General features: G+C 35.0%; 1 protein-coding gene across 3 annotated transcripts; it reads left to right on the forward strand.

The window, feature by feature from the left end:
* Nucleotides 1-39,335: 39,335 nt before the first annotated feature.
* Nucleotides 39,336-92,133, forward strand: LOC142341768 (uncharacterized). Of its 3 annotated transcripts, none has more exons than XM_075392987.1 (14): nucleotides 39,336-39,418; nucleotides 44,026-44,146; nucleotides 44,739-44,899; nucleotides 49,508-49,649; nucleotides 52,682-53,555; nucleotides 56,603-56,904; nucleotides 71,860-71,985; nucleotides 72,972-73,193; nucleotides 73,615-73,755; nucleotides 78,959-79,062; nucleotides 81,485-81,913; nucleotides 82,167-82,349; nucleotides 91,193-91,204; nucleotides 91,766-91,854. In XM_075392987.1, exons 2-13 carry the CDS (start codon nucleotides 44,069-44,071, stop codon nucleotides 91,194-91,196), a joined length of 2,766 nt encoding a protein of 921 aa, XP_075249102.1. In that variant the 5' UTR covers nucleotides 39,336-39,418; nucleotides 44,026-44,068; the 3' UTR covers nucleotides 91,197-91,204; nucleotides 91,766-91,854. The 3 variants fall into 3 exon arrangements, with proteins under 3 accessions (XP_075249102.1, XP_075249103.1, XP_075249101.1); XM_075392988.1 differs by having other exon boundaries at nucleotides 91,193-91,216; nucleotides 91,766-91,848; XM_075392986.1 differs by lacking the exon at nucleotides 91,193-91,204 and having other exon boundaries at nucleotides 91,766-92,133.
* Nucleotides 92,134-109,889: the final 17,756 nt, after the last annotated feature.

Raw genomic sequence — 109,889 nt, forward strand, 5'->3', positions numbered from 1 at the left:
AGTTTTATCCTCAATTTGAACAAAATGAAACGCACTTCACTTGAATGAAATGAATGAAATAAAACTGAGCCAAAAATAAAACAAAAGCCACAACGGTACAAGTTTTTGGTGCTAGGCATATTGGCCGACAGACTTGTTAGCCGACAAGAAAAATGACAATTTTAGCCGACACTTAATTCTGATTGGTCGAAAAAGCCTATCGATCGAAATATCACTAGTTAGTTCACACATTACAATGGATGTGCGGTCGCATTGACGGCTTAAATTCATGTTTTTTGTACGGTCGGCTAAACCACCTGTCGGCCAATTGGGCAATCGTCCAAGTTTTCATGGTAGGATCAGTAAGTACATGTTGCAACCGGAGGAAAAAAAGAGAAAGAAAGATTGGTAAGAGTTCTTTTGTGCTATTTGTTACATAAGGAAGTTTACTCCATTCAAACTTCTTTGATAGATGTTCCCAAAAACATTTGTGCTGCATGCAGTGAAAATTAGCGCTCGCGGCGTGGTTTGTATTTATTAATTTGTACTGAAACAGTTTTTACAATTTAGTTTTCTTATCCACACACATTTCTATTCTCTTCAAAATATATATGTCAAAATACTCTTTTGAGCATAACTTCGCCTTGTTTATTTTCTATCAGATGTTTGTTATTTTGTTTATTTTTTACTCAACAAATCTACACTATTAGCGACAAAGAGTCGTACATTATAAATCAATAGTCTGTGTTTTTGTTATTGTTATGGTGTTACATCGTCAAATGACCCCATTTTAATATGACAGCGGCTGCAAATCTTTTACACTACTCAGTTCACTCTCAAAATCTGGGAAAACGAAGTAAACGTCGCACAATTTTGCAGAATAGCAGAGCTTTCACCAATTATGAACCACTAGGTTCTACTGAGCACCACGCTTGTCAGGTAAAAAATCTCACGATAATATTTTAAAGGGGCGGAGAATAGCGAGATCCAGAATTTTAAGTTGACTTTTTCGATATTTGGTTCAGCGATTTTCTAAAAATACCAATCCTAAGTTCACAAAATTGAGTTCATGCGGTTCTAAGTGCTCCGTTCTAAATATAGCGAATTGCTGGCTTATTTAGGAAATTGTTTTTGAAAAGGTCAGTTCTGATCTTTCGGAGTCCTCGTTTTTGTTTACTTTGATGCTCATCTTTTGTGTTTTGATCTCATCAATGCATGAAATCCGTTTTGTTGCTTGTTGTTGCGACACACTTCAGTGGGGTACGAACAATATACTCAAACGGTTTTTTGTTCAATCAATTTTAGCCGATCGATATATTCATCGTAGAGGGTTGTGAGTGGTATCATTAGAAAGCCTGTTCAGCGTAGAATATAAAATTAATTTTTTCTTATTTTGTTTTTTTTCCACGGAATTATCGAGGTTTAACGTTTTGTTAATATTTGACTTTCGTTGTTTTTGGTCACATTTGCCGCATTTTTAGGCAATTTTTTGATGATTTTGCTGAAAAAGATGTTAAAATTCTTTAGTATTATGTTGTTGGCTTTTCGTCTAGAGAACAACTTTTGATCAACCATTTGATCCATTTTTTAGGTAAAACTGTTGCTAAAATTTTCAAAATTTAGCCTTTCTGCATCAAAAAAGCTCGAAATAAGATTTTAGTACACTTTGTTTAATTTTGCGGGATTAACACACCTACAAATTGTTGACACAATGTTCGTTAACTCCTAAGGAGGCACATTTACTTGTGCATTCCTTGAAAGATATCTTGAATTAAAACTCTGTGGGTTTTTGCTTATTAAATTCGATACTTATGCAAAATGCATCATTTATTTTTGATATATTGTCATTCCGGTCAAATTATACGTATTCATAACATACGGAAAAGTTATGTGATTGGCAGAAAACAAAAGCAAGGCTAGTTTAGATGTAATCGTTGTTTTTTGAAGGCCCACTAAATTTCGGATTGAAATCAGGCGATGTTTTTAAAATAAACTTGCATTTTTTGTTTTTTTTTGTACGTTAATTACAGAAACGAACAATTCAAATCAAAGCATACCAATGACCGTTCCAATTGGCGTCATCTGCAGTTTAAGCGCAACCTATCTTACTTTTATTTGAGAGCTCACGGCCGTTTTGTCTTTTGAAAATACATATTTTCAAAAATGTCTTTTTAATAATGGATTATTCAGCTTTGCGATTTTATTCTTATTTTTTGGTCATCTCGTAACCTAAGAGTAATGTAGACAATTCGTGTAATAGACAATACTCTTATGAATTTGAATTCAAAGTTCTTTGCTACTTAAAGTTTCAAGAAATGGTTTTCTTCCTTTGATACTACAAAATTTCAGAAAAAAAATGAATTTTTACCATTTTGAAGTCTTTGAGATTTTTTCCTGGTCTTTTCACACTTTTGAAGGCTCAGATATCACAATATCGACTTTTAAAGAGAAGGCACAATTGAACGCATCAGTTTTTCTGTCGATTGATTATAGTTCTAAGTTAAATACTGGATAATTGTTGGTCTTAGCTGTTTCCTCTGGATGAACAAAGGGGCCTGTTTACTGATTTCAATTGATAGCTAAAGTTTCTCTTGATTTCGAAATCAACTGTTTTATGAAAATAAAAGAGACGTTTCATGTTGGAATTATTCTGTTTATTCAGTCTGATTGCTATCTGGTCTCATTAATTTTAGGTCGCATATCAATCTACTGGTGTTTGGAAGAAGGCACAGTTGATCATATCTAAGGTTTTCAGTGCAATGCTTATTGTTCTTATGGCTTCGATACCGGTTTTTTGGAAAAAATCAGTTAAAGGTTTTGTATTCGTATATTTATCGTTATTTTTGCAGACGCAGGACTTGTTTTAAATAATGACAGATCTTAAGCACCTTTGAGTAATAAAGAACCTATTTAATGATTGTTGTTGATAGCTAATGTTTTTATGTCTTTGAAACTTATTGTTTTCGAAAAACAAAAGTGATCTTTTTTAACTCTAGTTTATCAATCTCATTTTTAAGAAGTCACATATCTCATAATTGAGGTTGCTTTATTTTCACCGAATTGGTTATGGTTTCAACGGCTTCAATACCCTTAATTCCGTGGGATTTAATGGATTTTTGTGTTTCTCGTCTGAATTTGTTTAGGACATATTTCTGAGAATGACAGGTCCCAAAGTCCCAAAAATTTTGGTACCTGTCATTATCAGAAATAGGTCCCAAAGGTTTTGGTACCTGTCATTGGTATTCGGACATTGGTACCTCCTCTGACAAGAAAAGGTCTCAAAGACTTTGGGACCTGTCATCATCAGAAGTATAGCCTAAAAAAATTCAGACAAAAAACACAAAAACTCCACTAATGTTTGAACGATTTAAGGGTTTTGAGGGCGTTGAAACCATAATCTATTCCCTGAAAATATATTGAGGAGTGTAAGTATGTAAACCTATATAGCATTTCAATTGATGTCTAATGGTTTTTTATTTGACTTTATATGTTTTCAAAAAGCCGGACGTTTTTTTAACTTTGCCGTTTTTGATCTTTTGTGTTTACTTTTTACTGAGTCTCATCAAGGACTGGTCCCATCTGCTATTCTAGTGTATAAGAAACTAAACTAAATTGTTTGGTTTTGGTTTGATTTGACGCCATTTTGACTTTGTTATTATGTAATTGTTTTTTGAATAACCTTAGAATTTTGGATGTAAGTGTTTGTTGTTGCTGTTTGATTTTTTGTTTGTCTTATCTCGCAGTCGTAATAATGTCAGGTTTCATTGGCCACTAATGTCGACTTATTTTCCAAGAAATTTGAGTTGCAAGAAATTTTTTTCTTAGACCTATTGTTTTTGATCAGTATGTGAGATTTTAGGAACGTTTTCTATCTCTGACTCATTTGGTAGACAATTAATCCAAAATTGCGGATGAGTGGTGTCTCGGCAATTTTATAATACTTAAAAGCCAATTGTGATACTGTTTCATTACATTCTTGTTTTTTAAGTCTTCCGGTTCGGGTTTAAAAGATTTTTTGTTTATTTATCAATACTTGCTTACACATATTGCATTAGAAAAGAAATTGTGAAAACTCATGCACTACAAAATAACAAAAAAATATTTTCTGTTTGTACCTTTAACAAAGTAAGCGAACAAAATTTTTGTCAGTTATTGATTATTCAAGCCTAACTAATTGCTACAGAAACAAATCACTAAATAATTTAGCGGGGCCACAATGTAAGATAAATATAAGTTCTGGAGATGCAAACATTAATTGCAATTGTCATTCTCACAGAGACAAAAAATGTTATATGTTTGTATCAGATAGGAGTTGTTAATGCTCATTACAACGTGTTAATTTTGGCACAACCTTTCGTTTTTTGGAAGAGAAAAATGATTGACAAAACAATTGATTTTTCCTTTAATTTTATAAAGTTCAATTTTGGTTTCAAAACTTTACTTTTTCAGAGACATCAACTGAGACAAACATGGAGGCAGTTAAGAATCCGAACGCAACTTAGTTTCGAGCAATATTTGTAATTTAACTTACCACGAATCAAAAAAACTACAGGGAGTCAACTCAGATAAAAATTATAATCCTATCAATGTTTGTGTCTCAAACGTAAGAGAGTATAGACGACGTGAGTGGAACGTTAATTACCGACAAATTGGCCAAATAAAACCTAAAATTGCATCAAAGAAGTTTTTTGGACAGAAGCAAGATTTTTATCGCATTTTTAAAATTTTGGACCAATGGAGACGAAAATCTTGAAAAATACGAAAACTTTTCGGGGTGGTTTGCGTTGATATGCTCAAAAGATGCTTGTTTAGCTGTCATATATTAGGTACTATTGGTTTAAAAAACTAAGGTCTTTCAAAATACTACGATATAAATGCGGCTTTTAACTTTTTCAGACAATATAATCAAGCGTTGGAATGGGATATTTTCAGCAAATTTTGTCCTTTTTCTCAGCTCGGAGTTACTATAGATCTCTTTAAAAAGCTTTCTTTTCTTAAGAAACTCAAAAGCAAAGTTGTGTAACACTTGAATGGTTATGTCTGGTCAATTAGTTCTTTTTGATCAGTGGTCCATGGAATGCAGTGCTGCTGTTGCTCAATACACAAAAATCTCATAGAATAATATTACACCGCGTTTGCAATTCACCGTCACAAGTTGGACACGACTACGCTGGCACTTTTTGAAGAGCTTTGTTATACGGAGATAGTGCAACACGGAAATAGTGATTAATAACCAGAGGATTTTATTGCACCCAAGAAGCGTGGCCAATGGACGAGGAAGAAGGGTTCCTGACGTGTGACAAATTGACCCCTATTGCAATCGAGACGGTCGAGTCTGGCATCGCTATTCACGCAGGTTTGTTAGCTGTCGTTTTTTGGCCTAGGTATGAGCCTAGCAATATAAGCATTTCACGCAGAGATAAATCTGAAATATATCACAGATGAATCGTTCAGTTGAAGGAACAAGAGATCAGGTTATCGATCAGGAACATCATCGAAGCCTTTTTCTGAAAGGTAAAAAAATTTTTCCTGTGCATGAGTTTTGGCATTTTATATTGTTAAAAAAAGCCCTCAAAGTATTAATTGTTAATTGCTCTCAAACGAAGTTTGTAGCAATTATATTAGTCCTGTCGGTCTTTTTATGCGATTTTTTGCTTGACCGATTTTTGGTCTGACGCTTTTGACTTTTCGTCCTCAGAAACGGGATAAACAAGTAGAACCCGGCGAGCATTAAGTGCTCTTATAGCCTTTCAGCTCTGTTTCAGCTCAAACTGTTTTCGAGACTTATACTTATGGTGTGAAGGGCGGTTCTTAGAGGTTGAAGACACCCCCCCCCCCCTGATGAGCCCTCCTCGTCGATTACCCCAACCCCCCCACCGCGCTGTTTCCCCCCCCCCAACCTCACTGTTGTTCTAGGGGTTCTAGAAGGTTTCCAGATAAGCTGTCGCATAGTTTCTAGAGTTAATAGAATGGTTATCAATATTTTAATGTCTCCAGCTTTAAAAAATTTTTGATAAAATTTAATTTTTTTTTCAAATTTTTGGAAAATTATTATCATATTCCAAGTTTACGGATCTTTATGAGCCAGTGAAACTAAATAAAGCTTGAAATAGGTATACTGGATAGTCTCTTGAGACAATGAAATGGTTTTAAAGATTTCAATATCTTGAATTTTAGCAAGATTTTGCTAAAATTTGCAATTGTTTACAAAGTTTTTGAATATTTTTGTCCTTTTCTGAGTTTAACGATTAATACTGGCCAACGAAGCTTTTCAATTTTTGCAGATGGGTTACTTGACATAGCTTCAGAGACAAAAAAATAGCTAAATAGTTTTGAACATTTTCACTGCGATATCTGGGAGCTTTTCTTTTAAACTTTGCAAATTTTTAAAATACAGTTTTTTATTTGATTTACTAACAAGGCTAGAAAAATAAAAGTTGCAGAGTCGAAGCAAGCTAAAGCCAGCCTCAATAAACCGTGGCTAGCTACTGACGAAGCCAACCATTCGTCGGTCGTTTGAGAACAATTCTTCCGACGTTAGTCGTTTGTGTTTAATTCTTTTGAATCATGAATGGTTAATTCCATAGGTTTAGAGAAATTGGTACTTCGATCAACTTGTTGCCCATATCAAAAACTGTTAAAAATATCAGTTGAAAACAATTGCTCTTCCTTTGTTAATTTCAGAAGTTTGTGGTCTACACATTGTCAAGGATACACCTTTTTGGCCAAGCTTGGGTACAATTTACCCGTTCAACGCAGAAATACTCTGATCATATAAACCCTTGTCCAAATTTTGAGGAAATAAAAGAAAACTTTCTGTGACAGAGATACAGCAAACCAGTGAAAAATTTTGCTATCACATCTCTACAAACATCTGGAGCAAAAAATCAGTCGTCAATTAATTGCAAACGTTCAGCAGAATTTTCCTATAGTTGAACGAATTTTAAAAACCTGATTATGGCTCTATGTTTATCGTTTTCTATTTTGTTTTAGATATAATTCTCTAACTTCATTTTTAAATATTATGAAGTTCATAAACTTTCATGTCCAGGGTCTGAACTTAATAGGCAATCTTCGCTTTTAAATGACAGGAAGCATTTTTGCAGGTGGACAGGACAAGTCTGGCAATTACGTCATCTTCTTTCCTCCTAAGAAACACGCCATGATTGCCACCCAGTTTGCATTTGGAAGTCACCTTGTCCAACTCATTCAATACTTCATAGGTATCACAACGTAAGTAACACATAATATTATGGAAGCTATAGTCTGTGTTTAAAAAGTTTGACAACCAGCTTAGCTTATTCACCGTTGCCACATAAATTCGCAGTTCGATTAAATGACACTGTCAAATACTCGCATTTTAAAAAGGGGACGAGCCGTTTGCTTGTTACCATCATCCATAACTATTGAACAAATTTTAACAAACTGCTCTGCTCCGGTCCTAAAGTTCATCTCAATTTTTTTTAATTAAAGATAATTACATCAAGGAGGCTCGGTAATGTGCGGTTGCACATAATGTTCAGACCTCCTCTCATATGAAAGATGTGGTCGAAAAACAGAGCAGATAATCTTCCGAAGCAGAACAAACATTACTTCACGTTTAAAATGCGATTGGTTTCTGGAATAAAACAGAAATTAGTGCTGAAAGAACTATTATAATTCTAATAGATAGGAAATTGATTAGCAAACGAGTGCCGAGAAAAAACGACAAACAGTTATGGTAAAAACATGCACAAGAAAAGATGTCTATCAATGTTAAGACTTCAGCAAAATAAGAAAAACATCAAGTAGAACAAAAAGTTACTCTAGTGTTTCTCAAAAAAAGATCAATGATATTTTTTCTAGCAAAATAACTTTATCTGATTTTATAGGAAATATCAACCGCCAAATTTTTGCTTTTTTAAATTTTAATTGTCAACAAAAGTCTCCCACAGTTTACAGAACCTGACAAACCTATTGAAAAAAATAGAAAACTAAATCTCAAAAAAAGTGAACAAAATAAAACTTGAAAATTGAGCGAAAATGGACTGAATAAAATTCCTGAATTGAGATCATTAAATTAAAGACTTACAGTACTCCTGAGAAAATGAATAATGAAACTGCTAGAACAGATGAAATGTCGCAAAAAGACGGTTCTACTACGGTCAACAAGACGTGAAATTTCCTGACATCACGAAATTAACAAGAAACTCATTCAAAGGCCCATTCTGTAACCTGTAACATCCAAAATGTATATCGAAATGTTTTGAAAAGTTAATACTAAACTGCAAACACAACACACATGCACACACTTCCCTGAGCATTGTGTCAGAGCCTTTCAGAACTGATTCATTACAATCCAATGGTAAACCGTTAAATCAGTTCTGAGTCAGAGTGACCTAAGGGTATATTTATCTCGCATTATGTGCAGACAAAACCCAGAAACATTTTTTTCATGAATCGCCACTGGACATTCTTAGTTTGTTGTTTTTTCTGATCAGTGTAAGATCATAGCAAAAAATGAAATTTTCGAAAATCGCAAATTTTGGCAAACGTGTCACACGATCAGGCAAAAACCAAGTAAAATCGTGTAAGGATACGTTACAAAATAGTAAAAAGACTGGCCGGAAACCTTTTTTAAATAAACGCTTGTTAAAACGGTTTGGGGGGGGGGGTGGGTGGCGTGGCGGCTTGTGTATGTCTGAACTGAAATTCCCACAAATATCCTAATTTCGTTTACCGGATAGCAGGCACTCATTATGGTATATTTACCATATGGGGCTGGGGTGGCTGCTATAGGATATAGTAGCATTAAGCTGCGGGAGGGGGGACAGTAGTAATATAGTGAGCTACACTCCCCGGGCGGGTGAGGTCCCCCATGTATTAAGATAGGGTATAGCGTATTTTTCGGGATTTGGGTCCTCCCTAACGTATTAAGATAGGGAATGAATTGGCATGTATTAAGATTAGGTATAGCGGTGTTAATGTATTAAGATTAGGTTGCATGTATTAATATTAGGCTCCATGTATTAAGATTAGTTATAGCCGGCGACATGTATTAAGATTAGTTATATGCGCCGACATGTATTAAGATTGGTAATAGCCGCCGACATGTATTAAGATTAGTAATAGCCGCCGACATGTATTAAGATTAGTTATAGCCGCGGACATGTATTGATTAGGTGCCGCCATGTATTAAGATAGGGTATAGGTTTTGTGTATGTATTTGTGCATGTACATTTTCTAGTAGTATAGTCGGTGCAAATGTGGGGGGTAGGTTCGTAGAGGCTCCTGATTGGCTGAAAGTCAGCCAATCAGGTTCGGAGACGCTCCTGATTGGCTGAAATTTTGCGGGGAAAATATCAATGTTTGTGTAGTTATTATGTGTTTACTTGAGAACAATAGAATTGGCGCGGGTAATTAATTGCTGTAATTATGTGAGTGGTAATTATCTGACAAGTTGAATTTTGTTTACAAATTTTATGTTATTAAATTGTGAAATTACTTGGTGGGGGTTTTCAATTACCCTAGTTATCTGAGGGGTAATTATGTGACATGTTGAATTTTTGTTTACAATTTTTAGGTCAATTGCAAATATTGTTCCCCTAATTGTTTGAATCAATTGTGTAACAAATGTCTTTTGCGCGCTCATTAATTGGAAAAAATTCAATGATAGAAGAAAAATGAATTAAAATTGTATAAAATTACAGACAGAGTGTAAATGTAATAGAGAATACTAAAGAATTGTGCTATAGTATAAGGATTTAAGTTATATGTTGAGTGGTGCTGTATGAATACCGTCAGACTGAACAATGCGCTTAGGGTAGAAATAGGACAGTCCCTTCTTTGTCTGCTCATACGTAGCAACACAATGGTTTATTGTTCTGAACCCTCTATTTGTTGAAGTAAGATTGATAATTTCATCCATCACACGTCGATAATTCTCCATCGGTCCATCTCCGTTCTCTTCTAGTGTTCTTTTATTGAGACCTTTACTGTTGAACTTGTATTTGTCATACTGTGCATCGTAGCAACAATAAGTTTTGCTAGAAAGACAAATCATTTCCGTACATCTGAATTCTTCCGTGAAATGTCCTGGTTCCCGTTTATCATGCTTCTTATGCTTAGAACAACAAGTTCTAGGGAAGAAATTTTGAATAGCATCTGCTTGGAAAGAGTCGTTACAGTCCTGCTGTCTCAATGCTTCCCATTCTTGTTTTTTAGCAGGTCGAATACAATCATACAAATTCTCATGAGCTAAGGCTAAATAGAGAGAATCTGTATCCATCTCTAACTCCTCGAATTTATCCACGTCGCAAAATCTGTCAAAGAAGTTATAGTAGAGCTCCAACATACGTAATTTAGCGTACTGAAGTATCAAGAATCCAACTATTATAGGTTCGCGGTGTTCAATTTTTGATTTTGCTAGCTCAACTTCGTACAGCTCTTTTGAGACATTGTTCAACCGCTTCAACTTTTTCCCATTGATTGCTTTGTGTGTCTTCTCATCGTTCAAATATTTGGTTTCTGTATGTTTGCTTCTGTCCATAATCTGATAACCGTAAGAGCTATTACCCAATAACTTCATAGTCTCAGCAACAACGCTGGAATCTGGATTTTTATCTCCACCTCTTCTATCGTCTACCACTGACTGTACAAAGGTGTTGAAACATTTGCGCGGCGTGTACTGTACAAATCTATAAATTCTTGTACATTTCAGACCGAGGCTGATGTAGAAATTTAGTAGGGGAGTAATAATTGTTCCATTTTGCAGATTGAAACTTGAAATTAGCATTCGCTGAGGTTGCTTCAGTAAGTTGTTTTCGACAGCGTAATCTCTCATATAATCTCCAATATCAGCTCGACTAACGTTGAAATTTTTAGAAATAGGCGGGAAATTCGAAAACTTGTACTTCAAACCTGTGGGAACTTCCAAATCACATTGTACGTATCCAAACATCTCCCCATCTCTTATTTTAGCTAGTAAAGACTCTTGCTTCAAAGGTAATTTGAAAGGAAAGTTCTTTCTCACGTGATTTCTGACATTTTCTTCTTCTTTAACACTTTCCCACCATTTACACTCCCAGATTTCAACAATCTTATATCCTTTACTTTTTAAGTAATCTCTTCTCAATTAATCATGTTCTCTTTTTCTAATCCCTCTCTGTGTTTCCTCTTCCGAGAGACTTGCTTTAGCTTCCTGACAAGGACAGAAATGAAAGTAACAACCCATGGCTTCAAACACCGTATTACAATGCGTGCAAAATCCGTCTACGCTAAAACAATCAATCTTCTTCTGTTTTCCGGTTGTGTAGTAGCTCTCAATTTTACATTCGGAACGTTGTGATTGAAGATATGACATAACCATGTTCTCAAATGTTCGAGATCTGTTTGTTCGAGCCCTCAATTTTTGAGAATCTGTATCAAATTCCCATCGAGTGTAAAGTCCAGTGGGCATTTCTTGACACATTGAAAAGGGATTTGGCTAGCGTCAATACCTACGATAGACTTGCAAAGGTTTTCAGATATGACATAACCATGTTCTCAAATGTTCGAGATCTGTTTGTTCGAGCCCTGAATTTTTGAGAATCTGTATCAAATTCCCATCGAGTGTAAAGTCCAGTGGGCATTTCTTGACACATTGAAAAGGGATTTGGCTAGCGTCAATACCTACGATAGACTTGCAAAGGTTTTCAGAGTTTCGTATGAAGGCCTGATCAACTACTGCTTTTCTAGTAAAAACAATAGATGGGCCATCAGTCACATCCTCACGTATTTTGTCATGTAAATCTTTGTCAGCTTCAACAATTGGAAAAAACTTGTGGTTTGTTGACTTGTGAAGACAGATATTAGCCAAGTTCGGAAGTGTACATCCGAGTTTTAGCATATCGATAACATTGTTGTGATAAAACTCCATCATTTTTTGCAATGCCTTCAGTGTTGGAACAACATCCTTGTTGTTTTACCACTTGACAAAATCTCTGAATGTAGCCATTTTTTCTTGCTCCCAGACCACTTTCAGGTAATTGTAATTCTCAATTCCAGATAGAGGAACATTTTTCAACCTCAACTTTTTTTAGTGACTCTTAATGAGAAAATCCACTGTTAAGCAATTTAGTGAAATCAGTAAATTCCTTCTCCAGTGGATTATAGTTTCTCAGTTTGCTAAAGAAACAGTCGTAAGGAGGGAGAAAAGTTGCATCGAGCTTTTCGGGAGAGTCAAACCACTCATAGGGGAAGAATCTTTTAGTCTCATTTGTCTTGTATGCTTTAAGGAAAGAATCAAGTGATGTAGCTCTACCGAGAAAGTTGAGGATATCGAGAAATTGTACATCACCAAACTTGTGATGTACAAAGTGATTTACCTTTTTAATAACAGTAGGTTGAATGTCAGCTCATGAATAAGATAGGGTAGGAGATAGGACTTAATGAGATTTAAATCATATTTTCCACTATTGAATCCGAACACAGGTAAAGTGTTCACATAACGCTCAAAGTGTTGCTGTAAGTCCAAAAGCTGGTTTTTCTGCATTTGGAGAAATTGCGTAGACATATCAGCTTCATCATCTTCTTCGGTACGTTCATCTTCACACTCAAATGTTGGGCGTTTTGATCCTTTCTTTTAATTAAATTTTCGCCAATTGAGTTAACTCGTGCTCTGATTATTGCTTCAATAGAGGAAAACTTTGTCCACATTTCAGTTTTACTTTTGTTTGCTAAGTCTTCAATAGCTTCAACAAAAGATATAATGAGAGCTTTCGGATCATTATCACATAGGAAGACAGGTTCATCAATTATATTGGAGGAAATAGAGACCGAGATTGGTTCATGCTTTCCAATCCAAGTGGTTGTGTTTGTATCTTTTAATTGGTCAGAGGGTACACATATCGATTCAAAGTCAAAAATAACCAAGTTCTTGAACATTTTTGATCATCGTTGAAGGAAATTCCAAATCCGTCAAGCTTATCAAATAGGGTCTTGCGCAATGTATACACACTCTTTGGGTAAATTTGCTGTACTTTATCTTTACACGTTTTAACATGACGGTTGAAATTTCCCGCTTTCTGAATGAACATATCGCAATTGGGACAACGGAATTGTTTAAAGAATGTGTTAATATCATCCACATAGCATATGTGGTTGTTGTAACGTAATAAATTAATATTTTTCTCATACATTTCAATACTTCTCTTCGCAAGTTCACCAACAAAATCTCCATCTACAATGTCAATATCGTAAATAAATATGTTGTGCTTTATCGCATTTTCAACAAATACAAGATGATTGGTCGATACCCCTCTGAAATTGATTGCGTCTTGTCCAGATTCATGGAGGAATGCACTAAACAAATTTTTTGCATTAATCTCAAGCTCCGATGATCCAAATAAGTGAACAGCTATAGCTCGGAATAAGCAAAAATAACCTTTGTAAGTCTCACCATAGCCATTCGATACGAGACAATTCACATCTGGTCGTCTGAGTAACTGTTCAGGAAGAACAGCATCGATACATCCCATTGGAATGGATTTTAGGAGAGCGCAAAATATTGTTACATTTGTAGTCAGAGCAAATCGCCATTTTGTATTCTCCCGCTCCTGAGCACAGGTCTCCACTAAATCCATCTTTTCAATCCTGTCCTGAAGAGAGACTAAGTCTCCTTTGGAACAGAGTAGATGAGATTTCTCGAAGAAAGTGTTGTTCTCGTGAGCGTAGAAGTATCGATACTCGTCCGTATCCACATTTCCTAATATAAATCCTAGAGCTAAGTTGACTTTGGCTGCACAGTTGAGTTTTTCGAATACTTCTTTCAACTTTTTATTAATTTCATGAGGATCGAGCTTGGACAGCTTGAAGTTGAACACTTGATGTCTTCCATTTTCCATCTCATTATCATCAAAAAAGTGTTGGCAAGCACTAAGTTCTTGTTGTAGCTGCTCGTTGTCCTTTTCCAGCTCCGCTGATTCTAGAACTTGTTTAAGCTTTTCACTCGATTTTGTTCCAACTTTTGTTGAAGTTCCATGCTTTCTCCTCTTGTGTTGTTGAAGAGAATAGAAACTCGGAAACTCCTCCAAGCATACAGTACACATAGTACTTAGCTTTGTATCCTTAGGAGCGTGATGCTTAGCAATGTGGTAATTCATGTCTTCTATCACAAGACTGCTTGTGTCTTGCCATATTCTTCTTCACCACCATTTTGTTGCACTTTGTGAGTTTTCTATCGAGAGAAGGCATTGTTTTGGTACAAGATGAAACAAATTCGGGTATTGTGACGAGCAACTAATTGTGACAATAACAAAGTGAGAATGAAAGAAATTATTTTTTGTACATTTAGGGAACGCAGCTACGACGTATCACTCCATATATGGAAATTTATCATTTCCATTTTAAGAAGCCTGTTGTCATACCCGAACATTCTAGAACATAATGAATAAACCAATCAGATTCTTCCATTTACAAATACTTTTAATATTTAAGAACATTCGTTTTCAATGTGTGAATTCATTCCTTGGCGTAAACTCAAAAATAGCAAATCATTCTTATATATCTTCTTATTCATTTCTTTCACATTTTATATAAATTTTCATATTTCATCCAGCCATAATCCAAAAACAGACTCACAACAAATTCAAACAAATTGTTCCAATCTTTACAAACTCTGTGATTCAAATTTGTGTCTATCCGCAATTGACAGAATTCGGTGCAAACAGATCTAGTCCTATTTAAAATTGAAATTAGCACATGAATGTGATTTTACAACAGTGTTAAAGATGGCGAAAACAAATATTCATCCATACTTCACGAACAAATATTTACTTTACAATTTAACGTTATTGTCTGGGAACCTCTCAACCAATCAAAATCCCGTGTTAAAGAAATTATTCTGAAGAATAATGATTTTATTTTGTGTAATTGTTTCTTAATTTTAATTTTCTTTTACATAAACAGAGTATTGCGTGAAATTTTGCTCATTTGCGAAAAATGTTAATCAAAAATCATTTACAGTTTTTGGAAAAAATATATAAGAGGAAAGAAGGAATTGCCGATGCTTACAAAGTTGACGAGATTGATGTTGATTCCTATTTTTTCTACAATTTCTTGGACATTTGCGTTCAGAATGACAGAATAATCCGATTTAGTAAAGGATTCGAATATGCAACATTTTCCATTAAAAAAGTCAAATATGATGATTATATAACGAAACAATCATTTGATTTATCGTCAGAGCTACACATTAACAAGTACGAAATTTTATTTATTTTGAATTCTGTTCCCGAAATTTTAGAACAGTACAGAAATCTAGCACAAGCGAACTGTATTCCAACTCCTGACCCCATAGCAATCACTTCATCTGTACAAAGCGCGTTGTTTTTTCATTATTATACAGATTACAATTCTGAAGGAGTAAAAATTCGATTTGGAATTTGGCTCCCAAATATATATATATATATATATATATATATATATATATATATACAGAAGTTCTGTTCCAAAAATGGAATACTTTCCGAGATGGAATTAAAATTTAACGAAGTTGAACAAATTTATCAGAGCTTGACATTTTTGGTAAATTATGTCAATTCGTTCCCACTGCGCTATCATTATTTAGTAAACAAGTAGTCATATCATGTGATACATGTATTATTCAAAAACCATATTTGGTTTCTATTCACGCATTGATGTTCCTGCTTCGTATACGAGCATCATTTTATAACAAATTCTTCCATATTTGGATACATTAAATGATTTCCATTTCCTGTTTCGGTTACTCACGTCACTTTTTCTACAAAATATTTCCCTCTTTGGTTACTTTGTTCTTATTGGACGGAATTCACTATAAATAGGAGCGACAAAGTTAGACATCATCATTCTCTTTCATTTCCTCAAAATTAATTTCACCTCTGTTCCTCATCGTCTTGCTAACTATTCTTCAAAAGTTTATACAATTGAGTTCCTACATTCACATTCTTCTTATCTACAGAGCTTACTTCAGTTGTAACGTTTATCTGTTTCTAACTTAGATATTCTTTTTGTCCTACTATTAAACGAAATTTGTTGTTTTCTAACTTACTCTCTACTTGACAGTTTTCAACACGTTCATTTACAAACTGCTTTTGTTTCTAAAAAATCCACTTCTATCAACTCATCTGAACAAAATGGAGTTTACTGTGCAAAACAACAGTCTTCTGTACTCAATTTCCTTCACTGAGGAGACTGCTCGGATAAGTATTAAAGACTTATCAAACGGATTATATGAGTCTGTAATTACTTGACCCATCACTGTGTGGCATATTATTGAACACCAGCGACAACAGTTCGACACCTATCATCAGGGTCAGGTTCCAATTACGGAGAATCAGCTTGGAACTCAAGCGATGGGACACGAAGTTGCTTTTATTAGTGGGCACCACTATCCCCACGTTGCTGGTACAGAATTTCCCCCTACCTATGTCGCTGGCAACATTCAATATACTTTCCCTTGAGAGGAAGGGCAAATTCCCAACTCTTGGTTCTCTAGCCCGTATGTAAATCAAGTTTTGAGTTCAGTGGAGGAATCAGGGAATTTGCTTCAAGCTGTGTCAAGTTTTGATGGGAGCGAGCTAAGTGTTGATACTAGCACTTGGACAGCAAATGAACAGCAGAACTTTGATCCGGCACAGTACTATGGTTCTACTGATATGTCGACTACTCCATCAATGACAACACCTTCCATAGAGGATGGAACGGCACACAATCCAATTTTGCGGACTGATGAAAATTCAACAACTTCAATCAGCGTTTAACGAACTGATCCTCCAGTAATATTTGAACGTTCTAGACCTTTTGGGAATGAGATTCAAAACTTACCAGAGTAGGTTGTGAGAACTCTGTTTGAATAGATTCGAGTTGGTACAATTTTGCAGCTTCATTTGTAATCGATCTTAACGGAAAAGTTGTATGTTGATTTATACATTTTCCTGGTGATGTATTTAAACATTCTTTTTTATATAGTTTTTCTCATGTGAGCTTTCTTTTCTAAACCAGTTCATAAGGATATCATCAAACAACATTTTGAATTGTGAAACTTTGTTACAAAACTTGATATTGAACGGAAATCGCATTATCAAAACTCGACATTTAACAAAAGTACTTGATCAAAAATTTGATATTTAAGAAAAAAAACTGAGCAGAAATTTGATTTCTAAGAAAAAACGTGTATGAAAACTCGATTTTTAAGTTGTTATAGAAAAAGAAAACTTGTCATTTTACAAATTAAAAAATCTCTTCCTTTTTTGCGTTAAATTATACCGTAAACTGGTGAAAATCAGGAAAAAATTTGCGCTTTTTTGTATCCAATTGGAAACTGTTTTTTGATATTTAAACAAAAAAATTGAATGAAAACTCGACATTTAACCAAAATTTCGTTGAGAAAACTCGAGCTTTATTAAAATAAATTGTTCCAAAACCCAACAGTTAACAAAAATTTTTGTGAGAAAACTCGACTTTTAAAAGAATGATTTGTTACAAAACTTGACATTTAACAGATTAGAGGTATCAATTCAAACATTTAAGAAAAAAGATTGTATAAAATGAGAAATTGAATTTTTTTGATTTTTAAACCAAATATAAAACTGATACTATGTAAATAATTGTGATGCAATTACAAATTTATTACTTTCTAATTTCAAGATATAACAGAGAGTTATCAATTAAGCCATGGCCGTCTAACAAACAGTCAACAATTTTTATCAATTCACCCTAATATTTTGAGTTTTTAAGAGATTGAATTCTGTCCAGAAAAGAAGATCCCATTGTTTGTGTGCTTACATTTCTTTGTTCAGCGCGCAGTAGATGTCTCTTGAACTTTTTTCTTCTCAATCTTTTTTAAACACACTAGGTAACTTCTCAACATATTTGTTCTCATAATTGTGTCGTACTGCTCTGTCAAGAGTCAAGTCCCGATTCTTCCAAAATATTGCCAAAAAATTGATGTTTATATAATGTATATAAACAATCAACTGTCTGATATAAATAGGAGAGATCTTCCAGTTTTTGAAGCAAGTCTTCGATTGAGAAGGAAATGAGAACAATGTGATATCGACAGGTTTTCAGGGGACAGAAACTGTTGTGTGAAGCAACAACATATTAACTTGTAAGAATATATGGTCTATAATCTTTGAAAGATACGGATATAAACATCGCCTTTTCACAGAATTTTTTGTAAAAGTGTGGTCAAACTTGACACATAACTGCTGCCATTCTGTAAAATTATTTAGTATGTTCAAATAAGGAAATCAATTTCTTTAGAACTTAAATTCCAAATAAGTAAACTAGTTTATTTATTATAAATAAAACCAAATTCCAAATAAGGAAATCAATTTATAAATTATAAAGGAATTCAAATTCCAAATAAGGAAACCATTGAAATTGTTATGTGCAAATTAAAATCTCATTTTTACTATGAATTAATTCAAGAAACAGCGGATTAAGAAATTTCGATGTTTTACTTGTTCAAAATATTTTCGTCACTACTTCTCTCTAATGCAACACAGACGTGCTAAACACAAAGACAATTTTTCTATAATGATTCAAAAGTTTTCTTTATTGAAAATTTCTGATTAGAGGTCCTTTTAAGGAAGAATTCTAAATAGACACATTTTTCTCTTCCTTTTTAGAAAAATGTGCGAAAACAATGATGTCATTAGCATAAAAGGAAATTCTGCGTTGTAGAGGCCCTTAATTTTTTAAGCAAATCATTTAATCAACTTCTCGCAGCTTACTCAAGTTACGTAAATGTCTCTCTCCAAAGTATCGCCTTTTTACTCGAGCGCTCCATCAATGTTTACAGATTCACAACCTAAATTGAGTACTGATTCCGTCCCATTTTATATTGACTTTGGCTCTCATCCAAACAGATTTGGGAGATTTACTGTGTCCCAAATATTTATAAATGGACAAAATTACTCGGAACCAACTTTTCAAGTCTTTAAAAAAGATAAATGTAGAACATTTGAAAAGTACCAACAACTGAGAATTGGAGATTACGATTACAAGAAATTTTGTCTTCTGAAGAACGATCTGCTGAATGGAGACTGGGAAATTCGAGAAAATCCAGCTCAATTTGAGAAGAACTCAAAAATGGAAGACGTGCTGCAACAATGTCACAAAGCAAGAGAGATCAGCATTGGAAAAATTGAAGACTCTACGTTACCTTTATACAGTACGTTCAGGACAAACCAGCTTCAGTTTATGCCCAGATCCGACTATTTTGTCGCAAAGAGAGCAATGAGTTCAAGCAAGTGACTTACGTCAGCTATAAAATGGAAGAATTCAAGGAACTCATTGAAAACCTTAAAGATTTCTCTAATATTGAACAATGTACATTTCAATAACTACTGCTGCGCAATATTTCAATGTGTTTTTTTATATTGAATGATGAATATTTGGTGATTATATGTATTTGACTTTCAGTAAACATTTTTTCATTTGAAGCTTTTTTCTTCTTAGAATGAGTTGGGATATTGGATGCTCTAGAAACATTTTCTTAAGTCTCAGAGACAAATCAAAAGTTTTTCACGTCAGGTTACATCACGAGCTTAAAAGGTATTCATATACAGTTCTTGAAGCGCAAAATTTTCCCAACTTGGATAATTTAGACGTAGAGTCCCAAATTTCTGAATTCAAGTGGGTTATTCATAATGGACTGCGCAGAACAACTCTAACATATCGTTCTGACAAACAAGAATTTTCCATTTCTCAACATCGCTGGAACGGATATCAGTGGAGTTTTCTTACCAAGACTGATTTGAAAAAAAAGGAGTATAAAAATCTAGTAGATCATCTACTAACACTTCTTTCCTATATAGAAAATTACAAAAAGACTTGCATTATTTTGGACGAAACAACTCAGAGTTAATGAATATTGTTATTCTGGTAAACATTTTCAATTGTTACGGAAGCATACTTTCAATGTTCCCTACGAACGAAAAACGTAAAAACTGTTTTCTCGCAGCGTGTAAAAATTGGAACCGAAATGTCGATTTGGACGAAATTGATCAAAAGTTTCCTTACGGAGGAAGAATTGGATATGGAAACTCTCTTTTGGACTTTTTCTTAGCTAGATCAAAAATTTTTAGTCTACATGCAATTTTACATGATTCTGCTGGAGCCGTGAAAACAACAACAGACGAAGGACCAGGTTATTGTTACATGCTGCCGCAATTACCCAGCTCCTGTCTTCTAGGTCATATAACTGGATTATTCTTTTGTCTCTACATCAAAGTTTCTCATCCTCATATTTTTAAAATACTATATTGTAAATCATTTGTCAATTATCTCAGCTAAAAAGAGGATGACTCTCGTTGTGTTTGATATTGAGTGCTTGGAGGGAACAGTTGTCAAGGAGCTGGGAATTTTCAAGGACGGAATTGTGTTAGGATATGCATTCCTCCCACCGAATGACTACAAGCCAACATTTCAAGCAAAGTGGAACACAAAGAATTTACATGGAATAAACTGGAATAATGCAAAAGTTGATTACTCAGATCTTCCAACCATAATTCATCAACATTGTTCTCCTACAACCGAATACTTTGCCAAAGGATTGGAAAAATGTAAAATCCTATCCAATTACTTGTGTAAGGATGTGGAAAATTTGGACAATTTTGGATGTCCAAAAGCCTCTAAGTTGATTTCCAACGAAGATATCATCTGGGAATGTAGTAACTACCCCTACCGACACAAGAAAACATTGCACTGTGCAGAGAAGAAAGCTTATGCTTATGGAACTCGGGTTCTTAATTTTTTTGACAAAATTTAATATTTGTAAACATTTTTATGTACTTTGATTGTAATGTATCATATTGTCATTTAATTAATTTTTAAAATCATTTTTTTCTCTTAAAAAACATCGAAAAGTTGCTTCAAAAATGAGAAAGTTGAACAAATTTTGTCCTAGCGTCACACAGTTATTCTTCATTTCAATAAATTGTTCCAAAACCCAACAGTTAACAAAAATTTTTGTGAGAAAACTCGACTTTTAAAAGAATGATTTGTTACAAAACTTGACATTTAACAGATTAGAGGTATCAATTCAAACATTTAAGAAAAAAGATTGTATAAAATGAGAAAATTAATTCTTTTTTGATTTTTAAACCAAATATAAAACTGATACTATGTAAATAATTGTGATGCAATTACAAATTTATTACTTTCTAATTTCAAGATATAACAGAGAGTTATCAATTAAGCCATGGCCGTCTAACAAACAGTCAACAATTTTTATCAATTCACCCTAATATTTTGAGTTTTTAAGAGATTGAATTCTGTCCAGAAAAGAAGATCCCATTGTTTGTGTGCTTACATTTCTTTGTTCAGCGCGCAGTAGATGTCTCTTGAACTTTTTTCTTCTCAATCTTTTTTTAGACACACTAGGTAACTTCTCAACATATTTGTTCTCATAAATGTGTCGTACTGCTCTGTCAAGAGTCAAGTCCCGATTCTTCCAAAATATTGCCAAAAATTGATGTTTATATAATGTATATAAACAATCAACTGTCTGATATAAATAGGAGAGATCTTCCAGTTTTTGAAGCAAGTCTTCGATGGAGAAGGAAATGAGAACAATGTGATATCGACAGGTTTTCAGGGGACAGAAACTGTTGTGTGAAGCAACAACATATTCACTTGTAAGAATATATGGTCTATAATCTTTGACAGATACAGATATAAACATCGCCTTTTCACAGAATTTTTTGTAAAAGTGTGGTCAAACTTGACACATAACTGCTGCCATTCTGTAAAATTATTTAGTATGTTCAAATAAGGAAATCAATTTCTTTAGAACTTAAATTCCAAATAAGGAAACTAGTTTATTTATTATAAATAAAACCAAATTCCAAATAAGGAAATCAATTTATAAATTATAAAGGAATTCAAATTCCAAATAAGGAAACCAATGAAATTGTTATGTGCAATTTAAAATCTCATTTTTACTATGAATTAATTCAAGAAACAGCGGATTAAGAAATTTCGATGCTTTACTTGTTCAAAGTATTTTCGTCACTACTTCTCTCTAATGCAACACAGACGTGCTAAACACAAAGACACTTTTTCTATAATGATTCAAAAGTTTTCTTTATTGAAAATTTCTGATTAGAGGTCCTTTTAAGGAAGAATTCTAAATAGACACATTTTTCTCTTCCTGTTTTGAAAAATGTGCGAAAACAATGATGTCATTAGCATAAAAGGAAATTCTGCGTTGTAGAGGCCCTTAATTTTTTAAGCAAATCATTTAATCAACTTCTCGCAGCTTACTCAAGTTACGTAAATGTCTCTCTCCAAAGTATCGCCTTTTTACTCGAGCGCTCCATCAATGTTTACAGATTCACAACCTAAATTGAGTACTGATTCCCTCCCATTTTATATTGACTTTGGCTCTCATCCAAACAGATTTGGGAGATTTACTGTGTCCCAAATATTTATAAATGGACAAAATTACTCGGAACCAACTTTTCAAGTCTTTAAAAAAGATAAATGTAGAACATTTGAAAAGTACCAACAACTGAGAATTGGAGATTACGATTACAAGAAATTTTGTCTTCTGAAGAACGATCTGCTGAATGGAGACTGGGAAATTCGAGAAAATCCAGCTCAATTTGAGAAGAACTCAAAAATGGAAGACGTGCTGCAACAATGTCACAAAGCAAGAGAGATCAGCATTGGAAAAATCGAAGACTCTACGTTACCTTTATACAGTACGTTCAGGACAAACCAGCTTCAGTTTATGCCCAGATCCGACTATTTTGTCGCAAAGAGAGCAATGAGTTCAAGCAAGTGACTTACGTCAGCTATAAAATGGAAGAATTCAAGGAACTCATTGAAAACCTTAAAGATTTCTCTAATATTGAACAATGTACATTTCAATAACTACTGCTGCGCAATATTTCAATGTGTTTTTTTATATTGAATGATGAATATTTGGTGATTATATGTATTTGACTTTCAGTAAACATTTTTTCATTTGAAGCTTTTTTCTTCTTAGAATGAGTTGGGATATTGGATGCTCTAGAAAAATTTTCTTAAGTCTCAGAGACAAATCAAAAGTTTTTCACGTCAGGTTACATCACGAGCTTAAAAGGTATTCATATACAGTTCTTGAAGCGCAAAATTTTCCCAACTTGGATAATTTAGACGTAGAGTCCCAAATTTCTGAATTCAAGTGGGTTATTCATAATGGACTGCGCAGAACAACTCTAACATATCGTTCTGACAAACAAGAATTTTCCATTTCTCAACATCGCTGGAACGGATATCAGTGGAGTTTTCTTACCAAGACTGATTTGAAAAAAGAGGAGTATAAAAATCTAGTAGATCATCTACCAACACTTCTTTCCTATATAGAAAATTACAAAAAGACTTGCATTATTTTGGACGAAACAACTCAGAGTTATTGAATATTGTTATTCTGGTAAACATTTTCAATTGTTACGGAAGCATACTTTCAATGTTCCCTACGAACGAAAAACGTAAAAACTGTTTTCTCGCAGCGTGTAAAAATTGGAACCGAAATGTCGATTTGGACGAAATTGATCAAAAGTTTCCTTACGGAGGAAGAATTGGATATGGAAACTCTCTTTTGGACTTTTTCTTAGCTAGATCAAAAATTTTTAGTCTACATGCAATTTTACATGATTCTGCTGGAGCCGTGAAAACAACAACAGACGAAGGACCAGGTTATTGTTACATGCTGCCGCAATTACCCAGCTCCTGTCTTCTAGGTCATATAACTGGATTATTCTTTTGTCTCTACATCAAAGTTTCTCATCCTCATATTTTTAAAATACTATATTGTAAATCATTTGTCAATTATCTCAGCTAAAAAGAGGATGACTCTCGTTGTGTTTGATATTGAGTGCTTGGAGGGAACAGTTGTCAAGGAGCTGGGAATTTTCAAGGACGGAATTGTGTTAGGATATGCATTCCTCCCACCGAATGACTACAAGCCAACATTTCAAGCAAAGTGGAACACAAAGAATTTACATGGAATAAACTGGAATAATGGAAAAGTTGATTACTCAGATCTTCCAACCATAATTCATCAACATTGTTCTCCTACAACCGAATACTTTGCCAAAGGATTGGAAAAATGTAAAATCCTATCCAATTACTTGTGTAAGGATGTGGAAAATTTGCACAATTTTGGATGTCCAAAAGCCTCTAAGTTGATTTCCAACGAAGGTATCATCTGGGAATGTAGTAACTACCCCTATCGACACAAGAAAACATTGCACTGTGCAGAGAAGAAAGCTTATGCTTATGGAACTCGGGTTCTTAATTTTTTTGACAAAATTTAATATTTGTAAACATTTTTATGTACTTTGATTGTAATGTATCATATTGTCATTTAATTAATTTTTAAAATCATTTTTTTCTCTTAAAAAACATCGAAAAGTTGCTTCAAAAATGAGAAAATTGAACAAATTTTGTCCTAGCGTCACACAATTATTCTTCATTTCAATAAATTGTTCCAAAACCCAACAGTTAACAAAAATTTTTGTGAGAAAACTCGACTTTTAAAAGAATGATTTGTTACAAAACTTGACATTTAACAGATTAGAGGTATCAATTCAAACATTTAAGAAAAAAGATTGCATAAAATGAGAAATTGAATTTTTTTGATTTTTAAACCAAATATGAAACTGATACTATGTAAATAATTGTGATGCAATTACAAATTTATTACTTTCTAATTTCAAGATATAACAGAGAGTTATCAATTAAGCCATGGCCGTCTAACAAACAGTCAACAATTTTTATCAATTCACCCTAATATTTTGAGTTTTTAAGAGATTGAATTCTGTCCAGAAAAGAAGATCCCATTGTTTGTGTGCTTACATTTCTTTGTTCAGCGCGCAGTAGATGTCTCTTGAACTTTTTTCTTCTCAATCTTTTTTTAGACACACTAGGTAACTTCTCAACATATTTGTTCTCATAATTGTGTCGTACTGCTCTGTCAAGAGTCAAGTCCCGATTCTTCCAAAATATTGCCAAAAAATTGATGTTTATATAATGTATATAAACAATCAACTGTCTGATATAAATAGGAGAGATCTTCCAGTTTTTGAAGCAAGTCTTCGATGGAGAAGGAAATGAGAACAATGTGATATCGACAGGTTTTCAGGGGACAGAAACTGTTGTGTGAAGCAACAACATATTCACTTGTAAGAATATATGGTCTATAATCTTTGACAGATACAGATATAAACATCGCCTTTTCACAGAATTTTTTGTAAAAGTGTGGTCAAACTTGACACATAACTGCTGCCATTCTGTAAAATTATTTAGTATGTTCAAATAAGGAAATCAATTTCTTTAGAACTTAAATTCCAAATAAGGAAACTAGTTTATTTATTATAAATTAAACCAAATTCCAAATAAGGAAATCAATTTATAAATTATAAAGGAATTCAAATTCCAAATAAGGAAACCAATGAAATTGTTATGTGCAATTTAAAATCTCATTTTTACTATGAATTAATTCAAGAAACAGCGGATTAAGAAATTTCGATGTTTTACTTGTTCAAAATATTTTCGTCACTACTTCTCTCTAATGCAACACAGACGTGCTAAACACAAAGACACTTTTTCTATAATGATACAAAAGTTTTCTTTATTGAAAATTTCTGATTAGAGGTCCTTTTATGGAAGAATTCTAAATAGACACATTTTTCTCTTCCTTTTTAGAAAAATGTGCGAAAACAATGATGTCATTAGCATAAAAGGAAATTCTGCGTTGTAGAGGCCCTTAATTTTTTAAGCAAATCATTTAATCAACTTCTCGCAGCTTACTCAAGTTACGTAAATGTCTCTCTCCAAAGTATCGCCTTTTTACTCGAGCGCTCCATCAATGTTTACAGATTCACAACCTAAATTGAGTACTGATTCCGTCCCATTTTATATTGACTTTGGCTCTCATCCAAACAGATTTGGGAGATTTACTGTGTCCAAAATATTTATAAATGGACAAAATTACTCGGAACCAACTTTTCAAGTCTTTAAAAAAGATAAATGTAGAACATTTGAAAAGTACCAACAACTGAGAATTGGAGATTACGATTACAAGAAATTTTGTCTTCTGAAGAACGATCTGCTGAATGGAGACTGGGAAATTCGAGAAAATCCAGCTCAATTTGAGAAGAACTCAAAAATGGAAGACGTGCTGCAACAATGTCACAAAGCAAGAGAGATCAGCATTGGAAAAATCGAAGACTCTACGTTACCTTTATACAGTACGTTCAGGACAAACCAGCTTCAGTTTATGCCCAGATCCGACTATTTTGTCGCAAAGAGAGCAATGAGTTCAAGCAAGTGACTTACGTCAGCTATAAAATGGAACAATTCAAGGAACTCATTGAAAACCTTAAAGATTTCTCTAATATTGAACAATGTACATTTCAATAACTACTGCTGCGCAATATTTCAATGTGTTTTTTTATATTGAATGATGAATATTTGGTGATTATATGTATTTGACTTTCAGTAAACATTTCTTCATTTGAAGCTTTTTTCTTCTTAGAATGAGTTGGGATATTGGATGCTCTAGAAACATTTTCTTAAGTCTCAGAGACAAATCAAAAGTTTTTCACGTCAGGTTACATCACGAGCTTAAAAGGTATTCATATACAGTTCTTGAAGCGCAAAATTTTCCCAACTTGGATAATTTAGACGTAGAGTCCCAAATTTCTGAATTCAAGTGGGTTATTCATAATGGACTGCGCAGAACAACTCTAACATATCGTTCTGACAAACAAGAATTTTCCATTTCTCAACATCGCTGGAACGGATATCAGTGGAGTTTTCTTACCAAGACTGATTTGAAAAAAGAGGAGTATAAAAATCAAGTAGATCATCTACCAACACTTCTTTCCTATATAGAAAATTACAAAAAGACTTGCATTATTTTGGACGAAACAACTCAGAGTTAATGAATATTGTTATTCTGGTAAACATTTTCAATTGTTACGGAAGCATACTTTCAATGTTCCCTACGAACGAAAAACGTAAAAACTGTTTTCTCGCAGCGTGTAAAAATTGGAACCGAAATGTCGATTTGGACGAAATTGATCAAAAGTTTCCTTACGGAGGAAGAATTGGATATGGAAACTCTCTTTTGGACTTTTTCTTAGCTAGATCAAAAATTTTTAGTCTACATGCAATTTTACATGATTCTGCTGGAGCCGTGAAAACAACAACAGACGAAGGACCAGGTTATTGTTACATGCTGCCGCAATTACCCAGCTCCTGTCTTCTAGGTCATATAACTGGATTATTCTTTTGTCTCTACATCAAAGTTTCTCATCCTCATATTTTTAAAATACTATATTGTAAATCATTTGTCAATTATCTCAGCTAAAAAGAGGATGACTCTCGTTGTGTTTGATATTGAGTGCTTGGAGGGAACAGTTGTCAAGGAGCTGGGAATTTTCAAGGACGGAATTGTGTTAGGATATGCATTCCTCCCACCGAATGACTACAAGCCAACATTTCAAGCAAAGTGGAACACAAAGAATTTACATGGAATAAACTGGAATAATGGAAAAGTTGATTACTCAGATCTTCCAACCATAATTCATCAACATTGTTCTCCTACAACCGAATACTTTGCCAAAGGATTGGAAAAATGTAAAATCCTATCCAATTACTTGTGTAAGGATGTGGAAAATTTGGACGATTTTGGATGTCCAAAAGCCTCTAAGTTGATTTCCAACGAAGATATCATCTGGGAATGTAGTAACTACCCCTACCGACACAAGAAAACATTGCACTGTGCAGAGAAGAAAGCTTATGCTTATGGAACTCGGGTTCTTAATTTTTTTGACAAAATTTAATATTTGTAAACATTTTTATGTACTTTGATTGTAATGTATCATATTGTCATTTAATTAATTTTTAAAATCATTTTTTTTCTCTTAAAAAACATCGAAAAGTTGCTTCAAAAATGAGAAAGTTGAACAAATTTTGTCCTAGCGTCACACAGTTATTCTTCATTTCAATTCTGTCGTTTTTCTTAATTTTGATTTTATTCTCCTTTTTTATGCTTTCTGTTATTAATTCTTGTGAAGAGACAGTGTTTTGGCTGTCGCTGTTGATTGTTTCTTTTTTATGTTTAGAAGCTTATCTAATTTTTTTTATTTATTTACATCACAATTCAGTTGAAACATTTTCTCTACCCTCTCAATGATTATGTTTAAATGACTGAGCATACAGATAAAGGATTAAATTTGGGTAATTTTGTCTTTGATGATAATAATCAGGAACGACAATCATGGAAATGTTTTGGACAGACTTGTAATAGATCTCTAGACGTTTTTCTGTCCCAATTTTTTTGTTATACTTGTAATTCTGGTCTGTTCGAATAGTACGAATAACATTGGCTACAACGTGTGAAGAAACAACAGTTTGGATTGCAATCCTTTCTAGTACAGTTGGTTATATTTTACCTTCACCAAGTGGATCTGGGAAATCTCATCTTATACATGAATGGTTAACAGTTAGAACTTTTCAACCAGAGTTCGACAAAATTTACTACTTCTATCAACATTATCATTCTCTTTATGGTTTAATGTCTAAAGATGCTAAAAATATTGAGTTTGAAGAAGGAGTTGACTTTGAGTTTATTCAAAACCTCCCAAATAACGGAACAAAGTATCTGTTAATTTTTGATGACTCTTGTGAGGAGACTTCCAGCTCTAAAGATTTCGTTAAAATTACAACAGCTGGAAGACATAGAGGACTCAGCACAATATACATCAAACACAATTTATTTCATCAGAGTAGATTAGGAAGAGATATAGAGTTACAAAATACTCATATCGTCTTGTTCAAATCTCCTAGAGAGGTACTGCAAATAAACACTCTGAGCCAACAGTTGGGAATAGGTTCACAATTAAAAGATTGGTATACCAAAGCAACTTCTATTCCTTATGGTCATTTACTTATTGATTTAACTCCCAAAACAGTCGACTCTCTTCGATTTTGTACAAATAGTGGATCGATTCCTTCAATTTTTTTCCCTCCACAACATAAACAGCAGACCACATTTTTGAGTGATGAGCACACAACATCTCTCTACTCTGACAACGTTCCAAAGTTATTCCTGGAACTTCAAAAAAACGTATCTAAAAAATTGTCCAAAAAATTTATTCAGTTCCTAAACGAGTGCATCGTAAACATGCTCAGAGGAGAACTGCAAGATATTAAAAAACGAGACGCAATAAAGTATCAAGACGAAATTCATCAGCTTGTTCTAAAAAGAACTGGAATAAATAAAAGGAGAGCGATTTTAAGTTCAAGGAAAGGAATAGAACTTATATCAATTCTAACTCCATCTATCATTAACCGTCTTTCTTGAAATTGACCAGTTTGTTTTGATTCCTCAGCAGCTTTACGAACAAAAATTCTAATTACATGTGTACAAATTGGACAAGAGTGAGGAAAAAGTTAACTTCGTCCCACAAAATTTAGATTCTTTTCACAAGGACATCACCACTAACATAAAATCATTCAAAAACGAGTCAGTTGTAGATCAAATACTCAAATGTCCTCGAATCAAGCTGTCCTTCAGTGACTCCATTTTTCTGGATGGAAGAGATACAAATTAAGCATTTACCGATTTTATTTCCGCATTGAAGAGAAAAAATATTGCATTTCCTGATATCTATTACACAATACTTGATGCTACAGGGATAAGTCCGAGCAAAATTGTAAACAAGGATGCCAAAAGCAAAGACAGAGGGAGTTGGATCCCTTTCAAAATTTGAAAAAGCGAAACTTCAACGATTACACAAAGAAGGAAAAGCCGCATTTGGATTGGTTAGAAATCTTCAGAAAGCGAGCGGTTTATCAAGAAGCAAGGTTATTTCCTTTCTCCACACTAAAAATTCCTATACAAAATACCGTCAAGCAACTCGACATTTTAGACGATTACCTGCATTTTCAAAGCGGATAAATGAAATTTGGTGTTTTGATTTAGCTTTTATGGACAAATTGTCAGAGTTTAATAACGGAGTAAAGTATTTATTAATCTGCGTTGATGTATTTTCTTGTTTTGTCCGTGTTCAACCAATGAAATCAAAGTATTCTACAGATGCTGTAGCAGCTTTCAAAAAAATGCTACGAAAAAACAACATCCCACAAAAATTATGAATTGATCAAGGAACAGAGTTCGGTGGCGAATTTCGGAAATTTTGTGGACAAAAGAAAGTTAAAGTTTATTCAACGAGAAGTGAAACAAAAGCTGCCGTAGCTGAGAGAGCTATCAGATCTTTGAAATACATTATTTATCGCTTCATGGAAGAAAACGGGCATAAGTAACTTGTAAAAATGGGCTCTTTCCTAAATACAATGAATAGTAGAGTAAATAGATCTACAGGTAAAGCCCCAAAGGAGGTAAAAAAACAAAGACTTTTTATCAATTTTTCACAAAAATCCGATCAGACAATACAAAAAACCTCGGTTTAAAGTAGGGGATAAAGTACGAATTTCGAAATACGATATTCCTTTCAGAAAAGGATACAAGTCACAGTTCACGAGTGAAATCTTTGAAATTGTTAAGATTGCTACTTACAAACCTCCAACATACAACCTCAAGGGAGAGCAGGGTGATGAAATATTAGGAAAATTTTATGAACACGAGCTCTCAAAGTGTATCATTTAGTGATAAACTCTTTTACGGTAGAGCTGGTGCCAACGCATCCTTTGATTGTTATCCAAATAATGCATTGAGTTCTTTTACCAATTTCCTTCCCGAACAGATTAACCTTGAAGGAGAATGGGAGGTGGCAGTAACCGAACTATCATATCCATCTTTGTACCAGAATATACAGATGGAAAATTTTTCTATCTAGATGCTGCAACTCCAGATGCAAAACCTTCCGATTATTATACAATTGATGCAGGACTATATCCATCAATATCTAATATTGTGAACGAAATGAACAAAAAAACTCAGGAAAGAGAAAAGTATGAGAAAACTCCAATCAATTTAAAAGTCAACAGAATTACACAGAGAATATCCCTAAGCCTTCCTAATGAAAACTCGTTACTAGTTATATTCATTACTGATCTCTGTCACGTATTTGGGTGTGAGGAAGCTGTTTATGGAATGGGAGTTTTTATGAGTGGTGCTGGACCACATTTTCCTAAATTTCCCTATGATATTGTTCGAATTCATACTCTCGTGATATACAGTGATATTGTTGAATACAATATTGTAGGTGATACAAAAGCTGCGCTTTTGAGATGTATTCCGTTTATTCCTAAAATTAAGAATGGAGACATAATATCTACTGGACAATATATGAATTATCAAAACTTCCCAAATCTACAATTTAAAAAAATTCTTAAAAATTCTTTCCACAGCATTAAACTTGAGCTCCGCGACTCATACGGTGAAAAAGTTCCCTTCAATTCAGTAGGTGTAACGAGAGCTGTATTGATGTTCAGAAGAGCTTCAGACAATCATTTCTAAAATTAAGTTTACAAAAAATGGTTGCAGACAGTGATTTACCGTATTTTCGTGGTTATTCAAGACAAAGGGGAAGAGGATTTGCAGCTTTAGCACAAACAATTGGGAGAACTGCAATTCCTTTTTTGAGACGATATGTTGTACCAGCAGCTAAACGAGTTGGTGCTGACTTGATTGAATTAGCTGCGCCAGAAATCGGAAATGTATTAGCTGGAAGGAAAAAGTTCAAATCTGCAGCCACAGATGTTGGAAAGAAAACTTTACGTAAACAACTAGGAGGAGGAAAACCTAGAAAACGACGTATTATTTGAAAACGCTCGCCAAAAATCAGTCGACGTCGTCGAACTAGGAGGGATATTTTTACCAAACTAAAATGAATACCAGATCAACAAACGACAGTAATTTCCGTTATGGACACTTTACAAATTCTTGCTTGGAGTTTTTTGACAAAATTCCGGTTTTGGAACCAATTGAATCATCCCATATTCAGGAAGTTTATCCCAGTACTTCATTGGATGGAAGCAGCATTGAATTTGAATTTGAAACAGATAGAAGTATTTATCTCGATATGTGAGATATTCATTTACAAATTAAAGTTGGATTAGAAAAGGGAAGATTATTTGACGATTTCATGAAAAAAGAGGAGCATGGGAAACCAGATATGGGTATGACTTTCACTGATGATGATTTACAATATTTGACTCATGTCAACAACTTGTTACACTCGCTTTTCTCCAACTGCGAAGTGTATTTAAACAATCAACAAGTGTACAACTCTAACGGACTCTATGGCCACAAAGCTCTGATATCCAATGAATTCAATGCTTCTACAATGAATAATGAAGGAATTTTGGCTTGTCATGGATACGAATTTGAGAAAGATCCTAGTGATTATGAAAAAAGTCCGTTCATAGATAGGGAAGAAGAGCTTTTGTTGAAAGATGGGATTACCTTATATGGTAAACTTGCAATCGACTTATTTCAATGTGAAAAATTATTACTTCCAAATACAAAAATTAGACTCAAATTGATTCGAGCGAGACCAAATTTTTACATGATTTCCTACAATCCTCATGTTTCCCTTAGAGTTCTTGACTGTTCATTTTTTACGAGACGTGTTGTCGTTAATGAGGTCTATCACCAGACAATCAAGTATCAACTAACACATCAACCAGCTTGCTATAATTTTATGGAGACAATTGCGCGAACATTTATTATTCCTTCTGGACAAAACCAATTTATTCAGGAAAATGTTTTCACTAATGCCCCAATTAGACGAATTGCAATAGCAATGAACACTAATTCAGCATTCACTGGACATTTTCAAGAAAATCCTTTTCATTATCGAAAGTTTGGACTGCGTGAGCTGACAATTGTTCGAGGGGGGAGAGCTGTTGTCTCAATTGATACAACCAACAATTGTAGAGCTTAAGTTTCAACAATGAAGGCAATGAACTTCAACGAAGAAATTCCTGCGTTACCGAATGATTTCTTCACAGATCATTATGTGCTTGTATTCGATCTCACTTCACTCCAAGATGCTGGTGAAAATGTTCATTATCCTGAACTCAGTCGGGAAAGTCTTCGTTTAGAAATGTTCTTTGAACGTCCGCTAACCAATGTTACCGAGAGAACGAATCTCAATTGTTCTCGGAGAACGAATCTCAACAGTCAAAATTGATCAGTTTGGAACAATTGCTAAAAATGTCTGAAGAACTCTGCATTAATCAAGATTTTTTAATTTTCTTTTCAATTTTTTATGGCTTTTATATTATTGCATTCTGCGTTGGAACATTTGTTGGATATGTACTTTCATCGCCCAGTTGCAACCCTTTTCACACTATAATATCAAGATAGGGAATGGATGAAAATTGGGGTAGACCTACTCCAAACTTATATGTATACCTTATTTGTGCAGTATTCCTGGGACTTTTAATCATCATTATTATCCCTTATCATTATCCCGATGTCACAGGTAACAGTGAAGACAGAGTAAGTAAATCTCCAGGAGATCTGATACGTAAAATTCCCCAATCTAAAGATTGTTGCTTTATTGAAAAGAACGAACCATTTCAACTTGATTGTGATGTGAGAAATCCCTGTTCCAAAGGAGCTCGCGAATTGAAACAGAAGATTATTTGTCATGGATAATCAATCTCTTCAACAAATTATTGAACGCAATCCTGAGCTAAAATTCAAATACATTGGATTGTTTCCAGCAGATTTCATTCCAAATTTACCCAAAATCAGCTTTGCAATAATTAACACTGCTTCGAGTAAAGAAGTCGGTGAATATTGGATATTGATTGCTCGACTCAACAGAAATTACTATTATGCGGATTCTCTGGCTCGACAGTAACACATTACAAATTTTTAGGTAAAAAGTACCAAAAAATAATAAATCGACCACTTCAGAAGATGCAAAATTTGTGTGGATTCTACGCAATTTTTGCAGCATTTCAACTATTTAAGTTTTTCCAAACCAACTTGAACAATATTCATGATGTGCACGTGTTAAATTTTATAAGTAACTATATGTAGTAGTGTTCATTTTGGTATTTAATAAGCTGAATTTAATAAAGTCGATAGTATATGTTTCTCGTAACTGTTTCTCGTGAGTTTTCTAAACTTTTTCTATCGAACTTTATTAACCACTCGGCTAAGTGTACCTTAATGTTCATTGAAATTCATACAATTGATTGTAAATGATTGAGTAATTTTGTATTTTGATGCTCATAATTTGTACTGTGTCTGTCATTTTATACTATTTTAATTCATTTTTTTCTTTTATTTAACATCTTTTTTCAAATAATGTACAAAAAATAACGCATATATGCATGTAATTAGCAAGATGGAGCAGTGGGAGCGCGCTGGGCCCATAACCCAGAGGACGGTAGATCAGAACTACCTCTTGCTATCTTGACTTTTTCCAATTAATGAGCGCGCAAAAGACATTTGTTACACAATTGATTCACACAATTAGGGGAAAAATCTTTGCAATTGACCTAAAATTTGTAAACAAAAATTCAACATGTCACATAATTACCCCTCAGATAACTAGGGTAATTGAAAACTCCCACCAATTAGTTTCACAATTTAATAACATAAAATTTGTAAATAAAATTCAACCTGTCACATTATTACCCCTCACATAATTACAGCAATTAATCACCCACGCCAATTCTATTGTTCTCAAGTAAACACTTAATAACTACACAAACATTGATATTTTTCCCTCAAAATTTCAGCCAATCAGGAGCGTCTCCGAACCTACCCCCCACATTTGCACCGACTATACTACTAGAAAATGTACATGCACAAATACATACACAAAAACTATAGCCTATCTTAATACATGGCGCCACCTAATCAATACATGTCCGCGGCTATAACTAATCTTAATACATGTCGGCGGCTATTACTAATCTTAATACATGTCGGCGGCTATTACTAATCTTAATACATGTCGGCGGCTATTACTAATCTTAATACATGTCAGCGCATATAACTAATCTTAATACATGTCGCCGGCTATAACTAATCTTAATACATGGAGCCTAATCTTAATACATGCAACCTAATCTTATACATTAACACCGCTATACCTAATCTTCAAACATGCTAATTCATTCCCTATCTTAATACATTAGGGAGGACCCAAATCCCGAAAAATACGCTATACCTTATCTTAATACATGGGGGACCTCACCCCCCCCCCCGGGAGTGTAGCTCACTATATTACTACTGTGGGCAATAATGTGAAAAGGGGGACTTTCACATTATTTTTTTACTCATCTTGGAATACGGCAAAGTTATTTGAGTACCATTAGGTCTGGTGATTACTATGTTTCCAACAAATATAAACAGCAGCGTTCACATGACACAAAGTCAGCTAAGCTTTTCTGTTCTGGGATCTTTTCAGTTCGTTTCCCCAGCTTACTGGGTGCATATTATTTACACCCTCCAGACGCACATGCTATGTTTAAACATTATAATTTACTATGTAATGACACGTGCTCTGTAACTGGGAGTGCATAACGTACTGGGGGGCACAGACGGAAAAGGTTCAACATCTTATACTGGAGAATGAAGTGTTGGGGGGGGTTGCTCAAACGGAGACGATCTTAATTCTGTTATACCCGATGCTGTCACTGTTATGTTGTTTCCAATCAAAATAGGGTGCAGTATTCCAGCGTAGCCCCCACCGGAACTTTCACCGGCACCACTGAAACCATTTTCATTTACTTTTTTCTTGTCTGGTGCTTATTGCCCATTACTTAACAAAAGAGATTGGAAAAACATTTCAGAGCACAGTACAATGGAGAAGGTGGACGTCGGAGCGAACATCTGATCGATTAAGTGGACTTCGCACAAGAGTTTACTCATTTTTTAGTTATTGTTGTGACAATGACGTAAAAACGCAAAAATTTTGGTATATTCTGCAAAAATGTTTGGAGTTCAAAGAGGCTGTCTGGCCATCCAAGGTGAAGTTTGCTGGGCATATGTGGTGTGGTGATCTGGATCCTGTGTTCGTTGCAAATAATATTTTTTGAGCGAAAACTTAGGTGTTCACTACAAAACTACAAAGCTTATAAAACCCCATGATATTCATGCTTATGATTGTCATTTTGAACTTGAAGGCGACGAGTATCGTCATCTAGCGGCTTTAATTCTTGCCGTATTTGAAGAATTTGTACAAAGCTGTGAGTGGCAACGCCATCTCTCTTCCTCCATCCTCATTTGTTCCATGAGTTCTTAATGAGTTCTATCTGAGTCCTGTGTAAGTTCCATGTGAGTTCTTTGTAAACAGTTGGCAGCACCTTTGTCAACTTGAAAACTTATCACATTTGTTTATATTTTTTTAAATCATTAAAGCAGTGATATATTTATATATTTTCCTGGTTTCTTTCATTGGTACTTTTCTTGGCTGGTTTCATTATTTTCAGGTGTATCTGATGCAAATTTGGACATATTTTGTACTATTCGTTCAAATTCGTGACACCTGAAATTTTAGACAAATCTCTGTGAGAAATTTGACGGCAGATAATTGTCGACCTGGCGGCTGTTGGAGCAGGTACAACGTGCTACAGCCGCCTCCGAACTCCGTGAATGAAACTGAAGACTGCCACAACTCGGGTAACGAGGTGGCCAATATCTAGTGAGAACCAGTGAAGAATCCAGCGAAGAATCGAGTGAAGATTCCAGCGAAGAATCGGGTGAAGAATCTAGTGGGGAATATTTATGAACAAGGACTATTGGTAAACAATCGTGCCCTCCCCTGTCCAGTGAACTGAATAACAGTTTGAACTGAACAATTCAGCAGAACAATTAATTGAATTTTACCATTAACTGCAATTTTGAATGAATGTTTCACCTTATGTACTCTATTATATTCAACCTTTTTTTTTACTTCAGACAATGTTTTTCTTCTAACAAGAAATAGGCTGAAAGTCTTAATGTGCAGAAAAAAATCAGCCTGAATTCTAGGCCATCAAGAGAAAATTCAGTGTATGACTAATCAAAATTTCATTTTGTGCAGACCAAACCCAGTTTATTTTTCAGTTTGAGAAGAAAAAAATCAGAAACGGTTTCTGAAATTTTTAATTTTTAGGCTATAAAATGCCCTGTCCAGAGTTGTATAAATAGGAAAAATTATGATGAAGTTTTTATGATTCAGAACTGAAATATTATGACACTCAGATCCGGGTTGCGATTACAATGAAGCTGAAAATTTTTTTCATGAATTGAAGAAGAAATTCTGCGTACTGGTTCAAACTTGACTGAAAGGATATTATTAAAAACTTTCGAATGGTACACTTCAGGAGTGGTTGAGGACATCAAATTATTATATTGGCCTTCAAAATGTACTTTAGTCGTGAGTTGTCGGAAATAGAAAGGCGCTTGACATGAACCGGGGTAAGCAATAATGAATACAGGATAAAATTCTTATAGGTGCGGTTCATTGTCAGAGAACTTGTTTTCAGGGTGCCAAGAATCTTTCTGCGACAGCAGAAGAACTTTTTAATTGCCGAATTTAAAACACAACCCTCAGAAAAATTTTTGTTGATTTTTGACAAATTTTGAACTATCTCTTCCCTCTATTCTTAACTTTATTTTGTTTTTAAAACCGTTTACCGAGTCAGCGCACACTCCATTATGCTGAATTTTGGAGGAAAAGAGTCAACTCCTAAGAATCAGAGATCCAGAGTAAATGTCAAGAATGCTTTCTGCACTGAGTAATTGTCAAGATGGGTTTTTCTTCAATCTCAATGTTTTTTAAAGGTTGCTTCTAATTTCAAATCAATTTTGGGAACATTTTTCTCAAGCAAATTTTACCTGGAAGAGAGAAAAACGCATTTAAACGCATACATCTATAATAAATTGTCAGAAAAAAATTAAATTAAGAAAATAAATATCTGAGACTGCTCTAGCTTTTTGAGTTAATAATTTTATCTGAACTCTGTAGTTCGATAGCAAAGAAAACCAATGTAAACCTTTTTGCGCGTTGGAGATATATTCCTGAAGATGTCCCTGAACTTTTTCGAATGAAGCAGAAAATTAATTATCAAAAGAACCCAAATTAGTTTATCGTAAATTTTATGATATTGATGAATGTTCTGTCGAATGAATACTCAATTGAAAGAAAACGACTCAAAAATTGTAAAAGTTTTTTTGCAAAAATGTTTGAAGTTTCTGAAAGTTAGACTTGAGCCTTTCTTTTGAGTGCTAGTGCTAAATTTTTGTTTCACAAGTCTTTTAATGATTTTAATGTATTGCTGATAACTTCCTTCTACTGAAAAGCAATGGTTTAAACGCCAAAGGAAAAAAATAATTCCTATCAATCAATTGTTTTAATAGTTGAGCAAAGTTGTTATAATGCATATCAAATGTTTACTGAAGTTTGTGCGATCGACTTTATCTGATCAGGTGACGAAATGATTTGTATTCTTTTTTTCTGATTAGATACACGGGTGTGTACAGGAAGAGATTCACATTCTATGCAGACTTGAGAGACATGAACTATGGAGCGGCTGAGTCCATTGTCAAGTCACTTACAACTGTCTACAACGTAAGTTTTAACCTCAAATCTGCGTAGCCAAACGACTCTGTCTAATGCAATTTTGATTGCTCTCGCCGTTTTATAGAATGATCTCTTCCGAACAGAAATTCGTGAGGTGATAAAGTCATAGCCCAGTGCAACGAAGCTTACGATGTCTTGGTAGGATCATCATCAAGAATTTTGCTAACCAAGCGTCAAGAACAAATATTTGAGCTTGCATGGTCTTAGCATGGGCTTCAAGAAATTAGGTATTTAATCAGGATCAAGTCAAGACTTAACAAGATTTACAATAAACATTTTGCGCAACAAGATCTTGCTAAGATATCCCGAATTCTGACAAGATATTGCATGCCATGGTAAGATGCATTATGGTTCGTTTCACTGGTAGGGTTGAAAAGTCGAATGTAAACGGGGTATATGTTATATTTAGTCAAGGTTGTTTTTGTGCTGCGACGCGTTTGCTAAGCTGATTACTCTTTATCACAATCAATACAGTTGTTTTCTGCAGTTAAACTGTTCATGGGTTGTTTACTCGACCTCTAAAGTTGGTGATTTTTGTAATTACATCGTGAACTAACTTTTTAAAACTAACAATACTGAAGATATTCTTATATTTTTAAGCCATTGATATTGAAGTTTTCATATGCTTAAGTTCACAAAATTTTGCAAATGGTTAAAATTTGTATGAAATTTGATTGGTTTAGAAGACGAGTGACGTAGAGAGTGGAAGAATGGTGGACAGTCTGTTGGTGGTGAAGCCAAAAGACAAGAAGTTACTCAAGGCACTTCACAAGATTGTAGGAATCAACTCAGCTTCTTCTTCCTCCTCCTCGTCTAAGCTCAAATCAGATCCAGACAGCCCCCATTCTGCACCTAACCCTAAACCACCTTATCCCGTAAGCAGCGATACAGCGAGAAGAGTCATGTGGACATAGTTTGATTTTTTTGTAACCTTTCCCCCAAATTTTATGACAAAGGTTCCTACAAACTTACATATTGGTTATTACTTGTTATAAGATATGCCACTGCCCTCTCTTATAACTGCTGGGGTGCATAGGGGGCCAAATATTATGCGCATAGTAAAACTGGTTAGAAAATGTCAAGATGCATACAAAATTTGTGAGTTCCTACTTAGGTTACTTACGAGGTAATATCGTTAATCAGCGTCTTATCAAGATCAAAAGGATCGGGCTTGACAAGATTAAACAAACATCGTTTCAACTTGTCTTGGTACGTGACCATTGTGTCCATATTGTATGGTTGAAACTTGATAAGTTTTGTGATTCATACTTTTTGCCAAAGAAGACAACCAGTGAGAAGGAAATCATAAATCAAAAACAATCTGGAAACAATGACAAATATTTAATTGAAAGAGTTTAGTGAACATAAGCAGATCACAAATTGTTTCAGAAAAATTAAATGCGTCATGAAGTACAATATTTTTTCAATTGGTAGGAGATCTTTTAATGGAACTTGTCAGAACAATTAATTTGAGAAATTAAGCAAATGTGTGTCGGTTTCAGTTATGCAAAATATGCTAATAATGAATATAGCCGAAGCACGTTCTGCATCTTGCATTGTATCTTTGTGATGAGATTCAGATTCAGTTAAAGTCCTCTAAAGCATCTCAGCCCGAAGCATAGCACTAACACTTCAATAACGCTTCCGTTACCAGTAACGCTAATAATTCTCTATAGAATTGCATTGGATTGATTAGTGATCAGTACTAACGGAGGTTTTAGTTGAACAAAATTGAATTGTTTTACTTATCTACACGACCAAGTAAAAATTTTCTTCGAATTGCTGTTGTTTTTTCTCACTAGCATGCCTCAACAGTTGCGGCGTGTCTTTGATTTCCCAGAATTCATTTATGTTCAGCATTAATTGTCCGACTAATATTTTATTGAAAAAAATTGTATGCAATTAAAAGAGCTCCCATTTACTCTATTCTCTATTAACACATCTTCTCTGGATGTCACCTAAAATATTACTCAATTTTGAATGAGATTTATGTTCTATGGGATTAAATTTATATTTCCTGATGTGACAAACAAAAAAACACCTGGAAAAATCCTTTAAAAACATTAAGAACCTACATGTATGTCTTTCTTGTGTTATTCAATCAAAACTACAAAGCTGTAAATACTTATCTGCAAAAATCTGACTGTACTTGGTACTTGATGCTACAAATATACTTGATTATAGAAAATTTTTTAGCTCCTATGAATTCAACTGCCATCGATTACTGCGACAATTTTACACTGCATTGAAAGAGATCGATATGTTGGTTTTGTAGTTTAAGAAAACAAGTTTCCATGCTAAGCAGTGATCTCGATTATGATGTACACAAAATATCACAATATTTTTTTAACTTGTGTCGCTTGGATAATAAATTGATGCAATGTACAAAATTAAAACGCGCGAAACTCCAGTTTTCACATAGTTGTTTAGTGCACAGGAAAACATTGTGTGGCTGCAAATAGTAATGGAGCAAGCTAATGGTTTTTTTAAAGATTGGGTCAAGTGCAATGTTTGAGTGTTTGAAAAACTGATGAGACTGAAAACTTTTTAAAGAGATCAGAGTATTGGACAGCTCAAAACTTTTTTAAAAAGATCAGAGTTTGTATAAATTACAGAAAATTTTTGTTTCAACATCTTGAAATATAACTCAAAAAAGTAGGCCCATGAATCCAGTTACTAAAGAAAAGTTTTTTCCTGCCTTCAACGTGTTCTTCCCTGCAATCTTGGTGGTGTGATATTTTCCAAAATATCTGAATTGTTCTGTTCAGCGATTAGGAGCTAGAAAAACTCATCGGTTTTCCTAATTTTCAATAGATGCTTATGATAAAAATCGTTTTTACAAAATCACTTTGACTATTAAAGCTTCGAAATAAATAATTTGAGAGATTTTGTCTTTAACTAAATATGTTTATGCATTGATATTTCTTGGCTATATTTCATTGTTGTAAAGAAATCCAAAGACCTCCTTCACACTAAGAGTCAGATATAGTTTGACCGATACTCTTTTTCACACTTTGAAGGCTTATAACTTATCTACAATTGTTTTTAAAGACATTGGTAAAAGTGGGCAATTGTTTTTTGGTCGTATTTCTGTATTCATTTAGCGCTTTGGAATTCAGCTGGATCTAACTGCCCTGAGCCAAGTTATGCAAGTTCTATAGATTTTTTATTTCTGAGTTTAATATGTTTTCTTCTGCCGTTTTGGTAAAGTGACATAATTCAAAAACTTTAAATTGCTCAATAAATGAGAGTAAGGAAAAAGATGGTGGGAGCATATGCTGATGCTTTAGCTGTTTCATTATTCTCTTAAGAAATCCATATTGACTTTGTTAGTTTCTAACTAACCATTTTGAGCAGTTTTAATTTAACTTGATTTGTGTTGGTATTGAATTTGTTTAATACATTTCACTGTTTTAAAAATAACAATCACATTTTTCTCATTTTCATCATGTCTTCAAATGTTTTAAATTACATTGCAAAAAATAGCCAGGAATCTTTATATTGACCTTCTTGAACTCATTTCGCGCTTTGGACTTCAGTTTGAACTAGTTCTTCTGAACATGTGCAATTTTTTGTTGGTCCAATGAATGTGTTGTTACCAAAAAATATTTTTTCTCGCCCAATGTGCCAAGGAAGCAAAAACCAAGCCCATTTCAGTTCATTGTTTCCGCTTAAATGGAGTGAAACATAAACCCAATAGTTTTGCTGGATGTTTCGAAATTGAATCGATTGCCTGGAGAAGTTTTATTTCAATTACGCTGATATTAACCAAGTTAAAAACTTAGTTAAAATAAACAACGTTCCATGCACTACAGTATTTCGTTGTGTGGGTCTAATTATTCATTTCTTTGAACAGTTAGTAAAATAAAATCCTTAATAATTTGAAATAATGGAATTTTTCTGGAGATTGTTGTGCGCTGATTCTACAGAAATTGGGCCCCATTTTCCTCAAACTGATGAATTTGGGCCCCGAACGGGGAACAGTTTTCTTCACACAACCAGCTCATATTCAGTATTTAAGCCAAACATTTTTACCCGATTCTTGCTTTATGACTCAAAAAGCCTGATTTCATTTATGACTCGTCGTCATAGGGTAGAATTTCTTATTTGGCTACCTTTTGAAAGTGTAAGATTTACCTTACTTCTCGCATTTAATTTCTCGAAAGGAGTATGCCCGAAAATGCCATTCATGTTGTTTGTTTTGATCCCGGGGAAATCGTAAACTGTTTTTAGATTTTTTCTGTTTTCCCTTATTATGTCAGAAAGTAGATTGACCATTAAATTCCAAAAAAAATTACTCTGACTTGACCGTGACCTCACCCTGTTCATCTCGTGATATATAGTCCACCGAAGTCGAGGATTGTTTCTGACCGCATTTTAACGCTTACTTTTTTGAAGGCCTAAAAGAGATGGGATGTGTTTACAATACAGACTGTTTGACAGATCGCGAGGAAAGCGAAATCGTGCAAATTGCACGCAAATGTAATTATAGATCACAGCATATGTTTATACCAGTGTTCCAAATTCATCTTCGGAGCTACATTTATGTTCACGAGTTCGGGAGGATTAATGATTTAAGCAGCGAAAAAACGTAAGTGTAATTCAAAGAAGTGAAATGTGAAATTGGATCATAAATTTTTGCATGAATAACTACAGCGAGAAAGTTTCAATAAGAAAAGTTTTATCTAACAAAATGGTAAGTGTTGCTCACAGCTCCCCGTAGAGCAATTATTGAGCCGTATACTACAATGATGTCAACTAGACTGTACTGCAATTAAACAGGTGATACTGTTTCAACGTGCAACATAATGGCACAAATTACCATCCAGCGAACTTTGGAGCCACAAACGTTCTGGCACTGACACGAGTCACGTTCTGCCCTATAGAAACAGGCGAGCGAAGCGGTTTGTGTTTAGTGATTAGTCAGCTAAAGTCCCTCCATGAACCTCCCTACACAAGTGGGACGAACTAAATAAATAACAGTGCTCATTATATAAATCCATTGAAGTGTCTAAGTTATTTCTTGAGTTATGTTTACTGTCGATGACCACAAGAAAAACCGATTGTTATTTATAGACTCATTTTTTGTGCAACGCATAGTTTAGGTCTTTTTATAAACTTGAACGAGTCCCTTGTTAATGTAAACGAGCCAAGTTCATTATCGCATCCAATTTTGGTCTCGATTGGGCATTTTCAAGCTGACTTTTGAGTGAGCAAGCTTCATAAGTCTGCACCATTAGTGATTTCTGTGTGCATGGTCATTTTGACATACAAAATTATCCAGGATGGGTATTTTCATGCGTTGTTTTGAACGAGGCTCTTAATCAGGGTACCCTACAAAACCACGGTATTATTTGTTTAAATTTCATATCAACTACAAGTGCGCCTTGTTTTCTGCCCGGGCAGCAAAGAATTGGAATTATTTAATGAAATCAAACGTTTATTATTCGCAATAACTGTATGTAAAGTTGATTGTTTATAGGTACACATTCTGAATGACATCAAGGAGCTGCACAGGAAGATAGATGTGTCCCAGTTGCCTCTCTCTGGGGGAGGATACATGCCATACATACTCACACTCACATTTCGTAGAATTCATCAAGGCTAGTACTGCTTGTAATCTTTCTGTTTTTTTAAAAGAACTTCTGATTCTGGCTGCCATCTGGGCAAGTTCCATATTAACAAGTTCTGTTCAAAAGCAATGATAAATTGAGCAAAAAATAAACTTGACATAGTTTTGAATAGTATCTCAATTTGTTGAATGTAAATTTTGTTTGAGAGGTACAAAACTCGAAGCACAAGACCGAACGTGAGATCGGGTGAGACCACTTTGAGAACTGGAACCAAATGGTTAAATGCTGAAAACAGATGGAACCAAATGGTTAAATATTGGCATGAATCATCTACGGTCCCTTCCAATAGTGACTCTGCTCAGAAACCCTAAGCAGGAGATCGGTCAAGAGCCCTTCTCTAACTCCAAAAAGGGAGATATAGGCATAAATTCTGAAACTGCACATAATCAAAATAAAGCAGGGGGTATGTTTTAAAATTTTGTTATTTCCGGGAAAATACTCGAATTCGACAGGCTGGAAGTACAGCCACTGTCTACTGGATAGGGAAGCATCAGAATGTTCTCGTGATAATCTGGAATGTTCTAGAATGTACATCATTGATTATTTAATTGAATTTGTATAGAAATTTGAGAACACGAGACGTGCAGTGGACAGTGGGATGGAGTTTATAGACGAACTGTTGGGAGAGTTGGAGAGACTGACTCTGGAGGACGCATCTAAACTGAGTGAGAGTGAAAGGAAGAAGAGAGAGGAGAGACGCAACAGAATCACAGCAGGCTTCAAGTGAGACTTTTTTTGAAAAAAAAACATTGATACCTTAGTCAAGAAACATATAGGAGAATATGCAAGAGACGAGAATCGCAAAAATCTCGAACTTTGTTTATTCGAAAACTGTATCAAATTGACTATTGTTTGAAATGATTATATATTGAAACAATGTATGAAGGAGCACAAAATAAATTTAATTGAATTTTTAGTCAAATTGATATATTTAGCTCAACTAGTCTATATTTGGCAAACTATTCCACTGAGAAAGTACTTTAAAAACTGTTGGCTATTTTTAATGACTGATAATTTTTTATTTTTTCATAAGTCCAGTTTTTTGGTCAATGAAATTTGAGCGACTTAAAAATTTTCATATTCCTTTTTGCTCGTCAGGCTCTCAGAGTGCTTAATCATCTTAAACATTTGGTTTGAATATAAATTATTTTAATTATTAGTTGCTATAAGTTTGTTGCTATAACTTATTATTATAAGTTTGTAGCCATTATATTAGTCCTGTTGGTCATTTTTATGCGATTTTTTGCTTGACCGATTTTTCGTCTGACCCATTTGACTTCTCGTCCTTAAAAACGGATAAACAGGTTGCGCCCAGCGGACATCAAGTTTTTTAGAGGCCCTTAGCCGTGTTTAGTAGTCCCTCAAGTGCCTAGTGTGATAAAGCTACCGGGAAGGCCATAGTGTAAGGTTAAATGGTCAATTTTAGGAGTTTTTGAGCCGAAAATGTTGAAAATTTTTGTCTTTTCTCGTCATTTTTGAATTTTTTGTTGGACCAGTCTAAAATTGACGCCGGTTAAAGTTGATAAAGGTCTTTTGAAAGAAATAAGTACTTTCTCTGGCCTTTTTAGGAGCTATATGTTTTGGTAATCCAAACAAAAACACGCAAATCTATACTAATTTTCCCAATTTTTTTCCAAGTTTTTGAAAATTTTTGTCATTTTTTAGTTTTCTCTAGCGTCAAGAGCCCAGGAACCTCCTCTAGGGTTAAAATTTAGCATCTTTTAATAAAAACTTGCATGTTTTTTTCAATTTTTCGACACTTATTGTCATTATTCAGGTTTTTCCAGCCTCAGGGGTCAAAAAACCTCCTTTAGGGTTTGATAAGAAGCTACTGAAAAACTTTCTTGGCCATGGAATAGAGTTCAAATTTTTAATATCCCAAATTTTAGCAGTTCTTTGGCGAAACTTGCATTTTTTTTTGAAAAATTGTGTCATTTTTAGATTTCTCTAGCCTCAAAAGTCAAGGAACTCTCTCTAGGATTTGATAATAGGTTAGTGAATAATTGCAAGATGTAATGGAGTGTTTTTCAAGATTTTAATATCATTAATATAGGCAATTTTAAAAAAATACATTTTTTAGGTTTTTTGAAATTGTTTGTCTTTTTAAGTTTTCTCCGGCCTCAAGTGCCACGAAACCTCCTCTAGGGTTTGATGATAGGTTACCGCATTGCTTTTAGATGTAAGAATATTTTTTTCAAGATTTAATTTTAAAAATTTAAGCATTTTAAAATATATATTTATATTTGCTATTTTCAATTTTTGTGGCACCAGGGGCCAAGGACCTGATCCGAGTATTGATAATAAACTGATGCATAGTTTTGAAGAGTTAATGAAAGGGAGGTCGATACTGTAATGATTTGAGTTTTAGCAATTTTCTGATAAAATTAATGTTTTTTTCAAATTTTCAAAAATTTATCAAGTTCCAAGTTTAAAGATCTTTATGAGCCAGTAAAACTTTTTAAGTCTCGAAAAAGGATACTGGATAGTCTCTTGAGAACATAAAATAGTTCTGAAGATATTAATAACACGAATTTTAGCAAGATGTTGTTAAAATGTGCAATTGTTTTCAAAAAAATTTTTAATTACTTTTGTCTCTTTTTGGTTTTAACGATCATTATTGGCCAGCAAAACTTTTTAATTCTTGATGATGGGTTAAATGACAGAACTTCTGAGACAAAAATTGGTTTCGAACAAAAATTAGTTTTGAACATTTTTTCGATCAATCCTGTGCGGTACCCCTGGCTGCTGAAAAAACTGGTAATTGGAATTTTGATTGGTTTTGGATTAATGTGTAAACTTTTCTTTTTGAATATTGTTACTTCAGTTTTTTTCTATATGATTTAATTAGACACAAGGCTAGAAGTTGCAGAGTCGAATCTCATTATGAAAAATTTTCCTAGCTCTCTCTAACTCTCTGGTGCCCGGGGTTTCTATCCTTTTCTTTCTTGTTCTCGTTCGATCACTCGCACACTATCTCTCTCTCTCTCTCTCTCTCTCTCTCTCTCTCTCTCTCTTTCGTTAACCCTTTTGTTGATGCCGCGATTCAGCTTCTGTTATGTGGCTTGATTTCATCATCTGTTACCCTCATCTCACACTCTCAATTGAGCTAAAGTTTGCCTCACTATGCCCTGGCTATTTTCTGACGAAGCCAATCGCTCGCCGGTCTTTTGAGAGCAATTCGCCTGACGTTAGTCGGTTATGTTAATTATAGTGATCCTGTTGTTAATGCTTATTTAGGCCTTATCATAATTACTGTTCGTTAGACCAGATTATACAAGAGCTTCTAAGACGTTTTTCGATCAATCTCGCGCGGTACCGCTGGCTGCTGGAAAAACTGGTATTGGGAATTTTGAGATGAACTTGTGCGAAAACAATACATTTCATCAGGAAATTTAATGAAATATTTTGAGGATCAAGTCCAATGTCAATTTTTGTCACAAGTTTTACCTAAGTTCCCAGAAACTATACTTGTAATGCTCTTTTTGTGGTTGCAAATATTTTTTCTATCAATTGTGCGCGGTAGCTATGGATTCTGCAAAAATTACAAGCATCAAAAGCTTCAGTTTGTGGATTTTTGAACAAGATCACTTAGTTTTTTTGAACATACTCAATCTGGAGTAAATTAAATCCATATCGTTTTATGGGGATCTTGATGGCCAATTGGATTCCTCTTACATAAGTTGCACATTTACAAATATCGGAATCTCTAGAAAGCGAGTACTAGATTTTCGAGTCTGGTTTTTAAAAATTTATCCACCGTTTCACGAAAAACCTTGTCTAATTTACGTTGACTAAAGTCGACATGATAACAAGAAGAAAAAAAAACCGCATTAACAATAGACTAAAGTATCTCTTTTGCTACTTTTCAAAACAAGTTTCTTCAAAGTACGATTTTAATTGCACTTTTTATGCTCATCTAAGCGCAAGCAATTTAGTTTCTAACCACCAAGTTTATTGCGGGATTTTTGAGAGCTTTATTTTGTTCGAGATAAATTTGAGGCTGGAAAAGATTGAAATGTTCTTCCAGTCTCGGATTTTTCAATCTTCATGTACGCTTATGAACTTATATAAACTTTTATCATATTGAAAGCACATCTCTGAAAATTGTTAGCTAAACGTGCCTTCCTAAATCAGGTAGATTTGATTCTCTGTCAAGCTAATCAAGCTAATGGAAGTTCCTTCGACCAGAGAAAACTAATGCTCATTTTAATCTTGGATAGGGAATCTAAGTCACCATAAAGAAAGTTTTTTGTTTTTTCGAATGCAAATCAAATTATGTCACTTTTTGCTTTATATGCGATCCAAAATACGCCATCTGAGACCTTGTTTTTGTATGGCCTCTGATATGGTATATAAGATGCCACGCACCATAAATGACTTTGATATACTCTCTAAGATGGGTTTATGGTGTCAGCCCGGGATGGCAGGCAAAATTATTTCCAGATTTTCAATTAAAATCATTGAAAAAGCAATTAATTATTTTAACCGAGCGACAAGTTAGTTCATATGTTTTTATAAATTAAACTGTCTCTAATAGAAAATTGTGTTTAGCAAAAGCTGCAACATAAAAAATGTAGCATAGAGATATCTTTGTCTTATTTAAACGCATTAAATTAATAGACAAATGTATATTTTGTAATTGGAGGAGAAGTTTTTACACGAATTTCAGTTCCACGACGTTCAGCCTCTCAATTTCTCTCATTTGTTTCAAATTGCCTGCTTGTTAATCGATCAGGTTCTTTTGTTGTAAAAAAAATTACATCATAAGGTGAAGCATCTATTTGTTAATTTAAATTCGAAAAGGTTTCCGACGCTGTTGTTTTATTTTGAAAACCGATATAGGAAAAATTTTTGGCTGATTTGAATTTTTTGGGTGGCGGAGCTAAGAACTGTAAACAGTTTAAATATCGAACTAAATAAAGGATAACCTATTGTGTGCGGCTCTTTGAGCGTTCAAAGAACTTTCAGTTGAAACGTTTCAAAATAACTTATTAGAAACTTTTTTGTATTCCGATTCCTTGTCTTGTCTTATCTTCCCTCATAAACCCTACGATTATTTAAAAAGATGGAGCACTTCCTGTGGAAGACACAGCCGGTGTCATTTTCCCCTCGTTTTCTGCATTTACATGAAATATATTTAAGCTTGATGGGGAAATAAAGTTTTCAGGTTTTCAAATATTGATTAATTATTTGGGTTGGAACTTTATGTGTAAGTGAGTTTTGCTAATCCTCTTTGTTATATAAATATTCATTGAAGTTTTACAAGGATAGTTTTTTGAAAGCCATATGAAAGGTAAACTTGACTTAATTTTGTTTCCATTTTCTAAACAGGGAGATAGAGATGAATGAAATGAGTGAGAAGCTGAAGGAGTACAAGGCGTCTCTCCTGGACAGGAGGGGAGGGGGACAGCACGACCCCCACTCTCAGATACCCACCAACATACTCATCGACCTCGCTCTCACTGTTTGCAGGGTTAGCTCTATATTCACTAAACTCATAAAGTTTATTGACACAAGGTACCAGCTGAAATATTATTGTTTCTTACACCCCCCTCCCCGAATGATGCAACAAGCCACTTGCAATTGACTTTTTGTTGCTCTCTTCCACAAGGATTTTGTTACCCGTTCAAAATTACCCCACGGTCAGACGATAATCTGTAACTAATTGCTCTTGAACAAAGTTCATAGCAATTATTGTAAACGTGTTGGTCTTTTTACAAATCGAAGAGGAGTATTGGTTTTCTCTCGGTCTTTTTTACAGGAAGTAGTTTTGTTCACGCGGCATTTTGACATAAAATCAAAAGTGGTTAAAGATATCATTGTGAACAGACTTTTGCTAAGCGAGGCGTTTTATGATCATCTGCTGCGTTCAGTGAATGACATTTGACTTTGAAAAATGTTCTCGAGAGAACGGTGAATACAGATAACCGTTTTTAGCCGGTTTATCGCCAATTTGGCTCAATGTTTTTTAGTTGAAATTGTTTTTTAGAAGTTGTTTTTGATCAATGCTGTATTAAAATATATCTTTATGAAAATGATACCACGGACTTTTGCAGAGCCTAATAATATTTTTCAAGTGTAAAATGGGATAAAATTTCTCAATGTTCAAGTTGATTTTTGGGTTTTTCGATTCTTTCTTCCTGTTTGGGTCTTCGAGCCGACTTTTGTCCAAAAAAAATCAAAGTATATGGTAACGTTCAATTGGCAATTCGTGCATTGGACAACTCTTTTGGACGTGATTTTCTTAGTTTTATTATTTTGTACACATACTAATCCTTTTTTTTGCATTTTTTGGCCAACTTTTTTAATTTTTGTTTTTTCTTGGTTTTACTAAGAAGAAAAAGTTTAACTGTGCACAACCAGTGGTTTGTTTAATTTTGTGTTATTGATAACTGATTTGTTTTTTGACATCTAATCTTTGAACTTCATGGGAAATTTGTTTCTTAATTACAATTTTAATTTTTTGGAAGTTTTTTGAAAAACCTTTTTAGTTCAGCGAATCCCTTTTGGTTTTTTCATTTTTTTTAATTTCAACAGAAGCTTTGCTGTGTATTGTTTTTGAGCCATAGTTGCTACATAAATATATGTACCTTATTTTGGATCAATATTTTTTGGAATGCTTTTAAAACAGAATGTGAAAGTCAATGCCGCATATGGAAACTGTGCTTAAGTCAAACGGCTGAGCTAATCAAAAAGCAGAGAAAATAGAAAAATTTTTGATCCTTTCGTTGAAAACCATTGTATATATTAAAGGCGAGAAAAATAGTCGTGACAAAACTTTCTTATAGACCAAAATTTTCAAAACTGTTTTTTTTGGGTTAACGCCAACTTTTCAATCAAAGGTGCTTCTCACAATTATCTATCTTATCCAATCTGTTAGTTGTTTGTTTGGAGGCATTTTTGACCATCTGAGGCAAATATTACACATGTAGATTCAATCTTCTCCTATTTTTTACCACTTTGCTTATTTTTAGCACTTTTTGAATTCTTCTTGAGTTTTTTAACCTTTGCAGAGTTGTGTGATTGAAATTAGTTATTGTTGCAGTTTTGATGTTCGATCGTTATGAGTGATAATTTTTGTATTTTGAGGAAAATTGTCTAAATTCGAGCAAAATTTTTTCTATGTTTTTATGGTTTTTGACTTTCTTCTAATCTTGCGCTTCATGCTCTGATTTTTCTCAGTCAATTCTAAGTTGAGAGTTACCTTTTAGGTCTTGCTACTATGAAATGTTGGTTCAAATTTAGTCATGGCAAATTTCTCAATCATAAATCACTTCTTATTTTAGTTTTTTAAATTTTATTTCAATTTTTTGTACTTAGCAGTTTCCAACTTTCAATTGATATTTCTCTCCATTTTGGGCCAGTGAGTGATCTGGCAGAAAATATTGTAAAAATTGTTTGTCGAATAATAGTTGGGAAGAATTGTAGAAGCTTAACGGGGCAGATATCACTTAATTGAATTAAACAAATTTTCTAATTAATTTTTAAAATTTTAATTGTTGTTTATTACTTATCAGTCAGTTTCTGGTCACGTGACTGATTTACCGGTGAATGTTGTAAGCATTTTTTCAAATTTTTGGCTCTGAAATTGCATTTAGCGTTTGCAGAGATTTTGTTTAGAGAATTCTAAGTTTCGATTTTGTGCGTCATCTCCTTTCCCTTTCGAGTTTCTTTTTATGAACTCTTTTTATTGGGTTGCCCGTCGATTTTTAATATTTTGTTGCAAATTATCTTTATAATAGTTTGCCTAACCAATAGTTTTTACCGAAAATGCCACGAAAGTTTAATTTTTATCAGGTTGTGTATCAGTTTTTCTCAGATACTTTTCTCATATTTTTCATGTAGCTTCAGTTGTTTCAAAATGCTGAGAATAATTAGTTGGAATATTCATCAGGCCAGTGAAGATGATCACTTTTCTACTTCGAGTCGTTTCCGGAATTCTTCCGGCTATCTTTTTTTGCAAATTTTTTGCTTGAACATTTTTGCTCTTTTCTTCTAGAACATTCTTTGACTTCTCAAGCGACTTCTTCGCGCCTTGGTTCTTCATTTTTGAGTGATCTCTATTGCTCTCACTTCAAAGTAAAGCTTGACGCTAATATAAAATTGGTTGCAGCATAGCAAAAACAAAGGAAAGGAACTGATAGCCGGTTGGTCAGTGCAGCTGGTTAAGGAACGGGAGGTCAGTTTTTCGAATCCCGCCGGGGTCAAATGTTTTTCTACCCTCCTGTCGTTCGAGCAATTCTTCCGACATTAGTTGGTTTATGTTTATCATGTGGCAGCAGGCCACTGATGGACGCACATGAACACGCATGAGAAAACCGACCAATTTTAACAAACCAGGATCTAATCATAGGTCTTTTTGGGTCGGAAAAGGCTCTGATCCGTGTACATCAAAATGCATCAGACACCTAGGCGTTCCCCCACCCCCTCTCATAATTATCAGATGAGTAACGAAGGCCTCAATTTGTACACTGATTAAAAATAAACACTATGGTTGTATTTCAGGACTGCTTAGACGAAATCAAGAAGCGGAAAGACAGATACAAACTACTTGATAGACAACACAGCCTCATCTTATCACCTCTATACAAACTATCCACTAATAGTAGTAGTACCGACAATTCTTCACTCTCAAAGCCGAACGACAACCGAGACGAATCAATCAAACAAGAAACACCCCGTCGAAATTCAAAACAAGAATCCCAGCTCGGAGTGAACCATAAATTAAGTCGTTCCCAATCAGAGTTAGTTAACAGAAGTCTCGAAGAGTCAGAAAATGGTGCGCCTCACAGAACCGATTCTTTCAACGGAAACCAAAACTCAAAAGCGCCAAGACTACTTCAAAGTCGAAGCATGTCTTACACTGCTTTGAAATCATCCCAGTACAAATCAACGGAAAATATAATAACAGCAGAAATTGAAGCATTTGATGAAAGCGATGCAGAGAGTCCCGACGCTTACAGTAATCAATCTCAACCGGTTACCGGAAGCCCGCAAAGACTTCCGGTCCAAGATTTAGCCTCCAGACGCCAAAGAAACTCTTTGTTCATTCCCATATCCCAATCCAGAGCAATCAGCTCTAGCCAAAACCTGCTCGAAGTTCCGGGCAAAAGTAGCCGGAACCAAGCTCGAGCGGGTCCCCGCGGTCCTTCAACTCCGGGCGAAAGTTTATCACGGTTCCGGAGAAGAGAACGCGACCGCCAGATACAAAAATCGGTTCCCAATCTGAATGAACTGGGAGATTATATGGAGGGTGATGATAATGGTGGCGACAATAAACAGTTTGTTGATAGTAGGGTTCTGAGGAATCGGGGTTTGAGTAACCCAGCCCTTGATGACGTTACATCTCCGGGGTCCAACGTGTCTTCATTGCAATCAGGTACTTCATCTCTTTTTATTACTATACGCAAACTATGAGTGAGTGATCGCATATGCAGACTTTTTACTATAGACAAAAATATAGGCGACTATTATGAACAGTTATAGAGCATATAATATGAGCTATAAGGTCGTATCATGTCCAGAGTGACATTTGTTTTTATTTAAATAATGATGTTGTGATCGTGTAATGAATAATTTTGACCAAAAACAAACTATTAATGGCGTCAAATTAATTCTGAACAGTTATAGAGCATATAATATGAGCTATAAGGTCGTATCATGTCCAGAGTGACATTTGTTTTTATTTAAATGATGATGTTGTGATCGTGTAATGAATAATTTTGACCAAAAACAAACTATTAATGGCGTCAAATTAATTCTGAACAGTTATAGAGCATATAATATGAGCTATAAGGTCGTATCATGTCCAGAGTGACATTTGTTTTTATTTAAATGATGATGTTGTGATCGTGTAATGAATAATTTTGACCAATTACGAACTATTAATGGTGTCAAATTATTTCGAAAGACTGTTTAACATTTCACCAAAAGTCATCAAGTAATTTGCATTTCATACACCAAAATACTGATTGAATGTCATCTTGCTCACAGGCTAACTTTGGCTGACTGAAATTATAGATGTCTTATCAAAAATGTTAGGAAACTCAGATCGAACAACCAAATGCTCTAAGTGTTCAACGTAAACTTGGCTACAGCGATACAGCCTTAAGACATACGGCTCTTAAGATTGAGAAAATTAGTTTTTGTATGAACGGAGAGTTTAAATTCACCGTTTCCACCAGTGTGTTAAATTTTATACTGACCTTGATTTATTCCCAAGATTACAACGATTTGGAAAGGTTAGTCCAACAACAGTTGAAAAAATGGAGGGTAACTTTAAACCGATGCGATACGCTCAATAATTAAATATTCACTCTGATGATGAACAACTAATTTTGAGCAAATTCAGCCCCTCGCACGAACTTCTAAGAACTTATGGATCAGAAATTAAACCAAAGTTGGGGCACTTTACATTAATGTATTGAATTACTTTCAGAAAACTGCCTTGTAAAAAGCATTCTTACCAGATAAAACATTTTTAGTAAAACTCCACTACATCATCTTAATCCAAACCGACGATTAAACATTATATACGGCTAATTTTTGGCATATATTTCAGATAGTTTTCGGAGTATAAAATATTACAATCAGGTTTTGCATACTTGAACAGTCTCGGTCAGAATTAACTGATCTCGGTTAGATTGCGCATATAGCAGTATTCCCTCTGATAATGATAATATTGTATCTTGTTATTTTCTTTCGTACTTAATTAAACTTCGGAGTTTTGCTGCTTTGTACTTAGGACTTTTCTTTACTCGTTCAAATACTAAAAATTTTCATAAATTTACGTTACCGATTTGGTGTTTTAATAATCTGTATAACGAACTCAACCGCTTGTTCCCAAGTCACAGGAACATCGCAACAATTAAAAGTAAATGAATCTTGTAACTAATTTTTGCACTCTTTAGTTCAAGTAACGTAGCTATAAAAATATCTATTAATTTCAGATTAAATCACGGTGGACAAAATTCTGACTAAGGTACGGCTTTATGGATCTATTCTGTTTCGACCTCTAGTGTTTTTCATTATCACAGTTACAAATTATGTGTTGTTACTTAGCACGTTACTATATAAAAATAATGCACCTGTGCCTGGGGATCGTAAAACATATATTCCCACTAAGCTGTGGGGCCGAAGCAGAATAGATTTGGTTGATTTAATATTAAAGGTAGAGCCTCTTTGGGGTGATCCTTAATTTAATAACTAATCAACACGTAGGTCAGGTTAAAGAGAAATCAGAAGACAGCCTCCACAAAAAAAGCAAAAACTGTGGTATCAAAAAACTATCATTTCTCAGAGTTTTAACCAACCGTGCTCCTTATCATGAGAACAAAAGTGAGGCCTGCATGGATCTAAATTAATTCATCTAGTATTGAAGAGAGTGACTCCCAAGGTCCACAGTAACCCTCAATGGTTTTGCGCTCTATTCAAGTGAATTAATGATCGTTTGGTTGGGCTGTGCATTGTACACTGACAACCTTTTCACTTCATCTTCTTTGTTTGTTTATTTAAAATTGTTGATCAATGTGAAATTTAGTGAATTGAGAACCCAATATAGTTTTCAATTGTAGTTCCACCAATAGTAGTTTTTTTCGTTTGGATTCCAATAAGAGTTTTGTTTATGTTTAACTATATAGGAGGCGGCAAAAACTTTTTGCAACTATCTACTTCTGTCATTATTTAGCATTTGTCGACAGTATTAGCAAAAATTTAGGGGACTGAGCGATGGTTATTTAAGACTAGTATGCTTCTGAAGCTACTACTCCTCTCAGTTAATTTTCCCAGTGAATAATTCTACAAAAACTATATAATATATACACAAATGCAGGAAGCTTAAGAACAGTTGGTGCAAAAGTAAATGCAATGACCCTATTTAAAAAATTTCTGGTTCGACTCCGGTTTATTTTGCCGTCTGTTCACTCGGCTTAGAAAGTCACCGTTTCACGTGTAAAAGACCTTTTAACAATATAAAACCTCAATTTCATTAGTCTATGAAGTTGGAATCTTATTAACTGTCAATCTGATCAAACTATCTAAGTTCTGCCTGAGACGAAAACCAGAAAAGACTGAAATGCAAGTCACAATTGGATGATAATTAACGTACCATAATTCACAAGACAACAATATGGATGTTTACAGAATTGGTCAATTAACAATAAACTAAAAACCTTTAATTACATTTGAAAAGGATAATTAAATGAAATACATCTATCGTCAACTCATCAAATATCAAAATTTAAATCAAAGTTGAAGTCATGCCAAGATGAGCAAGTTACCTTCCACAACCGAGAATTTGATCAAAACGTTGAGCAGAAGGAGCTTTTTAATAACAAGGAAAATCTTTTTAGTCATGTTTTTCTTTTATTTCGATTGGCAGAGTAATCCAGTCCTTCTTCTATGATATGATCCATATTTGATTTTCAGGAGAAGCCTTAATCGAACCGGAGAACCAATACGACTTACTCTTGAATTCCCCAATAAGATCCAAATGGTCTCTACCCGCTCGACTACGCTGGGACAACACAAACGCCCCACCACAATTTGGACCCGATGCCCAAATTGATGACATTCCACCCAGCGCGAGCATGGTGGTGCCTCATTTTGCTGCTGGTATGGGCAATGGAGTACCGCCTCATAGACGTAGTTCATTGCAAGGCTTGTTTCCAACGGGGTCGTTTTCCCAGAGTGAGGGACTATCACAGGATCAAATGAGGGAGGGCTATGAGGTAAAGTAAAAACTATCAGCTTCTTTGAATAATTCCTGTGATAGTCAAATTCAAATAAAATCCTGATAGAGGCCTCTTCGAAATCCATGTCTTTCCAGTAATTGAGCTGCATGAACTTCGATTTTGGAACAAATGAGCCGAGTTATCTAAGAAAAAAAGTTTTCAAAAGACACTGCCTTTTTCGGCGCTTAGAGCTATTTCAATGTATCTCGTGGCAAATTTGAACTGATTCCCAATTGATTCAGCTTACTTCTTTCTTTTCCCCTCGAATCTTAGGATATTTATGGCCATCTCGCTCGCTAAGCGCAATATGAATATCGTTAGATATGGGGTTTCGTGATTGAATTTAGTGGTCGGGTTCAGAGATTTTTAGAGATCGGGTTGCGAGGACGTACCTCAATGTGAAAATATATGCAATCTATCTAGCTCTGGATAGTTTTTTATCCAATTTCAAAGAATTTAGATCACTTAATACATATTTATGCAAGAATTTGTACATTTTGAAAAGTGTTTTCAATGTTTGTATAAATTACTTTCAAAAACTGCATCGTTAATTCTTAGCCGTATAAATTTAAATGCCATGCTTTTTCTTGCCTGTAATTACCTCTATAAGACTCTGTCCGTTCATCTGTTCGTTTTTTTTGTTCACATAGACTCAAAAACTGTTATTGAGACTGCCCAGACATTCAAGAATAGTTATTTTATGAAATACACACAAATTAAAACAAAATTGTACCATCATCTCAGAGTATCTCAATCCTGAAACATTGAAAATCAATTACAAACAGTGCTATCACATGGTGAAACCAGTGTAAACCTCAAATTCAGTCTGTATGGACTAACATCTGTTTGGCATGGGTATTCAGTTTATTGAACTCTTAGTTGGCATGGATAAACGCATGCTGATCAGAAACTTGGCATAAATAAATTAATGCTGAAGATTGTCTTACCATTCTGACACACTGGGCGCAGACTATACAGATAGTTACTGTTCCGAACACTTTCTGCATAGAAAGTTTTCAAAATTTCAACAAACGAGCTTGATGCAAAAAATTAAATTGGCAATTTGCTGTAGCAATACTAACAGCCATAATTGTCCTCTTAATGAACGGTGAAACGGTTCAGCTCCGGCATTCGGCAACATTTTATTGTCAGTATAACGGCAGGGCATTAACCGGAGGTCAACTAAGCTGGTCGCACTCAGCTCTTTCTAAACCCACCCTCACTCTTTTTCTTTCAACACTGTGCTATCCCAACATGCCATTCTAGCGTCTTTTTTGCTGTTTATCTGATTTGGTCGTTCCCCGTAAAGTGGTCGTGATGGGGAAGGACGTTTTGGTTGCCAGCTCCAAAATTTTCACAAAACTCTATTGTGAAAATTCGGTGTCCAATTTACAACAACTAACGAATAACGAGAAGATCATTTTATTCATGCCCCGATAAATTTCAGCCAAATGTTATTTTTTGCCTAGATAAAATTTAACCGCTGGCTATTCATGCCCAGATAAAAGGGAGATGCGAACTAATTCTTTTCATCTTTCAAGTATTAGTAGAACTTATTCTTATTAATAGCTGCACAGCGATAGCTGGGGCTATAATTGGCCTTCTCTTGGTTTTTACGACTCGAAGAGGAGTATTGAGATTCTACAGGTTTTTACGACTCGAAGAGGAGTATTGAGATTCTACAGGTTTTTACGACTCGAAGAGGAGTATTGATATTTTACAGGTTTTTACAATCCAAGAACTGAATTGTATTGGTGCTCTGTCTTTTTACAATTCAAAGGATTTGAATTGTATTGGTGCGCTGTGTTTTTTTTAAGATGTGTTCACACATTTTTCAATGACTTTGATCTTTCAAAACGGGATAAACAGGTAAAGCCCAGCGGGCATTAAGTTTCATTAGAAGCCCAAAGTGGGCTTTAGTAGTTCTTCAAGTGCCTATAGTGGTGCAGCTGCTGGGATGACCTTAATTTAAAGTTAAAAGGTCATTTTTAGGAGATTTTGGTCTCAAAATGGTGCAACTTTTCATGTTTTTTGTGATTTTTTTGAGTTTTTTTGTTTGATTTTTTTGTTTTTTTGTTTGATGACCATTTTATGAGCTATATGTTTTGGTACTGCAAACACAAACACGCAAAATGATACTAATTTTTGCAATTTTTTTCAGGTTTTTTGAAAATGTTTGTCATTTTTTGAGTTTTTCTTAGCCCTAGGTGTCAAGAAACCTCTTTTGGGGTTTGATAAAGGTTTTGATGATAGATTACTGCTTAGTTTCTACTGATAATGGAATGATTTTCATCTTTTTGCCATCTTGAATTTTAGCATCTTTTGACAAAATTTGCAGTTTTTTGACATTTTTTGAAATTTATTCTCATCATTCAAGTTGTTTGAGTCCCAAGGGCCAGGAAATCTTATCAGGGGTTGGCTAAATTATACTGAAAAGTTTGTAGTTGCCATGGAATACTTTTCAAATTTTTGAATATCACAAATTTAGCATTTTTCTTTGACAAAATTTGCATTTTTTTCAGGTTTTTCAAAATTTTCGTACTTTTTTTGATTTTCCAGCTTCAGGGACCAAGCAATCTCCTTTAAAATTTTGTTAATAGGCCACTGCATAGTTTCTAGTAACAATGGAGTGGTTTTGAACATTTTAATTTCTCGAATGTTAGCATTTTTTTGATAAAGTTGGCAATTTTTGTAAGGTTTCCTTTTGTTTAAGAGAAAAAATTTTGCCTTAGGTTTAAAAGCTTCAAGAGTTTTATCATTGAGTATATTTGTGGTCAGTTTTGATTCTTTCAGTTTCCTAATTATTTGATGATTTTGTTTGTGTTCTGGCTGGATTGTTCAACTGACCTGCTGGTCAGGTAGAGTACCTCTGAGTTTTTCATTCAATTCTTTGAATTGTATTTCAGGACTGGTCCTGCTATGCTTTTTATTTTTGCAAGATATTTTCACACCTTTTTCATGACTTTGAGCTTTCAAAACGGGATAAACAGGTAAAGCTCAGCGGCATCAAGTTTCATTAGAGGCCCTTAGCCGCGTTTAGTAGTTCTTCAAGTACTTAGAGTGATGAAGCTGCTGAATTGGCCGTAATTCAAGGTTAATAGGTCATTTTCAGAAGTTTTTGAGCGCAAAATGTTGCAAATTTTTTTAGTCTTTTTCGGAATTTTTGTTGGACTAGTCTGAAATTGAGGTTTGTAAATGTTGGTAAAGGTCTTTTGCAAGACGTAATTACTTTTTATGGCCATTTTGAGAGCTATATGTTTTTCTACACCAAACATAAACCCGGTAATTTTCTCTAATTTTTAAAAATTTTTCAAGTTTTTTGAATATTTTTATTGTTTCAGCTCTTGGTGTCATAATAATAGGTTTTTTTATAGTTTCTAGTGGTAATGGAATGGTTTTCAACTTCACGAATTTTACCAATTTTTTTGCAGTTGTTTCAATTTTTCTGACATTAATTGTCAATATTCAAGTTTTCCAGCTCCAGGGGGCAAGAAATCTCGTCTAGGATTTGCTAATAGTTTACTGCAAAATTTTTATTGGCCATGAAATAAGACAATTTTTTCAAACTTTTGAAAATTTTTGTCAATTTTTAGGTTCCTCTAACCTGAACAGCCAAAGCATTTCCTATAGGTTTTGATAATAGGTTACTGCATTGTTTCTAGTGGTAATGGGGAATGTGTTTCGAGATTTAATTAGAACAAATTTTATCGATTTTCATATTTGAATTTTTTCTTTGACTTCCTGAAATTTTAATCTTTTTCCTCAGTGGCGAGGGGTTTGCTGCTATTGAGTTTGCTAGTATGTTATTGCAGAGTTTCTAGTGGCAACAAAAAAGTTTTCTGTTTTTTTAGATCGAAAATTTAAGTAATTTCTTAAATAAAGCGTGCAATTTAATTTTTTTTATTGTTTTCAAATTTTTTTTGTCATTTTCTGATTTTAACTATCTTTATTGGCCAACGAAACTTTTTAAATGTTGCAGATGAGTTACAAGACAGAACTCCATAGAGAAAAAAATATATTTGAACTTTTTTTACAGACACATTTTTGAAAAATATCTTTAAACTTTTCCGTTTCATTTGAAGCATTTTTTACATTTCTTTTTGAAGCATTTGTCATTTTTTCCGACATTTAGTGTCAAATTTATCTCTTTCAAGTCTTTTGCGTGAGTTAATGACTATATTGCATTGTGTCATAAAGTGCCTTCAGGTTAAAAGCTTCAATAGTTTTAGGAGTAACTGTTTTCTTGTTTTGTTTGATTTTTTTTAGTTTCTCAACTTTTGAGATTTCGTCTTTTTGGCTGGGATTGCTCAATTGATCTGCTGGTCAGGTTCATTAGGCCTGCTTCCATTCAATTCCTTGGATTTTATTTCAAGAATTGTCCTGCTACGTTTTTTTAGCAGAAAGCAAGTTTGTTCATGACTTGAATTTTGACTTCTTTCTATTCGAGCTTTTACCTCCGTTTTTGATTGTCGACTTCTGTTTTCGAATATTGGACTTTAATAATAGTTTAGTTTGTAATGTATAGCAATCGGTAACAGTCTGTAATTCAAAGTGAAGAGGTCAATGTCAATTTGAGAAAATTTGATCCCATTTAACTACCTACCCCCCCCCCCCAAAAAAAAAAAAAACTACCCACCCCCCCTCCCCCCACGTACCTACCCCTCCCCCAACGTACCTACTTACCCCCCTGCAACGTACCTACCACCCACCCCACCTACCTACAACCCCCACCACCACCTAACTGCCCCACCTACCAACCCCTTCCCCCACCAGCACCTACTCACACCCCTGAACTGAAAAAATTTTAACGCTTTTTATGTTATATTGGTCTACTATTTTTGTTATTTCTACTGTTTTTTTCCATATTCTGATTTTGTCCCAGATAGGGTAGAGATTATTTTGCACGATGATTCGAGTCGTTTCCGGTATTCTACCGGCTATGTTTTTTTAACAGAAAGCAAGTTTGTTCATGACTTCTTTTGACTTCTTTCTTTTCGAGCATTTACCTCCGTTTTTGATTATTGACTTCCAATTTCGAACATTGGACTTGAACAGTTGCTTCGTTTGTAATGTATAGTAATTAGGAAATGCTCGTAATGTTCAAGGTGAAGAGGTCATTTTGAGATTTTTTGTTCCTATGTAAGGCATCCCTAATTATCTAAACTACATCGCACAACCCCCCCCCCACCACCTATCTACCCCCCCCAACTACACCTGCCCCTCCCTTCAGCTAGCTACCCCCACATAACCCCCAGTTCAACTACCCCAGCACTACCCACCTCCCCAACCTATCTACCCACCCACCCACCTACCACCCCCCACCACCATCTACCTACCCCCCGCCCCAACGCCGCCCCAACTTACCCCCCCCCACCTACCCCTACATCCAAACTACACCTCCCTTCACCTAACTATCCCCACCTACCCCTCCCAACTACCCTAGCACTACCCACCTCCCCAACTTTTCTACGCACCCACCCCATTTAGCTCCCCGCACCTAAAAATTTATCGGCATTTTCAAAACACTTTAATGTTGTATGTTGGGCTACTTTTAGTTTTTTTCTCTTCTCTATCTTTATGTTCTGATTTCGGTAAGCTTAGGTAAGAGATTATAATGCACGACAATTCGAGTCGTTTCCGGTATTCTACCGGCTATACTTTTTAGCAGAAAGCAAATTTTTTCATGATTTGAATTTTGACTTCTTTCTGTTCGAGCATTTACCTCCGTTTTTGATTGTTGAATTCTGTTTTCGAACATTGGATTTTAACACTAGCTTCGTTTGTAATGTATAGTATTTAGGAAATGCTGGTAATGTTCAAGGTGAAGAGGTCGATTTTGATTTTTTGTTCCTATGTAAGTCACCCCTGATTATCTAAACTACGCCGCACAACCTCCCCCCACCTACCTAACCCCCCCCCCCTGCCCCAACTTACCCCCCCCCACCTACCCCTACCCTCAAACTACCCGCTCCCTTCACCTAACTATCCCCACCTACCCCTCCCAACTACCCCAGCACTACCCACTTCCCCAACTTTTCTACCCACCCACCCCACTTAGCTCCCTGCACCTAAAAATTTATCGGCATTTTCAAAACACTTTAATGTGGTATGTTGGGCTACTTTTAGTTTTTTTTTCTTGTCAATCTTTATGTTTTGATTTCGGTAAGCTTAGTTAAGAGGTTATAATGCACGACGATTCGAGTCGTTTCCGGTATTCTACCGGCTATATTTTTTTAGCAGAAAACAAATTTTTTCATGATTTGAATTTTGACTTCTTTCTGTTCGAGCATTTACCTCGTTTTTGATTGTTGAATTCTGTTTTCGAACATTGTATTTTAACATTAGTTTCGTTTGTAATGTATAGTATTTAGGAAATGCTGGTAATGTTCAAGGTGAAGAGGTCGATTTTGATTTTTTGTTCCTATGTAAGTCACCCCTGATTATCTAAACTACGCCGCACAACCTCCCCCCACCTACCTAACCCCCCCCCCCCCTGCCCCAACTTACCCCCCCCCACCTACCCCTACCCCCAAACTACCCGCTCCCTTCACCTAACTATCCCCACCTACCCCTCCCAACTACCCCAGCACTACCCACTTCCCCAACTTTTCTACCCACCCACCCCACTTAGCTCCCTGCACCTAAAAATTTATCGGCATTTTCAAAACACTTTAATGTGGTATGTTGGGCTACTTTTAGTTTTTTTTTCTTGTCAATCTTTATGTTTTGATTTCGGTAAGCTTAGTTAAGAGGTTATAATGCACGACGATTCGAGTCGTTTCCGGTATTCTACCGGCTATATTTTTTTAGCAGAAAACAAATTTTTTCATGATTTGAATTTTGACTTCTTTCTGTTCGAGCATTTACCTCGTTTTTGATTGTTGAATTCTGTTTTCGAACATTGTATTTTAACATTAGTTTCGTTTGTAATGTATAGTAATTAGGAAATGCTGGTAATGTTCAAGGTGTAGTGGTCGATTTTGATTTTTTGTTCCTATATAAGTCACCCCTGATTATCTAAACTACACCGCACAACCCCTCCCACCTACCTAACCCCCCCCCCCCCTTTGCCCCAACTTACCCCCCACCTACCCCTACACCCCAAACTACCCCCTCCATTCACCTACTTACCCCACCTACCTCCCGCAGCTACCCCAGCACTACCCACCTCCCCAACCTATCTACCCACCCACCTCACCTAGCTCCCACCGCACCTAAAAAATTGTCGGAATTTTTAAAACACTTAAATGTGGTTTGTTGGGCTACTTTTGGTTTTTGTCTTGTCTATTTTGATGTTCAGATGATTTTGGTAAGGTTAGGTTAGAGTTTATAATGCACGACGATTCGAGTCGTTTCCGGTATTCTACCAGCTAGGTTTTTTTATTTCGTCGTCGCGATTTTTGTAACGACCATTTGACGTCACAACCACTTCAAATCTGCTTTTTGTTCGTTCGTTCATACATTTTCAACTGAGGTGCGTGTGTGACGTAATTTTTCGCTCTTAGTGGAACGATTTTTTTTGTGTTTTTTGGCGTGATTAAATTTTCGGTCACACTTGTCTTACATCACTCTCAAAAATGACTTCCTAACTTTGAAATTGACTTTTATTTACTTTAATTCAAACAGATAAGGTCAAATGGGTGTGTGTCACTCTAAATGAAGGTTATTTGAGAGCAGCTAATAGAGGCAGCAAAAATTTATATTGATTTTTAATCAAAATATAACATATCAGCCTTCAATGAAAAGACGAATTTTTTTGGTCTCTCTTTTTTACTGTTTTTTGTGACTGCAGATATACGAAGCAATTGCGACTATTTTCTGGCAATCTGTGTCAAATTATTTTGTTACAACCATATGACGTCACAATCACTTCAAATCTGCCTTTTGTTTATTCGTTCATACAATATCAACTGAATTATGTGCGTGACGTCATTTTTCGCTCTTTGTGGAGCGAGTTTTTCTGTTCATTTGCGTGATTAAATTTTTGGTCACACTTGACTTACCTCACTCACAAAAATGACTTTCTTACTTTGAAATTGACTTTTAGTTTCTTTAATTCAAAGAGATAATGTCAAATGATTGTGTGTCACTCTAAATGAAGGTTATTTGAGATCAGCTAATAGAGGCAGTAATAACTTTATACAGGTTTTTAATCAAAATATAACATATCAGCCTTCAATGAAAAGACGAAATTTTTTGGTCTTTCTTTTTTACTGTTTTTTGGGACTGCAGATCTACGAAGCAATTGCGGCTATTTTCTGGCAATGTGCCAGCTATGTTACTTAATTTCAATTAAAACTAGTTTAACCAGGTTGACTTAAATAGGACCATACTAAACAGTGTCAAGTTTAGTTAGGGCAATTTTGTTTCGCAGCGAGATGAACAAAACCCGGGAAAACATTCAAAGCGAGTTTTAAAGATTGATCGAGGTTGAAAAATGAAGACAAATTGATTAAAAGGATGACAAAGAGACGCATTAAAAACTAAATTGAATGCAACTGATTAATTGACATCTTCCGTTTTCTTCGAGATCTTATCTAATATTATATTTTGATTACAAGATGTTTGCATTTATTTTGATGATTTTTGTCAGTGTTCGTGCGAGAGTGTACTTTCGACAATATAATTGTACCAGAACTGATTGATTGGATAATTATTATGTAAGAGCTGCTAAATCGCCTACTGAAGACGGTTCAATATGAGTAATTTTTGCAAGAACTTCGTTAAAGTGTACTGCAAATAACATATTGTGTTACAGACAATCGGACTACCTAGGACTGCTTCATGCTTCTATTTTTTACAAAGGATTAAACCAGATTTTTTTGCATGAAAATGTACTGTGATCATCAAAAGAAAGCCTGAGCCTTCATGTTTTTTTTTCAATTCAATGCCAATTAAGTCTTTGTTGGTTGCCTACGCTCCTCACAAGCACCTCACTTAAGCTCTTTAGCGTGCCCTAAACCAAATGCACCGGAATAAGACTAGCTGTAGTAGCCTTCACTTTTGGTTGATACATTTCTTGACATCTGCTGTTTCCTTTTCAAATTTTTGTGCTAATCGTGTGCCTACATTTTAAAAAATATCTTGGTTTGTGTACCTTAAGCGTTTGCAGGAAAGAAAAATTGCAGGTAATATTACTTGCAAAAGTAACTGTAAAAAATTATACGTTCAATTCTTAAATACATGACGTAGAATTTTGTCTGCAAACTCGAAACAAAAAATTTATATTACGTTTACAGATTTTGACGTAACAAAATATTCAAAAACTCTGTCTAATGAGTAGGTAATAATTCTCAATGGATGATTGGAACGTTACAAACTAAGTCCGAGCAGAAAACTTCAGCAGAAATTATTGTGCCCTATCAGCTTTAGTATCCTTGCAGTCGATAAATAGTTTCTTCATGACTTTTTTGGTTTGCTTGCATGGCTGAAATTGCTTTATAACATATCAAGAAATGTTTAAGCGATGTGGGAGGTTGTTACCTGCAAAAAACTTTCTAGGATAATCTACCTGCCAATTGCATGAAAAGTTTGCAGATCGAAATACCTGGAAATTTGTTGCAGGTAAAATTTAAGGTAAATTTGCCTACAACCTACCCGGAATTTTCAGGTATTTTCAACAAAAAAATTACCGGCAAAAAATTCTCGGTAATTCTACCTGCAATTTTTGCAATTTGAAGGAAGAACTACCTGGAAATTTTTTTGCAGGTAAAATTCTAGGAGAGAAACACTATAATTTCTAGGTAAACTGCATCCAAGTTTACCTAGAACTGCAGGTAGTTGAGAATTCTTGCATGTATTTTCTAGGGAAGTTGCTTTAATGAACAGTTTGCTTGCACACTTTAGGTACATTTACCTGAAATTTATAGTCAATTAACCTACAAACTTTCTAGAGTGTATATAAACCTTAAAATTGATTTCTAATTTTCTTGAATTTAAACTTTTTTCTTCAATTTTTAAATCAAGGTTTAAAAATCTCAAATAGCCAAATTTTATACCTGCAAAAATTATTATTCCTAATTTTGTTAATTTTGTTTTTGATACCTTTTGTTCAAGTGGGAAGAGGTGTCGTAGCTGCCGGCTAAGTTATCACTAGTGTCCACCGATACCGAATTTCAGAGTATATTCGCTAAATTATGATATACTGGTGAAATGTTTTTTGTTCCGACCCCACTTGTGGTGGGGAGGAACTATATACTCAAATGGGTTTTTTTTGTTCAGACAATTTTGGCCGATCGATATATTCATTGTAGAGAAATGTGGGTGGTATCAATAAAAATTTCGTCCAGCGTAGAATTCGAAATTAAAAAGATTTTTTTGAAAATCGTTTTTTTTTTTGAGGAGTTTTCGAGTATTGAAGTTTTGAGTGAACACGGGATATTTGTTCATTTTTAGTGTGATTTTTTTCAAATTAAGATATTTTCTATAAAAAATAGTATTTCAAACTTAACTTTCTTGGCAAAAAATGAGCCAAATTAGTGTTCCCAATAGACTAAACGCGATAAAAAAAGGACTAGTTCTGGTCTCATAGGGAGCTTCAATATCAAAAAAAAAATCGAAATCTATCTGAGAGCTCTTTTTTTATAAAACTTTTCCACTTTTTTTGCTTTTTTTAAGTCACCTGGAGACAAGTCACTTTTCATATCGAGGTTCCGTTAAAGAAAAACGTCTTTTACAGTGAAATGAAGCTCACTGAGCAAAAAAATTGTTTTCAAGGAATTGCTCATGTTTTTTTAAATTCGACTCTGAGTTATCGTAATTTTAAATGAAGTTTTGAATTTCTTTTTAGGTTTTACTAATTTTTTGGAGTCTTATTGCATGCACTCATTGACTTATATTGTAAAATGTTCCGTAGAGAGATTTAGGTGAGCATATCTAGTGCTTTGAGTGGACAGCTAATGGCTATTAAGACTTTAAAAAAAATTCGAAAATTTTTTTCGAATATTAACCAATCATAAAATTATTATCGTGAACTGTAAGTCAGTGTCTGTGATGACAGCACCCTCTTCGGTCCTACTGTAACCAAGTTTGAATTAGTTAGCGGTTTTATCTTCTAACTTCTAGTAATATGACATTAATGACACAAGATTTCAAAGTTTTAAAGTTTTTTCGGATATTTCCGCATTTTTGGTTACTTTTGAAATCTTATCACATTATCCAGAAATTGACGGCTCCTATTGGCTTAAAGAAGATTTTCATGGAATCACAGATAAATTTTTCAGAGAAAAGTTTATGGTTTCAAGTGTCTTCGACCTTTTCCTCTCCCACTTCTCTACTGAATTTTTGTTTTTGCCTGATTTTGTTGTTGTTTTCATAGTCACAAGACTTTTTGTGATGTCTTATTGATCACCTATGCATGACAAACTTCCCCATGCTCCTAATGAAGCAATAATTGAGCGTATCTATTGATTTCCGTTGAATTTTATTGAGTTTAATGACTGTTAAGAACTTAAAAAATATTTTTCGAAATTTTTTCTGAACATTAACCAATCTTAAAATTTTCGTGAACTGTTAGTCAGTCTCAGTATTGACAGAACCCGCTTGCTTCCTACTAAAACTAAAATAAATTTCATTGGCAGTTTTATCTTCTAACTGTTGATTATATGACTTCAATAACACAAGAATTCAAAATTTAAAAAAAAATTTTTGGATATTTTAGGATTATTAGTTTCTTTTGAACTCTTATCACATTATCCAAATATTGTACACATTATCCGAATAATATTCTAATCTCACTGTCTTGGAGAAGACATTCAGGGATAACCGATAAAGTTTTCAGAGAAAAGGTTATGGTTTAAATGGCTTCAAAATTTTCTTCTCGCACTTTTCTACTGAATTTTGGTTTTCGCCTATTTTTGTTGTTGTTTTCACAGTCTTAAGACATATTGTGATCTCTTATTGATTATCTATACGAGACCAATTTTTTCTTGCCATTGTGTTATTCCTGAACGTAGTTATTCGCCTCCGTTGAAAGCTTTTGAGTTTAATGACTGTTAAGACTTAAAAAAAACTTTCGAAAACTTTTTTGAACATTAACCGATCCTAAACTTTTTTTTCGTGGACTGTTAGTCAGACTTTGTACTTACCGGATCCTTTTGGATTTCTAGTGCAGCCAAATTTAATATGGTTAGCGTCTTCGTCTTCCACCTATTAGTTTTAAAACTTCAATGCCACGAGTTTTCTTAATTTAAAAAAAATGTAGGGTGCTTTCTTATTTTTGGATCCTTTTGAAATCTTTTCACATTATCTTATTACTGATAGTTCCAATTGTTTAAAGTACGACGTTCAACAGATCATACCTAAAGTTTTGATAAACGAGTTTATGATTTAATTGGCTTCGACAATTTCCTCTGGCACTCTTTTACTGAATTTTGGCTTTTGCCTGTTTTTGTTGTTGTTTTCATAGTCTTAAGACTTATTGTGATCTCTTATCGATTATCGCTGCATGATAAACACGTTTTTCTGGCCATTGTGTTATTTCTGAGCGTAGTTAATGACCTTCGTTGAAAGCTTTTGATGTTAATGGCTGTTAAGACTTCAAAAATAGCTTTTCGAATTTTTTTTTGGAACATTAACCAATCCTAAATTTTTTCGTGAGCTGTAATTTTTTTTTTCGTAATTTCGGGATCCCTTTTATTTCTAATGCAGCCAAGAATGATCTGGTTATCGGTTCTATCTTCTGTCTATTAGTTTTAAAACTTCAATGCCACTAGTTTTTATATTTTTTTAAGGTTTTTGAGTACTTTTTTTATTTTTGGATCCTTTTGAAATCTTATCAATATGTCCTATTACTGATGGTTCCCATTGAATTAAGGAAGGCGTTCAACGGATCATATATAAAGTTTTCAGAGAAGAACAAATGATTTAAATTGCTTCGACACTTTCTTCTGGCACTTTTCTACTAAATTTTTGGTTGTTGCCTGTCTTTGTTGTTGTTTTCATCTTCAATTATTTGTTGTAAGATCCTTTTGACCAAATATGATTGGCAAACAAACTTGTTGTCCGATGGAGGCATAATTTAGCGTGTTAAGTTGATTCCGTCGAAAGCTAATGAAATTAATGGCGTTGATACTACGAGTTTTCTCAAATGTTTCGTGGTTTTATTTTATTTGTTCATATTTGATTTTTGAAACTATATTGATAAAAAAGAAGAATCCCATTGCTGTTAAAAGATTAATTGAACATAGAACTGTTTTTAGCGAAAACTTCTTTTTTATTGCCTTGGACACTTCTCTCGCTCAATTTTTTTCTTAAAATTGCTGTTTTTGCCTGTTTTGTTCTTTAGGTAGCCGTAAATTGCCGACTAGTCTCTTAAGCTTATATTTGAGTATAGAATCAATGAGGTTACCCGAATCAGTTAGTCAGTTTATAGCCTTTAGCCTTAAAGTTTATTATATATATATTCAAACCTCAGTTTTTGTTGTTCTTTTCGTCAAATTGAAACTTATTTTCACCAGTGAGAGGTCACATCCAATTTCTTGTATTTCAAATAACATATCCACTAATATTACTTGTCACCGCTGCTTTGTTTGTTGGACAATATGCTTTTTTATAAACGTTTTTTGAGTGGTCATTTTTTGCACTTCTTTTTTTCTTCTTTCAGAACAATCGCGTAGTAACAGATCCCAATGGTTTACAAACGTGGCCCAAATAAATTTACTTAATCTCTCAGTATTATTCCTGCAGCTGAATTAGTAGCAATAAAAATTGATTTAAAAATATAATATTCAGATAATAGCTAATGATTTTAATGGTAGCAATAGTTTATGTTTTCACAAATCGTTTCTAAATTTTCAAGTTTTTCTTTAGTTCGTTTACGTCTTAAATTACCCAAAGACCAGGCGTTTTGGTTTTGTAGTAATTTTTTAGTAATTTATCGTGGATTATTAAGTTAAAAGCTTAAGATTTTTAAGACTTTTGAAATTTCTTGGTTTAAAAAATGTTGATTAATTTCTGAATTTCGCCTCATTGATCGTTCTCTTTGTTGACTTGTAACATAGTCTCATTAAGAAAACTTTCCATCGGCTGTATAGTTAGGAAAAATTAAGTTTGAGTAGTGAAGATTTCATCTGACTGCATTTTGACGTTGTTACTATGTGGTTTTAAACTTAGATATTCAGTTTTTGCCGTGAAATTCAGTTTCTGCTAATTTTTTTGGTTGTTTTTGTCTCGTAGTCTCTTTAATGTCAAATCTCATTGGCGCCGTAATAAGGCATGGCATTATGTAATTCAATTAGTAGATAGGTTGTGTAACTATGGTTTTAAACTCAAACATCTATTTTTGTTACTTCTTCATTTGGTTGACAATTAAGTCAAAAATGTAGATGAGCTCGGGTCGGAACATCATGTGCGAACGCACATTAACGAGCCGCCTTGTTTTTATCGAAAATCTAATAAAAAAAATTACTAGGCCTCGCTTACTTTTGTTTATCACATGCATGTTTTAAATGTTTTCCATGTACTGTAGCTGAGGTCTACTGTGCCTCAAACACCACTGCTTTCTGTTCGGTAGCCGTGGACGTTTGGAATGAATAATCTGCAAACCTGAATATTCATCTTAATAGCATGTCCAGTAAAATTAAGTGCTGTTTCCTAAAAATTTTGTGAGCAAATGCAGCTCCTTCATTGCATATATTCCGATTTTTGTTAAATCTCGGTATTTTAGTTGCATCACTGTTCGTACTTCTAATGTGCCATTTGTTTTGACGTCCCATTTTTAATCGCAAACTCTCATCAAGCATCTGACTGTTTTTAGAATTGTTTCATCTCCGCTTATAAAATCAACTGTGAACAAACTAACAATCGTTTGTAAACTTATAAGCGTCAGTATGGCCTAATAATTGGTGGGAAAATCCGTTAAAACTTATGTATACCCGCCCTTATAGATGCTTATAGAGGGCCGAAAGTTTAATAATAATTTTTAAGAAGTATCATAAATGTGAAATGTTTCAGCTCCTGGCGTGGTTCCGTTCGACCGGTCTCAATTGTCTAGAACAGAACCAAGTGGTACCCGAGTGTGCTCCAGAGGCAGAGACGGAACTAGACTTCTTCGAAGCCCAAGTTGTCCCACAATGTCTGGTTAGAGCAATCAGTCTGCAATCATTTGTATTTTCAAGATTCACGATATTTATTTTTTGAGATGCAATCTTTTTCAAGCCTCAAAATATGGATAAAAGTATTTTTAAACCGATAATAGCAAACAATAGAAAATTTATGCAGATAAATGGGCTTAGATTAGAACGGCGCTCGAAATGTTATATTGCCAAGAAGAGTGATTGATTATATAGTAGCTGTCCAATAAAACTTTAACCTGGGCAAACCTCATAAAACATTCAAATTAGCATCGACGAGCTCATTTGAAACTTCAAAGCTGCGTTCATTTACGTTTCATTTCTTATGCAGCCGTTTGAATGTTTTGAAATTGAATTTTGATCTCAAAAATCTGTCCATGTTATATAAAATTTCTACCTGAGTGCTAATTTAATAATGTGACATTCGATACAAATTTGAGTGTCGTCATTTCTAAAATTAAAAAAAAAATCCGACAGTTTAACCGCTTGTCAATGTCATTTGTGAGAGTTATTTTGAGATTGTCGATTTTCTTTGACATTTTCTTGAGCCACGCAATCTTAAAATTTGTCCACTTTGTCGAATAAGATTCTACTGTTTTAGCTACAATGAAAGGGAATCTGTATATATTTCATATGACTCCTCACTTATTGCCATAAACCATATCAAGCAATGTCTCAGATGATGTCATTTGCTCTGTAAGAAAAAACAAAACTTGCATTAGAGACGTTAAAAGCCCTCTAATTTAAAGCCCGCTATTCTTACATTTTTGCAAAATGGTCTGCAGTGAAGATATTTGATAATTTTAGCGGTCAATTTTTGTAAGAATTGCGGTTTCTTAGCGGTGAATTCTTTTTCACCGCATTCGCCGCTAAAAACCGCAATTCTTACATCTTTTCACCGCATTCATTCATCGCAAGTCTTACAATTTTTAGCAATTTTTAGCGTTGACACCTCGACCCGGGAGAGATCATTTAGAGAAATTATTGTTATAGGATAAAATCGACCAAGCGGAACAGTGGCTGCAATCAACTAGATCAGCTGCTCTTAGTTCCCCTGTTGGTAGTGCTACTAGCAGCCATAAGGGGATGTTGATGAGTCCCCCTGTTCGACTGTGGGACGAAGTACAGTCGGAGGTGAACTCATTCAGAAAAGCAGTCCAGAGACTCAGACACCAACATCACTCCGTCAACAACTTCTTCAAACACGTCAGAAAGGTCACACAGATTTTAGTATCCAACCAAAATAAGTCTTTGAATGGGACAAGTTAGGTTACTTTCATAGCTCAATTCGTCGATTGCAAGTCTTTCACAATTTAACTCTTGGTATTTCCCGACTCTGAGGCGAACAATCTCGCCCTCATTTATATATTGATATATTTAAATATCTATGTGATATCATTGAAATTTCAACCATTCTAAAAGCAAAATAATAAAACCCTAAGGTCCTTGCTCTCACGTGGAAACCAACCTTAGATTTTTGACAGAACTCTCTGAAAGATCTCCGGGATGGATCCAAGAGGGAAGTAATGGATAGGATTTTGCTAAGCTACGACTGTTGGAATTGAGAATGATTAAATGTTTCTCTGAAGTAAAAGAATCTGCAAAGTTTAGAAAAATGTGAGTTGAGATTGTGTAGGCACTTCAGTGGTACAAGATGATAATGGTGGACATGCCAGACAGATTGCTGGACTCTAAGGGCAGGCCCAACGCCCACGCACTCAACCACTACATCACTCTCTCCGAACAGCAACACGACCAGATGAAGGCCATCAAACAGGTAGCTACTCTGTAAAATTATCTCCCTCGTCCGACTAGGACGGTTATCTGCCAAGCGGTGATCTTGTAAAACTCTTGCAGTCAACGGTGATCTGCTAACAGGCAAGGCTGTGATGGATATTGATAAGAACCTTTACAAGAATCTTACTGATAAACGTTCAAACATTATTTTTCGGATCTATTCTGTTCCCCCCCCCCCCAGTTTTTTTTTATGACCCCCAGTTACAAATTATATGTTGATATAAAACTGAGAAAGAGTAGTTGCTTTTCTGTTTTTTCATCATTTTCAATAAGCTATCGACTTATTCCTTTCGGAAAAGAGAACGGTCCCAATATAACTAAGGCTGCTCATAGTTCATAAAAATTGCTGGCTTTTGCCTCAAAATTTCCGGAACAGCAATAATTTTTTTGTCAGTCAAGGCCTGTCGCGAGCGACTGATTGTGAAACATTATGTAGCATTGAATATCCAATATAACTGCTAAATTTGGTTATATCATTTTCCAAGTATCCAATTTCCCCGGAAATGTTAACCGTTTGATGTAAGAGCGGGGGCAGCAGATTGTGGTGGAAAGGGGTTTAAGTCGTTTGTGGGGGTAAATTATGTAACTGTTGAGTTACAGTTGACTTCACCATTAGAACTTTCTTAGTATTGCTCTTCTAAGAAACCGAGTGCTAAATTAACAGAAATTCAAAGACGACTATTGAACAAAACTCTATATACTCATATCAAAATAATAGGTGAGATTAACGGAGAGAGAAAAATGATATTAACAAACAATAGACAAAGAAACCAGAGACGAACTGAAAAAAATCTCCGAAAAGAATAGAAATGGTTCATTACTTCGCACAAATAGAGAGAAAACATTCTTTAATCTCCTCCTCCAAATATTTTCAGGATGAATAGAAATTTAGTTTAATCTGAGAATAAGTAGAAGTTTTCACAATGAAAATTTTATGATGCTCTGTTGAAATATGTAAACTAACTCTAAAACCTGGTATCATTTTTTCATTTCGTTCTACACTATGATACCAAAAAGCTACGCACACTTCGAGAATTTTCAAAAAAGGACACAACATCAAATAATACATTTTGAGTTCAAATCAGTTCTCTAGTAACTGGTAGTTACGCTTTTAATTTTTTATAATATCTTGTTGACAGTTTATGAAGTTTTCAGACACATTTATAACGACATCTGAGTCATATTTTGACCATTTTGTTCGATTTTTCGTAAAAAAAAACTCTCTATTTTCGTATTTCTTGCTTCACAATTGCCCATAAACTTTCAATTAGATTCAGATTGGGACAATTTGACCACCATTCCAGTACCTACCGTTGCCAGTCTTTGAAAAAATTGATGACGAAATTTGCTTTGTGCACACATGCAAAATCTTGTTAAAAAAGGTCTTCAAAATGCAATTTGCTTTGGTAATTTTTCAAAGATTTCAAGTGAATAGGCCCTTTGGGTTGTTTGATCATCTAACAAACAGTGTCTGTTCATCATGATTTTAAGCTGAGTTGCTCTTGTTCTCTGAACATCAAAACCGCAGAAGCGTGGCAAACAGTCAATAAACAAACTAACATAACTTTCTTTTCTGCGTAAGCGGGGAAAATGAGAATAAAACGTGTTTATGACTTCAATGTTTCACGGTTTTCTTCACGCTTCAGCTCGAATCAAACGATTTGAGCCAAAGTAACGCTTAAAGCGCACAAATTGTGCTGTAAGTAGCTTTCTGGTACCATAGTGTATCTCTTGCAAACGGTACATATTTGCCTAAATTGTTTTTTTGAGGAGTTTGCGTATACTTTGAACCTTCATTCTCATGACAAAAAAATCCAATTAGCCTAAATTACATCACCCAATTTTATCTGTTTATAACTTAAGAGAACACAGGAATTAAGTTTTCTCATGATCCATCTGATCGATAAGAACCGATTTGCTATTTTTCTCTTTAATCTAAGTAATGAGGGGGCTTTTTCATGGCGTAAATTAGCCTTTCTTTCATATCTGTCTAATTGATACGTTGTTCCTTGATTATATTAGAAAACAGTGACGTATTTGAATAAAATTGTTCTTCAAAATGTAGCTTTTGCAATGTAATGTTCGCTCAAACACCATTGGTGGATGCTTTTTTTCTGAAGACACTGGTTCAGTAGCCAAAGTTTCAATTGTTCATTTGAAATTTGATTTCACAGTTTTCATATGCATCCCTATATATCTGTTTCTACCCTCTTCAGTGGCGGAGGAACTATTTGCTCAACTGGGTTTTTTTGTTCAGTCATTTTCAGCCGATTGATAAATTCATCGTACCGAGTTGTGAGTGGTATCCTTTTAAGGTATGTGAAGCGTAGACTATCAAAACCACAGCAATTTTTCTGGCATTCGCTTTTTCCGAGAATTTACGGATGTTTAAATTTTTTTTGAACTTAAGCCTCACTTACTTTGTTTTTTTTTCACATTTTTTATATGGTTGCTGACTTTTTGATCAGTTTTGCTTCACTTCAAAATTAGATAAAATTGTTGCAGAGAGTTTTATTTATTCTTAAAATTTTAGACTGTTGAATTGTTCGAACCAACTCTTTTGACCAAAATTTGGGATAACTATTAAAAAATTCAGCATCTTTACCGTTTTTTCTTCCAAAAGAAATAGCACCAAATAGGATTCTTTAGATCACTTTGTCCGAATTGGCTGGTAATATAGACACAAAAATTTTTGTCACATTCTTGGCTGGCACAGATGGGGGCTATTTTTACCTTCGGCTACGAAGAGGGTGTCATGGAGCTAACAATTGGGCGCCATTTCGCTAATTCAATTCTAGATTTATGAAAAAGCGTCCTTTATTTTTTAAATGTTAAAGGTTCACTTTCAGTAATTTCTATTACGCAATTATCTGGAACATGATTGTTTACAGGCCGCGCAGAGATAGGGGTTTCGGTCTCATCGTCGATTTTTGCAATGAAAAAAGAATCGGATTTCAATTTGGTTCTTTCCTTTGTGAATCTCTCTTTGCATTTTTTTATCCCAATTAAAGATAAGTCTGGTTCCCATCTGAATTTCAATTAATGTGAGTCCCCATTCACGTTCAATTAAATGAATAAGGTGTTTTCTGAGTAAAATTCTTTCTTTTTTAGGCTCCGACAAAAGTTTTTTGCAATGATTAAAAGAATTCTTGACTTTTACCAGCATTTTTGTTACTATTGTAGCCTTCTCGCAGAGTCTAACCAATCAAAAGTCTACTTCATTGTCTAGGGAGTTTTTGACGATTAATGAACATATATTACAATTTCAGCAAGAGGTGTTAGGTTTTGTTGTCTTCGAAAATTTGTTTCAATAGAATTGTTTTGAAATTTTGATTTCTACCTGCATTGGTTGTTATTTTCTTGTTCTTTGACTTAAATTCAATACTGACAGGTCCACTTGACTTCCTGAGCAGTAAAAGTTCTATTTACATTTTTTGGTCAAGTTCTTATTGTTTTTAGGAGCTATGACTTTAAACTTTTTTAGCTTCGGTCGTTTGGTCTTATTTCTGTCACCTTTTAGCGTAGTTGCGGCAAAGAGAGACGCCGCAGTGTCTCTCGAGTGAGTTAGAGTTTGGTTTTCATTGCTGGTTAGTCTTTTAAATTATTATTTTTGGCTTTGATACTACGAGTTTTCATAACTTATTTTGTTTTTTCGATTATTTTATGGTTTTGGGATGTCCGTCATTGCGGTCTCGATCGATTATCTCAATAATGACAATACAATATATTAATGACGTTGAAAGATGGCGCTATTGAAAAACCTGAGTGATGATGATTTTAGATGATGATTTTAAAGCGTTCAAGCTCTTTTTCGTCGCGAAATTGAATTCACTTGTTGGTTTTTGCGAGTATTCGTTGTCGTCCTATGAAGGTATAAGGAAGCCATTTGGCGATTTCATTTGATAACTAATGGTTTTCAGGTTTTCATGACTTTCAAATTAATTTTTTTTTTGAAAAAGTTATGAAAGTATTTTTTAGCATGGCCCCTTTTTTCCTACTTGTTAATTATTTTCAATAAAGATAGGCCCCATATCTTTTCTGCTAGAATTGAAGTCAATGTATTCGGTTTATAATTTATCTATAGCTATTTTGACGTTTTTTACGTTTTTTGAAAAAATAGGTTGACGTTGAGTATTGGTCGTATTTAATGCTTGTTTCTATTTGGTTTTGTTGTTTTTCTGGTGTTTTAATCTCCTTGATGTCAGGTGTCATTGTAGCTCTTGTGAGGAGTCATTTGATTTCTTTAGTGGTTTGACTTTAAAGCTTAACTTAAATGGAAACACCAAATATTTTCGAAGAAGTCAGGAATTTTTGAAGGGTTCCATCCCTTCCTTGTTTGAGGACAACAAAGTCAAAAATGTGGGGTAGGAACATTATGTGCGGTCGCACAGTGCCGATCTTCTTTGTTTCGTTCACAAAAAATATATTAAATGATGTTTATTTTCCAGCCAGGTGTTGTTTGTATTTTTTTTGCATAAACTTGATGTTATGTGTTGCAAAAACAGTTTTGTAATTTGTCAGATAATAGCATGGACCCGCTTTCTTTTAAATATTAGTTTAAGTGTCAATTTCAAAATGTCAAATTTTTGCATCGCTTAAACATTAAGGTTGATTTTTTGAAATGGCTCGTTGTGTCAGTTTTCCTACGCACAGTGTCAAATGTTGAAACTATAAGGTTCATGAGGCTGCTAAAGCCACTCTGAAAATTCAGCTTAAATTTCGTGTACACATTGGTGAGTGTCCCATTGCTTTGATGAGTTGATAATTTATTTGGTTACCTTGAGGAATAACCGTGACCGTTTTAATGCGAATAAAAACTAAAATCGAATCGATTAAAATTTTAAGACAAAAGTAGTCAAACCTGTCACGCTATTTTCTTTAAACATAATTAGTCTTTCCAAAAAAAATCTTGCAAAAAAATTAGCCTCAGATATAAGCCTGAGTGGCATGTTCAAGCTCAATGACCAAGTTGGCGATTTTTAACGATCTTCTAGTTCAGCAAAAAAAATAAATATTAGTCACCAAACATAAACACTCAATGAAATAGAACAACCACAAAGTGTTTTTATTTTCGAAATGCAATCCAATCAGGGTATTGCGAAGAGCATCAATGTTATCCGAAAAGGGATCTTCTTGATAGAAACGGGTTGTTTATGCATTAATAACTCTGTTGTTTTATGTAGAAATACCCGCACCTGAGTCCGGCCATCTCTAGTGGTGTGAACAAACACATGATCTACATCACGGACTTCATGATCAGAATGGAAGCCAGGCAGCTCGTGCAAACGTAAGCACACACACACACACACACACACACACACACACACACACACATAAACACTCACGCACACAAACACACTTAAACAGACACCGACGCACACACACAGACACATATTATATAAATATATGATATATATATATATATATATATATATATATATATATATATATATATATATATATATACATATATATATATATATATATATATATATATATATATATATGGGTACACACACTCAAGGAAATACATAACACAAACGATACGAAGTAAAAACAAAGACTTTGTTCATCAACCTGATGGCTAATAAGTTCATTGATTATCAGATTAAGTTACTTCTCAATATTATCACATCCTGTCCAAGTGACGTCAATTAAAAAACGATAATTTTTTTCTGCACCTTTCCGAAAAAACATCAATTTTTTTATTAGTTTTTGAACCTGATTGAAATGTTGCAATTTCTCTGGATCTCATTCTTTGTTTTTTGGTAAAATCAGGTGATTACCTGATAAAAAATGTGAAATTGCATTAGTTTTGATTTAATTTCTCTGCCGTTCCAATTGTTCTATATTTCATTCTATTGTCTATTGAAATGAAGAAAACTGATCTCACTGTTATTAACTAATTTTTGCATGCACATATCTCCTTCTTTGGGAATCTAAGTTTAAGTTTACGTTACAAAATTACAAAACTAATGCGTCTAACAATTTTCTTTTTTTATCTGAATGGTGTTGAACGGTATTGCCTGATTTGATCTGTGACCAACTACAGATTTGGTTGAATTTGAAACAACGTGTTTTCTTAAAACTTTTTGAAATTTATCCATTTTTGCTTATATTGTGTTTTTACTGAGTCCCAGAAACGAGAGGGCTCTCTTATGTTGTAACGAAGTCCATTAAAGCTTCTTTATGTCTCTATTATAAAGTTAAAGCTATTGCAGCCTCAACAATAATATATCTCAGTGGTTGCAGTATTGACATAAGAGAAGCTTATGAATGGAATCATCATTTAACATTTTTTTGTCGGACACTTTCAAAAACATAAGTTGAGAATTTTCAAAAAAATACGTGAATTTTGCGTTCTAAGATATTTTGTTGTTATTTTTGATCTCCTGCCCTTCAATCTCGTTTATTTAAACACCATGGGTCAATAATGCGCAAATTTCAAGATTAAATTCTCGTTCAGTTGGTGACATTGATTTAATATTGACGCCAATTAATTTCGTCTATTTGTTTTGTCTGGTTTTGTCTGTATGGCTTTTATAATATTGTCTCCTTTTGTTAAAAAAGGTTCTTTACATTTGGATTTATCAAACGAAACGCCTGAATGCGTTCAATCTACAACGAAAGATATAAGTTTTTGTTTCAAAATGTTACATTTTGAGAAAAATTTTGAACTTCAATATTATTCGTCTCATTAAAAGGATGTCCTAAAGTCTTCATATAAACTCCTTAGTGATTGAGCTCCAAGATTTAAAAAAAATGGAGATTACTGTGAGTTTGTGTTCGATTGGCACCAGAATTTTTCAAAAATTGGAGTTTTGTTCAGGGCATTTTCTCTTTTTCATTTCAGCATATGTTTGATAACCAATTTGCTAAAGCAATCTTAAAATGGCTTCTTAGGGCAAATATGAATTAATTCAATCCCGACTGACCATAGCTTGGTCAAACTCAATCTTAATGTGATCTGATTTTCTATTCTGAGAATAGATTTCTAATTTTGTAGTGCAGAAGTCATTTTCCATTTTTTTTACTTCTTGATTCACTTTTGAACTCAATTTTTCGTTAAATTAGTTACTCAATTGACGAACACTTTTTTGTCTTGAGAAACTGCCTTAGAGTTGAATTCATTTATGTCACTTCTTTAGTGACATATGTGCCATCGCACATCAGCGAGCCTTCTTGTCTTTATATAGTTTCATGTTGCTGTTTAAAATCTTTCATTTTTGTCCATTTTAATAACAAATTTCTTTTTATTTCGATGATCTTGCTGCTACCAAAAATGAAGATTCGCAGAGCAGCTTGTTGCATTGATAATAGTTTGCTTGTCAGATTTTTCTTTAATCTGTGGTAAATAAAAAAAATGTTTGTAGTCAATTTTTGTCAGCAGATGTTTAAAATGGTTTTGGATATATTCTGGCATCAGCTGGAAATCAACGATATGCAAAATTGGCGACATTGCGAAGATCTTTGTTTCCAATTAACGGCTTATCAATGTGCTCTTTCTGAGAAATTTACGAATTACATTTTTTGGAATTCTGTGACAGGACTCTTCCAAAAAAAAACACCATGACAATTTTCTAATAGTTTTTCGGCTTTGCCTTTGTTTCAATTATGATAATCATGCGTCAAAACTGTAGCCATAGATAATATTTTTACTAACTGCTTTCTACGAGACAGTCATCGTGACTCTACTTTTTTTTGCTCAGGTGCGTTTTGGTAGACAAATTGATCAACATCTACAGTTTGGACCCCAATGATGCAATCAAAGCCATCTACCAAAACAGACGAGGACCAAACTCCCTCCCGACCCCTGAGAACAGTTCCAACTCGTTCCACTTCGAGGACGGCGACTCCTCGTTATTCGAATTAGACGAAACCCGAGCGTCCCCCCAGAACCCGGGAAGTTCTGTCCCAGGCGATTCAAACTTCCGTTACCATGGGTACCAGCATCTCAGCAATCGAGGCAGAACCGGGCTACCAGACAAGAAGAACCGTATCAATCGAAGTTTGCCCAGTTTTTCGCCCAATTTCGCGTCGGGTGGCAGTGCTAATTTGGGACCAGCAAACGGACTGGGGTTTGCCAGTGGTGGGAGTAATTCGCCCGCTCGCTCCATTAGCCCAACTTATTCAAACAGGTAACACTAATGCTTACGGCTTTCAAGAAAGGAGAACAATTAGGTTAAAAATTGGCAAAAATTTTGCTTTTCTAAGCGTATGTGAACAAACTACGGATCTTGGCATCTCTTTCCATAAGTTTATCAGGAGATTATATGGACGGATTAACATTTGCGTTGGGCTGCAAAAGGTTACATGGCCAAGAAAATAGATTATTAATTGAAAAATACGCCCCGAAAAAGTATGATGACATGAAACGAATTGTCATCTTAGGAGCTACCTCAGCACGTCATCGACTGCATCATCATCGAACAACGCTCCAATCACTGCTCGAATATCATCAACAAATCCAAACACATCACCTGGGCAAGCCAGCTCAGTAATCAATAACTCATCAGGGCCAACAGTCGGCTCAATCACAATGCCCCAACTCAACTACATCCCACAGAGATCCAGGTATCGTTGAACAAATTTTTACTACAAATTTTAAATATCTATGCTAAAATTTTTTACTTAATCTGCATCTTTACCAGTTTCGATGCGATAGTGAGGCTATTATTAGTCTCATCTCGGTATTAAAACTTAAAAAATTGAATTGTATTGTGGCGCTGTCTTTTCACGACTAGCGTTGATTTCCTGCTTTTTTTTCATAAGTCAGAGAGCAAAAAACCGGAAGTTTAGGGAGTTAATGGACGTTTGAGACAGTTGTTTCCGTGATTAAGTTCGAGGAGACGAGAGTGCTTTTCTTTTGTATGTGTACTTGTAATATGTTAAAAAGTAAATGAATTTTCATATTTATTTAGGTTATTTTATATTTATATTTTGTTGCTGTTTGACTTAAGATTTTAAAATTCCTCTGCATCATGCGTTCGGCCAATAGATAGTAGTTATTTGAAAAGCTATTGGTGACGTTTTCGAGTTGCTTTTGGAATTCTTCCGGATATGTTTTTTTTGGGATTAAAATATGCTTCATGCTGATTTTGATGTTTTTCAGCTATTTATAGGAGTTTTTGTCTATTTTTGCAATTTTCAGACGCCTACTCCTATTAGAACTTCAAGAGACGCCTTTTGTTAGTTGAAAATTTTCAAAATCAAGTAGTTACAAACTTTTGGTATAAAACAATTTGTTTTTTTTGTTAAAAAATATGTCATAAGGTTGAGAACTTATTTGTTATCGAATTCTTGCAGTTTTTCAATTTTTCTACAAATTTGGAGAATTCTTTGTGCCTACTGCAACTTTCCCGATGTTTGAGTTAAACATTGCTTTTTGTTCACGTGCGGCTATTTGACTCCCGTTTTTGCTGTTTTTTCGAGTTTTTCTACATTTTTCCTGATTTTAGGTCGCCCCTAGGTCTGTTATTTATGTCAGAAAAGGACTTTTCTGGTTCAGTTCTACAAATCGGCAATGAAACTTGTGTCCATGACATGTATTGTTTCTGATTTTTGTTTTCAGCTGATCAATCCAATCGATCAAATCAATCGAACCGAAATCAGTCAGACCCAAATCAAACAAACCGATCATAATAACAGTAGATATAGCTGTCAAATTTCCAGCAGGTAATTAGACAGCTGACGCGTCATAGTTAGTAAAATCACTGTGACCAAGGACAAAACTTTAGTTGGAAATATGACTATTTTCCCAAATTATGCTTCAAATTATGTTTCCAGGACTTATGACTTTCAAGTGTTACAGCCTTATAGTTAACAACTTCTAATGAATTTACAGTTTTTATTCTGTACTTAGATTTATTAAGTCAGTGCAGGTTTTTCATGAATGATTAGTGAGGTACTTGAACGAGGTGGGTCTTGTATTACTAAAAAATTTACAGTACCATTCGAAATAATCAAAATGATCAAACCAATCAAAACGGCCGTCGAATTTGATCAGTACAGCTTTTGATCCAAATGGTGCTATCAGCTTATGATCAGAATGATAATATAATTGTAGAATACATATTTTTGTAAATCACACAAATGACCAATTAAAACAAAGATATGGATAGAGACATGAAAGCACTTGATACGAAGAGTTTTCTTGTTAATTAAGATGCGTTTTAAAGCAACAGAAGCTAGAAGTAATTATACTTTATCAATAAAACTAATCAAACGCTAATGAACAGCGAAAAAAAGCAAATTCGATTAATCGACAAGATCTCTTCAAAGCTAATAGACAAAAGGGCGACCCTTTTGTTCAGAAGCGACAGAAAGCCTAAGTAACAGCAATGCTAATTACACTTACGGTCACGAAATCCGGGCAGCCTCAGTAGCAACAACTCTCGGGTTCTGGTTCCTTGAGTTTATTCAAGGCACCATAGACAAGCATAGAAAGAGCCTCCTTATCCTGGCGCGTTTGGAGCCAAGTATACATTACGCCATCTTCGCACCCCAGGTTATTGCCATCGTAAAAACCCAAACACCATTTTCTGCATCGCACTCAATAATATGCCCTCCCATGATCTTAGCCAGAGCAAACATATCGATAATGCAGGCAAGGAAACAATTTATAGCCGTTAGTCGCGCAGTCTTTCACGTCGATTAGTTCCTTCGGTATATCTTTTGAATGAACATCTCTAACATTAACAGGAAGAAGCTTTTTTCTAGGCTCCAAACCCAATGCCCGACAAACTTCTATCCGCTGCTTCTCACTTATTTATATCATTCGCTTACCCTTAATAATAACAAAACGTCGATAGGCGCATACAGTACAGAACGAAGGAAGTGAGAGAGCGGCATATATCCTGCAACTTCTAAATGTCGTATCGTTCAGTGGAGAAACTTTGTAATGCTTTTCCCGCTACTTGATGGTTAAGAATTACATCGTGAATATGTTTTAAAGTTTCCCATGCCGCCGAGGCCGAAATAACATTTTTTCAGTTTTTTGAAGGACTCCATCAGAAAAAGGATAGCGTTTCGAGTTACAAATGAACGCATTCTGGGCAGAAATTGTCGATACATGTACTAAGGATTGTCTTATCAGGGTGATAAGCGGAAATATGATCATATTCAGTTTGATACATGGTTATAAGAAAAGAAACCAAGGGAATAGAGAAAGAAAACAATGATTAGATAAAACAGAAAAGAATAAATTTGGTATATACAAACGTGAATCAAAAATGAGCTGTTTTAAAAGTGTGGTTTTGAGATTGTTACCAAAGAAAAACAAATGAGAGCTAGTATTGGGTTTGTAAAAATTGACTGAGAACTTAGAAATTTTTTCAAAGATACGTTATTAACCGAATTCGTTCAGTAGCACTCATTTCTAGTTCTAGCGGCATAAAATTTGGGAGCCGATAGAAATGATGATTTCAATAGGACATAATCAAGGGGTATTCTACAATATGGAAGTTTGAAACCGAACTTTTAGCGCCCAAACTGAGTTGGGTTGAGGTAGGAGGAAGTCATACTAATTATCGTTTATATTTACCAGAAATCACAGTAAATACAATACCAAAAATTTTAATTACAAATCCAACATCAAACGTGCGCAAATCATCTTTCCCTGGCCACTATTCCAGGAAAACTGGGAAAACGCCTAACTCATAAAACTGGCAAACTATTCATTGAAAGTTAACAAAAATCGATATTTGAGGCCGAAGCAGCATGTCCTTGTGATAGTAGGTTTCAAAACCCAGCATGGTTTCATAGAAAGTTTTTCCTGGAAAACTGGAGAATACGGAAGTTATTAAGTTTGAAAGGTTATGTCGGCAAATTGTATTTTTCAAATAGCAAATACAACTTAGATTGGACAACACAGTTAAATGAGGACAGATTTTGACCTATGTCTGCACCATGTATTGCTCGCTATAGCGAGATTTGGGAAAGAACATAAGGAAATACTAAGAACACTAAAGCAACGTAAATTTTTCCGAAGTTGTATGAGCAAATGGGAAATTAAATGTTATAGAGTAAAAGATGGAAATCATAGGCTAATTCATTGTCCAGTCAATATGTTGACATAATTTTTGGATTACCCTGATTGCACAAATGAACTCCTCCATGGTACTTTAAAAGATAGTTGAGAGATAGTGAGTTTCTAAGTTACACAGCCCGTTCTGAAACTGACGAGCGAGATTTCAAGTGCAATTTCATGTCGAAATTAGGGTCACAAGAGAAATTGAAACTACTGTTAGAAACTTATACGGAAGGCATTTTAAGCACTCTTAGGAATATTCAAAGAACCACTTTAGATGTTTTAGTTTTGATAGAGGTATGTAATTGACATTTGGCCTTATGAGAAATACGTCGCCAATTAGCCCAACTAGAAAGTCTTTGTAAAAAGATTAAATTGACTTTTATCATTGAAACTGATTGTGGGGTACATTGAAACTGTTTATCTTGAAAGATTTAGGGGACATTAGGGAAAATTGTGAAACAAACGGGTTAATTTGCAACGTACACAGATTATTCATTGGCTTGAAAATCAATTTTTCTAGCATATGGTGGTCGTAGCATGACGACCCTGATCTTCTGTGTGCTCCATTATATCATTTTACTTTTGCTGAATTTGGTCTATGGCAGGGGAGTTTCTTCGGTCTTTGACTTCTAATTGGTTCAAAAATTAAGTGATTCGTTTCTTCAGTAGAGTACGGAGGAGCTCTTAGATCGAAAAGCATTTGACGTTTGGTAATTAGTAGGTGGATTGGTATTTGCGTGAAAGAGTTTTAAAAACTCGTGATATAGGGAAGAGTAGTGCAGCATGACTTGTTTCTTTAACCAATGGGCATTGTGTTCGTCTTCGAATGAGCGTTCTAAAAGAGCGAAAGTAAAAAAAAATGAAAATAGCTATCACAAAAACTCCCCCAAAGAGATCTAGTAGAACAAAGAGACGTAATGACCGCAGTTTGTTCATGCACGCAACGATTTCTAATGCTAGGTGGCAGAAGGCGTTGCATCTAAGTTACTGAAAGCAGAGAACCAGAACCGCGACGCAGAGAGAAAAAACAGAGAATACAGAACAGTTGATTGTAGATCAAGGTGAAAAATTTAAAGTAAGTTGAGCGTGATAAATTTTGTCAAGACTAGTTGGACTTTGAGACAATTTGTAATCAAAATTGGACTTGTAGTTTTTTATAAGACGGTCGAACAAAATTAGACTAAACTTGAGAAAAGTCTGAAAATAGTTAGGAACACTTTTCGAAAACTAACAATTCTTTTCAGAAGCAGGGAATTGATTTTCTGATTGTTTTTCGAGTGTGCATCCACTATTCGTTGTATATAACTTTTGAATTTATATATCTACTTTTTGGCTTAATTATTTGAATGCATTGGAAAATATTTATTGCTGGTTTTATTTTTACGTTGGCTGGTTATTTTTTATTGTTAATTCATTTAATCAACTGAAATTTTGAACGGCTGCAGAGAGCATCTGAAGACAGAAGAAATCATTCTTAGCAAATAGACTCTCCACTAAAAAAAACCTTCGGAAATTGATAGAGTTTTGGGCGCTAGTCAGTCCTCTGCTAGGAGCCTTCTAACAATAAAATTTTAAAATTCTACAGTAATTTTTTGTAATCATACATGAATTACCTCACTCAACAAAATGACGTTTGCACTTACTTAATAAATCTAAATACTAAATTTAAAGTGTAAATTGAACACGCTTGCTAACTATGATGCTATAATACAAAGACTATAATAAATAGAAGATATTGAAAGACGCCAAAACGAGCAAACATTCATAGTCCTGACCCTTTTGTATGATTAGACCCATATAGTCTAGAGGAGGGGGGTCAGTATTGACCAAAATTAAACAGTCGAGCTTAATTAAGGTCCAGCAAAAGTCTTTCCTCAGTGATAAAATTTGGGTCGAGCAATAGTCCCGGTGATTGAAGACCAGAAAAAATTTTTCCATTACATATCTATTTTGGGTCCAGTTTGGTCAATTCTTACAATCTTTGGCCGAGCCTTGTCTTTTTATAGGTTGAGATCTAGATTAGAGTTGAGAAAGAAGATTACGTCTGATCATGGCTAATGTTCTTTTTGATTGGTTTGATCATCAACGTGCATCTTGACATGGAACTGTTGAGCAAAGTTATCTGAGAGAATTTCAATGAGAGGGCAGCCCAGGGTCATTAAAATAAGAGGATAGTGACACTAAGTCATTTCATTGTTCAGTGTAAACCAGCGGTCGGAGAAAGAAAATGATTTAAAATGAGATGTCGTAAGACAATCAAACATTGTTGGAGGACTCCGGAAATGAACCAGAGGTTTTTGCATTAACTGAATCCTAAAATTGAAACTGAAAGGCTCCTTCAAATTTTTTTGTCTGGTAATGAAACGGGTATAATAAGGTTAGCTATAAAAACAAAAAAAAATGAGTGAGGGGCTCAAAGTTAATCTTGTAATGTTAAATGGTCAAATTTTTAAAGAACCTTCTCAACTTGAGTATCACTAAAAATTACTCTTACTATACACTAGAAACTAGTTACAGTTAATGTGCAATATTGGAAAACCGAAGTCAACGTGTGGAAAGAAAGATGCAAAGTTAAAAACATCAAAGAGCTTGCTTCAGCTAAATAACAAACATAACCTACAGAATACCGGTTAGGAAGGGAGAGGAAGGAACCAGGGCTGGTGGGGCATGCGATTAGATCGGCAGGAGAAAGGAGGGAGAAAGTATCTTTCTGGTTATTTTTGCATTGAGAAAAAAGCCAAAAATTAATAATATGTGAGTTGAGAAACGGTAGATTTTTTCTAAGGGGACTAAACAAAGATGCCTGAAAAAGTAGTGACATTCACGCAAATTCCATATGCTACAAAGGCAGACTTCAACGACGAGATTAGCGTTACTAGAACTCAAAAGGTGCAGCAGACAATCAAATTCGGATAAAAAAAACAGTTTTAAAATGCCGTCTAGAAATTAGAAATCATTGAAAAGATTAAAATTTTAAAGCTTATGATTCAGTGTGGCAAAAATAAAAAATAATTGAGGAAAGATACTGAGCAAAAACTTGAGCCTATTCAGTTACGGGATCTTCACCGGTTGTCCCCCTCCTCCATTTGCATTCCCAGGCCCACTTGCCATTTTTTATATAAAGATTTACTGATATTCTATGAAATGGCATGTGCTCCGTAACAGGGGTGCTGAACCTACTGGGTGCGAGCGATAGGAAAAAATCTCAATTTTTTTAATGAAATTATTATCCTATTTGACTAATCATTATAAAGCATGTTCCCGAAGAAGAGGGAATAAAGTTACAACGATGCGTTGAATACAAAACAGATTCTTTTGTTTTTCTTGCTAAAAGCGAGCAAACCATTCATCAGTTTTTGGATGTTTTGTGTAAATATTTCGAGTTTCAAGGTTATTGAAATGCATATAAATTCTAAAAACAAGTAAGGGATTGCTTTTTCGCTGCAGTCAATTTTAGCTTAATAAAAATATAAAAATAACGAGTGAGTTTTAACTGTCTGATAAAACGTTGATCTGAATCATTGTTTAAATCTTCTCCAAAACCCAAAAACTCTCAAAGATGGTATCCTCTTTATTGCCAGATAGTTGTTCTCAATTGTACGCAGAACATTTTAATATAATAATGATGTCTTTACACAAAAAACCAAAGGCAGCCTAATTCTTTTATTGACTTCGGGTTTTCAACTGAAAAATCGTTATGAATCTGTTACAAATAAATCTCACTATAAAACTTATAGTGTAAGGAATGAAAGTAGTTGTTACTATTTTTGGAGAATATTAGAGATAAGTTTTTGAGATTATTTAAACGAAACAACTCTTTTCACTACAAAATTTGTCAACGTAACCAAAAAAAATTTGACGAAGCTCACACGGACACAAAAATAACTTAAATTGTAATTTTTTTGTTTTCTGAATTTTTGCCTGTTGTGAAAGTCTCTAAGGGAGTACCTAATTTTTTTTCACATGAAAGATAGCTTAAAACCAACACCAACAGCAACTTAGCGAAATCTTTTAAGGCTCTTGCATGATCATACTAAACTAAACCAGAGTCTTGGAAGATTAAAATTTTTGGAAGATCTTTCAAGATAATCGTCCTAGATCTAGCAGGGAGAACTTAAATACTGTCAATTGAAAGGTTGGTCCAAACGTACATCAACAAACGTGCACAGACACGAGCTTGAGGTAAAGAGAATCATAAAACACTATCAGAAGACGATAGTTTATCAAAAAGTTAAAATTATCCAGCATAACAAAAAATTGTGTTAAGGTTGAACAATGTTAGAATATCGATCAAACTATATTCTTAAACTTAGTGAGAATTAGAAAGAAAGTCTGACTTACCAGATTAGAAAGACAAGCAATATGACTTCGATCAAAGAAATTATATAAATGAATCGTCAAGAAATGGTGCTTAGAATCAATATTCGGTTCAAATTGGTGAATCTAGATAACTATTATTAGAGTTAGATTAATTGATGTAAAATCTTCCCAGCATGTATTATATGATGATGATATCTCCGTAAGTGTGAATGAAATCTCAGAAAAAGTGCAAATGCATTCCATTTATGGTTCCCTTTGCGACTGATTTGCAGAAGCAAACCATATTGGGTAACCTTTGCGACCCCCACTATAAATCACGGTGCTAAGATTAGTTTTGACTCTTGACTTTTTCACACTGATAATGGGTATATATACAGCTGATTTTTGAGTCCTTTTTCATCCCCAAATTCAAATCACCATCTTGATCTAATAATCAGATCTCTCCTGTAAATCTCTAAATTCCACTGTAAAATATCATTTTGTTATTCTCTCATTTTTGAGAAATTAATTCTTTTACTTAGTTAAAAACGCTTTTTATTCCGCTCGCGAAAGTCCATAACCCAACAAACAAAAATGTCCAAGTCTGTAAAACAGTCAATTGAGGGACATCGCAACAAAAAATTTTATAGGGTATATAAAGAAAAGCATAACTTTGATTATCCATGATTTTTTGGTGACTTTCTTCTGCACCGCCAGATAATTGGCGGTAATAGTAGGGAGAACATTTCAATATAAAAAGTGACGATTTTACAGAAAGAAACAACGGCCACTTAATTTTTAATGACATCAGATTCTCAACTGAAAATCAATATCACGGAAATGTCTGTTATAAATTAATATTACTATAAAAATTGGTTTCATAATGAAAAATGTTTTTGAGAACTCTTTATTTTCGTAGGAGTGCTCGGTCTTATACTTCAAGCCATTTAGCCAAGTTTTCTATCAAAATCGAAATTGAGATATTTTAATTTGCTTTTAAGCGAATTTTGGAGGAAATTGATGAGTCCTGCATGATATTTTTGTATTTCACGGATCGATTTATTTTTGTCGAGATGTTTTTGTCCAGGTGAATGAACAGGTGAATAAACAGGTGAAGTTTGGAGATCATCAAATGAATGAATATATTTTTTGGAGCTTTTTCATCTCTAAATGTATAAGTCACTAAAGTTGCTGAGGAGGCAAAGAATTAGGGTTTGAACGTTTTAGACCCTCCTCGCTCCATCGTTACTTACTCCACCCCCCCCCCCCCTCCTCGTCCCCATTCCACCCTAACTTCTGACATCGACCCGCTCGAGCAACCAATAGTTGAAGAATTGTCCTGTTTACCCATATTGTGACCATATCATTTCAGCTCGTCAGAAATAAAAGTTGGGATTAGTGTTCACGAAAATTCGTAGATAAGTTTTGCACCACCACCCTGCCTATCAAAACTTTTGGTTCAAGGCGGGTATTTTCTCCATGGCCCATTTTTTTAAGTTTAGGAAGAAAACATGCAACGAAAACGAAGTAATAACTTTGGTGATTTGATTTCTTAGTTGAAAAACTGTAAATAAACATTTAGCACATCAATCAATTGGTTATCAAATTATGTTTAATTTTTTTTTCAAAAATTTTATAATGGACGACCTGTTTGTTATAGACATTATCATCACACGAGGCCAAAAGTGACCACCGCGTCAACTGGTTCAGTTTCTGCCAAAATCAGCAGCAACAGCTCCAAAACCACAAGAGGTCTCACAACATCTGGCTCTATGACAAACTTGAGATCCCACGCACCTATGGACGCCATCCACGAGCACCCCTAGTACCGCTGAAATCAAAGCGGTTGTAAACAATTTTAATTATGAATATTATCACATCTAAAACTAATTTTACATGTTTAATGTGAACCAGGCAAGTTTTATTTATTCCAATGAAAAAAAAACAGTGTCATTTATTTTTACGATTTGAAATCCTGCGCTACAGCCTAAATATTGTTAAGGTTAATCTAATTCAACGATTTTAACAATCACCCCCCCCCCCCCCCCGCCACATACAAATCCAGCAACCCTACCCGTTACTTTTATTTAAAACTCAAATCCTTTTTATTCGCGTGAGCTCAACTTGGTTTTATCAAATAGGATTACCATGAACATCCTTGTCTCGTCTAAGTTTTTCCTCTGGTAAAGAATTGAAGTCAAATAATTGAACTTCACGAGCACCGGCCGAACGTTGAGTTAGAAATCAGAACAGTGATACAAGGTTTTACATACAAACAAATCAGTTTCGAACTTTCTCCGCCTCGAAAGATTTCCGCAATGTGTTAACAAAGCTCGATCATTTTTTACTTGAAGGAAGGCAATTTGGGACTGTTTTGTCTGGGACTGTTTTGTCTGGGACTGTTTTGTCCGGACACGGAAGGAAGGCATCGAACTAATAAGAACGACCCACGAACTTTTAACTACCTAGCAATGAAGCATAAAAAAGTAATAAGAATATATCAAAGAATTGCATGATCGATTGAATCATGGTTTGTTGCGCCTCTCGCTTCACAGAGAAAGCACGTCCACATGCATTAATGTAGTCTTAGATTGGGATACACATAAAGGGATAAACAATTAGATTAACAGTGCTAAATGCTTTTAAAAAATAGAGGTATGGATTAAGAATTACCAAAGTGTATCGATTTGTTAATTGCTGTTTAGTTTTCGCCGGAGGAAGACAACGACAATTGGCTTGACGTGGGTCTTCTTCTTTGTTTCTTCTTCCGATCTTGAAATTTTATTTTTTCTCTGACTTATCCCCAATAACTACTGACGAGTAGATATTGTCTTTTTTTGTGTGAAGTGGTTCCAACTGCCTTTTTGGTTCGTGAATTTAATTTTAGAAGACTCCAGTGTAATATTTTTTTTCTTTTCTTAGCCTATCATTTTTTCAGTTTTTCTGTTTGTTGATTTTCTTTCTCAACTCCTAAGTTGATTTTGTGATTTTTTTGCTTCTTACCAGGAGCATTCTTTCCTTCTTGCTATTCAGTTTGTAAGTTTTTGCCTCGAAAGATTTCCGAAATGTGTTACCACAACTTGTTCAATTTTGTCTCACGCCGACAATTTCTTGTCATCGGCTGACACTTTTTTGGCCCCAATTCGATTTCCTAAATAGACAACACCACTTTGAACTAATTTGCACATAATGTGTTTTGTTAATCAACCCTATGCTTGAGGAAGACCTGCTCTAGCTGAGCATTTTGTTCTTCGAGACTGCTGCGATATATTAGGAGTTCATCCAAGAAGATAACTACGAAGCTTTAAAATTCTTAAGCGCTTGTATATTTAGTGTCCAGCATCGTGAGAGACAAAATCTTTGGTTCCTGCATCTCCACTGAGTGCCACTTGTCAGTATTCATATAGATTCCAAATGCCGAGAATGAAACAATTTTGCTCACCTCAAGCATTCGAGGACTTTATGAATGCCTGGTGATGGGAAGGAGTCCTTTTTTAGCAACTTTGTTTAATTTGCAATAGTTTTCAGGAAACCGACTTTTGCCGTCTTTTTTATGACAAAGACTACCGTTGCAAATTAGGGATTTTTGAAGGTTGGATGACATTAGCAACACGCATTTGTTTTATCTGCGTTCCGATTTCAAGTTTCACTGGCGATGCTCGATAAGCTATAATCTTGACACAGTGCGAATTGTCTTTATGGGTTTCTTTTTGAACAAATGAGTCCGTCCAGACGAACTTTGATTTAGTTTTCGCTTAAGATACCTGTGAATTCTTTGAAGCAAAATTAAGTTTGGTAGATCATTAATCATTAGCTTGTACGCGACAAACAGATTGTCGTTCCAGTTTTGTCAGGAAGGACGTTATTGACTTGTTTTGCTGTGAGTCAGCTTGTTCTTCTACAGATGTCACTAAATTTGCAAGCTTGCAGTTAATCGTAGTTAGCTTGGGTTGGAAACCATCCTTCGCAGAATCTTCACTGCCTTCTGCGTACACTCGAACCGTTTCAATGATAGTTGCTCATTTGATATGTCGTGAAACGGTTGTCCAATTTATCTTTATCACATTCAAAAGTAGTTTCCGAGAAACAGATAATCTGCATCATAACTTTGTTTACCACCTACGCAATTTGCCTAAGTAAGGTCTCCATCGTTCTACTGTCCGTTAGTTGAGCTCTTCGCTCTCCTATTCCGCTCGTTTTTGCTCCGCGCCCCTTAGGGAATCATCTTTTGCCTTTTTAAGTACTCTCTTTGGCACTCCGCGCGACTTATATTAACTCTGGTTGTCGTTCCTTTTGTGGGTGGTAGAACAAACGGCGATTCTTGTGTCACACTGCCAGCCTATTGAACGTATCTTGGATTAGCCGACTTGATCTCACCTCCCGCTCTCTAGTATCTATTTCCCTCTGCACTCTCTAAAATCCCTTGTGTGCCCAGCGCACTCATAATGTCTCTCCTGCTCCACTCGGCGCGTTTTCTGACCAACACCGATGTTTCCCTTATTGCTTCCTCTCCAAGTCTGCTTTCTGGTTCCTACAAAAACAAACAAACAAAATTACAATCAAAGAAAACAACCAAATCGACTTTCTTTGTCTCTGGTGTGTTGTCGTCTTTGGCCTACTCTACGCTCTCAAGCACAACCAACAAACAAATCCTGTTCCCCTGGTTGATGCTTTAAGGAAAACAAAAGAGAGAGAAAGAGAAGGACTTTCGCGTTTCTTTTGTCCTTCATCGAAATACGTTCTGTTGTTGTCATTATCCATGTCGTACAGAAATCGTAATCTGTATCAGCTAGTTGATTTGCTAGGCGAATTGCCAAAATTGTTTGTTCCGATTTTCTTGTGTATTCGCGACGCGAATTCACACTTATCGTTGTTAGATGAATTAATTCTTTTCGCTGACAAACTCTGCGAATACATGTTTTACTTTTAGGCTAGTGCCTCGCTTTGAGAATATCAATTTAATGTAGCTCTTTTAGTCTGAGCGTTTTGCGGAGCGAAATTCTGATAAAGAGATTCAACTGAAAACTGTATTAGAATTAGCAAGAATGAAATTCAGAATTTAACCAACAGTTTGATCATCAATTTGATCATGCAACATTTACAAATACAAAGGAAACTGGCGACAAAACAGTAAGGTAGACAACGTGGACATACAATGTATCACAGTTTTAAGTAAACGAATTGAAAAAAGCATGCACGACAAGATTTGATCTTGAAATTGGAAGTGAATAAAATTAACTATGAAATTGAACCAGAAAAAGAACTAAATTACAATTAAATAAGGTTAATGAATTTAGCGCCGCAAAATGATACCATGATATGTCCATCTATACCACATTTCCACCTCAGCAAAATAAACAAGACGAAGTATTGTTTATAACAAAAGATTAATAGTTTACGTACTGGTTAATATAATAATACAATAGTGTTTTGTCGCGAGTTTATGGTCAGTCCGTATCGGAATCTGAAGTGCATTCCGCCTCGCGAGCCTTCATGCTGGTTTCTGGACCTTCATAGTTGGGGGAGAAGTAATATTGAGTTGTGTACGGCTGATTAGGAATCCCACTTGGAAATCTGATGGTTATGTATCTTTATTACGAGCAGCGATATTCTTAATCGTAGAGATTATGGGTTTGTTGTTTATTTGCTGTTCTTTCGGCATTTGACGTCTCTTCTGTCGTGATGGTGCGCTGTTTGCCGTCATATTTTGGGGGCAATTTTGAGTGAATGCCATAGACTTAGCTGATTCAGTGATCGATGGCGATGATCTTCTCCGTTTTTGTGATGGTTGAGTGGTTGTTGGAGCTCTCATAGCTGCCTTACATTTAGGCCGACTTAGTGATTCCAAAATTACAATTAAAGTTTTTGGAAGCGTTATCGGCAGCGCGAAATCAGTTGTTGTTTCGGATGGTGGTTTTGGCGGCGCGGTTATGACTATTTTTTTCGGTTTGGTGGGCAGTCTCATTCGCAGTGCTCGAGACGCGTTAGAGTGAATAGAGGAGACACAACTGGTATTGTCGTTGATACGTCTGTGCTTTATTTTCTTGTCGACTTCGATTTTCCGTCTGGAGTCTTTCGAATGTCGATTGATTAATTCCTCCGTGGTGTTCCCCTTTGGGATTTTCGGTCCGCGTATCATTCCAGGTCTGTTTGTCTTACGGCTTTATTGCCGAATTTTGCAAGGTCTGAATACCTAATTGTAACCTCTCCTTTGCCTGGTTCGTTGATTATGGAAGTATGATCATTAGGTTTGATGACTGATGATCCTGATGCCAGTACCTCGTACAGCCTGTCTAAATTTTTCTTGGATCTTTTTTGGGCTTCTTTTTGACCAGTTAAAGCGTCAATAAGTCCTCTGTTCTTGGCACTGGCATTCCGATACCTGAATGTGGCATAGTACGGGGCTCTTTATCTGGATCCTCGTTTCAACGTTTTCTGGCATCTTTACTAATATTATCCCGTTGTTTTTCAAACTCAACATCACTTCTGGTCTCGGCATCCCACTGCTCGTCTGATATCAGTTCGTCCCTGCGTATTGTCTCCAGATCTAAATATTTATTAAAAATTTGTTCATATGTTCAAGTATTAGAATTAGGTTCAGTTGAAATAATGCTCAAAGGTGTATTGGCCTTTCGTCAAAAATGCGCCTCAAATGGTGCAAGATTGATTGTCTTTTGACGGCATGTACCATGTTGATATATATAATTGAATTCATTGACGCCATCAAATTAAAATTGTTTTGCGCCATTTTTAATACAAACTATTCGACTCGTTTTTATTAGCCTCTCAACTAAACCAATCGCTCTGTGATCATGTATTGGAGCCTCAGTTAACTGTATTTTATTTTGATTACAGAAAGCTTAAGTTTGCTGACCGATTTGACACTGTGCTTGATCTAATCTTATCGTACGAGAAATGCCATGCAATTATACTTAGTCTTGAGGAAATTTTAATATATTTTGTGAACTTGCTCTGTTAAATACTTCTGCTGTTGGAAATTTAGAGAAACGGTCCATACATGCAAGGGAACAAACCTCTTGATTTTTTTTCATATTAGATTGGTCCGCCGAATTTTATTTGATTTTTTTTCATTGGTTTCTTTACACTTTACATTTTAGTGGTGTCCATTTACTAGAGGGTATATTAGACTTTAAACTGTTACCAATCTTGACGCAGGGATTACACTTGGCCGTCTTAGAGAGGAGATCCCGATGCATGAAAGGCCACAATGCACGCACCGTCATATCTGTCATCCCCCCAAATTCTGGGGTGTGTGGCGTGGATGGCTTCGACATACGCATCCTTGATGGAGTTGGGAATGGCGATTCGATCGTTCACACAAACACAGCCATTCTTCATATTTAGGTCTTTCCAGTAGCTGTGGATGTATGGACTTATTTGCCGGCAGCGGTCCTCGTTCCCGTTATTGACACAGTCCCTCACCTCTTTAGCTATAGCATCTTTCGATGTCAGGCTGGCCATGAGGGTACTCTAAAAAATCTTCGAAAATGCAAAGTTGAATGCATCCGTGTACAGTTCGTCACTGGATAGTGTGTTGGTGATATTAGCACTGTCGGTCCACGGCGTTGAGGTTGTTAGGGGCGCGGATGGTGCTGTTATTGGGCCGGCTTCATCTGCAAAGCAAACTTTCGACGGTGTTGCTTGCTTGATATGGGATAACGTTTCTTCATTTTACGGTGACATCATTAGCACTGTTTGAAAGTTTGGAAATTCGCTTAAAGTTTGAGGAATTTTCATTCAAGTGTTCTGTAGAGCGATTAAAGGCAAAAAGCGAGTTTGGACTGTGGGTTGTCTCGTTTATGGTACAAGAATGTCAGTAATTTGGTGTTAATCCGCTAATAAGGTGGTCATTATTTGTAACTTCCGAATATTCTTGATTTCGCGGTGCAAATTCACTGCATAATCTCTCACTGGAATTTAAATTGTTTGCGGCTGATTTTAAAAGCGTATTTCGCTCCGCGAAATCTGTATTATTTTTCATATTTAGCAAAAATATCGTTTCGCGCTGTGTTTAATGGCCTCTAATTTAGCAATTATAAATTGCTCGTCGTAAGTCGAGATATATACAGCTTTTTGCTGCGGTTCACGTGATATGTAATCTACTAATCCCATTTTCGAACCAGGAAGATGATTGATAGACAAGTCAAAAGGTAATAGACGATCAGCCCATCGGGTGAGGCCACTATTATAAGGTTTATTGGCTCTATTTTCTCTCATTATGGACAATAATGCTCTATGATCCGTTATGACAGTAAAAGGTTTACCGTAGAGATAATATTTAAAACGTTCAATAGACCAAACTACTCCCAATAGCTCCAGATCATTGATACTATAACGGTGTTCAACAGAATTCAAGAAACGCAAGGCAAATGCTACTGTATGCCAGCCGTCTGGCGTTCGCTGCTCGAGTGCGCAAACCAAATTTTTTCTAGGTGCGTCACATTTAATTCGCGTTTCAAGGTAGGGATTAAAATGTTGCTTCTGCAATTTTTTCTTAAATTGTGTTAAGTGTTGTTCATGCTCATCGGTCCAAATTTTCTTGGATAACTATCGAAAGGGGTGGCAAAATTGAGATAAATGAGGTATAATTTTACCTAAGTGATGAACAGATCCCGTAAAAAGTCGCAACTTTTTTAAGTTCGTGGCTGATGTGAGTTGTTGAATTGCAGCGGTTTTTTTGATAATGTAGTTATTCCCGATTGAGTGATACGATGGCCGAGCCATTCAGTTTGATCTTTTGCGAAATAACGTTTAGCCAAATTGATGCGAAGATGTTCTTGATCCAGTTTAATTAAACATTTTCTCACAAGATCTAAATTATCTTCAATTCGACCTCTAGTAACTATTAATATATCGTCCAGAAAACAAAATGTTTTATTGAGACCAGCTAGCGTACAATCTTTAGCTTTCTGAAGTTCGGCTGGCATATCAGTCAACCAATAGAGGCCTGTTTTGAAACGATAAGTCCCTGTCATATCACCGCTGAAAATATTGAAATTGCAATGGCGAGCCGTATCAGCGTGAAGGCTAAGTTGACTGTATGCCTATTGCAAATCTAGTATTGTAAAATAAGCTGCGGCGCGTTTGACCGTGTCTGAGAAATAATTTGAACTAGCGAGTCAATCTTGGGCATTTGATATTTGTTCTTGTGAATTGCTTTATTTAAAATTTTTGAATCCAAAACTATTTTGATTGAATGGTTTTTTTTACTTTAATGACAATCGGGGAGATGATGAATTGATCAGAACAATTGGATAATATTTCAATATGTCCTTCATTTAGCAATTTGTCACGCTCAACTTTCACATTCGGTTGAAGAGGAATGGGCACTTTTCTTTCCTTTGATGAATTACTCGACAGTTTTTGTGAATTTTTGAGTTGACCGTGTGGTGTTTAGATTTTCTAATTCGCGAGATTGGGTCTGTAAATACTTTTTCCAGTGTTTGTTTTAACACACAAGGTGTTTCAATTGATTTTACTTCAGTTTTTGGACAATGTTTTTGTTAATTTGTTACTCCAAGTTGATCGAAGAAATCTCGTCCTAAGATGGGTTGAGAACCGTCAGTAGCTAGTGTTATTTTTGTTTTTGGAATTTACCAATCATTACAACTTAATGGGGTTTTCGGGGTTCCTAACTTTTCCACAATATCATTTGAGAAAGATTTACGTTCAAGTGGTTTCTTCTCTGACCATTGTGCTTGAAGCTTGAATGCAGTTGAACATTATTTGCTTAGCCAGTGACATATTTATTATTTTACATCCACTGCCGAAATCAAGGAGCAAATGACAGTTTGTGTTGCCAATTGTTATTGTCATGTTGTGCAGAGCGATTGGGGTGGGATTAATATGTTCTATCATTGCAATAAAAGTGTCTTCTGACGAATCGTATTCACAATTATATTGTTCATTATAACTTATGATATTAACATTCTGATTTCCTGATTGTTCTATGTTCTCTGAATTCTCAACACTATTGAGGCGTTTACTTTGTTGAGGATTTTCAGAAATATTCTATTTTTTTCTTTTTTCGACATACCTTTGCAAAATGACTGAGCAGGCCACAATGATTACATTTCTTACCCAATGCAAGGCAAACCTGACGGCGCGTTGGTGTCCAATTTTGTTCACAACCTCTACATAGACCGGTTGATTCCCGATTGAATGTAGTTCTGTTTGTCTGGTTCATTCGAACATTCGCGCCGCGAAATTGATTGAATTGTTGTTTTACATTGACTCCGTTGCTGTTGTAGGACGAAGTTCTTTGCTGATTTTGATGGCCCATCTCCATTATGACTGCAATGCTAAGAGCTCTTTCGGGCTCCTCTGTGTCTCTTAGAAATTCGCGTTGCATATCGCCATCAAGCATGTTAGTGATGAGAACATCCCGAATGATTGCCTCCTCGCGATTTTTAAAATCACAAGTCTCTGCCAGTTCCTTGAGAACACTATAGAACTGCTCCACCGTTCGGCCCTCTTCTTTTGTATTCTAGAGGAGAAGACATAGCGATCAAAAGTTATATTTCTAGTCCGAATGAAAGCTATTTCCATCATTTCCCAGAGTGTCAGAGTTGAAAGATCGTAAATATTGTCGTTTGGAATTTTCTGCGTCAAGAGACGACGTCCTTCAGTTCCGATGCTAATATAGAGAAGGGAGACACATTTCTGGCACATAGTGTCCACGGTCTTTCGCCACACAGAATGCCTGCTTCCTTTATTTTCTGACATTTTAATTCCCATTGAAGTTTCAGCTGATTGTTACGAAATTGACGATCTCGTTCTGTATGTTCGGTTGCATCATCGATAGCAATTTCATATTTTGGTTCGGGTGTTAGTTTAAAGTAAGTCGGTTTTGTTTGAAGCAAAGTGTCTAACATTATGTTTTCTCTTGCGAGAATGGCCAATTTCACTTGAATTCGCCTTTTTTCCCATCGTATTGGTGGGTTTGATGTAGCTCTTTCCCAAAAGAAAAGGGTTCGATCCAGAGTGGAGTCTTGCGAGATTGGCGGGCTGACTGCGCTCTACTTGTAGTTGGTAGAACAAACGCTGATTGTTGTATCACACTGCCAGCCTCCTGAACGACTCTTGGACTAACCAATTGGATCTCAATTCCTTCATTCTGCTATCTCTTTCTACTGCACTTTTATGCATAGAAATTGCTCACTTTCACAGTTCATTGATGTTCACCTAAACTGAAATGGTTCACGTTTTTTATCTTAAATACTCGACTTTTATCCATTTAAGCATTATCCTTGCATCACTACTAGGAAATCATACATTTCATAAATGGCCAAATTTGATTAAGAAAGGTGAATGTTTTCAAAATATATCAAAATGGCCTTTTTTGACCATTTATATCATTCATGACCATCAGTGGTTTAGCATCTTTGTTCATCGAAAAGCTATGTTCAAATCTTGAACAAACAAAATGGTCAATTGGGAAACATTTTGAACCTTCAAACCAAAGAATCGGGATTTAACTGTGAACAGATATATTGCATTATAATACTTCGACCAGGGCAATTGTGTCTTATGAAGTTGGTTTTTAAGCCTTCTCGCTCATTGAGTGAGACCACGATTTGAAAAAATTCTTGGAGCAATATTTTTTTCTCGGCTCAATGGTCTAATTTTTAATTCAACCCCCCCCCCCCCATTGATTGAGATTTGTTCAACATAAATAGGGATGTCAGGATATAGCTGGTATCATGGTTGCATTTTCATCAATAATAAAGGCTTTCCTTAGCGTTTAAGTTACCGCTACTAATTTACACTCAACTCAATGGTTACCTTAACGTTATTTAGTTTGTACAAAAATGATGTGCTGTAATTTTGCTGTCACAACTTTCCAAAAAATTTTGTGTTGTTTATTTCCACGAATTCCATTCTTTTCACAACCTATGAGTAAAGATGTCTACAATGACATAAACTTTGAATAGATTTTCATTTAAATTTGACAAATTGGCCCTCAATAATTCTGATAACCAGAAAAAAAACAAACTTCAATAATGTGTTCCGGTTATTTCGTATTATATAAGTGTATTTCGCATTATAGCTTAGTAATCATATAACGTATAACCCACCATCCCATAGTAAATATACCATTCCAGAAAATATACCATTAGGGGGGCTGTAATTTCTGAGGGGGGGGGGCTATAATGGGGTAAACGCATAAAATAGACTTGCGTGACCAGACCTTTCCTCCAAGCCAAGATATTTACTTTAAACCACAGATAATTTATCTCTAATAATCTCTAATAATAAAACCATAAGTCGATTATTATTGTGGCCTTTTTGTCCGTGATTATTTGTCAAAACCCTATGGTGCCCTTATGAGAATCAAGTTCTATCACTTTTGCTATAGTTTTAAATCTCATTAATTATGAATTACTCTTCGATATTGTTCATTGATAGCATGAAGTATGGGCCAAATTTAATAAACCTCCCTCCTTAATCTTATTTTTGTTGAGTTGCCGTATCGAGGTTCCATAAGCCTTCACCACAAAAATATACCGAATCGTTTTTTCCTCCTTATTTGGAAAGCTTCTCAAGGTTGCGGTGTGCGCTCGAAATTGTCCTGGTCAAGAACGTCCAGACCAAAAGTGCCCCTGATCACAGCGTCCCAGACCAAAATGCCCCTGATCAGACTCAAGCGAGCTCGACAGTTTTTGTGCGCTATAAAATGCACTCGATAGTTTCAGTGCGCTCGTGATCCACTTCTGATCAGGTTGACTTGCGCTCGAAATGCTCTGATCAGAAAAATAATCAGTGAACTTTCAAAGAAGTTAAATTAAATAAGTTTATTTAAATATAGCTTTTTCATCGGGTCAAGGAGTTGTTCAAATGAACTAAGCATTATACTTTAAGTTTGCTCAAAAAAAATTTCTAGAACGTCGAGAATTTTTGTCTCATTTGCTCAGAAAATAAGTTTTTGTTTTCTCATTCTTTTCGTGCGAAAAAACAAAATAAAAAATTTATTTTTTAAAGATAGATTTTTTCATCGGGTCGAAAAGCATTGAAACCAAAATTTGCCTAAGGGAAATTTAGAAGGTCAGCATTTTTGTTTTTCTTGCCTAGAAAAAAGTTCATTTTCAAGAAATAAGCGAATAAAAAATCGAAAAATAGCTTTTTCATTACAGTCAGGCATTTGTTTAACTCAATTGAAACCCATTGTAATAGTTCCCCGATGTAATGGGATTCTTTTACGCCAAGAATTTTGCGTTTAGCTTCCTTAGGAAAAAAAGTATAGTAGTATGCTATATGTGCAGGAAGATCTGCGGGGGGATCCTTCGAGTCTTTCGAGACCCTTTGGCAGGCTACATGTAATTTTCCTGGCAGACTTATTGTTGAAATATACTTGACCCTATGGGAAAACCATTCTAGTTTCAACTTCCCTTGCTTTTTTGTGGCAAAACCTAGCAAAGCAGATTTGAATAAAAGCTGAACTTATAATACATTACAGCATATAGAGGGAATTTTTTTAGATAAACGAATTAAAAAAAAGCGTCAAATTGAATCGAAAAGAGCGTTGTGCCTTGCAAACTAGAAATCTGATTCTTTTGGTTCATAATCAATAAATGGGTTATTCCCTGGGCGTTTTTCTATGTCCTTTTCTTTGGCATTAAATCAGAATCAATATCAGATTCTCTAACTGATATGGTTCGTATTGTAATTTGTTTTGATATTGTGATGGTTTTTGTTCATTTCAATTGTGGTTTCAATTTCTCTCTTGTTTCTAATCTCATAAAACTACCCCGACGACCAGGAACTCAACAATTCATTATCGGAACTGTGGTCTTCGTGGAAGAAACGATCGTGATCAATATATATTTTTGTGACCAAACGGCAGCGTATTGATCCCATTTTTCTCGACAATGTATCGATTATCGTTGAAAACGTTCTGCAACACTTAATCAATGGTTACTATATGGAGTTGGTGGCTGATAGAATCTATACTACGGTTTTGAGTGCTGATCAAAATGAACAGAGAAGAGGGTTTCATTGACATTGTCATGCGTCAATTTTCGTTGTGCTAATTTTGTGACGCCTTTAGCCGATTTCTTCTCCCCACTATCTAAATTAAAATATTGAACCTTAGGAACAGTCACAACTTACAAGCTGTATATTGATACGTGTGATTGTGATAAAAACTAACTAACCAATTGCAATTACCAAGTAGAGCTTCGGCTTGAGAGTACAAAATTCTTGAACAAGCACGCTGGCAAACTTGTCCCTAAACTTCCTAAACTTCAGGACGATATTTTCGTTCACTTTGGAGAAAAACAGGTGCTGTGGTGAATAGTTAAAAAAGTATAAATGTTGTATTGATTCGATATAGCAATGAATCCGTATCACAGTAGAGAAAATTGCAATCGAAATTTGGTTTCAAAACTTAATAGTGGAATTGGAGCACGTGCAGCTGGGCCATAATGGTAGATTGTTCCGTTGAGATCGTTTCTTGCCATCTTTACTGCAACCATGCTTTCTCCAAAATTTTTTGGACGATTTCAATTGAAAATTCTGCGTTCTTTGTAGCAGACTTCGAGCATTTCGCACAATCACATCTTGATCGCGTTTCCTTTTGTGTGGGGGATAATCAATATCAACCTCAACGATGGAACCATGCTGTGCCGTTGACAACATTTTGAATATTTCATTGAGCGTGATGTCAGCGTCTAACGCACAATTCTTCAGTGGCAAAAGGGTTGTTTTGCTTTACGCCGCCGTAAATGTTAATTGCGTCTAGCATCAACGCATATGAAGACGGTTTATAGGCATCATAGTTTGGCAGATGACAGTTGTTTGTCTGAAAGGGCCGTTGCTCATAGACCGAATACACTCCTCCGCGCATCATGTTCTCTACAAGGTCAAGTTGTTCCCTCTCGGTTAGCAGATGCAAGTTGGTTTTCCTTGAGGAAGGCATCTCCTTATAAGTTTTATGCTCAATCACACTGTGCACAGTCCGGGCCGTACGTGTCATAGCAGATATCTCTGAATGCTTTGAAGAAGCACGCCTGTCGCAGGTTAGATAAAGGTCGGAATAGTCGCCGGTGTTTTGACAATCAAATTTTGAAAACTTTGCTTGAGTATGGCTGTAGTCGGTTTTGCTGATGATTGCTTCGCTGCTGCGCAATGCGTTTTTCCAGTCCAATAATGGCGGCAAGATTTTTCCTTCAAAAATATTCTGATGTGATGCAGGAATACCAGTAAAAAATTTTTGGCAGAAGTTGAAGATTGCTATCGGAGTAAGGTTCATACGTGGTTATCAGGGAGATCAGCTACCAAGGATTTGAGTGATTAGATTATTCATTTAAACGAGTCAATAAACTTTATATACTAGAAGACGGGTACTTGTTGTCCGGCCTCCGACTCTAAATTTTTTGTGATTACTCCGACAGAGAGTGATAAATAGTTTTCGTCAGTTTCAAGTGCAAGGCATATATGAGGAATATCATACTTTGTTGCGCCCACCCTAGAAAATGCCAATGCGCCCACCCTAGAAAAGTTGATGCGCCCACCCTAGAAAATGACCATTGTAGTGACAATGGTCAAAAACAAGCTCAGCTTCATTGTTCATTCGTTTTCACAGATCACACAGCTTGTGTTAGTTCCACATGCTATAACTGGTTTGCTGTAGGCTCCATAGAAAGCTCGTTTTTGGTGTAGACGTTTCTGGTGTTTTTAGTCGTTTTGTAGATGTCACGCGCCAGTACGTGAAAAGATTTGACAAATTCGTTCAAACAATTGTCACCTCTTTTGAGTTCAAAGTACGAAGCAATTGCTTTAGTGGGGTCTTAAGGCTTCTATCGCATAACCAAAAGGCTCATGTTTTCAATTGCTAATGTTTAGGAGGTAGAGGGTGAGGGTCGTGCTGGAACAAGATCAGATTCTGTATCAAAGTTTAGAATAATAGAAAACATTCAGCGTTCTTTCCAGTTGCGGAATTGTAGCGATGTGTTGACTGCTTTTGGCGTGACAATTTCGGCTGCTGCATGTTCGCTGCGTGTTTTAAAAATGTTTTTGATAAATTTCTCTGTTTGTACACAAATGAAAACAGTTTCGACATATACGTTAATCCACGGTTCTCTATACCGTTGAGGTATACCACGAGTCGTTCGTGGTTCAAGATGGGTACGTAGTGATGGGCATTCTCATCGTAGAGGAGGAGAAGGCCCATTGTGGAGGATTTATTTTGCTTCTTGGAGACCTAAATCATCACCAAACGTTTCCCTTCAATTTTGCATTTAACAAAATTCATAAAGACTTTTACAGTGTTTCACATTTTGATTCGTTTAGCTTGAATAGTTGATTTTTGTAAACAATATTTAAAAAACCATTCCCCGGAAACAATGACACGAACGTCCTTGAAGTCTTCAAAGTACGGGATTCTGTTTATGGTCATCGGAATCTGACAGTCTCCAACTGGCTGTTCTTCAGCCTTCTTGTTTTTATCTGGATTCGAATTTTCATTTGCCGATCGACCCTCTGTCAGTAAATTTATTCAATTTTCGATGTGATACGCGACATGGAAGCAGTACAAGAAGCAGTGGTGACCAGAATGGTTTTGTATGTTGAGCGGCATCTGTTCAAGAACCCAGTTTGAGCTATATAGGACGACGCATGCACGGGGCAAAGGCGCCTATTTTGATTGCCAGTCTGTTTACTTTGCGTAGAATCCATCCACTGCCTTGTGATGAAAACATGAAGAGATGATTCGTACTCAACATCTTGAAAAGTTTTTTGTTTGAGATTCCATCACAATACACTGTAGTTATTTGATAGCAAAGATTTCGATATCTTGTTTTTCGTTGTCATTTTTAATTTCTTTCTTTGTAGAGATCCAGAGACGCAACGAACTGAAATTTTTGGCTGCCTTGGAAACCTCGCTGTTTATGAGTTCAGTTATGATGTTTCTATTATTCAGCTTAAACTCCATGAGAACTTGGTTGTCCTCCGTTGCATCAATAGTGAAATTTTGAAGTACTCCGTGAAAAGCGGATTCCGTTGGTCTACTGTTTGTTTCAGTTGTTTTGGATGGTAGTTCATGTTGATCTCCTTTGTTTGTAGCAAAACGATCAAAACCAATCTAGCAGTAAAAATAACTTTGTACTAACGGGTTACGTTGGCTTCTAAAAAGTTGTTCGGAACTTCGCAGATCTCTTGAAGTGAAATCACAGTGTTCACAGCGGTTCACTGGCACTCCTGTTTTATTAGGATGCAAATTCCTCTGGTGGCAACTAAGGTTGGTGCGAAAAGTGTATTCGGCGTTACAAAAATTGCGTGAAACTCATAGTTGAATCAATTTGTAGACAAAGTGTCTTCGAGTTCGAGCTAAACCAAACCTTCAACTCTGTAGAAATCTTCAACCTTCAACATTCGAAGCTCTGCTCGGTTCAATTTGAAAAAATGTTCAAAACAGAAATTTTGTGGACAAAACTTCTTTCCATTTAGTAAACTAAAGGATTACACAAGTACGAGTAATATCATTTTGCAAGTGTCACAGCCCAATAAATTAAATTAGGAGACTGATTAGGCTTTAGGAACTAATTTTTTTTATCCCGTATGAGGTTGTTTAACATGTTATACGAATTTAGTCCCTGATTCACGCAAATTTTATCAGCTGGCACTGAGGGTGTAGATCATGTTGTATACAAATCGGTTTGCATATAGGATGGGCAATTCGTATATGGGTAAATAGCTTTATTGGTGTTCTAGTGCAACTGAATACTTCTTTTTGTGGATATAAAATAGATTATAACGGTATTTTTAACTAAGAAAACAAAGAAAAAATTTTGTTTGACATTGTTTTTGCAATCTAAAACAACAATTCTTATCAACAGTAACTGGAGGCTGCAGCAGAATTTATTGAGGGTTGAAAAATATTCTATTCTGAAAGCAAGAAATTTTTTTTTTAAAATTGGAAAACAAAATTTTTGTTTGGTTTCTTTGCAATGTTTTTTGGAACTCATACTTGGAAAACCGCTAGGTTCATCATGATTATAATCAAAGTTTCACAAGGTGAGATATTATGGAGACTAGTTTTTACAGAACCTTAAAAAGACTCGGGACACAATTTTTCAAGAGATCTGGCAGCCATATGTCCGTTTCGAAAACCGTGTTCCCAGGGTCTTTGGGCATGATCATCCGACACTTTTATTTCAGTTACAAGGCCATAGGAAAAACTCATTCTGAGCTTTTTCCCGCAGAAAAGCCTCATCATTGGTTTTTCAATTTTTTTGACTTTTTTGACCTTTTTTATCAGAAAAAAGTGTATTTTCTCAAAGACTTTTTATGAGGTCCAAAGTAACTCCTTCAAAGTGCAGTAAAACGCATAGAAATAACCTTGCATCGTTAAAAATGACATGTTTTCAATTTAACTGCAGGAAAAAATTGTTTTCAAAACGTATAGTCTTCACAAATTTTTTTTTTTACTATTTTTGGAAATATCTCTTTTTTCTATAACTGATATGAAAAAATGTTTTGGAGACAAAAACATGGTGAGTTATGTTTTACATAATATGAGATAATTAACAGTACTTTTCTCTTCAGTGTTCCACTTTGAAGGTGCTAATTTAAAGGCAAAAAAATATGACTGAACAATGATTTTATTTCCTGTGGCCCGGAAATTGTGCTCCTGCAAAATTCTTATTCAGGGGTATTTTGAAAAAATTGTTGCTCAGCCAATTGTCGCCTCACAAAACTATCTAACTTTTTTGTTTTTATCGCTTCCTTGTCTTTGTGTCAAAATTTGTCTGTTTTTTCAAACAAATTGTTTGGAAAATATTTCAAAAATTGGCAAAGACACCAGACATCAATAATTTTTTTCGAAGCCTATTTCTTAGACCCTGCTGTGCTCTATAAAATAATAACGTTTTTACATGTTTCTTCATTTGCAAATATTGGCATTTTTTACGGGTTTTTTGAAAAAAAACTTCTTTCCACTTGGCTTTAGTCCTTCAGAAATTTTTGCAGCTTTTTACAACTAAAATATTTTTTTAACTCGCTAAATTTTTATTTTATACACAAGAAATGTTTAAATTCCTTTACAAAATCGATTGAACAAGTAGAAAAATTTTTAATGGAGTTTTTAATTCAAGCGTGATGATATTTTTGATAAAATCTTTGCTCACAAATTTTAACTTCTGCTCAGACAGTGAAAATCTATCAAATTTAAAGAGTTGCTGTTTCAAAACTGAAAGGATATAAAATGTAGAGGAGAATAGAATTTTTACTCCATGTAATTTATTCGAGTTGATAATGTTTGCAGCGGACTGTCTCTCTGTCTGTCTTATCTGCCATCGGCACACCCAAAGCTCAACATTCTTTACCATGAATTTTGACTGAAAAAATGCGCTTTGTTGCTTTGTCATTAACAGGACACAAGCCTTGAAACTGCACATGTACTAACAAAACTTTATTCAACTTCAGTTGATTTTCATTAATTTTGCAATAAATTTCAAGCCGGATAAATAGACCACAAGTGTAACTCACGCAGGCCATGCGCCCAAGGTGGGCAGCACGTTGCTGGTAGTAGAAACCACACTATGGTTCTTTGTTACTATGGCAATTACCATGACCGCCATAGCTAACAATTTTGCCCCTCTTATCAGTCAGCTTCCTTTAAACTCATGCTGTTAGGGGCTGTTACCAGTGTGTATATGTGTTTATATGTGAGTTTGCGTTGAGAAGAATCTTGACTCGCAAAGAGAATTCTCTTGTTGTTCTAAATATAACACCCCGATGAACAAATGATAAGAAAATTACACAGA

The sequence above is a fragment of the Convolutriloba macropyga genome, chromosome 6 (genome assembly GCF_964194025.1).
Source record: "Convolutriloba macropyga chromosome 6, txConMacr16.3, whole genome shotgun sequence".
Classification (NCBI taxonomy): Eukaryota; Metazoa; Xenacoelomorpha; order Acoela; family Convolutidae; genus Convolutriloba; species Convolutriloba macropyga.

What these genes read in the sequence shown, in the direction of transcription:
- LOC142341768 (XM_075392986.1), top strand. Translation starts at nt 44,069, where the DNA reads ATGTGTCCCAGTTGCCTCTCTCTGGGGGAGGATACATGCCATACATAC. An exon ending in AGATGAAGGCCATCAAACAG is followed by an intron (nt 73,756 to 78,958) that starts GTAGCTACTCTG and finishes TGTTTTATGTAG; the next exon opens with AAATACCCGCACCTGAGTCC. An exon ending in AGCCCAACTTATTCAAACAG is followed by an intron (nt 81,914 to 82,166) that starts GTAACACTAATG and finishes TTGTCATCTTAG; the next exon opens with GAGCTACCTCAGCACGTCAT.